A 144,179-nucleotide genomic window follows, 5' to 3' on the forward strand; every position below is an offset into this window, starting at 1 on the left:
CCCCAGAATTCTTGCTGAAACGCGTATTTAAACTCCTCATAAGTATTGCACTTTGGGGGGTCACGCGCATTGTTGCGGCTGCCTCTCCACAAAGATGTGTGCAAATATAAAGTTGATTTTATAATCTGCGCACCAAGATCTAGAAAGACAGGCTTGAAACTACTCAATCCAAATTTAGGGGTGTAGACTGTTGATCTGTCCATAAACAGAGCGTGCTTTCGATCGGAAATAAAATATTTACTTCCGTCGTCCTCGTCCACGCCCCGATAATTTTTTTACACTGACACAGCTGATTGCACTTTCACAATAGGTGATGGAGAATCACCACGTGCTGGACTGTCTATCTGTCAATTTTTGTCATTTCGTCCTCATCTTTGCGCTTATAATCTCCGCTCATCAAAAATTCACTGATTTTCGTACTATTTGCCGAACCACTTTCCTTGACTCTACTTAATAACTCCCCCAAGGCCTCACTATTGCGACAGCAGATGTCGGCTTAAATTTCTGTAAAATGAAACAGGATTTTTATTTCTTCATTATGTTTGAAATTAACTTGGATAATCCTATCCAAATTCGGGTCACTATGTGATGTCTATTCCTACACTGGCTTCTTATCTTGATAAACATTATGCGTGACTACGTGCTTCCATTACTTAATTTTTTGTGCTTCCTCTAGTAACTGAGCAGTCACGTCTTTCACTACTTCACTTACCGTGTCCATCTTATTTTCGGCGTTGCTTGTCCACCTCGATGACCTCTTAACACCTTCCCCGTTTTTTTGTCTAATTACTCCTTTCGTTCGTCACACTCTTGTGCATAACCTGTTAACTGTTGTTCTAGATAGCCGAGCGGTTCTAGGCGCTAGCGTCTGGAACCATACGACCAGTACGGTCGCAGGTTCGAATCCTGCCTCGGCCATGGATGTGTGTGATGTCCTTAGGTTAGTTAAGTTTAAGTAGATCTAAGTTCTAGGGGACTGATGACTTCAGAAGTTAAGCCCTATAGTGATCAGAGCCATTTTCGTTGTCCTAGACTCTTAAAATGATCACTATGTCCCCTGAATAGCTCTTGAACTCTTAAGACTTTCGTAAGTTTTATCATCTTTTTTCTTGAAATTTTTTCTGTACGTTTGAAATTTTCGCCTATCTTTTCGTCCGTTTATCTTATTGCGGCCACACGCAGTAAGCGTTGCTTCACACAGTGGAGAATAGCAAAACAGAGGCACGCCAGCGACCGAGGCGTTGCGAAATAGGCAGCAGTCTACCAACAGACTGACGCAAGGATGCATACAGACCGAGTGCTGAGCGAAGCCTGGAGCGTGCTGAGTAAGGGGAAGTGAGGCCAGCACGCTATGTTACGCTGCAGTATACTGCAGGAGTAATAACAAAAAGCTACTACCAAGGGTAAAAAACGTGCTATTGCCGGATATAAATAGTGGAGCGCAGGCAGCAACAGACAGAAGCCATTAGGGAGCAGTTCGGAGCTGAGGGCGGACGTGGTCCGTGTCCGAATGTTTAATCTTCGGAGGTGACGATTGCGGAAGTCTGTTCCAGCACGCAAGAACTGACCGTTCGCCACCAGATGTCTACTTCAGCTCTGGGGGTCGGCCCGAGTTTGGTCGGCACCATGGCTGACTAACTACAGCGAGAACTTCCAGCAGGACCGGCCGCAGAGCGGTCTAGGTCACAAGCGTCGCCGAGGACTGACGCCCGGACTTCACGGCAACCCGGCCCACGGCGCGTGGTCCGTCCATGAGGGGACATCGCGACTGACGGCTTCCCAGCCCCCGGTGCAAAAGGCGGCGGCAGCTGACCTCACGGCGACGCGGCTCCTTGAGGGTGCCATACTGGGCTGCAAAGCGGCGAGGAGTTCATCTCAACCACAGGGCATCCTGACATCAGCGGAGCACTGGTGGCCTGAGGCTCCCGAGTGCGATCAGCGGCGCGCTTTGCGCGCACTGTCGGAGAATCTACACAGCAGCAGCCAGGCGGAGGGATCCGCAGGGCTGGGCAGCGACGACGAGGGAGAAGTTGTAAAGAAAGCTCAATAAATGATTGTAAAACTCCACGCCGTCTCAGTCTTTGGCGCAGCCACTGTGTGTGCTGCTAACAAGTGGTGCAGAAGTTGTAACAATCGGAAACATTTGAAATGATGAAGGATAATTTGCAACATGTTAGGGGTTGTCGGTGAAGAAAAATTTGGAACGCGCTCAGGAAAACTGTTTGTCATGGTTTTGTGGGCACAGGGTACGGAATCTTCCATTGGCTGCTTCCTTTAACACCTCTGCTTTTGATTCTTCTGCACTACCATGCACAATATTTACTTTTCCATCTACCTCCAAAGACTCGATTATACTGCTTTCATTCCTCTCAGAAAGGTGCGAAGTATCTTGTTCGAACTCATTGCAGCTACAGTTTTTCTGTGTTTTAATCGTACTGTATTCATTAAATTTCGCGTATGTTTTTCCGTTTAAGATTTCTGATCTCACTCTGTAACGTAGTAGCTGCTCACTCAATAGCAAACTATACAGCTCATTAATGCATCAGCTTCCATTGGTGAAAAATAGGGAAGGTACCAAGTTGCATTCTGTCTGCTTTTGCAGTTTGCTTCTTCTGTTAGCCTTGCTAGGATGGTTAAAATGTGTGGATGCTGTGTGCGGATGCAAGAGGAGCTGGCCACAGTTCGCGAACAGCTGAATGCGATTTTGGCTACGGACAGTCACATTGAGCCTGCTGCCTCGCGGTGTAGCAGCGGCGGGTCACATGGGATGCTGAGGTGTCACTTGTTTCGCTCACGGGCTCTGCTTCCGCGACACCTCCTGATGCATCCGACGTGATGGATCCACCCTTACAACATGGCGAGTGGTGGACGATAATGCGTTCGAGTCTTTCGAAGTGGAGGACCAATTGGGGGACTGGCCGCCTGGCCACGCCCATTCACCCTGTGAAGGGACAGGTTGCCACTCCTTCACCAGGTCCGAGTAGGCACATGGAGGGCAGAAGTTTACTAGGTACCGGGGACGCCCACATTAGGCTCGTTGTGAATGTCCTTAGGCAGATAAGCGTTCAGGACAGGAAAGGAAGCCAATGTACACTCGCTATGTCTGACTGAGGGCCTCATCCGAGATGTGGCGGCGGCCTTGCCTGAGGCTGTCGAGCTTCGCTTGGCTTCTGACGCTATGTTCAGTTCATAAAGGTGACTGGCGGAGGTGGGGAAGAGTGCTAGCCTTGCAGGTGGGGTACAAGCAGAACTTACAATCTGCAGCATTGTTCCCATAGTTGTAGGAGTCCTTTGATTTGGAGCCGAGTGGAGGGTCTCTGTCAATGACTTCGTCGGCTCTGTGACGGTCTTCGCTGCAGACTTCTGGGTCTGCTTTATCGGGAAGGGAGGGGGTTTAGGATTCCCCTTGATAGATAAAGGGCGCACTACACAAAGGAAGCAGCTACTCGGGTAGCGGAGTAGGTATGGAATGCACATGAGGGTCGTTTAGGCTAGGCGGTAGTTTGATGTGCTCTGATGAACGCTTGCCAGTCGAAACGCAGCAGGGTAAGTCAAACGGAGTTCAGAATTAAGACACTTCGACTCTCAAACTTCTACCAGCAAACTGATGAAGAATTTTTAGTAAATTTAACCACTTTACTGCCCACCAGGAAAAATGTCTTGCTGAAATTATTCTTCCTGTCGAGAGCTGGCTGAAGGCAGATGTGGAAAGCTCTGAGGTATTCAGCGAGTTGTGGAACGTGTATTGGAAAGACAGACCAGACGCAATAGGAACGGGAATGTTCATTACATTTGACAAAAACGTTGTCTTTATTAAGTTCGAAGTTGAGCGCGACAGATGTAGGTGTAGGTGTAAATGAAATCACATTTAATTCTTGAATGTTTTTACCAGCCACCCGATTCGGCTGTGACAGTTCTAGAGTCATTCGAAGGAAGCCTACTGTCAGTAGCGAGTAATTATCCTGACCAAGTAATACTAGCTGAAGGCGACTTTAACTTGCCGAGTACAGACTGGGATTTTAATGTATTCAATGCAAGGGGTACAGGGTAGACAGTAATGCAAAATTATTTTGAAGGCATCTGTTTACTCAGGTATCGAGACGTGGCTGCTCGATCCGTTACAAAAATGCGGACAAGACGCCTGTCATTTTCTTATACAAATACGCCGATTCTTATCGACAAGATAACTATGGAATCGGGGATTAGCGATCATGATGTCATTATAGCAAATATGATTACGAAAGTTAAAAAATCAGTCAAGAAGGCTATGAGAGCGTTTCTGCTAGACAGAACAGATAAGCAGTTGATCTCACTTAGACAGTGAGTTGCCATTACTTAGTTCCAGTAAGATGGATCTAGAGGAATTATGGGTAATATTTAAGCAGATTGTAAATCGTGGTCTGGAGAGTTATGTTACTACTAAGTGGATAAAGAATGGAAACGATCTGCCTTGGTTTAATAAAGGAAGTTGCTAAGGAAGTAGAGGCTGTTGCGCTCTCAGTTCAAAAGAGATCAAATGACAAGAAGCGAAGGTTAGTAGGGATTCGTGCGTCTATGGGAAGAAGCATACAACAACTGCCACAGCCACACCTTAGCAAAAGATCCAGCAGAGGACACGAGAATATTCTGGTCCAATATAAGGCTTCCATTCAGTCCGTTGTTGACCAGTCTGGTATGGCAATTGAAGATAGCAAAACGGAAGCTGGAGTTACAAATTTCAAGAAATCGCTCACACAGGAGAATCGTAGAGGAGAATCGTACCATCTGACTTCCGTATGGACGACATAGCAATAAGCATCATTGGCGTTGTGAAACAACTGAAAGATTAGAAAAACCCAGTTCATCAGGGACGAGGGTGTCGTCAGCAGTGCCTCAGGAAAGTGTGATAAGACAGCTGTTGTTCTCTAAATACATAAATGGTTAGACCGACAGGGTGGGCAGAAATCTGCAGTTGTTTGCTGATGATACCGTGGTGTACGGTTAGGTGTCGAAGGTAAGTGACTGATGAATGATGCAGGAAGATTCAAGACGACGTAGGCAAAATGTCTTGGATGTGTGATGAGTGGCAGCTAGCTCTAAATGTGGAAAATATAAGTAAATGCGAATGAGTATGAAGAACAAACCTCTAACCATCATATACAGTATTAGTAGTGCACTGCCTGACACAGTCAAGTCTTAATGTTGCAACCGATATGAAATGGAACGAGCATGTGAGAACTGTAGTAGGAAGGCGAATGGTCGAGTTCGGTTTATCGGGAGAATTTCAGGAAACAGTGGTTCACCTGTAAAGGAGGCCGGTGCCATTTACGCTTGAGTACTGCTCCAATATTTGGCATCCGTACGCGATAGGGCTGCTAGGATTGTCGCCGGTAGGTTCGAACAACGCGTGAGTGTTACGGGGATGCTTCGGGAACTCAAATGGGAATCCCTCGATGGATGGCGACGTTCTCTTCGAAATACACTGTTGAGAAAATTTAGAGAAACAGTATCTCAAGCTGACTGTCGCACAGTTATACAGCCGGCAACATTCATTCCTCGTAAAGACCACAAAGAGACGAGGAATTAGCGCTCATATGGAGGCATATAGACAGTATATTTTCCCTCGCCGTATGACCAGTAGTGGTTACCTCCACAACTCACCGTTTGGTGGCTTGCGCGGTGTCTACGTACATGTAGAAGAGTGCTGAGTTAGCAATTGACAGATTGACTTTTTTTTCGATGTCTGCCATACTCATTCTCTTTAAACGACGTCGAAGAGCATTGGTTAATCTTGGCAAACCCAAACACTGATACAAGGTCTAAACACGTTCCCGAACTAACCAAAATACTACCTTTTATTTCACGAAACACAGACACTGTTGACGTGGTCTTCAGTCCAGAGACTGGTTTGATGCAGCTTTCCATGCTACTCTGCTCTGTGCAAGCTTCTTCATCTACCACTACTTACTGCAACCTACACACTTCTAAATCCGTATTCTACGATTTTTACCCTCCACGCTGCCCGCCAATACTAAATTGGTGATCCCTTGATGCCTCAGAATATGCCCTACCAACCGATCTCTTCGTCTAGTAAAGATGCGCCGCAAATTTCTCTTCTCTCCAATTCTGTTCAGTACCTCCTCACTAGTTATGTGATGTACCCATGTAATCTATATCATTCTTCTGTAGCACCACATTTCGAAAGCTTCTATTCTCTTCTTGTCTAAACTATTTATCGTCCACGTTTCACTTCCATACATGGCTACACTCCATACAAATACTTTCAGAAACGCCTTCCTCACACTTAAATCTATACTCGATGTTAACAAATTTCTCTTCTTCAGAAAAGCTTTCCTTGCCATTGCCAGTCTACATTTTATATCTTCTCTACTTCGACCATCATCAGTTATTAGGCTCCCCAAATAGCAAATTTACTGCTTCAAGTGTCTCATGTCCTAATCTAATTCCGGCAGCATCACCCGATTTAATTCGACTACAGTCCATTATCATGGTTTTGCTTTTGTTGATGTTCATCTTATATCCTTCTTTTAAGACATTGTCCATCCCGTTCAGCTACTCATCCAGGTCCTTTGCTCTCTCTCACAAGAATTACAATGTCATTGGCAAGCCTAAACGTTTTTATTTCTTCCCCATGGATTTTAATTCCTACTCCGAATTTTTCTTTTGATTCCTTTACTGCTTGCTCAATAAACAGATTGAAAAACATCGGGGACAGGCTACAACCCTGTCTCACTGCTTTCCCAACGACTGCTTTCCTTTCATGTCCCTCGACTCTTACAGCTGTCATCTGCTTTCTGTACAAATTGTAAATAGCCTTTCGCTCCCTGTATTTTACCCCTGCCACCTTCAGAACTTGAAAGAAAGTATTCCAGTCAACGCTGTCAAAAGCATTCTCTAAGAGAAACGTAGGTTTGCCTTTCTTTAATCCATTTTCTAGGATAAGTCGTTGGGTCAGTATTGCCTCACGTGTTCCAACATTTCTACGGAATCCAAATTGATCTTCCCCGAGGTCGGCTTCTACCAGTTTTTCCATTCGTCTGAAAATAATTCGTGTTAATATTTTCCAGCCGTGGCTTATTAAACTGTACTTCGGTAATTTTCACATCTGTCAACACCTGCTTTCTTTGGGATTGGAATTATTACATTCTTCTTGAAGTCTGAGGGTATTTCGCCTGTCTCATACTTCTTGCTCACCAGATGGTAGAGTTTTGTTAGGCCTGGCTCTCCCAAGGCTGTCAGTAGTTCTAATGAAATATTGTCTACTCCCGAGGCCTTGTTTCGACTTAGGTCTTTCGCTGCTCTGTCAAACTCTTCACGCAGTATCGTACCTCCTATTTCATCATCATCTACGTTCTCTTCCATTTCTATAATATTGTAGTCAAGAACAACGCCCTTGTATTGACCCTCTATACACTTCCACCCTTCTGCTTTCCCTTCTGTGCTTAGAACTGGATTTTCATCTGAGCTCTTGCTATTCGTGTAAGTGGTTATATTTTCTCCAAAGGTCTCTTTAATTTTCCTGTAGGCAGTATCTATATTACCCCTAGTGATATGCGCCTCTATATCCTTACATTTGTCCTCTACCCATCGCTGCTTAGCCATTTTGCACTTCCTGTCGATCTCATTTTTTAGACGTTTGTATTCCTTTTTGCCCGCTTCATTTACTGCATTTTTATATTTTCTCCTTTCATCAATTAAATTCAATATCTCTTCTGTTAGCCAAGTATTTCTATTAGCCCTCGTCTTTTTACCAACTTGATCCTCTGCTACCTTCATTATTTCATCCCTCAAAGCTACCCATTCTTCTTCTACTGTATTTAATTCTCTCATTCTTGTTAATCGTTCCCTAATGCTCTCCCCGTAGCACTCTGTCCTGGAAATGTCTTATAATATAAAAATTGGGTCCTGAATTTCTGTCTTACAATTATATAATCTATCTGAGACGGCTGGTCCCGGCGGAGCTTCGAGTCCTCTCTCGGGCATGGGTGTGTGTGTTTGTCCTTAGAATAATTTAGGTTAAGTAGTGTGTAAGCTTAGGCACTGATGACCTTAGCAGTTAAGTCCCTTAAGATTTCACACACATTTGAACACAATCTATCTGAGACCTTCCACTATCTCCAGGCTTCTTCCATTTATACAACCTTCTTTTATGATTCTTAAACCAAGTGTTAAATATGATTAAGTTATGCTCTGTGCAAAATTCTAGCAAGTAGCTTCCTCTTTCATTACTTCCTCCCATTCCATATTCACCTACTAAGCTTCCTTCTCTTCCTTTCCTACTATCGAGTTCCAGTCACCCGTGACTATTAAACTTTCGTCTCCCTTCACTATCTGAATAATTTCTTTTATACCATCATATATTTCATCAATATCTACGTCATCTGCAGAGCTAGTTGGCATGTAAACTCGTACTACTGCGGTAAGCGTGGGCTTCGTATCTGTCTTGGCAACAATAATGCGTTCACTATGCTGTTTGGAGTAGCTTACCCGCATTCTTATTTTCATATTCATTATTAAACCTGTTCCTGGATTACCCCTATTTGATTTTATATTTATAACGCTGTATACACGTGACCAGAAGTCTTGTTCCTCCTGCTAGCGAACTTCACCAATTCCCACTATATCTAAGTTTAACCTATCCATTTCCCTTTTTAAATTTTCTAAACTACCTGCCCTATTAAGGGATCTGACACTCCACGCTCAGATCCGTAGAACGCCAGTTTTGTTCCTCCTGATAACAACGACCTCCTGAGTAGTCACAGCCCGGAGATCCGAATGGGGGACTATTTTACCTCCTCAATATTTTAAGCAAGAGGACGCCATCATCATTTAACCATACAGTAAAGCTGCATGCCCTCGGGAAAAATTGCGGCTGCAGTTTCCCCTTGCCTTCAGCCGTTCGCAGTACCAGCACAGTAAGGGCGTTTTGGTTAGTGTTACAAGGCCAGATCAGTCAGTCATCTAGACTGTTGCCCCTTCAAGTACTGAAAAGGCTGCTGCCCCTCTTCAGGAAGAACACGTTTGTCTGGCATCTCAACAGATACCCCACCCTTGTGGTTGCACTTACGGTACGGCTATCTGTATCGCTGAGGCACACAAACCTTCCCACCAGCGGCAAAGTCCATGGTTCATTAGGGGGGAATCAACACTAGCCTTACGAATCCATCAAATATTACCCAAAACTGCGATGACGAAAGCTTAGGACAAAGATGGACATTTGCTCAACTTTCTTAGGAAGAAGTACACCTTAGTAAAAGCACTTGCAGCTTAGAGAAATGTATTGATGATAGTTTACTATTAAGTATTCCTACTTATTTTTTCGGTTAAAATTTTAATCAGCAAATATAAATTCTGACTACGAAATTCGGAGGGTTCACGGTTTTGAATGTCCTGGCTGAGAGTCAACAGAATCTTAGGTGGGATGTCGATTGTGCTGTTTAGAGTACAAGTAGATGAAGTAATCCGAACTCTAGTGACCTACAACGTACAGAGAAGGGAAGCATCCCATATAATCATGCAAAATAATGAAAGATAATGTTGATGCTGCGCAACAGGAATGTCTTACTGAATGAGAGTTGATAGCGCTTGGCCACCCAAACAAAACTATGTGTGGACCACACCACGCACATAGACATATTAATGAGAGGAGGGATCATCTAACTTATAACAGAAACATGTGGCCATGAAAGAATGATGTTTATTATCGAAAAGGGAAACACGTGAGAGGCCCACTGCCATAAACAGCTGTACATTTGATACTTGGAAAGGGGCTCTAACGGTAATTTCGAAACTTGTTACAGGTGGATGAGCACGATAAACGCAGTTTTATGAAAGTACACGAATGCGACCAGTAACTGGAAGCATGGTAAGGAAATTACTACAACAATATGGAAAAGTAGGTTCGAACATCAGTGACTTCGACAAACGTAACAGCTGCACCGGTAATAACTGTGCAACCGTGCTATAATCGACGGTACCCATTGTGTGTTTTGTATGGGAAGACACTTTCTATTCAGCCAATGTACTTGCTATTGGCACTCGTAATGCCCAGTTTATTTTTACTCGGTTCCCTATCAGATTTTGGTTTTCTGGTAATGTGAGTTGTTCTTTAAGAAAGGCATATTGCAGTACAGAGCTAACTGTTGAAGAGTTAGCCGATGTGCAGCTCTTTAGCGGATGCACCGAATGTAGTGAGACATCGGCAAAACTACGCTGTTCCGAGAGGTTCCCGCAGCAACTGCAACGACATCGTAGTATTCTTGCATCTGTATACAAGCACCTACCAGAAACCACATACTTCCTTGTTTGAATGGAAGAGACCGGCTACACAATCTTTGCAAGAACATGCTACGTGGAGAAGAATTTGTTAGCCTACATATTGCAGGAATGCAGAGCACTAGCCAAGAAACTGCTTTAAGGATCTCATATGAACGATACCTGCATCCGCATTATCGGTAAAATGTGTAATCATTGCAGCTATGGGACATACGAAGTCGAGTCGACTTTGAACATGGATTCCTGCAGCAATACATAGGAACCCAAAATTTTCCTACTTTCGTGTTGCTTTAATACAAGAAACATGTTTACAAGAGAGGGCATGATCGAAAATAGGAATAGCCAGTTACGGAATAGCAAAATAACCCACTCATTAGTGTGCCAATACTGACAACACAAGTTTGCTGTGAATGTGTAGGGTACAGGTAATGATGATGATTAAGTGTTTAAAGAGGCTAAGTTATTGCTATATCAGTTGCTATACGGTGGTATTGACAACGATTGTGTCATTGGACTTTGCGTACTCCCAGACAAACTGAATGGATTCGTGCGCAAAAAGTCCCTTCCATATGTCATTACCCAGTTGGTAGAATATTTGCTGCTGAAAATACGAAACCTTAAGGCATATCAACATGACAGCGCAGAGACACAATTTAAACTCAGTGTTACGAAGGGCACTGAAGAAATACTTTATTTCACTATATGCTAGAAAGCGCGGTAATATACTCGTACAGTTCTATTTACACTCAGTATTAAGACTCACATTAATGTTCAGTTTTATTTTCACTCGGTGTTGGGAACTACAATGATGTACACTTTGGACAATAATGGATTGGATGCGATTGTTCGTGTACAGATACACAACTCGGTGAGCAGAAATGCCTCTAATGGGTATTTTTACATGGGGCATTTAACGAGCATAGTGTGAGACGGTAGGCGATATTCACATGGATATAGTTGATGGATTGTCACATAGGCGGATTTACGCAGAACTCTTGGAATTCTTGAGCACGTATGATAATGGATGGAGTGTCACTGTGTACTGTCGTGATCATGGTAGTTGACATTTTGAACAACGCCTGTAGAGGGAGAGTTCTGCATTTATCATGAGTTGTACTGTACAGTGACAGAGCAGACTGAACACACCGTGTTGCCGATGTATGTTTTTCAACTGAGGATTATTACAAGACTGTGTGTTTTGTGACCTATATTTTGGTGATTGCACATTACAGGCTTTTTCATGGTAATGAAGGTATTTTTACACAAACAAATGTAATTGGTTTTACATCCCGAAGAATCGTAATTGCATTATAGCTCTTATCGGAAACCTAGTGTGTTTTATACCAAAAAACTCTGAAAAATTCCTAAATAACATGTAAGATTTTATCGGGGGATTTCGGATTTTCCCCTTATTATAAACTGCTTTTGTATATGATAACGCTCGACATATTACAACACAGCCTTAAATCATGGCTACTGAAAATTCTTCTATTTTCGTACGCGTTTCAGCCATAGAATTACATCCACATGTTTCGACTATAATAAACTGTAGGAAAGCTAATGCGGTTAAAGGTAGTCGTATTCCGTATACGTAATGAAGGACATGGGAATGAGCACTCCCATGGAAGCTGTAAATTTTTATCCGTGTAAATGGTTTCATCAAATTTTCATCTTCTTAGCAATAATCGACTGCCCTGTTGAAGATCGATAAGCTGAACAGACAGCCGACGCCTCAGATTTGTTTTTCTGAAGGATCAGGTTGCTCGTCTGAAATCACGGATGAATTATTTTCAGCTACGCTGTCTCGCTCCTGTAGAAGCGACAGCCTGTACTTGTTTCACGGTTAATAGTAACGAGAGTATGTTTTCGCTTTCGAGAGCAGTAGGTAGCAGTAGGTAACCTATAACCGTAAGTAATACAATGTTACTTGGCGACTTTCCGAAGGTTTCTGTTGACAAAATTGAAGAGCGTCGTAACGCAATATTCATGGCAAGTTCACTATGCGGGCGTAAATACTTTACAGGTCTTTCATTTGCTTCCAAAGAAAAATATGGTCTCCTGGACACTTGACATTGTTTATTGACGGATTCGATTAAAGAGTCCTGTCATGTCTCACAGACCGCAATCCCGCTAAGAGACACACTGTTTTGTTGCTTGTACAGAGCGTTAAATCCTCTGCGGCCTCCGACTTCCATCAGACGAAATTTAACGAACGGTAATTCCATTCTCTCTGTAGAGGCCGGTGATGATGAAAAGAGAATAATGCTCGGGATGTGGGGAAGATAAATCTACGGACCCTCACCTCATGGCAGACAGTGCCCTGAAAAGCACGCTACCAGACGCAGCCACCAGTTCTCCTCAGTCTCGTGTATCCTGGGCAAGTTAGTATTTGTACTATTTACTGTTCACAGTGGATCATTCTCATACTAATCCTTTGTCAGCGAAATTTTATCATGTAGTTTTGCAGTGCGTTCGTTGTAACTAAATTTAATGGTTCACGCAAAGCCAGTGTTAGGAGAGAACACTCCTGCCAGTTACATGTTGCATTCTTTGTTCACCTGCTTACAATATTATTTGAGCGTGTGTCCCAGACGCATGGAATGGGGGTACTTCAGTCCATTCCATTTTCCCTACCACATGGCATTTCCAGAAAGAAAGAGATAAGACGCTACCGAAATAATGTGTACATTTATTGAGGAAATGTCACTTGCAGCAGTAGGATTTACGTTTTTTACAGATGAACTTCTGTTTGTGACATTTATCACTTAATCTATTTGCTACCCGTAATCTAGTCATTTAACACGGCCCCGAAAGAATAGCTCTGTGAATTATAGCTGGATTTAATAACATTTCATTTATTCCTGTCTTCTAGTAGTTTCTCATGTCTAGAACCACAAAACTTCTTGGTGCTGACTGTGATATGCAGATGAGAACATATATGAATTTGGAACGTGTACGATACTGCAAACTAACGTGGTATATTAAAAGCGATCTCAGCAGACGTGTTGAACAAAGAAAACTAAAAGAGACTAAGATAGAGGAGTTACATTCTGTAGACGGTACTAATTGCTTGTGCAATGAATGAATCAGCATATGACATTCACAAGTTTTTTTACTACGTATGTATATATTCTTGCACTCTTCCTAATTTGAAGGATCGATTACAGATCACCTAATCGTAGTATTGACAGTGTCATCATGTAGCCAGATCCCCACTCTGTTTGTTGGTGATGTGATACAAGTTGAATGTTTTCAACATATCAGGAGCTGAACCATTTGTTTCTGTAGTTATTTTCCCCTGTCTACTCTCGGAAAACAAACACGGTCCGAAAAGGCCAAGAAGGACCCAATGGGACCGGCCGGCTACCGTGTCATCCTCACCCTTAGGCGTCACCGGATGTGAATACGGAGGGGCACGTAGTCAACATACCGCTCTCGCGGCCGCAGTCAGTTTTAGTGATCGGTGCCGCTAGTTCTCAGTCCAGTAGCTCCTCAATTTTGGCCTCACAAGCGATAACTGCACCCCGGTTGCCAACTGTCTTCGGAAGACCGAAACAGCGACCCACCCAAGTGCTATCCAAGCTAGACAGTTCTTACCTCCGTTGACTGCTCTCGCGAAAACCTGTCGGTAATTTGACGCCACTGTTACTACAGCACGGTACACGTATTGCGCCCAAAACAGTACAATATGGCTCTGAGCGCTATGGGACTTAACTTCTGAGGTCCCCTAGAACTTCGAACTACTTAAACCTAACTAACCTAAGGACATCACACGCATCGATGCCCAAGGCTGAATTCGAACCTGTGACTGCAGCGGTCGCGCGGTTCCAGACTGTAGCGCCTAGAACCGCGCTGCCACCCCGTCCGGCCAACAGTACACTATCATAATCATATCTGACGCTTAACTAGAATGAGACAAGCTGTCGAACTATAATACATTCTAACGTGAATGACCAACGTGTTTAGGAACTGTACACTGAAGTCTGACAACTCCGTGCATACTTTTATCAGAGAGTGTGCGGCGTAGCGAAATGCTGGCATATTGTTATGTTTTGTTTCTGTATTGGTTCACTTTCTGATTCTTTCCACTGACCATAGCAGTTCTGCCACTTTCTTGGTGACGGGAAGTATCGCCAACACAAAACTCTCAAACCTTCCTTTCTTTAATGTTTTCCATTCAGCCTTCTAAATATGTCTCCTTATCCGAGGACCGATGTGTTGCAACAACTAAAGCCACAATGGGAATCCTATGAAGCTCTGCGCAGATATATTACTTACTGTCTAAAGTATGCCCACATATCGTGTCACTTAGCACTTTCCAGTTCTGAGCGCACAGTGAGACACCTAGAAGAACAGAGTCTCCCTTTAAGTGTGAAGAGCCTGCTGTCAGTCCGTTTCTTCGCGCCGGGGACATCTGCATTACTTCATGCTGCCCACGTAACATAACTGGCACGTATAACAGGAAAGCGTAACAATGAAGCCGGAATTTAGAAGCGGGACATATAGACACTCGTGATGCAGGCAGTCAGGCAAGGAAGAGAAAGACAGCCGATTATCTTGTTCAGTGAACAGATCAGCCCCTTTCGGGAAAATCGTCTGCGAAGAGCGATTCAGACCGAGCGAGGGGTAATGTTGTTATGAAACACTGTCCTTCTTCGGGATATTGTTCGTTCACAAACTACAGGTGGAAAAAAGACGATACATCAGCATTTCCGATGTCTATAGAGCTCGGTTTTTGTCTTTCCGCACAAATGAACCGTTGACTATAACGACAGCATTTTGGTACAAACAACGAGCTGCTACTCCAGCTTAGCTGTTCCTGACAATGGGACTTGAGCTTCATTTGTGCCTAACACTTCATCAATTAATTTCTTTACAGGTTGAGGCAAAGCATCTTCAGGTAATATAATTTCCTTAAGTTCGGCCAAGCTGTGAGTGTCCGTTAGTGCATCCTGTCCCTCGAAAACTTCCTTAACGAATAGGTGCTGTTTTCCCGTAATTTATTTCGTCATTATGGTCTTCATAACGAGAAGCTCACCTGTGCAGTTTAAAAGTTTGGATGTCGTCCGTGCTAGTACCTCCATGTTTTGGCATCACTGTAAAATATTTTACTGTTGCATTAGCCTCAGTGCCTGATTGAGCAGCATTGGGACTAGATTCAACATCATTGTTCCATCTTTGTCTGATTGGCATTCTTCACCATAAATAAATTATTTGAGAACTAAAAGGAAATTAAAAATCTCTATTGCCACTTTGAAATTAGTGATATTGTCAGTCCCTTTTTATAATTTAATTCGCTGGAATTTTCGTTAATATTACAATAATAAGTTTTACGAGAAAAACAATCTTGCACCGCATATCCATTTTCTTCACACAGCACATACAGCCATCAACAATGAATCTAAAATTCTTCTAATTAGTTTAATTAATTACAGAGAAAATCTGAATTTTGAATCATTTTTGAAAGAGATACTTGTAAGCAAGCAGGATAGAAAGGAACACGTAGCATTTATATTTCTTACTTGCATTCAGTTCCCCCAAAGGAAGTCATCTCCTCCCGGAGTATGCATATTGTCTTGGAATTTGACACAATAATTTTAGTTGTAATTAGTCTCCACACAACTGGGAACCTACCATTGAACACAAAAATCATTAACTAGAAGTGCAACATGACAATTAATTAGAACTATTGTCTCAATTATATTTATGATATAGCATGTGTGAGCCAGTTTATAACATATTATCAGTCAAACAACACTCAGTAATAATATAACATTTATTTCTGTACATTTTGTCTGAATATTACGTTAGCAGGCTTAGGCCTTGACTACAAATCCTTCATGTATCAAAAATGAGAATAGACTTCCTTGAATAAGTTCTTTTAAGTACGTATTTATGATATGGCTAAATCTAATGATGAATCTGAAGTCGTTGTTAAATTAAATCATAAGAATGTATAAAATGTCCCACCTACTTCAGATACCTCATTACATTTACAAAAAGAAAAAAATGTGAAACTGCATTTGGATTTGGATGCACCTATGTAAGAGGTTCACACAACAGGCAGCAATGCATAATCCATGAAGGTCAACGGTCGTCACTTTCAACACAAAGCCAAGTTTTTCAAAAAATGGCATAGGTATGTTTTTTTTTCAATAGAAATGAACACTAGAGGCATAATTAGTGATGGCAGAGTTGGTTTCATTGTTCTAAACCTCATACATCCTTAAATATTAATATTTAAAGGATGACAACGGCGCCACCGGTTCCGCCGTAAAGTGTATTGTCTTGCATTGTCCTGCAGTCTTCTGCAAACACACTATCATCAGTATGAATGTTGTATCTACAGTGTTCAGTTTACTTATGTCTCCCTCTTGGAGCAGCTGTTTTTCTGTCGGTGTCAGAAAGAAAAAGTGGCGCGTTTCACGTATGTTTTGGATATTTATGTCGCTGTTTTGGTGTGGTCTGTGACATTTGCGGTCGTCTCGTCTATATGCCAGTCATCAGTAATAAAGAAAAGCTAAAGATGATGTTGATTTACAGCGAATTACACAGAAATGCTACCACACCAGCATTGTACGCTGAACGCGACCGAGATAGACGGCGTCTTTCACTTAGAACCATTTCCAATATGTGCACAAGTTTGATGGAAACGCATACCTTGGCACCCAGAAAGCGTCAACGTACCAGGATCGTTCAATAAGTAAAGCCCGACATTTCTTTAGAAAGCTATTAATATAAAAAGGCAAACAACTTCGTTGGTGCTTCACATTTGATGATTGTTCTGTGCGCCGGTGAGGTTTCGAACCGTTCTGGCAGTTGGTAGAGGCGTAGTACAATCTCAAAGTGGCGCCTACATATGACTCACGTTACAAGTAGCGTGCTGTTATTGAATTCTTGTGTTCAGAAAAAGAAACCCTGGGGAACATCTATAAACGTTTGTGTGCAGTGTGTGGCGATGCTCCAGCTGACAGGAGTACAGTTGGACGATGGATAAAGAAAGTTACAACCTCAGAAAAGGCAGACAACAGAGCTCCATGATCAGCCACGCTCGGGACGTCCTGTCACAGCCACTGCTCCAGACATGCTTAATCGTGCGGATGCCATGATTCGTGCCGGCCGTTTAAATATTCTCTACGGGGAACACATTTTGAAGATGAAGAGAGCGTCTGTCATGCACTGAAAACATGGCTACGTCTACAGGACAAACGCTTTTACGAACGGAATACATGCTCTTCGACAACGTTGGCGTACGACCATAGAACGTGATGGAGACTACGTAGGAAAACCAGACATGGACAAGACATATTGATGTATATTGTCACCAGATTCTGACTCTCAACAATAAATATGTTCTGAGAAAAAAATGTGAACCATTATTTATTGAAGGACCCTCGTACATAGACGTGATTGCTGTTTTGGCTGCTCATAATCCTGAGGTGAGTGTACGACAGATTGCACTCGTTTCTGGAATAAAGTATAGTAGTGTGTGGAGAACTTTGCTTAGGCATACGTTTTATTCTTGCACGTCTCACCCAACCATGAACTCAGCGGCAACGACTTTGAATCTCGCACTGAATTTTCTCGTTTTGCACTTCAATGGTTGCAAAGTCATCCTGACGTCCTACAAGATACCTTGTTTGCGAATAAATATTCGTTCACAAGTCATGGTCATGTGAATCTGCAGGACATGCCCGGCCGCTACGTCTCCATGCAATATCCCCACTAGCTTCGCACAATTGCTCATCACCGACAATGAGGTGTCAGTGTCTGATACGGCATTATCGGTATTCGCATCGTAGGTATTTTTTTTCCAACACACTCTACCCTTCCTCGTGGAAGACATGGAAATGAAAACCCGTCTATCAATGTGGTTCCATCATGTTGGATGGCTCGGACACGAAGCACGTGGTTTCAGGGAAGTTGTGGATGCAGTGTTTCAAATAGGTCAATAGGACTACGAGGTTCAGTGTGCTGGGCATCCCTGTCCTCCGACGTAACGCCTTTAGGTTTCTTTCACTGGGGCACAGTGAAGGAGCGTGTGCACCACGGAGCACCAATGACAGCACAGAATACGCAGGAACGTGTTACCACTGTGTGTGCGGTAGTTTCTGTGGAAACAAAGCAACCTGTGAAGTGCTCACTTGTTCACCGTTTCCACAAATGTACTAATGCAAACGGTAGGCACTTCGAAAATTTGCCGACGTGACGCAGGTTCACCGGATGTGACGTGATGGGTTATTTATTAATCCGTTTTCCGCGCTGGATATTATACACCAACTTCAAAGTTCTGCGGGCTGTATACCAAAAATAATTGTATATAGGACACTAGAACCACGTATTGTAAATAAACTGTACCTCCAGTTTCCATTCCTGCGGAAAAAAAATATGTTTGCACCACTTAACTAAGCGTATTGTTGTGCTCGAAGTCATGTGTGTTTGCTTTTGTGGATGTACACTCCTGACAAAGGTGTGAGCACCTGAAGAAGGTGCGTCCCTGAAGAATTGAGTTTTTCATATTTTATTCCATTTCGTAGATATATTAAGTGGCAGAGTTAGGCTGGACATTCTGTATGTACATTAATTTGCATTTGCGTTGTACAGATTTCAAGATAGGAATTAGTGTAAAAATATGGTGGATAAATTTGTTTTTTCGTTACAGGTGCAAGAAAGACGACAGTTTTACAAATCACACACGTAAGTCTTTCGACAATTTTGATATCAGAGATTCTTACTGCAGTAGTTCCCATTTTAATATCTATCGATGCTACAGTCGTAAATTTCATCATGATAACTATGGTTGAACAAAGAGAAGCAGCAACATTAGTGTATTGTGGGGAAATGCAAGAATAACTGTGGAAGAGAGACGCTTGATGCGAGGGTTGGCAGGTGACACTCGCCATTTCGTTGCAGCCTTCATACCGTGTGGCCACCAAGGCCAGCTTGCTGCACGTGAAATTCCACTGTAGTGACAGTAATAATGCTGTGGTAGCATGTTGTAATACTTGTCTGTCTCAGTGACAAGCAGGATTACCTCATTTTTTACTGTCTCGTCACCTCTATGTGACAAGAAGCGGCGACCTGTGATAATAGAACCGAGCAGGGCAAATATAAATATCGGGAGCTCCAGCTTACCAGTGTCTGTCGTCGCCTGCTGCTAAGCCGAGAACTACTCCAAATCAGCCACTGAGCGGTAGTGCATCTTGCCGCCTCGCCTGTAGCTAGCTCTGATAGCTACAGATCCAAGGGCCTTATTCTGAAATTAGGCCATAAAACTGGAGTCTCCTGCAGCGCGTAATAAAATGGTCCTGGGAATCTTCATTGTGTGCTGGGTTCCCAGACCACGTACTGACATGATTCACACCTAACTCATCACTGCTGGTTTCTTGCACCCAATGCTTACATGGCTTGCTATTGGCGGAATATCTGATGCAGCGTCGCACTCGGAAGGCTACAGAAGCAGCGAATCTGCCGAGGCCATCTTCCTGCCTGTTGCGACTGCTGTGGTGCCAATAAACTCTCTTGTCTTTCGCCGATACACGCTCTGCGCCATCTAGGTTCGACTCTCACCGTCGAAACTCTGGCAGTGGCTGCTATTTGAGTTTCTGGTAAAAGGACTATGTGCTTTACATCGCTTGACTTCTAAATCCAAAGCCGCCAGGGAAGAAGTGCTTTTCACTCACTGCCCTCCTCACCACCTTCAGTCTACATCCTGACAGTGTCCACTGCCATGTATTATTGGCACTGTGGTTGTTGTCAGCCCGTATCAGGATAAAAAAATGATACTGAGCATGAGTCAGCAGGAAGACCCATTACTCTATTATCTCATGATTTCAGAACAATCAATGGAAGCAGTCGCATTCGATAGGTATCCAAGAGCCTGCATATGAAGTCGTTTAACGTGGAGCGACAATATGAAATGCAGATTCTAGACTGAAATTCGTTACCAAGGAGGCAACTTACAAATATCTAATTTGCTTGTGCTTGAATATTGCTCTACCAGGTCGGATTGGTAAGGGAATCAGACAAGATCCAATAGGAGAAGAGTGGGTTTCGTTTCACGATTTATTAACTGCGAAAGTGGCCCAGAGACAGCATACTCCACCAACAGACGCTCGCTACAAGAGAGGCTGAACTGTACGACTGGAAAATTACCGTTAAAGCCTTCGAACTGATACAAATCGTCGTTATATGACTTCGATGCTTTCGCTAAAACATATGTTACACTGATTTACAGATGCACTCTCTTAGGATAAACAATGACTCACAGATAGGGAAAATCAGTAACGACTGTTGTTCTACAGGCTTGAGTTATACAGAAACTTAAATGGAACGTCGCCTTGAACTATTTGTTCTTCGAAGTTTTTCTGCGACGAGTCGTATCCACCTTCTTGTTCGTATTTTCACAGACTTGCTATTGGGTATTAGATTATACACTTTTGTTAGGCTACAAAGTAAGTTACGCATGCGAACAACGTGTACTGAATGACTTAGCACTTATAAAACAAAGGCGCAGTGAATGCAAATTTTATGCATGTCTAAGGCGCTGTGATACAGTGATGTACACTCCTGGAAATGGAAAAAAGAACACATTGACACCGGTGTGTCAGACCCACAATACTTGCTCCGGACACTGCGAGAGGGCTGTACAAGCAATGATCAAACGCACGGCACAGCGGACACACCAGGAACCGCGGTGTTGGCCGTCGAATGGCGCTAGCTGCGCAGCATTTGTGCACCGCCGCCGTCAGTGTCAGCCAGTTTGCCGTGGCATACGGAGCTCCATCGCAGTCTTTAACACTGGTAGCATGCCGCGACAGCGTGGACGTGAACCGTATGTGCAGTTGACGGCCTGAGCGAGGGCGTATAGTGGGCATGCGGGAGGCCGGGTGGACATACCGCCGAATTGCTCAACACGTGGGGCGTGAGGTCTCCACAGTACATCGATGTTGTCGCCAGTGGTCGGCGGAAGGTGCACGTGCCCGTCGACCTGGGACCGGACCGCAGCGACGCACGGATGCACGCCAAGACCGTAGGATCCTACGCAGTGCCGTAGGGGACCGCACCGCCTCTTCCCAGCAAATTAGGGACACTGTTGCTCCTGGGGTATCGGCGAGGACCATTCGCAACCGTCTCCATGAAGTTGGGCTACGGTCCCGCACACCGTTAGGCCGTCTTCCGCTCACGCCCCAACATCGTGCAGCCCGCCTCCAGTGGTGTCGCGACAGGCGTGAATGGAGGGACGAATGGAGACGTGTCGCCTTCAGCGATGAGAGTCGCTTCTGCCTTGGTGCCAATGATGGTCGTATGCGTGTTTGGCGCCGTGCAGGTGAGCGCCACAATCAGGACTGCATACGACCGAGGAACACAGGGCCAACACCCGGCATCATGGTGTGGGAAGCGATCTCCTACACTGGCCGTACACCTCTGGTGATCGTCGAGGGGACACTGAATAGTGCACGGTACATCCAAACCGTCATCGAACCCATCGTTGTACCATTCCTAGACCGGCAACGGAACTTGCTGGTCCAACAGGACAATGCACGTCCGCATGTATCCCGTGCCACCCAACGTGCTCTAGAAGGTGTAAGTCAACTACCCTGGCCAGCAAGATCTCCGGATCTATTCCCCATTGAGCATGTTTGTGACTGGATGAAGCGTCGTCTCACGCGGTCTGCATGTCCAGCACGAACGCTGGTCCAACTGAGGCGCCAGGTGGAAATGGCATGGCAAGCCGTTCCACAGGACTACATCCAGCATCTCTACGATCGTCTCCATGGGAGAATAGCAGCCTGCACTGCTGCGAAAGGTGGATATACACTGTACTAGTGCCGACATTGTGCATGCTCTGTTGCCTGTGTCTATGTGCCTGTGGTTCTGTCAGTGTGATCATGTGGTGTATCTGACACCAGGAATGTGTCAATGAAGTTCCCCTTCCTGGGACAATGAACTCACGGTGTTCTTACTTCAATTTCCAGGAGTGTATTACAGACATACGGAATCTCAAAACAAAATAAAAAAAGGAGCTATATATAACATTAAAATGGAAACATCCCCAGGGGTAATAGTCAAGTGACGACGATTCGAAACAGAAATGTTAAGTAGGTGGCTAAATACATACGTTAAGAGCTTTAACCTTTTATTCATATTCAATAATAATAACAATTCCTTTCCACTGCAGGCCCTTTGTTTTCTACATTTGGGTAGACAGGAGCATGGAGCAAAAGAAGACAAAATTATCAAGTAGACATCGGCTCTGAGAAGCATACTTTAAGAGCAATGACCATTTTTCCAGTAGAATAGACGTGTTTCATAGTATCGAAGGCGTTGAACTTTTGAAGTCCACGTTAACTATGCTTTTACTTTGAAATGTCATGTCCCTGAATATGTACCACTCCTCCTCGTTCTTGAGTGCTCCCTGGGGGACAGTTGTGTCTGCTTTGGTTCTTAGCATAAGTTAGTTTAAATTAGTTTAAGCAGTATGTAAGTGTAGAGGCCGATGACCTCAGCATTTTTGTCCCTTAGGAATTGACACACATTTTAACATTTAAGAATTTATTAATCTTTGAAAATACTTGATGTGGTGGATATCTGTCGAATTATAAGAGTAGTTACGTCATCTGCAGATAGGTGGAGGTACATTGTATTGGAGTACTTTCAGGAATTTTTTCAGGGACGGAGTATTAGCCAAGTCATTCCTCTCAGTGAAGATCTGATCAAGTGAGCTTTTTTTGTTTTCATGTATTGGTAGATCTTCTAAAAGATTCTTAGTTGCTCCTTTTCTGGTAAGCGTAATAGCTTCATGTTTTCTTTTTTTTTCAGTTTCACGCTGAACGGTTTTCTTCAGCCGTGTGAGCTGCAAAAGTAGGTAAGTTAAATTCACCAAGATTACGTACAAAGAACACATCGATGCTTTAGCTGAGAAGATGATTTTAATATTCTTATTTTTAAATTAATTTTCGTGTTTTGTATGATACTGGTATACGTGTGGGGCAATAGTATTTTATTTTCTTCTGTGGGCTACTAATCTGTATTGCAGTGAGTATTCTCTGAACAGCTGTTCTTTTGGCTTGTGGTGTTTTGTTTTGTATTTAGTTGTGGAGTTCGTGTGATCATAGTTGTTAATATAAATTATTGGTTCAACTAATTTTATGCCGTTTTGGGTTGGCTGGGGTGACGTGATGGAGGCAGGTTCAAAATGGTTCGAATGGCTCTGAGCACTATGGGACTTAACTGCTGAGGTCATCAGTCCCCTAGAACGTAGATCTACTTAAACTATATAACCCAAGGACATCACACACATCAATGCCCGACGCAGGATTCGAACCTGCGACCGTAGCGGTCGCGTGGTTCCAGACTGTAGCACATAGAACAGCTCGGCCACACTGGCCGACATGGAGGAAGGGATTCTACACACACTACGTTATCTTTCCTCATGCACAAGATGTAGGGATGCTACCTCTTGGTAAAGTTGCACTTAACTGATAATAATTTGTATGGTGTAGCAGTTTTCTTGTCCAGTAGTGTGAAAGTCGACTGTTCGAGACCTGTTTGATATGTGAGTTGGAAGTCAAGAGCATGCTGCGAATGACTGCCTATGCCTTCTTGTCTCCTGATAGGGACCTCACATCTTTGAGTCCGGAAGCCTGCTGACCAATCAGGTAACTGGCCGCTTTCAGAATGAGTTCGCTCGTAATGTGAATGAGATGATAAAACGTACTCATCCACTGCCCCTGATAGTGGCTGCAAGCTGCTCCTACACGAGGAGGCCGCTTGCAGCTATCATTATTCACCTCCTTATGTTCAGAGCCGCCCCCCCCCCCCCCCACATGAACCAAGGACCTTGCCGTTGGTGGGGAGGCTTGCGTGCCTCAGGGATACAGATGGCCGTACCGTAGGAGCAACCACAATGGAGGCGTATCTGTTGAGGGGCCAGACAAACGTGTGGTTACTGAAGAGGGGCAGCAGCCTTTTCAGTAGTTGCAGGGGCAACGGTCTGGATGATTGACTGATCTGGCCTTGTAACAATAACCAAAACGGCCTTGCTGTGCTGGTATTGCGGACGGCTGAAAGCAAGGGCAACCTGCAGCCGTAATTTTTGCCGAGGGCATGTAGCTTTACTGTATGGTTAAATGATGATGGCGTCCTCTTGGGTAAAATATTCCGGAGGTAAAATAGTCCCCCATTCGGATCTCCAGGCGGGTACTACTCAAGAAGACGTCGTTATCAGGAGAAAGAAAACTGACGTTCTACGAATCGGAGCGTGGAATGTCAGATCCATTAATCGGGCAGGTAGGCTAGTTAATTTAAAAAGGGAAATTTATAAGTTAATGTTGCATATAATGGGAATTAGTGAAATTCGGTGGCAGGAGGAACAAGACTTTGGGTCAGGTGAATTTAGAGTTATGAATACAAAATCAAATAGGGGTAATGCAGTAGTATGTTTAATAATGAATAAAAAATTGGAGTGCGGGTAAGCTACTACAAACAGCATAGTGAACGCATTATTGTGGCCAAGATAGACACGAAGCCCATGCCTGTTAGAGTAGTACAAATTTATATGCCAACGCAGTTTTCCGAAATTCCTTCACCACCGAAGACGAATGGAATATTCCAGAATTTGAAACACGAACATCTGCTAGCATGAGTTTCTTAGAAGTAGGTACCTTAGGGGTTGCGAAGCAACTCAAATCGCTTGACACGGGCAAGTCTTCAGGTCCAGATTGTATACCGATTAGGTTCCTTTCAGATTACGCTGATACTATAGCTCCCTACTTAGCACTCATATACAAACGCTCGCTCACCGATAGATCTGTACCTACAGATTGGAAAATTGCGCAGGTCGCACCAGTGTTCAAGAAGGGTAGTAGGAGTAATCCATTTAACTACAGACCTATATCATTGACGTCGGTTTGCAGTAGGGTTTTGGAGCATATACTGTATTCAAACATTATGAATCACCTCGAAGGGAACGATCTATTGACACGTAATCAGCATGGCTTCAGAAAACATCGCTCTTGTGCAATGCAGCTAGCTCTTTATTCGCACGAAGTAATGGCCGCTATCGACAGGGGATCTCAAGTTGATTCCGTATTTCTAGATTTCCGGAAAGCTTTTGACACCGTTCCTCACCAGCGACTTCTAATCAAGCTGCGGAGCTATGGGGTATCGTCTCAGTTGTGCGACTGGATTCGTGATTTCCTGTCAGGAAGGTCGCAGTTCGTAGTAATAGACGGCAAATCATCGAGTAAAACTGAAGTGATATCAGGTGTTCCCCAGGGAAGCGTCCTGGGACCTCTACTGTTCCTGATCTATATAAATGACCTGGGTGACAATCTGAGCAGTTCTCTTAGACTGTTCGCAGATGATGCTATAATTTACCGTCTAGTAAGGTCATCCGAAGACCAGCATCAGTTGCAAAGCGATTTAGAAAAGATTGCTGTATGGTGTGTCAGGTGGCAGTTGACGCTAAATAACGAAAAGTGTGAGATGATCCACATGAGTTCCAAAAGAAATCCGTTGGAATTCGATTACTCGATAAATAGTACAATTCTCAAGGCTGTCAATTCAACTAAGTACCTGGGTGTTAAAATTACAAACAACTTCAGTTGGAAGGACCACATAGATAATATTGTCGGGAAGGCGAGCCAAAGGTTGCGTTTCATTGGCAGGACACTTAGAAGATGCAACAAGTCCATTAAAGAGACAGCTTACACTACACACGTTCGTCCTCTGTTAGAATATTGCTGCGCGGTGTGGGATCCTTACCAGGTGGGATTGACGGAGGACATCGAAAGGGTGCAAAAAAGGGCAGCTCGTTTTGTATTATCACGTTATACAGGAGAGAGTGTGGCAGATATGATACACGAGTTGGGATGGAAGTCATTATAGCATAGACGTTTTTCGTCGCGGCGAGACCTTTTTAGGAAATTTCAGTCACCAACTTTCTCTTCCGAATGCGAAAATATTTTGTTGAGCCCAACCTACATAGGTAGGAATGATCATCAAAATAAAATAAGAGAAATCAGAGCTCGAACAGAAAGGTTTAGGTGTTCGTTCTTCCCGCTCGCTGTTCGGGAGTGGAATAGTAGAGAGATAGTATGATTGTGGTTCGATGAACCCTCTGCCAAGCACTTAAATGTGAATTGCAGAGTAGTCATGTAGATGTAGATGTAGCTCTGCAGATGATGAAGAAATTGATTAAATGTATGGTCAGCTAAAAGAAATTATTCAGGTAGTGAAGGGAGACTAAAATTTAATAGTCATGACTGACTGGCATTCAAAAGTAGGAAAAGGGAGAGAAGAGAAAATAGTAGGTGAATATGGATTGGGGTAAGAAATGAAAGAGGAAGCCGTGTGGTAGAATTTTGGACAGAGCATAACTTAATCATAGCTAACACTTGGTTCCAGAATCATGAAGGAATGTTGTATGCATGAAAGAATCCTGGAGATACTAGAAGATATCAGATAGATTATATAATGGTAAGACAGACATTTAGGAACCAGGTTTTAAATTGTAAGTCATTTCCAGGACAGATGTGGACTCTGACCACATTCTATTGGATATGAACTGTAGATTAAAATTGAAGAAACTGCAAAAAGGTCTGCATTTAAGAAGATGGGACCTGGATAAACTGAAAGAACCAGAGGTTGTACACAGTTTCAGGGAGAGCATAAGGGTACAATTGACAGGAATGGGGGAAACAAAAACAGTAGAAGGAGAATGGGTAGCTCTGAGGGATGAAGTAGTGAAGGCAGCACAGGATCAAGTAGGTAGAAAGACGAGAGCTAGTAGAAACGCTTGGGTAACAGAAGAAATATTGAATTTAATTGATGGAAGGAGAAAATATAAAAATGCAGTAAATGAAGAAGGCAAAAAGGCATGAAAAAGGTCTCAAAAATGAGATCGACAGGAAGTGCAAATTGGCTAAGCAGGGATGGCTAGAGGACAAATGTAAAGATGTAGAGGCTTATCTCACTAGCGGAAATATAGATACTGCCTACAGGAAAAGTAAAGAGACCTTTGGAGAAAAGAGAGCCACTTGTACGAATATCAAGAGTGCAGATGGAAACCCAGTTCTAAGCAAAGAAGGGAAACCAGAAAGGTGGAAGGAGTATATAGAGGGTCTATACAAGGGTTATGTACTTGAGGACATTATTATGAAAATGGAAGAGTATGTACATGAAGATGAAATGGGAGATACGATACTGCGTGAAGAGTTTGACAAAGCACTGAAAGACCTGAGTCGAAAAAAGGCCTCGGGGGTAGACAACATTCCATTAGAACTACGTACGGCCTTGGGAGAGCCAGTTCTGACAAAACTCTATCATCTGGTAAACAAGATGTATGAGACAGGCGAAACACCCTCAGACTTCAAGAACAATATAATAATTCCAATCCCAAAGAAAGCAGGTGTTGACAGATGTGAAAATTACCGAACAATCAGTTTAATAAGCCACAGCTGCAAAATACTAACACGAATTCTTCACAGACGAATGGAAAAACTAGTAGGAGCCGACCTCGGGGAAGATCAGTTTGGATTCCGTAGAAACACTGGAACACGTGAGGCAATACTGACCTTACGACTTATCTTAGAAGAAAGATTAAGGAAAGGCAAACCTACGTTTCTAGCATTTGTAGACTTAGAGAAAGCTTTTGACAATGTTGACTGGAATACTCTCTTTCAAATTCTAAAGGTGGCAGGGGTAAAATACAGGGAGCGAATGGCTATTTACAATTTGTACAGAAAGCAGATGGCAGTTATAAGAGTCGAGGGACATGAAAGGGAAGCAGTGGTTGGGAAGGGAGTAAGACAGAGTTGTAGCCTCTCCCCAATGTTATTCAATCTGCATATTGAGCAAGCAGTAAAGGAAACAAAAGAAAAATTCGGAGTAGGTATTAAAATCCATGGAGAAGAAATAAAAACTTGGAGGTTCGCCGATGACATTGTAATTCTGTCAGAGACAGCAAAGGACTTGGAAGAGCAGTTGAATGGAATGGACAGTGTCTTGAAAGGAGGATATAAGATGAACATCAACAAAAGCAAAACGAGGATAATGGAATGTAGTCGAATTAAGTCGGGTGATGCTGAGGGAGTTAGATTAGGAAATGAGACACTTAAAGTAGTAAAGGAGGATATCAAATGTACACTGGCAATGGCAAGGAGCGCGTTTCTGAAGAAGAGAAATTTGCTAACATCTAGTATAGTTTTAAGTGCCAGGAAGTCGTTTCTGAATGTATTCGTATTGAGTGTTGCCATGTATGGAAGTAAAACATTGACTATAAATAGTTTGGACAAGAAGAGAATAGAAGCTTTCGAAATGTGGTGCTACAGAAGAATGCTGAAGAGTAGATGGGTAGATCACTTATCTAATGAAGAGGTATTGAATAGAATTGGTGAGAAGAGGGGTTTGTGGGATAACTTGAAAAGAAGAAGGGACCGATTGGTAGGACATGTTCTGAGGCGTTAGGGGATCACAAATTTAACACTGGACGGCAGTGTGGAGGGTAAAAACCGTAGAGGGAGACCAAGAGACGAATACACTAAGCAGATTCAGAAGGATGTAGGTTTCAGTAAGTACTGGGAGATGAAGGAGCTTACACAGGATAGAGTAACATGGAGAGCTGCATCAAACCAATCTCAGGACAGAGGCTTCTGATTTGTGTCCAAGCTGCAATATTCAGGAATTCATTGTGGGAGCTTTGCTTGCTAACGTGCTTTGGTGTAATTTTGTATTACGTAACTTTTCAACTCTGCAAATGGCTAATTTATGACCAAGGATAGAGTTTTTGTACCGATCGAGGTTTTTTTCCATGGTGCGATGATCAATATCTGTCTTTAATCAAGTCATTCGTCGGTATAGGTCATGAACCATTTAATAATGTCACGGGGATTTTTGGATATATGGGTTTGTTTTGTTCTAGTTTTGACAATACATAATATTGTAATCGCACGTGGTCCTTGGAGTCATATATAACACTGTTAGGGAATTTGCATGCATATTTATTTAATAATAACAGGGATCACATTCAAAACTAATTTATAAAATTTTACGATTTTGATGCATACTTTCCATCTGCTCTCACGTATTCGTTGTCTGCTATCGTAGTTAACGAAAGCACACTTCACTGCTTTCAGCTGAACAACTAACACATAAACGTGTACTGGCAAACAAAACTTTTGTTTATTTGCATGCGTTTCAATCAACATAATCGTCAGTGAAGTTTCTGAATTGCAGCCTGCTGACGTCGCGTTTCGGATGACAGCGATTCAGCCAACTTGGTGGCGTTTTAGACTGCAGATTGCTGGTGCATGTTGCTAATCATAAAAAATTTGGTGCTCAGGTGCATGCCAACGGGCACCTCCTATGTCTGCGCCCTCTGCAGATCTTAGCGACCTCTTCCAGTATTGCTCCACCTGTGGCGCATGGGTAGACGTGATACTATATACATGCCCGCTGTTGGAATGCCGTCTAGCGGTTTGTCACTAGGTATTACCATTGTTGCTCCATCACAGACAGGAGCGCCTGCGATGGTGTACTCAACGACGAACCTGGGTGCAGGAATGGCTAAATGTCATTTTTTTCGGATGAATGCCGGTTCTGTTTACAGCATCATGATAGTCGCATACCGCGTTTGGCGAAATCGCGGTGAACGCACATTGGAAGCGTGTATTCGTCATCGCCATTGGGGTGCCATTGGTTACACGTCTCGGTCACCTACTGTTCGCATTGACGGCACTTGGAACAGTGGATGTTGAATTTCAGATGCATTACGACCCCCTTCATTCGATCCCTGCGAAACCCTACACTTCAGCAGGATAATACACGACCGCAGGTTCTGTACGGTTCTTTCTGGATACAGAAAATGTTCGACTGCTGCCCTGGCCAGCACAATCTCCAGATCTCTCAACAATTAAAAACGTCTGGTCAATGGTGGCCGAGCAACTGGCTCGTCACAATACGCCAGTCACTGCTCTTGATGAGCTGCATGGCCAGCTGTACCTGTACACGCTATCCAAGCTCTGTTTGACTCGATGCCCAGGCCGTTATTACGACCAGAGGTGGTTGTCCTGGGTACTGATTTCTCAGGATTTGTGCATCCGAATTGCGTGAAAATGGCCAGTAGTGTGCATCTCACGCGGTTTTTGATGAGGGAAACTCACAGTTACACTGAATGTCTTCGTTCATTCGTGGATCAAAATTCTGCAATAGCTGGGCATTATTTTCAGAGCACTATTACTGGTGTCATACCGAACATGTACTCTGGCTTAGGTTATACACTATAGCAGTTTTCAAGCACGACTCGGACCGCGCCTCTCCTTCCCCCCCGGCAGGCCCCGCGGCCGGCGATGGCAGCCGCCACCCCCTGGTCGGAGTCGGCGCTGCGGCTGAACGCGCGTGTGCTCGCCCTGGGCGGGCTGTGGCGGCCGCCCGGCTGGCGCGGCTGCGCCCTCTCCACCTGCTGGTCGCTGTACGCCTGCTGGGCGCTGTGCACGCAGCTCAGCTTCCTGGTGGCGCAGGCGCGCGCGCTCTTCCACTTCTGGGGCGACGTGGGCAAGGTCACTCACGACGTCTGCCTCATGGTCACCGTCGTGCTCGGCCTCATCAAGTCCTACGTCTTCTGCCGGCGCAAGGGCGACTTCTTCCGCATCGTCAACAAGATCGACTCGGCCAGGTCCGAGCAGAGCAAGTCGGCCGACCCGGAAGTAACGTCCATCCTGAGCGCGTCGTACAAGTCGGCGCGCAACGTCACCCTGTACATGACGCTGCTGGGCGGCTCGTCGCCCGCCGTCTGGGCCGTCACGCCGACCGTCATGAGGAGACTCCACGTGGGCCCCCCAGAGCGAGAGCTGCCGGCCACCGCGTGGTACTCCAGCCGCGACACGGAGAGCCCGCTGTACGAGCTGCTCTGCGTGCTGCAGCTGTTCAGCATGCAGTACAGCTTCTTCGCCGCCGTCTGCCTCGACCTGTTCTTCGTCTCCATCATTATCCACATCGCTGCCCAGCTGCAAGTTCTGGGCGTCAGACTGCGCCGCATTGGAGAACTTTACGACAAGCGATCCAACAGCTCGAGAAATTCTCCTACAATCCGACGACATGCTGAGGTCGGATCTTCCGAAAAGGAAAGCCAGTGGATGGATTTGTGCACCTGCGTTCGTGACCATCATGCTATAATAGAGTGAGTATGTAATTTAAAAACATAAATAAATCAACCACATGTTTTAACGTATAAGGGGTTTCAGCTTTACAAAAAAATGGTTCAAATGGCTCTGAGCACTATGGGACTCAACATCTGAGGTCATTAGTCCCCTAGAACTTAGAACTACGCCGGCCGGTGTGGCCGAGCGGTTCTAAACGCTACAGTCTGGAACCGCACTATCGCTACCGTCACAGGTTCGAACCCTACCTCGGACATAGATGTGTGTGACGTCCTTAGGTTAGTTAGGTTTGAGTAGTTCTAAGTTCTAGGGGACTGGTGACCTCAGAAGTTAAGTACCGTAGTGCTCAGAGCCATTTGAACCATTTAGAACTACTTAAACCTAACTAACCTAAGGACACCACACACACATCCATGACTGAGGCAGGATTCCAACCTGCGACTGAAGCGGTCGCGCGGTTTCAGACTCAAGCGCCTAGAACCGCCCGGCCTCACCGGCCGGCTCGGCCTCACAACCGTCGTTAGATCGGTGACAGGAAAATAAGAAAAGGGGATGCGGTTTATCTGGATATAGGCCTAATATGTGAACAGTTGGTCTTTGAATGTTGTTACGTCCTATTTTCTGCATGATTAAGAAGTTGTCAAAACACAGCAGGCTCATTATCAGACGGAGGAACCACAGGAACATCATCTGAACCATTGCATCAAGACGTTGTTGAATAATGCCTAGTCGTCGAGTATGGGTTATCTAGGTTCAAATGGTTCAAATGGTGCGGAGAACTGTGGGACTTAACATCTGATGTCATCAGTCCCCTAGAACTCAGAGCTATGTAAGGCTAACTAACCTAAGGATGTCACACACATCCACGCCCGAGGCAGGATTAGAACCTGCGACCGTAGCAGTCGCGCGGTTCGGGACTGAAGCGCCTTGAACCGTGCGGCCGGCGCTTGCCTAGGAAAGCTGCTGTCTCGGAACGATGGACAACAATTCGTACAAATAGAATTCATGAGTTTTATTAAAAAAAGTAATTGACAATATTTAACAATAAGAAATACACGGATGTGTCGCAAGCAATGGGCGACAGACAAAATAAGCAACGTTCATCGGTATGATATGTCCAAGATTGAGATACATACAATGTACGAGCGAATTAATGAGCTTTGACGCTTCTATTCAGGTCTCTGGCCCGGAAGATTCTCGTAGAACTGTGCCGCTGCCAGTCGGGTGCGGCTCTTATGTCCTCTTCGCATACATACCGCTGCAGTCCCGTTGTCGTCCTGAAGAGTGGTCGGTCAGCGTGCAATTGGCTGACGTCCTCTTCACAACCCGCTCTGCTCTTTCGTTTCCGGCTGGCATGCCGGCGCTTGAATTTACACTTTAACAAATGCTATGGTCGCGGTCTGCTGCAACAACGCAAATGCAGGAAACATAAGGACTGAAATATATCCTACATATATATATATAGGGTGAGTCACCTAACGTTACCGCTGGATATATTTCGTAAACCACATCAAATACTGACGAACCGATTCCACAGACCGAACGTGAGGAGAGGGGCTAGTGTAATTGTTTAATACAAACCATACAAAAATGCACGGAAGTATGTTTTTTAACACAAACCTACGTTTTTGAAATGGAACCACGTTAGTTTTGTTAGCACACCTGAACATATAAACAAATAAGTAATCAGTGCCGTTTGTTGCATTGTAAAATGTTAATTACATCCGGAGATATTGTAACCTAAAGTTGACGCTTGAAACCTCCGACGTTCAGTTGCGTGGTGTAACAAACACGGGCCACGGTTGGCGAGCTGCATCTGAAGGGACATGCTTACGATGACGACCGTGTTTACGAGTGTGGCTGCAGTGCACTGTTGTGGTTTGGTCTAGCTGTCGCAGTGTCCGCATATAGCGCTTGTTGCTATTCTTATTCTGCATTCGTCCCCGCACGCAGACCAGCTGTAGTACACCGTGTTACTAGACGTCTGTGATAGTGTAGTGTTGTAGGTACTGTGACCATGGTGTATTCGAACTCCGAAAAGGCGGAGATGACACTCATCTACGGCGAGTGTCGACGTAATGTTGCTGAAACCAACAGGATGTATGCAGAACGGTACCCGGACAGAGGGTATCCAACGTGCCGCACATTGCAAAACATCTACTGCCAACTCTATGCAACAGGTATGATCGTAGCACGTAAACGGGTCCGTAACAGGCCCGTCACAGGAGAAGCGGGTGCAGTTGGTGTGTTAGCTGCTGTTGCCATGAACCCACACATGAGTACACGGGACATTGCGAGAGCCGGTGGACTGAGTCAAAGTAGTGTCATGCGCATACTGAATCGTCACCGCTTTCACCCGTTTCATGTGTCGCTACATCAGCAATTACAAGGTGATGACTTTAATCATCGAATGCAATTCTGTCAATGGGCATTAACAGAGAATGCGTTGCAGTTCTACCTGTTTACCGATGAAGCGGGTTTCACAAACCACGGGGCAGTGAATCTACGGAACATGCATTACTGGTCCGTGGACAATCCTCGCTGGCTCAGACAGGTAGAGCGACAGCGACCGTGGACTGTAAATGTATGGTGCGGAATCACTGGCGACCACCTCATTGGTCCTCACATCATTAAAGGGGCCCAGACAGCTGCAACATACATCGCGTTTCTACAGAATGATCTGCCAACGTTGCTCGAAAATGTCCCACTGGAAACGCGTCGACGTATGTGGTATCAGCATGATGGTGCACCTGCACATTCCGCAATTAACACTAGGCTGACCCTTGACCGGATGTTCGACGGGCGTTTCATAGGACGTGGAGGACGCATTAATTGGCCAGCCCGTTCTCCCGATCTTACACCTCTGGACTTCTTTCTGTGGGGTATGTTAAAGGAGAGTGTGTACCGTGATGTGCCTACAACCCCAGAGGATATGAAACAACGGATTGTGAAAGCCTGCGGCGAAATTACACCAGATGTACTGCGGCGTGTACGACATTCATTACACCAGAGATTGCAATTGTGTGCAGCAAATGATGGCCACCACATTGAACATCTATTGGCCTGACATGTCAGGACACACTCTATTCCATTCCGTAATTCAAAACGGAAACCGCGTGTGTACGTGTACCTCACCCCTCATGGTAATGTACATGTGCGTCAGTGAAAAAGACCAATAAAAAGGTGTTAGCATGTGCTGTTCCAGTCTCTTCTGTACCTAAGGTCCATCACCGTTCCCTTTCGATCTCTACGTAATTCGGTGCTCTCCGATATACACGATTGAACAGCGGAGGAGTGGTACTCAAGTGTCAGCTTTAGGTTACAATATCTCCGGATGTAATTAACATTTTACAATGCAACAAACGGCACTGATTACGTATTTGTTTATATGTTCAGATGTGCTAACAAAACTAACGGGGTTCCATTTTAAAAAACGTAGGTGTGTGTTAAAAAACATACTTCCGTAAAAATTTTTATGGTTTGTATTAACCACTTACACTAGCCCCTCTCCTCACGTTCGTCCTGTGGAATCGATTCGTCAGTATTTGATGTGGTTTACGAAATATATCCAGCAATAATGTTAGATGACTCATCCTGTACAATAATGAGCAAAATTGATGTTAGTGAAGAGAGTACTACTCATTGTTATTGTTCCAAGCCCATAGCCTATACTTGTACATCGTCGAGGAAATGGTCAATTAGCACTTCCACATAATGACTGGCCCACTGTGATTTGAAAACTGTAATAAGTTGTTGCCGAATTCTAAAGACTCAATGCTTGCAAATGAAGGGCGTTCAATAAGTAATGCAACACATTTTTTGTCGGCCAATGAAAAAACGAGGAATACGCCTGCTTCAATTACAAGTTTTCATGAAGTTCCGACAGGTGGTGGAGCTGTTCATAGCTCTGAAAATGGCGTCTCTAACGCAGATTCATAACAAGAAGAGAGCTGCGACTGAGTTTCCTTTGGTGTGAAACTGGAGCATCGCAGATATTCATAGGCACTTGCACAATGTCTACGGAGACCTTGCAGTGAACACATGGACAGTGAGTCATCGGGCGAGGCGTTTGTCATCATCGCAACAAGTTCTCGCAGACCAGTCCGACAACCCACGTGATACCTGGTCATACACAGCTGCCACTCCTGTGGTGGTGAAACGTGCGGACACAGTAAGGTAGTGTAGGGCTGTCGCATTGAACGGAGTAGTGTTTAAAACTAGGGTTTTGTAGTCATAAGAATTAGGAATAGTGCAGTGTATTGGAATCATGACTAAAACCAACCTGCTTTCAGGAAAAATTTGTTGCGTTCCTTATTTAACGCACCTCGTATTATAGCCATAAATCACAGTCTCAGTTCTGGATCCAAAATGGGTATAGTGGAGAATCAAAGTTATTTTAATATTTTTATAACATGAACACGAACCTCTTACTAAAGTGAAGTGACTAACAAAAAGGGTGATACAAGGATAAGCAGCGGAGGGACTGCTTATACAAGCAAATGTTTTCTACGAGTTTCTTGATAACTGGGTTCACATCCTTAGTGTAATTTTTAAATGTAATTGTTCCACTTAGGACTGTTAAAACTATTTAGTACGATTGCAATTTCGAAAAGTTGTCATTTTCAAACATTGTGATCCAATAACTACGTCTACTACATGAAATTTAAACTGGACCGTTTACATAATTCTTTCACCAGCTTCATAACATAAATGATATATGAAACAGCTGATAAATTCACAACACCCCATGTACTTATTCATACAGAGCATGGCACAGCTTTATATTATTGAGCTGACTACAACATCCCACATTGCTTGAAAATGACATGTCGAAACTGCAGTCGCAATAAATAATGTTTAAACAGCCATAAGCGCAATGATTTCATTTGAAAATGTTCTAAAAGTAGTTGAATATTAGAAAGTGCAGTTAAAAGCATGGTTTTCAGGTACGCGAGAAATCCATAAAGGTCCATTTAAACAGAAAGAGAGCAGGAAGCTCTGTAGATCGACGCGGACGTGTAGTGTAGTGTTGAGACGAGGAAGAGGCAGAGCACAAGCGTTCCGAATGAGTCGACTGCTGTTAACGTCTTAGTTGAGCAGTAGTGCCTATGACGACCAACTGTTCCTTTTATATGGACTCTCTTAGAGAAAGCGAAAAGAATATTCGGATAATCTTTGTAGTCAACGAAGTGTCTGTTGTGCATTTACCACGAACTTTTGTCTTATGCCAACCCAGTGTTCAGTAACTTTCGTAAGTCTCGTGAACAAGTAGAAAGTCTTCGGAAGCTATCTAAACCGAAAATATTTGCAATATCCGATCATATTTTTCAAGGTTGTTTCGTGCACGCTGTAGAAGATTCCCTCTAAGGCACTTACACATCCTTCATACAGTCGTTATCTGTTCCCATAAGAGTTCCATATTTTTAGAGCCCTGAAGAAATATATTCGTGGGGTCGATTTGCTTCGGGCGAAGAGGTTCACTGCTGGTTACAATAACAGTTCCGTACGAAAACAGCAAACATTTTTCAGTGAGGGCACTGACTGTCTTCTCTGTGTTAACAGTTACGGTGACTACTTACTTTGTTTCCGTCTTTCTCGTTTTCGTTGGACTACCTCTGATTTTATATAAACTGAACTACATTTTACATAAAAATATTCATGTGAGAGTACTTGCATGGTGTTTTAAAGGAAGGGTAACACGTTCCTATAGGAGTCAGCACTGGTCAAAATTAAAAAGTAAGTTCCTATAATGATAGGTCCGGAAACCAATACCCGTTAGAGATATAGGCTACATTATCCTCGTAGTCCTATCTGTTAAGCAGAAACAGACACTACTGCCAAAGATGCATGTGGTTACCAAGAAACCGATTTCACCCTTCAGTTATTCACACCGAATCATGCACTCTTTTACAACCGCGTGCCCTAAATAATTAGAAAAATACTGTCTGTATTTTGGATTCCGTACGATTTGCAATGACGTTCTTGTAGGTAGTTCCAAAAGTCGAATACGTCTTTAGGTCAATCGTGAAATAAGTAGTGTACCGCATGCGCACGTATCCACGTGACAGCTTTGGTCTTGGTGCGCGGGAAATATTGTTGATCAGGAAATAGTAGAAACCGAGGTGTAATGTGTTCCGGAGTCACTCGTAGAAAATACGACAAAATTTGTCGCACCAAGCGCCATACGTCCCCTGCCGCCCCATATGTGAGACGGTGTTCGTCCGTGTCTGGCATCCCGCAGTCTACACATAGAGGCGATTCCGCCATCTTGTGAAGGCGTGGTCGGGTGATCTGTTTACCATTGACTGTGATGTACCATGTGGATCGGACTTCTGTGTCCAGTGTAACCGCGTGAGTCGTCTTCCAAACCACCTTCCAATAAACCTGAGGGCTTCTGGTCTCCACGACGTTTGGTGGGCGCCTCTGTTGTAGGACATGATATATATCCCGCGCCGTGCCGTCGGTGGTACTGCGACACGGACATAGCTGCGTTCAATGTAAAAGTTTCCGAAGTAGTAGAAGGGTGGGAGTATGTCTTGCGTCGTCAGTGGGAGCATAATGGAGGTCGGAGTTAAAGACTCCAACAGCAAACCTGTCAAACGTTCCGGGTGGTAGTGCCACAGCTTGAAGTGTGAGCTGACATATAGGGCCACAGCTCTGTCGTGGACATAGACTAGACCAAGACTTCCCCTTTCTGGGGAAGGGTCAGTGACTCATAACTGACTTTGAAGAGCTTGCCTGTACTGACGTAGGCTCCGATTGCCGCTAATAAACGTCGAGCCATCAGTAACTGTATTGGGAGAACACGCGCTATGTGTGGAAGGCGCGATGAGAGGTAAACATTGACTAAGTGTGTCCTTTGTAGAATGTCGAGGGTCCGCAGACGAAGGCTTAATATCTGGACCCGAATTTGTTGTAATAAGCGGAGGTCTGTAAATATATGTGTATACGAATTAGCTTATTGTAAATTGATCTAAGCTTGTAAATACTTTGACATGTCCTATATCCTTGTAAAAAGAGATCTACGGATGAATAAAACTACTACTACTACTACTAGGTAGTTAAGAGCCGCTGTGCGCCGTATGCCGTCGTGAAACTCTATTCCAAGACATTTGATAGTGCCATGAAGCTGTAGGTGTTCGGCATACGCTGGCATCAACCCGTCTCCTATGGCCATGGCAACCGATTTGGCGACGTTGAGACACTTGCCGGAAGCCACACCGTAAGTGGTAATCCATTCTAGTGCTCTTATGACATCGTCGCGATTGCGGAACACGAGAACCAGGTCGTCTGCATATGGTGTACAGCGAAACGTGACGTCACGTAAGGTAAGACCAGAGAGGCATTGACGGAGGCCACAGAGGAGCGGTTCCAGTGCCAGAGCATATAGTAACTTCGACAAGGGGCAGCCTTGACGCACGGAACGGAAAATCGGGAGGGACTGCGAGAGACGCCCGTTAACGAGCACTTTGTAAGTCACCCCCTCGGAGGAGGCGCATCACGACGGCTGAGAATTGCTGTGGGTACTGCATGTGCTGGAGAACGGACGTTAGGTAAGTGTGATCCACTCGATCAAAAGCTTGGCTAAAATCTAGTGATGCCAGTGCTACACAGTGCTGTGTGGATGTTGTCGATACACCCTAGGGAAGTCTTATCTGGATGTTGTCGATACCCCCTAGGGAAGTCTTATCTGGTGAGATGACGTAGGGTAGGGTCTGTCGTAGACGGTTTGCTAGTAGTCTGGTGAATATGTTCATGTCGCAGTTAACGAGTGTTAGCGAGCGGTAATCTTGTATTCGAGCCCCACCTTTAGATTTGTGAACCGGTATAATTATTCCTTCTACGAAGGTCGCAGGGAGCAGCACCATTGTGGACGTAAGCTCCAGGCAGATGTCTGTCAACTTGGGAGCCAGTAAATACTGGGAAGTTCTATAAAACTCCACAGGGAGACCGTCGGGTCCATCAGACTTATTCGCCGCTCCTTTACCTATGACGTCGATAACTTCGTCTTCCGTAATGTCGTTCAATAATTCAGTTAGTAAATCCTGTGGGACATACCGTAAATCACTTGTGAGACTCCTGTCACCGTCGTCAGGTCGGAACATTGAGCAGAATAAAGCCGTGCGTAACGGTCGAAGCAGGTTGCAGCAATATCGCGTTGTGTGGTGTGATGGCGGCTGTCCTCAGTGGTGATGGCATGTATCAGCTCCCGTCTTCGCTGTGTAAGTTCTCGGATGACGTGGTATATGGTGGGTCGTTCCGTTGCGAGTCTGTCTTGTGTTCGCGCTTGGACGATCGTCCCTTCGAGGTATCGGCGCATATGGGCTACGATCTGTGCCTTCGCATGCTGGTCAACTGTCGTTCCGGTGTGGGTGGCAAGGAGGCGCATTCATGAAGGACGGTGAAATAAAAATCGAGGGTCTGCTGCCGCCAAGCAGCAGTCTCATGACCATACGTAATAAAGGTTCTCAGTAGGGCCGGCTTGGCGCAGGTTAACCACCAACTAATCGACGTAGGATACGTCGGGAGGCTGCGGACGCACTAAGTCCACGTGTCTTCGATGGCGCGTCGACAATCCGGAGAAGCGAGATGAGCAAGGTTTAATTTCCAGGGATGTCGGCTACGCCACACCCGTTGGCGACGAAGGGTGGCAGCACATATATAGGCCTCGTGATCAGAAAAGGCTACTGGCCACACCTCCGCGTCACACACCGTTGCCGCGAGAGATGCGAGACGTAAATCCTATCGATGCGACTAGACGAGTGACTCGTGAAAAGAGTATATCCCGGTCTATTTCCTCGGACATGTTCCCATGTATCTACCAGTTGGAGATCGACGATGAGTGTCCCAAGTTCGGGGCACGGTGAATTGCGTGGCATCTGATCTTTAGGTGCTTGTGTGCAATTGAAATCGCCCCCTAATGCCTGCCCTGAAAAAGCGGTGTTATTCCTTCTACGAAGAAGAGCGATCGGTCACGACGGCGATTCGTTCCGGAAGGGGCGTCAACCTTGATAAACCGGACGCCTTGCACCGTTACGGCCATTCCTCTAGCGTCGGGTAGATAATCGGACTTGGTCTGAATCGAGGCCCTCTCTGAGGAGACCTGTGACTCCACTGTTAGTTGGCGAGGCGTGGGACACATGAGCCGTATAACCATACACGCCCGAGAAATCGGCGGCGAAGACTTCCTGGAGGAAGACAATGTCAACGCTTGCTGCATTTAGCATGTCTTGGAGCAACGACAACTTCGTACGTGTCCGAATTGTGTTAATGTTCCCAGAATGAGATTTTCACTCTGCAGCGGAGTGTGCGCTGATATGAAACTTCCTGGCAGATTAAAACTGTGTGCCCGACCGAGACTCGAACTCGGGACCTTTGCCTTTCGCGGGCAAGTGCTCTACCAACTGAGCTACCGAAGCACGACTCACGTCCGGTACTCACAGCTTTACTTCTGCCAGTATCCGTCTCCTACCTTCCAAACTTCACAGAAGCTCTTCTGCGAAACTTGCAGAACTAGCACTCCTGAAAGAAAGGATACTGCGGAGACATGGCTTAGCCACAGCCTGGGGGATGTTTCCAGAATGAGATTTTCACTCTGCAGCGGAGTGTGCGCTGATATGAAACTTCCTGGCAGATTAAAACTGTGTGCCCGACCGAGACTCGAACTCGCACAGCGCACAGCGCACACTCCGCTGCAGAGTGAAAATCTCATTCTGGAAACATCCCCCAGGCTGTGGCTAAGCCATGTCTCCGCAGTATCCTTTCTTTCAGGAGTGCTAGTTCTGCAAGTTTCGCAGAAGAGCTTCTGTAAAGTTTGGAAGGTAGGAGACGGATACTGGCAGAAGTAAAGCTGTGAGTACCGGACGTGAGTTGTGTTAATGTTGATGGTCGTTAAACGATAGGCCTGTAGATCGTCTCCTGCGGTGGGGGCCGCCGTCAGTGTCGCCGTGAAAGGTGGGGCCTGTAATCTGCTGGAAGCGTCCGCGCCGTCATCTGTTGCTACTCGGGAGGTACCGAGGTGTGGAAGGAGAGACCCCTTATAACACTACCGTCTACTACCGCTGTACCATAACCTTAAAGCTGGAAGTAGGTTGCGTGAGAAAACTATTTTATTAAAGCAATTATAGTACAACGCAACAGAGCAGTGTTACCCTCTGAGAGGAATTTTGTTGTGTTGACCGTGTTGTACCTAACGGAGGTGGTTTATCGGAAGTGAAAGTCAGAATTACGGAAATATTTGAACAGTAACAAACAAAATTTTGCTTATCTGCACTGTTTAACAGGTAAAGAAAACGGTCGCCAGCCTAACTAGGCAGGAGAATGATTAACATTCTCGTTCAAGAAAATAGTTATTAATAACTTGAATGGATAAACACAAGCTATACTTTGTCACACGCGAGTGCAGTGAACTCTTGACACATACATATGTGTACGGTAAGATTGAAACTAACAGTTAAAGCAGCACAAACTATTTGCAAAATTATAACAGATACCGAAACACACTTTTACTTTCAGGGCTTACACAAACTGAATGGTCTTTATAACGTTATTATTACTATTAACTGCAGAATCATTAATTGGATATAGGTTAAGTCTCTCTCAGTTAGATACGTTACTATTTTAATGAAAGTTAATTTGAATCCACTTACAGGTTGCTCCTTACTATCATTTGACTAAAGAAATTAAGGTTTTCCTAATTAGTGGTCTTTCCGTTACTTGTTACCGAGCATTAACCCAATAGACAAACTGTGGATCCTGTTATATTATTAATAAACACTTCTAATACACAGGAGAGACAAACACTTAGCAAACTTGAGTATATAACGTTCCGCACTGCAGTTTTCCACTTTTACTTCATTGAGACACAAAATTAACATATATGTAAGATACTGACTCGCCTTTTGCGATTTGCAACAGGCAGTAATGTGATCATTTACTAAGGAAAACTTTATAAGCCTCAGTCTTCAGAACTTTTAATTTGAAGTTGGCAACAACACATTAATAAGCAGTTTTAATAGAAAAATTATTTTCTGCAAGCATCAGTTACTTTAGTTCACTTCCTTGCCACTTTAACTTTCTTTTTACTATGTTCAAGAAACATCAATTAGCAAAACACTGGGCTTTAATGTTCTTTCAGTAGGGACACTCGGAAATCACATTAGTTCAAACGGAGAGGAACCTGAGAGGTGCTATGATAAGGAGAAAAATCAAGGTAGGTACATAAATGCTGTTATAAATTACCTTATATTTGAGCACACTATCACATCCATTTAGCCGATCCTTCACTGTACATTATTATAGTACTCCTTTACACTGATTGCGCAATGTGGTGGCAACTGCAAGTCGGTAGGTAGAATTGCAGGTAGAATTGCTGGACTCTGTCATTTCTTGGTGGCGATGATAGATACAAATTCCAGAATAGTTCCAGCTACTTATCCATCCATCCGAGGCAATGGAAAGTAGCAGAAAAAACCTCTCTCGGAACCAGCACAGCATGCAACATTTACATTTGGTAGCTCGTCCCCGACTCGTGGCTCGCCCCCGACTGGTAGCTCGTCCACCACTGACTCTCAGTTCCACCTTTTCTACCTAGGCCAACCACAATTTTCGTGCGCTACACAGTTCCGTTCCCGAGGGGAACCACAACACCTTATACATACAAACTAATTAAGAACCCTAAGTGAGGATCAGCAGTTTACATAACAATAACCAAATACATTAAATAAAACAGAATATTTGCACACACTGACATTTCTTCAAAAAATTATTCACACAGATTACAATTATATACAGTAAGTTTTGTTCCCTCCAAATGGAACAAAGAATTTAAATGACAGATACACTACTTTGCATTGAATCAAATCACATCAAAGTTTGTACAATGAAAGGAGTATACAATTTTATGTTATCAATTCAAACAAACACATTTACAGAAGCTCAACGATGTAACATTAAGTAAAACAAGCAAAATAAATCAGTGGAGTAATAGAGCTATGGTGTTACACCCTCTCCTCATCCACCACACCGTGCGTAGAATCGTTTTCAATGTCGTCCACCCGAGGTCCGTACGTTAACGGTGGCTGCGGTAGAACACTTGTGGGCTGAGTGACCAAGGGTGAATCGGCAGTTGTTTCTGGTTGTGTACCAACGTCGGACGCTGTGCTTGCCCGAGAGAGCGGAATCGGGATTGTCAAAATCAGATCGTGTATCATCCATTTTCCTCGTCGTTTCGTCTTCCGTCCTTCAGTCGTCAACTGGAGATGACGTCCGCTGGAGGCAATCGTCTGAGGCTGTGCTACGTCGCTTTATATGTTTTCTCAGTGACCTTTGTTTTCAGACGTGGGTTTCTGTGACCGAAAGAGTTTGTGGTTCCCGTATGGCATCAGAACCTTCATATGGAGTCGATGCGCGGCGTTCTTCAACCTCTGCGGATACCGTAATGTTGTTGGTCAATTCAGGACCGGCGACATGTGCGCATTCTAACGCTTCCTGTCTCCCGGGGGGGTTGTCGTCTGTCATGACGATCGATCGTGTCACCTCTGCGTAATTGAGGGGGAGGGCTGTGAGCGTAGGAGGTGGTGTCGTGTCATGGAATTGAAGTTGTGTAACCCGACGTTGAATACACGCCGAGCGCACAGGACCCTCCTGGCCGCAACCAGAACAAGTACGAGGTTGTCCGTCGTACATTACTATTGCTCGACAGCCACCTATGACTAAGTAAGATGGCCCATGTTTCTTTAATTCAATTTTCATTTGTCGGACGCCGTTGAGGACCTGTTAGGTCTCGAAGGTGTTCCATTTTTCGGCCACGTGGCTAATTACCGTCCTATAAGGGCGGAAAGCTGAGGTAACTACGTCCGATGGCACTTCGAAAGGGAGTTCGAAGACTCTTAATGTGCGTAATCCTAGTCCAGCATGGTCAACAGTAACCTCTCCGGTGTGACCATCGGAGTGTTTGAACTTGAGAGTGTTCGCGCATCTGTTCACAACTGCGTGTCATAACTCGTCATCGACCATCTTAACGTAAACGACGCTACTTGTGATGGATAGGTGGATACCGATGATGTGCTGTGTTGGTATTTGTACTTAGTCACGGATGAACCGTTCGACTTCAAAGGCTCGTGGTCGTGCGTAGTCGGGCTGGAAGGTGATCTTGATGGTAGCTTTTCTGTACGAATGAGCCATGGCGACTCAGTGCCAACGGACGCGGCTATTAGCTGCGGCGAGGAAGTAAACAAACTGCGCGCGCTCGCGACTCTGCGGACGGGACGTAAACAAGACCGGCCGAAAACAGACTCACTCTTGGCTATCCTGGCGGGTGCCTCAGTGCCTCATCTCAAACTGATAAATTTACAACTCTCGATCGTCACAGAAAGTCTGTAACGTCATCAAGGAATCAACCTGTACGCTCATTGATAAGCTTCCTCAGGTTTCCCGTACGTGTAATAGGGACACGCTGGTGTTGACGTCCATGTTCATGTTCTGGAAGTTCTGATAATGGGCTTCTTCATCCTTTCCATTCACAGATCTCGCAATGGCTGTAAATACTAAACCACTTATCACTACAGCTAAATTTAAATTTTACGAGGACTGCGAACACTGCAATTCATGTAAATATTCACGGCACGTTGTTCTCCAAATGTCAAAGCTAGACTGCTACGTTCGCAGGTTCGAATCCTGCCTCGGGCATGGATGTGTGTGACGTCCTTAGGTTAGTTAGGTTTAAGTAGTTCTAAGTTCTAGGGGACTGATGACCACAGATGTTAAGTCCCATAGTGCTCAGAGCCATTTGAACCATTTGTCAAAGCTACCTGACGTCATACAGTTTTTAACGCTACATTTTGGAACACTGTATCCTAATGCAAACAGCACATCTGCAGCTGAAGTTCGCTACACTGAATTTCTTGTTAATTTTCTTGTTACAGGCTAGTCAAGGAACTAGAAGGTTTGCTGAACATTATTATACTGTTCCAGTTCTTGGGCGCTACAGTTGTTATATGTGTGACGTTGTTCCAGAGTTCAACGGTACGTTTTATGACTAGTTTCATAAATTAAAAAATTCATTCAGTTACCAAGATGTTTCATTCTAAAATATTTCGGAAATAAGGACGTTTTCTGAATGAACTTAATTTCTATTAATATTTTCTGTGTTTAGTAAGTGGATAATGTATCACGTTTAAAATACTAATCAATTATTCTTCTAACAATTTTAATAAACATTTTTGGAACAGTGATTAAAATTTTCAAAATTTTTTTTCGTTTTTAAAATTTAGTCTTAAGCACACCACGTATGTTACAAGAAAATAGGCGACCGGTTTCAGTCATATCACATGACCATCATCAGATGCATGGCATCCTTCGAAGATGGTAGGTGGAGCACTCTTCTCAGCTGCTGTGATGTCAGCCGAAACCGGTCTCCTATGCTCTTCTAACATACGTGGTGTAACTAAGACTGAATTTTGAAAACAAAAAAATTTAAATTATTGTTCTCGTGACTGAGATATGTAAAATACTGAACTTCATTGTGTATATTGCTTCTGACCCTTATTGCAAAATACACTCCTGGAAATGGAAAAAAGAACACATTGACACCGGTGTGTCAGACCCACCATACTTCCTCCGGACACTGCGAGAGGGCTGTACAAGCAATAATCACACGCACGGCACATCAGACACACCAGGAACCGCGGTGTTGGCCGTCGAATGGCGCTAGCTGCGCAGCATTTGTGCACCGCCGCCGTCAGTGTCAGCCAGTTTGCCGTGGCATACGGAGCTCCATTGCAGTCTTTAACACTGGTAGCATGCCGCGACAGCGTGGACGTGAACCGTATGTGCAGTTGACGGACTTTGAGCGAGGGCGCATAGTGTCAATGCGGGAGGCCGGGTGGACGTACCGCCGAATTGCTCAACACGTGGGGCGTGAGGTCTCCACAGTACATCGATGTTGTCGCCAGTGGTCGGCGGAAGGTGCACGTGCCCGTCGACCTGGGACCGGACCGCAGCGACGCACGGATGCACGCCAAGACCGTAGGATCCTACGCAGTGCCGTAGGGGACCGCACCGCCACTTCCCAGCAAATTAGGTACACTGTTGCTCCTGGGGTATCGGCGAGGACCATTCGCAACCGTCTCCATGAAGCTGGGCTATGGTCCTGCAAACCGTTAGGCCGTCTTCCGCTCACGCCCCAACATCGTGCAGCCCGCCTCCAGTGGTGTCGCGACAGGCGTGAATGGAGGGACGAATGGAGACGTGTCATCTTCAGCGATGAGAGTCGCTTCTGCCTTGGTGCCAATGATGGTCGTATGCGTGTTTGGCGCCGTGCAGGTGAGCGCCACAATCAGGACTGCATACGACCGAGGCACACAGGGCCAACACCCGGCATCATCGTGTGGGGAGCGATCTCCTACACTGGCCGTACACCTCTGGTGATCGTCGAGGGGACACTGAATAGTGCAAGGTACATCCAAACCGTCATCGAACCATTCCTAGACCGGCAAGGGAACTTGCTGTTCCAACAGGACAATGCACGTCCGCATGTATCCCATGCCACCCAACGTGCTCTAGAAGGTGTAAGTCAACTACCCTGGCCAGCAAGATCTCCGGATCTGTCCCCCATTGAGCATATTTGGGACTGGATGAAGCGTCGTCTCACGCGGTCTGCATGTCCAGCACGAACGCTGGTCCAACTGAGGCGCCAGGTGGAAATGGCATGACAAGCCGTTCCACAGGACTACATCCAGCATCTCTACGATCGTCTCCATGGGAGAATAGCAGCCTGCATTGCTGCGAAAGGCGGATATACACTGTACTAGTGCCGACATTGTGCATGCTCTGTTGCCTGTGTCTATGTGCCTGTGGTTATGTCAGTGTGATCATGTGAGGTATCTGACCCCAGGAATGTGTCAATAAAGTTTCCCCTTCCTGGGACAATAAATTCACGGTGTTCTTATTTCAATTTCCAGGAGTGTATATTTACGATATAAACTAAATTCCTGTTAGTCATTTATGTATGGCTTCCTCTTCTGCAATTCTTTCTTAGTGGCATAATTTCATTAGTAGTGTTAAACGTTTAATTCGCTGAATGTAATATTTTTATTTTTATTAACTTTTACAGAATACTGGCAACGTAATGACATTATTGAAACTCCAGGCGTATCTGATGGTTATTATATACGAAATATTCATCTACTGCTGGTACGCTGATGACATACTATATCAGGTAAACCAGACATGGCTTCATCGGAAACTGTGAAAGTCACAATACTTTCAGTTCCTGATTTCGGAGTTTGTAATGAATGTCTGAAGAAATCTATATTACTGTTGCATCATACTCAATTTGTATGGATAGTATCTCCATCTACGTCACCTCTGGGCACCTGAGCGACTTTAAATAATTTTTTGGATTACATATTTTTGTATGTGATGTTAAACATCTTTCAGGAATTGTTGAAAATCCGTCATATATTATAAAACTGGAATACTTCATTACTCTAAAAGTTGTTTCCGGAGTGCATTGGGGCAACCTTGGACTTGTAACGGCATTTATCGATTGTGTATCGTATAAATTCAATGCTTAACTATAAATTTCAAATACTCCATTGGTGCAACGTGTGTAGAAGATTTAATCCTACAGCTCAGTCTTCATTACTGGTCGGAGAGGTGATCATTGTCTCCGTTTCTTTTCTTTTGTGTCATCGGTCTTCTCTCAGGTACGACGCCACACACGTCAAAATCCTCTTCTTAGTGAAATTCATCGTCTCAGGGAAGCACTTAGGACCAACAATTTCGATAATTTGATGCATATGGCCCAATGCCACTCGAACCCTACAGTTTTTGCTTCCTTAACTTCTTGTGCCGTGTAAATTATTCTCTGTTCTACCCGGTCCCTTATTCAAGTCAATGTTCTTCAGATAATCCCTTCTTCACTGATTCTGCTGAGGATAGTAGTAGTATGGTATTCTGCCTTATGACGGGTCTTGTCATGGGTTAAGCCTCTTCCACTTTTTTCTGTCCACAGCCAGTCTTCTCATTTCTGAATGTTTGTCTTCTTAGATATTGTCCAGCATTTGATATATTCTTTTTCCTCTTCTCCTTTTTCCTTTTTCCATTCCTTCTACACCTCCCTTCAATAAAAAGTCCCTCCTCAAACGATGTCCAATCCATTTCCGTTTCCTCTTTCTGAAGACTTTCAGCATGTTTCTTTCTTCTTCAACTCTTCGTAATACTTCCTCATTCCTTACTCGGTCTTCCCATTTCACTTTTTCCATTCTTCTCCATATCCACATTTCTAGTGCCTCCAATGTTCTTTCATCTTACTTCCTCAACGTCCAGGTCTCCGCACCATATAGTGCAACACTTCAGGTGTAACATTCGTCAGGTCTTTTCCTCAGATCTTTGTTTAGTGGTCCCACAAAGTAATTTCTGTTTCCTCTTGAATCCTTCTTTTGCCATTGCAATTCTTTTCCACATTTCTGTTGAGCTATACATATCATCCATTATTACACTTCTCAAGTAATTGAAGTTATTCACTTACTCTATACCCTCTCCCCTTATTTTCATACGGCTTTTCTCCCCTTTCCTCCAATTACCATTCTTTTCGTTTTCTTCTTCTTAATCATCATTCCATATTCTTCTAATTTTGTGTTTAGACCATCTAACATTTGTTCCGTCTCTCGTGCACCCTCTGCCATCACAAACACGTCGTCTGCAAATCTTATACAGTCCACTCTTGGACCCTCTATACAAACTCCTCTCCTTCCATCACAACTTTCACTAATAATTTCCTCCAGATACATATTGAACCGTGTTGGTGATAAACAACAAGCTTCTCTTACACCTCTTCCCGGTTCATCTTCTTCACTCATCACACCTCCTATTCCCTGGCTGAAATATAAATTTATAATTAGCCACCACTGGAGTTACTTCCCTATACGTACATGGGATGGACTTCTTTGTACAATATTCCGGAGTTAAAGCTGCTGCGGATCTCCTCATTTATTATTTCACCTGTAGCCCTCTGACCCCCGACTCATTAATGCAGGGAATTTCATGAACAGAACAACTTGAAAGCTGCGCACAAAAAAGTGAATGTGTTAGTTATTTTACTTTAGGCAAGCATAACCTGCAGCGTTTAAGAGGGAAAACCAGAATTATGTTGGTTTTATTAGTTTCGTGTTATTCAAAACAGGAATAATATAAAACTAAAGATACAAACCGATAAAAAAAATTTGCCAGTGTCTTACAACGTGGAGAACGAACATCTAAAAGGCTGGAAGCTATTTTCCTTTCATTACTTTTCCGGATTGTAAGCGAGATAAGTGCGGAAAAGGTTAGAAATTGAGTGTAACGTATGATAGATGTTGATAAGTAGTGTCATTATTAAACGCTGGATGAGTACAATTTGGGTAATATGCGCTGAGTTGGAAGGAAAGCTAGTTTTTCTTGCATATAATTGTTTATGACATCATATTATCTGAAGTTTGTGACGTACAATGAATCAATTTTTCATATACATTGAATTATATATGTGTACCCTTTCTGCAAAATGTTTTGCAAATAGAGGTAACAGTGACAAACTTATAAATTAAAACGTCATGGCGAGTGATGGGGCCTTGGCTATAATGTGGATAGTTAGCTGTTTGTGATTTACGGTTCTTCAGGAAACGCATGGTGTGGCTATAAAATAACTGGACTGATGCTGTCACACATAAGCGCACCAACAGAGGAACGAACAGTTCTGAAGTTCCACAAGAAACTTGGAAAAACTGCTACTGAAATCTATATTATACTAAAATAAATTTATGGTGAATACTGTCATGTACACGAGTTATTGGGTGGTTCAGGCATTTCCAAGATAGCTGAAAACGCACTGAAGATTACTGACTCCGGGATGCCCTTCAACATAAAATATCAGATGACGATATTGGACAGGAAGGTAATCTGACTAGATCGAATCATCGGTTCAGTATTGCCCACCCGGTTAGCCGTACGGTCTAACGCACTGCCTTCAGGACGGGAAGGCGTGCCGGTACCCTAAACGAATCAGCCCGGCGGATTAGTGTCGAAGTCCGGTGTGTCGACCAGTCTTTGGATGGTTTTTAAGGCGGTTTTCCATCTGCCTCGGACAATGCGGGCTGGTTTCCCTTATTCCGATTCAGTTACACTATGTCGGCGATTGCTGCGCAAACACTTTCTCCACGTACAAGTACTCCATAATTACTCTACTACTCGAATATTGGGGTTACACTTGTCTGGTGTAAGATGTTTCTGGGGGAGTAGAGAGGGGGGGGGGGGGGGGGCAATCGCACAATAACTCTGGGTTCTGTGTGGGGCGGCGGTGCAGTGAGTCGACTGCTGTAGCCTGTTGTGAGGTTGTGAACCACTGTGGGCTACGGCGGGGAAGACGCCTCTCCGTCGTTTCTAGGTCCCCAGTTCCATACAATACAATACAATTCTATCGATTGCTGAGACTGTAGAAATTGACAAAGAATGTGTAAGGCAAACTTTATGGTTCTATGGGACTTAACATCTGAGGTCATCGTCCCCTAGACTTAGAACTACTTAAACTTAACCAACATAAGGACAGCACATACATCCATGCCTGAGGCAGGAATCGAACCTGCGACCGTAGCAACAGGGCGGTTCCGGACTGAACCGCCTAGAACCACGCCGTCACAACAGCCAGCGCAAACTTTATGTAACCAGTTCAACATAAGAAAAATGTATGCCAAACTGGTGCCGACAGTTCTCATCATCGAACAAAAGAAACCTCATAAAAATTTTTGTAGCGACACTTTGAGTAGCATACAGAAACCGCTCCAAATTTCTTTGAAGGAGTGGTAAAATGTGACAACTTTTGATTTGTTGCCTGTGATCCAGAAACCAAGCGGAAATCCACGCAAAGGTGTGAGAAAATCTCGAATAAGCACAGGAAAATTCAAAGCAGAGATGATTATTTTTCTCGATATTCACAGAATTGTGTACCTTCACTAGGTTCCTGACTTACCATTAATCAACATTACGACCTCGATGCTCCTGCTCAGCTGCGTGAGAAAATAAACAATGAACGACAGGACTTTCGGAATAACTAGTCATCGGTTCTACATCAAGACAACGCACCAGTTCGTTCAGCATTGGCTATTAAGAGGTTTCTGACGAACTACACCATTCTAGTGTTATACCACCCATCTTATTCGCCTGACCTAGCACCATGAAATTTTCGGTCCGAGAGGTTGCTGTTTGTAGTAATTGACAAAGTCATCCATTAAAACAGAGGTTGTATGTGACGTTCCCTATAGTAATGTTATAGGCTATTTGCTTTTCCTTAGCTATACAAACTATCAGGGATCTTAGGTTGTTTGCAGATGATGCTGCCCTTTAGTGTCTAAGAAAGTCATCCGAATATCAAAACAAATTTCAAAATGAATTATGAAAAGTATTTATGTGGTGCGAAAATTGGCAATTGACTCCAATTAACAGAAGTGTCAGGTCATTCACATGCCTGTCGACAGGGATCCGTTGAACTTCGGATGCACGATAATGGAGTTACATCTGAAGCTCGTAAATTCAACTACATACCTAGAAATTACAAATACGACCAAGTAAAATTGGTAGGAACACATTGAAAATGTTGTGGAGAAGGCGAAGCAAAGACTGCGTTTCATTGACAGAGCACATTGAAGATGCAAGGGATCTACTAAACACACTGCCTGCAGTACGCTTGTTCGTTCTCTTTTGGAATACTGCTTCGCTGCATAGGATCTTGAACAGATATAATTAACGGGTTACGTCGAAGAATTTCAGACAGAGCAGGACTATTTGTATTATTGAGAAATAGGGGGGGAGAGTGTGACGAACATTGTACAGGATTTGGAGTGAACATCATTAAAAGAAAGGTGTTTCTAGTTGCGGTAAGACCTTTTCATGAAAATTCAATCACCAACTTTCCCCTGAAAACCGTAAAATATATATAGGGAGAAACAATCATCGTAATATACAAGGAGAAATGTGAGCTCGAACAGAAAGATATAGGTGGTCGTCTTATCCGCGCGATGCTCGAGAGTGGAGTAGTAGGAAGCTATATTGGAACGAATAAGCCCTCGGTCACAAATATTAAGTCAAAATTGACCTGGTTTCGACGCTACTATGAGCGTCGTCTTCAGAATTAGACTAACTGTTCTAAAACATATTAGGTATATAGTGCGTTAATAAAATTAGTGTTTGTACTGACTGGAAAAGATGCAGTACTTGCAAGTCACATATTAAAATAGATCTATTGTGAAGATGGTTATATGAACATCTGCCAGGCGCTTATGTGTGTTTTCCTGATATTCATGTAGATGTAGGTGTGAGGTATATTTGTTTCCCAAGGTCAAATCTACGTTAAAAGGAACAAGATGTCCATCCCTCGAAGCAACCAACGGAAACGCAGCATGTGTCATCAAAGAGCTAACTGAAGAAGACTCGCAGCACTGTTTCCAGCAACGGAAAATTCCCATGGAGCGTTGTAGGGACAGATGAGTGGAGCATACTTACAGTGACAGTAAGTAAATATGTCTATTCTCCAAGTAACTGTTTTACAGGAATAGTCGCATTATTTTCAAGCCACACTTCCTACAGGTAGTTTTCGCTTCGTTTGACTTATTGTGTTCAACTTTTAATGTGAGATTATTGATCTTAAAGATCAGATTATGACAAGAGCGTAAATTTGGTCAATACTTGAATGAAATAGTGTGAATAAAATTTATGCTACCCCTTAAAGTAGATAGGCAGGTCACTGAGAGAACGTTCTGGCCACGTTGTAAATCAGTCCACTGAATTACTTGTACCGCCTAGTAGCACCGCCTGCAGTTGTAGCTACCAGCGTCTTGTGCTGACTGTGGGTGGGCCGTCTGCTTGGTGCCGCAGAGCTCCCAGCTGGCGGTGGGCGCCTACTCGTGCTGCTGGCTGGACTCCACCCCCAGGCTGAGGCGCGCCCTCGTGCTGGTACTGTGCAGGGCGCAGAGGCCGCTGGGGCTCACCGCCGGCAAGTTCTACCACATCTCCCGCGCCACCTTTGTACGGGTAAGTGCTGCGCACCCCTTTGTCTTACGTGTTGTTGCCTATTTACCTTGATACAGCTTTAACTCCTAAATACACTAAAAAAATTGAAAGTTGGTGTATTAGAATTCATGATCTCAATATGAAGTGGATTTCACTACCACTCTTACACTTTTCGTTATTTCAGTCATTACTTTTTCAACGCATAGATTGAGCAGTGTTGGTGAGAGGCAATATCTTGCCTCACAATCTGTCTTACTCCTTCTTGATCTTCAATTCTTACTGTGCAATTTCCTTCTTGTACATATAGTATACTATCCACCTGCAACCCCCCCCCCCCCCCTCACTTACCGACCTTAATGACAGTGAAAAATTAAACCGCGTGTACCTAATGGAAATTTGGGGAAAGCAATCGTCACCGAAGTTAATCTGTCGTTAAGGAGGGAGGAAAGGGTTACATCTAAATGAAAGGAAAAATGCAAATGAAAGTGGTGGAAATTTTGAAAAGGGGTAAAGTTAAAAAAGAAAGTAAATGTTCGGCCGTTACGTTAACAATTAACTAGCGGTAATTAGATATTTGAGATTTTGGGAAAATTACAGTCGCCAGTCCTATGGACAATTACTATAGTAACTGAAAAAGAAATGTTATTGCACATACAATTAGCACTAAAAGCGTGGCAACTGAAGGTTGACACGTCTTGTGTGAAAACTGAATGTTTGTCAGAAGTAATAAATTTCGCTACACTCTAACTTAATTTAGCAAAAGAATTAATAAAACCGGAAAATTGAAAGTTAATATAGTGACTGAAATTAATAGTGAGCTTTGTTTCTGAAGCACTACGAAATTCAGTAAAATAAGGTTAGTCTTGGGCTACCTCAACAATCATTTCAAAAGCTACTTGAACCTACGCAATTTAGAAATTAGAGATTTATCTTTGAACTTGAATTAAATGATTCTGAGCAATTAACAATAGTAAAATTTAGTACGTACCAAGCTGAGCTGCAGTCACAGGTAAGCTAAAATATGGTACCAAAACTCGCACTCTTAATTTGTGCTTGTGTAATCTAAATATTGTAGCCAGCTATGAATACCTTAACTGTACATTTAAATTAAAACAGTGAAATGGAATGATATTACTTTAATGCTGGCGTTTGAATTTCAACGACACTCGAGTTCATTTCGGAAAAGGAAGGGACTCTGCTTGGTAATGCAATTGGGACAATGAGCAACAAAGGTTCATGCTACGTTGCTGTAATTTAGTGATGCAACAATTTTAAAAGCTGAGGTCTGCCATACAGTTTTAAAACTTTACGTGCTTCCAGTCTTCCTTGTTGGTTGAAGGTTTGAAGTCGGTCGGTCGAGGAGGTGGCGACAGTCACTCATTGTCGGCCGTCGCTGTTGCAGAAGCTGGATGTTGGCGCACCTTCTTCTCGACACGGTCTCCAGCCGAAACGGGCTCTTGATGTGCCCCAGCTAATGCTTCCCGTCCGCGACACCGTGTCAGAAAGTATCATAGCAAGTAAAGCGCAATTACATGCTGCCAAACCCCGAAAGCGTGGCAACTCACGGGAGCGTCACACAACACACCTGCTTCATTGCCCTACTCCCGCCAGACTCTGCTCTGCCCGCGCTCCACGCGGCAGAATTAACACTACCAAAGATCCTACAAACTTTGGTTCTCCACCCGACCTATCGATGTGATCGTTCGATAGCATAGTTTCCCTAGGCCAGACCCAGCATAAAAATACAAAGAATATTTAAAAAACAAACCATTTATACATCGACATATATATATAGTAAAACAAATATATAAAGACACAGAAATGTCATATCTTCAGGAGGTAACAAAATAAGGAAAAACCTATAGTACAATAGATGGAAATAGAAGGATATGCATTTCCAGCGCTACACACGCTTCCCTATAGATTACTCCTGATTTTATCAGACTTTGTACAACATAGCAGCATTTTACCTAGTCGAACGTCTTTTGTAAGGTGTCGGAACTTATAAGGGTCTTATGATATTTCGTAAGTATTTCTCCCACTGTCAAGAGTAGGTTCAGACATATCCCTCTCATCCACCTACCTTTCCTAAAACGTTCTTGTATTCGTTTCCAAACAAAGTGAAAGCAGCTACAGTGACAGCATTCGGTTAATCGCACACAGAGGACAGAGGACGTGTACTTTAAAATCAACGAGTTCAAAATACATTTGTCGATTGAAATGAGGGTTGGAAAAAACAGTGGCAACTATTTATTCACAACCAATACGAAAGAGTTACATGTTGGCTCATGTTACTGTCGTTTAAAGTAGTCACTAGCGTTGTGTAGAACCCGTTCCCAGCGATGTGGAAGGCGTAGTATGCCGTCAGCAGAGCCTGTTCTGTTGATGGTGCGAATGCCCGTCGAATCTCTGGAACAGTTCTGAAGCTAATGCCACGAAGTGGTTCCTTCATGTTCGGAATCAAATCAAATTCACTGGGACTTAAGTCCTGGGAGTATAGTGGACGGTACAGTACTTCCCAGTCCCATCTAGCGAACAGAGCAGCCACAGCTGGCGCTGTATACGCCCACGCTTTGTCGTGTAAAATGATGAGTGGGTCGCTGAGAAAGTGTCACCGCTTCTTTCCCAAAGCTAGTCCCAGGTGATGCTCCAAAAACGAACAGTAATACTGTGAATTTACTGTCTACCGTGGAAGAACGTAATACGTTAGGATAACACCATCACAGTCGTACACGAGAATCACCATAACTTTAGACCGCTCCATCAACAGAACGGGCTCTGCTAACGGTATACTACGGTTTCCACATCGCTGGCAACGGATTCTACACAACGCTGGTGACTACTTTGAAGGACAGTAACAGGTACAAACATGGAACTCTGTTATATCGGTGGTGAATAAATAGTTGTCACTATTTAACTTCCAACACTCGTATTTTACTTCCCATCAGCCATGAATTAAGCGACGTTCTTCTTAAAACACAACAAGAAGCTCTAAAAAAATCATGCTAACGGGACAAAAATCGTTAGACGCATTCATGTAGAGACGAACATATGATTACAGTTTCAGAAAAATTGGTTGATTTGTTCAAGAGAAAGAGCATGACAAATTGAGAAAGGCAATAACGCGTTGGTCCACATCTGTCCCTTACGCAAGCACTTATTCGGCTTAGCACTCGTCGAGAAAATTAGTGGATATCCTCCTCAGGGATGTCACGCCTAATTCTGTCCAACTGGGGACTTAGATAGTCAAAATCCTTGCTGGTTGTAGCATCCTGTCATTAATACACAGAACGTCGTCATTCGCTGAGTGATCATGTAATGCTACCGGCCAATGTAGGGTTTGGCAAACGCAAAGAAAGCCTGTAGTAACTCTCGCCTTGTGGGGGTGGGCATTATTTCACTGAAACGTAAGTCCAGATGACTTGCCCTGAAGGGCAGCTAACGGAGCGCAGAATATCGTCGGCGACGTGCTGTGCTGTAAGGATGCCGCACATGACAACCAAAGGGATCCTGCAGTGAAGTGGTTGTTGGGCCGTTTGCACGGCGATAGTCAGGTCGGTACCCTACCACCATTTCGACTGTCTCCACACACGTCTCCGCTACTCATCGGGGGTTAGAAGTGGAACGCATTACTGAAGACTGTTATAGTCCAGTCGTATTGTAGCACGACTTGTCTGGAGACGCTCCAGACAGCGGGGGGATACCAACTTGGTTAGTGGTTTCCATACGGCCTGACAACCAAGAGTGATTCAGGATCCCTTTGGTAATTTTCCATGGCTCCCTCACGGTACAGCGGTACGTTGACGATATTCTATGCCATGTTACGTTGTCCTTCAGGCCAAGCCTCCATGGGTGCCCGACACGGCGAGGGTTTCTTTTCGTTCTACACTCCTGGAAATTGAAATAAGAACACCGTGAATTCATTGTCCCAGGAACAGGAAACTTTATTGACAAATTCCTGGGGTCAGATACATCACATGATCACACTGACAGAACCACAGGCACATAGACACAGGCAACAGAGCATGCACAATGTCGGCACTAGTACAGTGTATATCCACCTTTCGCAGCAATGCAGGCTGCTACTCTCCCATGAAGACGATCGTAGAGATGATGGATGTAGTCCTGTGGAACGGCTTGCCATGCCATTTCCACCTGGCGCCTCAGTTGGACCAGCGTTCGTGCTGGACGTGCAGACCGCGTGAGACGACGCTTCATCCAGTCCCAAACATGCTCAATGGGGGACAGATCCAGAGATCTTGCTGGCCAGGGTAGTTGACTTACACCTTCTAGACCACGTTGGGTGGCACGGGATACATGCGGACGTGCATTGTCCTGTTGGAACAGCAAGTTCCCTTGCCGGTCTAGGAATGGTAGAACGAAGGGTTCGATGACGGTTTGGATGTACCGTGCACTATTCAGTGTCCCCTCGACAATCACCAGAGGTGTACGGCCAGTGTAGGAGATCACTCCCCACACCATGATGCCGGGTGTTGGCCCTGTGTTCCTCGGTCGTATGCAGTCCTGATTGTGGCGCTCACCTGCAGGGCGCCAAACACGCATACGACCATCATTGGCACCAAGGCAGAAGCGACTCTCATCGCTGAAGACGACACGTCTCCATTCGTCCCCCCATTCACGCCTGTCGCGACACCACTGGAGGCGGGCTGCACGATGTTGGGGCGTGAGCGGAAGACGGCCTGACGGTGTGCGGGACCGTAGCCCAGCTTCATGGAGACGGTTGCGAATGGTCCTCGCCGATACCCCAGGAGCAACAGTGTCCCTAATTTGCTGGGAAGTGGCGGTGCGGTCCCCTACGGCACTGTGTAGGATCCTACGGTCTTGGTGTGCATCTGTGCGTCGCTGCGGTCCGGTCCCAGGTCGACGGGCACGTGCACCTTCCGCCGACCCCTGGCGACAACATCGATGTACTGTGGAGATCTCACGCCCCACGTGTTGAGCAATTGGGCGGTACGTCCACCCGGCCTCCCGCATGCCCACTATATGCCCTCGCTCAATGTCCGTCAACTGCACATACGGTTCACGTCCACGCTGTCGCGGCATGCTACCAGTGTTAAAGACTGCGATGGAGCTCCGTATGCCACGGCAAACTGGCTGACACTGACGGCGGCGGTGCACAATTGCTGCGCAGCTAGCGCCATTCGACGGCCAACACCGCGGTTCCTGGTGTGTCCACTGTGCCGTGCGTGTGATCATTGCTTGTACAGCCCTCTCGCAGTGTCCGGAGCAAGTATGGTGGGTCTGACACACCGGTGTCAATGTGTTCTTTTTTCCATTTCCAGGAGTGTATTTGCGCTTGGCAGACCCTAACTTGACCAGAAACGTCACCGGGTCCTCTCCGCTTGAGAACGTTTGGAGTATTATGACTAAAGAAGTGGTAACAACTTGATGTTTTGCTATCCGATGCACCAATTGGACAGAAACTGACACTACATCCTTCTGGAGGACATCCAGCAATTCTGTCAAACAGTGCCAAGCCAAATAACTGCTTGCATAAAGACCAGAAGTGGACAAGCACGCTGTTGACTTGCTCAGTTTGTAATGGTCTTTCTCTTGAACAAACGGTCCAATTTTTCTGAAATTGTAATGCTTTGTTTGTTTCTACATGTACATCAAGTCTTCCGATTTCTATCCCGTTCCCATAATTCCTACGTGGAGCGTCTCATTTACTTCTTACAGGGTGTAACAGTGGTGCATCCAGTTATTGCTGTAATTTAAGAAGAATGTCACACATTTCATTTGCCAAAAGGATGGTAAATGTCTATCGACAAATATAGTTTGTGCCGGTTGATTTTAAAGCACACGTCCTCTTTGTGCGATTAACCGAATACCATAATTGGAGCTGCTTTCACATTGTTTGACGACGAGTACAAGAACGCTTTAGATAAGTTAGAGCGCTAATAAAAATCTTTCGACCATGTAAAATGCTGCTAGGAGCTAGAAGGTAGGAGTAATCTATACGGAAAGACGGATAGTGTACAATATGTACAAAAGCGAAATATACAAGAAGCATGGAAGATCAAGAAGGCTATAAGACAGAGTGTAAGGCAGAAAGTCACCTACCTCCCACACTGTTTAATCTATACATTGAAAAAGCAATGGTGCAGATAAAAAAGTTTAAGCGTAGTACTATGATCCATTTAGTATTAAGAATATGAATTCTAATACACCAATAACAGAAACAATGGAAATCTTAGAAAATAACTTAAAAACTCCATGCACTATAACCTGACTGCGTGAAAGTAAAAGTCAAGTTCTTGATGTCAATATTCACTTGTGACATTGGTATTGTCACTGACTGTGAGAAAGGACTGCAGGACTTGTCGAATAGAGTGTACAGGCTAATGAACGCACACTCGAGCAAGAGGAAACCGAAGAAAGGCAAAGTCATGATAAGGAGTACCTGAAATGAGGTTATCAATAATGTTAAAGAATTTTTCTACATTAGAAATAAAGAAGGCATAAAATCACTATTACAGGAAGATAACATTTGTGGCCAAGTCAGTTCCGCTAGTATCGAATATAGTCCTCAATTTGTGGAAGAAATTTATGAGAATGTATATTTGGAGCACAATACTGTATAGTAGCGAATCATGGATATCGGGAAAATGGAACAGATGAGAATGGAACCATTTTAAAAGTAGTGCTGTAGCAGGATGTTGAACATTTGATGGAGTGGCTGGAAAAGGAATGTAATAGTTGTCCACAGAATGCCGAAGATGGAAACATAGCGAAAATACTGGGAAGATGAAGGGACAGAATGATAGAATATTTGTTAAGACTGTAAGCGATGGCTTATACGGCAGCAGAGGGAAATGCAGAGGGTAAAAACTGCAGGGAAAACAAACATAGGAGTAGACCCAAGAACCAGTGGGGACACAGAGTGCAAGAGTAACTCCATGATGAAGAGTTCCGGACAAGAAAAAAATTCGTGACGGGCTGCATCAAATAAATCAAAAGACTCAGGACTAGAAAAATCAATAGGAACGCGTGATAGTGATGGGTGGTGAGTAGCTATCGCAATGAAACAGAAAACTTTGGCTTATCACGATAACCTGAATTGTAATAAACGACCTATGCAGTACAACAAATTAACTAAATACTAAGATAGTCACACACATTTAATCTGGAAAGAAAATCACCACAAGTGTGTTTCCGGTCAACAGAATTTTCCTTGTACGTAATATGGAGCCGCGGACTTCAGTATTACATGAGTTTCCAGAGAACTTTTCTGTTGTTTCCATTCAGTGAAGTGAGGAGATTTTTTTCATACAGTCGCTTATTTTAAGATCCAGCCATATTGATCAAGCGTCATTATTTTTATAGAAATTACTGCTAAGTTTGTGTAATTATTTAACGATAACTAAATCAGCAAAAAGAAAGAAGTAAATTAATTATCAGTTGACATTAAAACTGTAAGTATTAATAGCTCATCTTCCGAAGCCACCAGTAATTCAAAAGTACGGAGATAATGTTCTTTCTTAACTACTGCAGTTTACTGATCTGCTTGGTCTCCTTGAATGGCTAGGTATCACGGAAACTCAGGAAAGTCTTCCCGATTCGTGTGATTCCATGTGAATCCAGTAGTATTTTCTGTTCTGGTCTCTACAAATATTCTACACTGCTCTCTTTTACAAAAATAAGTTGCTTGCATCTGCTAAATAAACTTTTCCTCGTGGAATGCATATAGCGCGATTCCGAAGAACGTAAAATGAGGGTGTATCCATAACATTGTTAATGGTGCTTAAAATTGCGTGTGTCAATACAGGGTGTTCATTCATTTAATGTACGGCAAAGAGAAATGCTCTCTGTAATAGGCTCAGACAATACGTCAGGAAGACACAGGTGTTTTCTGGTGGCGGTTTTTAATTAATACTTTTTAACTTTTTGATGTTAAATATATAAGCTTTGGAATTTAATTACCGCCATATTTTTAGCTAGGCTTCTCTACCGGGATTTTATGTTGGCGAGTGTAATTTTGGGACTTGATTTATGCCTAAAATCTATAGGACTTCGTTTTGCAAAAAGTGAAATTTTAGATTCCCGTTCTATTTTGAAGGCAAACGAATCGTATTCCACTGATTGTTGTCGTTAATATGCGGTCATTCACCAACTGACATCCTCACACAATGTAAGCCACACTCACCAAATTCAGGAATAAAAGCTGAGAAAAAAGGTATAATTGTTTTCAATTACATACGCAATGAAAATATATTATTATTATTATTATTATTATTATTATTATCAAAATGAGTACAAATAACAGAATCTCTACTTGATTGCGACCATACCGGACAATGACTGATTAAGAAGAGAGAGAGAAAAAAATTGACAGGTCCGTTTCATTTAACATAGATCATATTTACAAAGAGGTTTTATTATAATCGCAGTCTCTATTAAGCAGCGATAAAATCGTCTCAGCGCTACTGTGCGAAAACCCACAGTCACGAAATCCGCTAACACTTAGGGAACATTACACAGCTCTTGTATTTTTAAAAGATTTTCAAGTCTTTGAAAATAAAAATTAAAAATTTACATCGCTTCATTAACTTTTGGTCTTTAGATTGTCCGTTTTATTTTTTATTTAATTTTCGATTTTATTAGTTTGTGTTGGAATCTGTTTTAGCTTTGCTAGGCATGTAATTTGCCTCCCCATTCGAGTGCGAGCCTGCCGGAACCTGGCGAAACGACAGGAAAGGCATAGGCCTCCAGTTCCTTTCTCATAGTACTGAATAACGTTACACTCTGACAAAATCAGATCATTTAGTACAGTTAATCAGGATGAACAAATAACATCGCAGTTAGTAATTTTCATTTCTTTCGACAGTTTACAACAATCACTCAGTTGAACATTATTCATTCTTGCTCGACTGTTGTAAAGGCGACGCACTGAAGTCGAAGTCAGTCGTGCTGCAGCATTCGCCGCTGCTGTGGTGTAGAGCGGTCACGGCGGCGTGCTCACGATGTTTACAAATCTGCATCCGTGTGAGCCACTACGATCTGCGTTGTCTGCGATTGAGCAAGAAGAATGCGGAGTTCTGGGTCGGTTGTGCTCGACAGGATCCAGTCAGCTTATGATACAGGGTTTCACGAAACATTCATAGACTGGGCCCAGTAACACAATTTTTAATACACACTCTCTAAAAAGAATTTTAAAGTAGGTAGCTGTAATCACTTGCAAAACTAATTTACATCAGTTTGTTCGGTGATAGCTGTAGGTTACATAGTATACATATTTGCGATCTGATACAGAGGGTGTAATGTACGGTTTTTGTTCATGCACTTTACTGTCAGTTGACTTCAACACCGTTACTGCACAAAGACGTTCATGTTAGTTTCGGTTTTAGCACATTCATTATTGTTCGCAGAATACCTTACATTACAGATCTTTGCAAAGTACTTATCAAAGTTTTCGTTTCTTAAGCGCTTTGCTTCGCTTCGGCGTGTAATAGTCACACGTGACGTCACATCCGTAATGTTCCAGCGGGACAGTCTGTTCCACAGTCTATGCGCTATACACACTATCTGAGTTTCACGTAACAACACTGTGTTCCAGTTCAGCAGGTCATCACACCACTTCAATGTCCGTTTTAATTTGAAAGTAAACCAATCGTACTCCACCGACTGGTGTCGTTAACAGATATCCTCACACAAAGTAAGCCACATTTGCTTATCAAATTCATGAAAAAAGCTGAGGAAAAAAGGTATGGTTATTCATGATTCTAAACACAATGAAATTAAATAATAATAATTATTATTATGTGAAATGAGTACAAGTAGCAGAATCTCTACTTAACTGCCACCGTGAGTACACAAATTCACTTGCCACTAAGAGTGCGGTCCAATCGACGTTACTGCAAAGTGTATGTATTTATTTGACCAGTCGAAATTGTATTATCAGTCGTACAAGGTCTCTTGATAACACATATTTCTTTTTGACCTTCCATAAAGAGTCCTCCCGTGAAAGGCAAATTGGCGTGCATTTGTTCCCCACTGACAGTTCTGTTTGTCATAGAGAACTTATTATCATGGCATGTCGGTATATGTCATGTTACTTACAAATGTGTACCATTTACGTAGTGTTTTATGTTTTATGTCTTTCTCTTTCCTCTTACAATTCTTCGCGACATTAATTTCGTTGTGTGGCTGTTTGGGGCATTGAAGAGTAGCTTTACAGTGTTTTGTCAGTATGTAATGCGAGTTTATTCATTACTATTGGAGCTAAGGCCATCACTGACTGTTGTTACCTCACACAAACTGGTGTGTACTGTTGAAATTAGTCGCGAGAGTTAGTGCACAATACGAATCTGCTTATGGCACAATGTTGCCATTCCACTACTACCGGACTAATATCTCGATAGGCCTATCATTTCAATTTAAAAACACTACACACAGTAGCTTGCGGTATATGTTTGCAAACTACATGATAGGCATAAACAGAAAATTATTTTATCCTACTAATCGTTGCATCTGGATAAAACTTAAAATGTACTAATAGAAAAACTTCAACATCTGCATGGCCTATGCCCTACTTTCTTTACATAGAATTACACAGCAAAAGAAATGGAATAATTGCATCCAGGAGAATAACATTAAAATTAGATCAAAATAAGATTCTTGTTACTTCTTTCTTGATACTATTAATGTAATGATTTTAATTAAAAGATTATTTATAAACTTCTACTACTATTGTGACAGGTTTCTTGTTCTGCAAAAGGTTAACTTAAGATATACTTATGCACGTGAAAAAAGTAAATTTGTCTTCAGACTATTATGTACACTGTGAAAAGTCTTATATACTAACATATTTACAAATTCTCATAATATTTAAATAGGCAAATCCACTCTAGGAAATGTTTACTCAGTAAAATATTTCTTTGTATCTTGTAATATGCGACGGATTTCATTCGCTACAGCTTCTCTGTTGGCCCACGGGGCAGAACACGTACAGTGGCAAAATGTTTCGTGAGGCTTTACTTACATTGTGAACACATATACTTTAATTATGCTGAGCCTTTCACCAGAAACAGTTATGTATTTGTTCAAAAGCTTAATCAGCTAGTTTTGTTGTGCAATGCTGAAATAAACTGATTCATAAACTTTGCTTCGTATTTCCTGTCTGCAAGACTCACATCAAATTGCTGTTGACTGGGCTGTGCTTGATCTGACAACAGGAAATGGATTGTCACATTCGGACTCGTTGACATAACTTGCTGTGAACCAGCTTGCTTTTAATGAGTGGTAGGGCTTTTAACACGCATTTGCCACACGAAAATCCCTTTCTTGTAAGGAATCTACTCCCCATGTGAAGCTCAATGATAAACCTCCACAAATAAGAATTGTGCTCTCTATAGCTCCATTACCTGCCTCAACTAATACATGAGTCTTCATACGTACTCCCTTTTACCCATTTCCAAAGGCACCAATGATCATACAATTGTGGGCCAGCAGCGTATGTGATGTCTGAAGTTCAGAAATCTTATTATAGAATTCAAAAGCTATACAATTTGTAGCCGCGCGCGTGTCAACAGTAACTGTAGTTGATATTCCACCTACTACTGCGTGAATTGAAGCTTCGATTGGTTCCTTTTCTCATAGTTTACACAAATGGTTTTCTTCGCAAAGTTCATCACTCAGATTATTGCGCTGATTATATATTATTAAATGCACGCTCTCATTACATTTGCCCCCTGCTTCTTCCGCGACCGCCATTTGAGGGCTGTATGACTGGGAATTTAGTTTAACGCCTCTGGAGTTCTGGGAGTAGTCTTGCCCACTACTTCTATAATTCTTACTGGTGGCTGTTGCCTCCAGTTTTGTCCAGAACTGTTGTGTTCAGCGACAGCGTTCGGTGCTGCAGGAGCGCTACCTGACTGCGTATTGGTTCCTGTGTTAGGATGCAAACTACTGTTTGACTGCAGTGGTGTTGGTTGCCAGCGGTTTGGTTGATTACTGTTATTACTATTGTAATTACCGTACCCTGGATAAGATATGCTGTCTCGCCCACGCCTCTTACTAAAAGGAGGACAATTTATTCCATCCCTTGGTCCTAGATTATTGTTACCATTGTAAGATTGAGGCAAACTACTCCCATTTTTGTTACCATTACCGCTTTTATTGTGGTATTGGTAACAGTTATTACTGTTGCTACTCCGTACTTGAGCATTACTTTCCCCGTTCAATATCGATTCTTCATGCGACAGGTCAATAGAATCAAGCGTTGACATGAAAAGTTCTACATCTGAATCTGGTACATGAAGTAGTTTTTCTTTTATTGTTATAAGTAATTGCGATTTTAAAATCCATATGACTTCTTGTTTCGGCATTGTTTCATCCCAGTATTTCGTCTTGGTTATATACTTCTCAATTTATTTACTCCGTGTACCTGCTTTACTATTGTGCATCTCGGGATTATATATCTCACGCCTTAAACGTTCTTGTGTTTTTGCTGACCAATATTTATTTAGAAAAGCTTTCTCAAATTACTCATACGTATGGTAATAATCTTTTACTTTATTCGCCCGTAAGGATCCATCACCTTGAATATGGTTAGTAACAAAATGTATTTCCTGACCGACCGGTGTAGCCGAGCCTCAGTCTGGAACCGCGCGCCCGCTACGGTCGCAGGTTCGAATCCTGCCTCGGGCATGGATGTGTGTGATGTTCTTAGGTTAGTTAGGTTTAAGTAGTCCGAAGTCCTAGGGGACTGATGACCTCAAAAGTTAAGTCCCATAGTGGTCAGAGCCATTTGAACTTTTTTTTTTTGTATTTTCTTTTTACCGTTCCATGACTTTAGTAGTATTACACGGAAGCTTTTGATACAAATGGCAGGGTGTGGTATTTTGTGATCTGGTGTAAATTTTTGGAATTGTCTGTATTTTAGTAAGCTCTCTTCCACAAGTATGTTAGAAAGAGAACTGGCCGCCCCCTTTCACAAGCTACGTGAACGGTTTGCGGACTGGGCATTGTTGCCGAGCAATTAATAAGTATTGTTGCTCGAGATGTCGGAAGCTGCGCCTGTGGCAACTTACTGACAAGTAAGTCAGCCTCGGCTGCTGCGTTTTTTATCGCTGCGAGCGCCCTTTCTAACGAGTGTACTTCGTGCGTAGGTGTCTGTTTCCATTCAGAAACCTGTTCGGTGTTTTCACCTAACATGTTTGCTGCAGACAAACCTTCATTTGTCGCCTTCTTTACGGTTAGGAGCTGTTAGTTCCGCAAACGTTCTTGAAACTGGTCGTCTTTCATGTTCTACCAGTTTACAAAGTCAAGAATAAACTGATTGCCTTTCTCTACAAACTTCGCTTCTACAGACTTCTCCTGTTCGATAGCGAGTGCCTGTACGTGTGTAGCTATTTGCTGCACATCATTTTCTAATCTACTTTGTGCTGCGTTAACGTGCGCGACCTGCTGGGTTACATCATTGACAGCTCCGGGCAAGTGCTTGTATGTTCTTCGCGTTTCGTCAAATTCATCGCTAATTTTTTTGAAGTTAGTTTCAATTTTACTGAATTTTCTATCAATATACTGTATCTCACATACACCAAACAAACAGTCCAGTTGATGATCTTAATTACAGAACAGAACTATTGCGAATTCCATATGAAAAGTGAGGAGTTACATAGGGGAGAACCAGGGTCTGGAAGTACCGCAAATACATTTAGAACGAACAGAACTATTGCGAATTCCATTTAAAAAGTGAGGAGTTACATAGGGTAGAACCAGGGTCTGGAAGTACCGCAAATACATTTATGAACGATACACAACTTGTCACATTTGACAAATTGGTGCCATGGTAAAATAAATGGTACAGTAATGGACAAATGACTGAGAGTCTATCCTTGATAGATTAATGGACAGTGAAATTTACCATTTACCATTTACCATTGAAAAAAGCAAAATTCTTTAACATTTGCAATAAGGCTCATAACAAAATAGATGGACGAATACCACAGAGTGACGACAGATACGTTAAAATACCAAACAACATATCAGTCTAACTAACAGAAATAGGCCTCACTTAGACACATGCGCCAATAACGGCACACATTACCACTAGGCACAGGCAGCCACCAAAAAGAACTGAACACCGTACTAGCAACAGATAGTCGATACAGTTACCATGTAGTAATAATTTTTAGGAATAATATCACGAAATTAAAGCAGTAATCACTTAGTAATTACCACAAAAAGACGAAATGTTACAGAAAGATACGTTGAATTCACAAGTATAGCAACAACTCAGAGTGAGACTGAAAATGAAAACAATACATGGCATACAATGACTCCAACCACATACAGTCACACACAGACACACACACACACACACACACACACACAAGCGCGCGCGTACCCATACGCATACAGGAATAAATTAGAAGGTAACGCATGTGGACGTGAGAGATAACAAGATGAAATTAAATTTGACACCAGAAATTACAGAAAACGTGCTCAACTTCTGGTGTACACTGATAGCAACACTTAAATGAAGTTACTTCTAGGGAGGCAGATATGGAAATCACTTGCGTAATCAATCAGAAACAACTGATAGCCGTACAAGAAAACTATTAAATTCATCACCCATAACAGAAAAGAAGGAATAACAAGTGATTTGACAATCCTGGTAATCGACCATTTTTTGAAAATTATAAATCACCTGGTACACTGTCAGATGTAGACATATCATCATACATCTCCTCATCACACATTACCGCAATCCTCAGTTCACATCGCACATTCATCGTTTATCATATCATCGTATCATGATTTACCTAGAAATTGCAGTATGTGTTCTTTCTGTTTCATATCCACAAAATTTATTTTTGCCCAGATATTTGTGTGAATGGACTAATCCCAGTTGGGACGCAATATTGTAGACACAGTACAGTTAGAGTTTTCGCTTTGTCAAGTACTCAAATTACTTCAAAGAAAGTTGCCAGTCCCTGTAACACTTTGAAATCACAACATCACGATTGGATAGAATATTTAGGCAGCTTCTTTTCTGTCAGCATTTGTCAGTACTCCATCGTCTGTAGAAATCTCCGGTTGCGATTACATAATCTGCAAGGTTATTAATATACGATTAAGCCTCCTAATACACTTGACACTAACTTTGATGTCACTCACAGCCTTTATATATGAGTAGAATTTCTTTCGATTTTGTGAAAGTCCTTCGACAGTATTCTGTTATGCTAATCGTCGAAGGCTTTATGCATTGCCCTCTTGACAGTGAAACACACGTTCAGTTCAATATCTCCGTGTCTATAGTCCTGTGTTTTGTTTAACATCTGTTATGCAATAGTCTATTTCCTTCCTAATGTATTTATAGAGTCTGTATACCACCATCAATTATTCTACTAGCTTCATATTTACCCACCGTACTACGTCTCTATCTAGCTTACTGAAGAGGTAAGTCTCCATATTTCTTTTTGCTGTCTTTGGACTTTTGGGGTAAGTCTCCATATTTCTTTTTGCTGTCTTTGGACTTTTGTAAATATTGTTGCCTCAATTACTTTTCGTCCAGTGATACCAGTTTCTAGGTGAACATCCTCAGTGAGATCATATCCCTTTTTTGCCATTATGAATGAACTTCTGAAGTATCTGTTCAATGCGTTAGGTTCGTACGAAAGTTTATATCTTTTTGTTTCGCATGTTGATATTCTGGTTGCTTTGGGTTTATCTATCGATTGCCATTTTTATTTGTGGATTATTGTTGCTATTTGAGTTCGCATTTTGTCATACTGCCATTTGCAGATAGTCGATGGAGCTCGGGCACTAGAAAACGGAGAGCCGGGTGGAGAAATCGAAACATTTCCGACTCATTCATTTAAATCCAACAGAGGTGTGAAAGTAGTGGAGTCAGACGTGTAAGGAGATAATGCCACTTGACGGAGTACGGCTGAAAATAGTTCTGACATTAGTGACTGCACATTCAGGAAGACCTTCAAGGTCTGATGAAGGTGCTTTAAAAACATTAATGCAGATCATTGTACCAGAGAACTGAAAAAGTTATGAAATGTGATTACTTCACTATCGTGAGGCTTTTGAATGCAATGAGGAAAGTTCAAAAATCGGCTGTACGGGTACCGCATGCTCGAGGCCAAAACCAATAAAATCTTCTGGTGGACATATGTGCCCGTCGGCTTCGCCGTCATCAACACCGACCATTCCTATCCTGTATCGTTACTGGTGATGAGAAATTGTGTCATTATACTAACATAAGGAAAACAAACTTTTTAGCCCAAACAAAACAGCAGCTCCCCGTACAAAGACGGGTGCTCGTCCACAAACGATACTGTTATTCATCTGTTGGAACAGTGATGGTGAGGTGTACTACGAATTGCTTCCCCGAAGTGCAGACCTCACTGCTGGTGACGGTTGGTATCAGCAACTGAGACGTCTTGCAGACATAGTCCAAGAACAGTGACCAGCAAGACTGTGTAAAGTGATGTTATTCCACGATAACGCTCTACCTCAATATAGTAGAGTGATAAAAAACAGTATACAGGAGTTGGTTTGGGATGTCACACCGCACGCATCTAGTTCACCTGACTTTGCGCCCTGAGATTCCACTTTTTGCGCTTACTGTCGAACAGCCTTGTAGGATCTTTTCTTCCGGACGAAAATGCGCACCGAAGATGGCTCGACGAGTTCTTGTCCACAAAAACACGTGATTTCTACAGTCGCGAAATCGAAAAATCACACCAGCATTGGCAGACTGTTGTACATAGTGGAACAGAATATATTAGTGATGACTTCTGTTTCTGTTGTGTATATCTGTTGTGTTTATTTAACTTATGGAAAAATGCCATGAACTTATGCACCGACCTAACAATTTTGAGAGTGTGCATTTCACAGAGTTTCGCGGGATGAAAATTTTCTATAGTTTCTGCTCCGCTATTGCAGTAAAAATACATTAACTCCTACATACAAACCTGTGGCGTATTTCATATCAACTAAAATTGAAAAAAATTCAATCGAAGGTAACGTGAACAAAAGAGCGAGATGCAACACACCCTCTCCTGCTTTCGTCTCTAAGTTAGTACAGACTCCAAACAGGTACGAGTGATACTCTTTCAGTTACTGAAAAAAGAAAGATCAAATCTTATAGAAAGGAAATAAAAATATGTGTTTTAAACAAAACCTTTAAATAACGTTGGGAACGGATAATCATTATTACAAAGTGAATAATATGATAAAAACACTGAAGAAATACTTCTTGACGTATATAATAAAATACATACTTCTACCTTTTCATTTAGTTTGATGCAAGTACAGTACACTATTCCTTATAGGCTAAACAAAATGTCTTATGTCCTGAACGCTTGCATCGGGACTTACAAACCATTAGGTGGTCCTTAACTTTACAGTCACAATTGTTAGATTAGATACACCAAATAGCTGCTAATAACGAGTAACCTTTGTTTACAATTACATCAGACTGTTTCGGCTTTATCGCCATTTTAAAGTACCTGCAGTTACAATTTTGGTGAGAATGGGAATGAATGTCAATGTCATCCATATCAAAGTAGCTGTCTTGTACTCACGTCCAAATTGTTGTGGCGTCCATATTACGTCGTTAGTGAGTTGTTTTGTAACTGTCACTGCTTTAATAAGATCGCAAATATTGTTGTCAAGATGTTAAAATTAAACGTTAATTACGACGTGACAGCAGTTTGACATTTCCGCTATTACGACTCTATATGTTTACAAAGATTGTACAGATGAACAGCGATATTATTTTACTAACTAAAATTTTTTACGAATATCTTTGTTTGTTGCATATGTTACTTCCAACGTATCTATTTTCGTGTTCTATAAGTTCAATAAAGTTTTTAAGGTAGCATTTGCTTCTAAATTCTGTATGTTTGTTTAATATTTCCTGTGGGTATTTTGTCGTGTACATATAAATTTCTAATTCCTCAAGAATGTCCATTGAGAAAGCTTTTGTCTTCTGGGGAGAATCTGCAGTGCATTTTCGTTCGTGTCAGCAGTGTGCTTTTGATTTTTCAAGTGTAAAAGAAGCTCAACTCATTATATTCGCTCTCTCTAGTTTGTTCTTTAAATCTCACATTAAAATTTCTTCCTGTTTGTTCAATGTAAAAGGTATTACAGCTAACACATGTTATTTTATGTATGCCTGGGCTATATTTCGATATTATAGTGGTGGCGGAAAGTGGTTTTATTGAAAGGTTGTTATTAGTTCGAAAGACTAGTCGATTATTTGTGGCATTAATTTTGTTGGAGATTCTTCCAAGGTAGACGGCCGGTACTTATCTTATTTTCTGTGGCGGTGATGTTTCTCTACCTAGACATATCTCGCTATGTATTGTGTTCTGCTTTTGTGTTTTACATTTGTAATATAATTTTGTGATTATGTTGGGGCCAAAATCATGTGTAGAGGTTATATAACAAATTGTGTTAAGTTCGTCTTGAATTGCTGGGTTTTCTAATGGAAGGTTATTTAATCTATTACTAATTGAATGGAAAATGGTAGTTTATGATCCATTGGGTGACAGGAATTCTCATTTATAATAATGTCAGAAATGGTATTAGTTCTCTAGATGGCAAATGTGTGGCGATTACTATTTTTACCAATTGTGAGGTCTAGATAGTTAATGGTACTGTCTTTCTCAGTTTCCATAGTGAATTTAATTTTAGGGTGCAGTTGGTTGAGATTTTGGTGGATATTTTCGATTGTGTGGCTGCCGCCTACCAGCATGAGGGTATCATCAACATACCTAAAACAGTATACAATTTGGTTGAGAATAGGCCAATCTGAGTTAAAGAATTTATTATCCAGAGAATTTAGCACAACATCGGCTAATTTGCCTGATGCACTATTACCCATGGCTACTCCACCTGCTTGAGTATAAATTTTGTTGCCAAATTCTAAATAATTTTGTACGTATGCTGTTTCGAAAAGATTTATAATTTCAAGTGCCCCAGCCATGTATATTATCCTATATTGTAAGGGATTATATTTTATTATATGGATTATTTGCTGTACTGGCACATTGGTGTATAGATTAGTGACATCCAATAAAACAAATTTACCATTAGGTGGTATTTGTATGACTTTTATATCTCTTACCAGACTACACAAATTTTACATTGTGTACTTTTGGTTGAATGTGTAAAGTTTTATTATTAGAGTGATTAGTTTTTTGCTTATCAGATATGCTAGACTTCTTATGCAATTAATTACAGTCCGAATGGGAACTGTCGGTTTATGTGTCTTTGGTTGGGCTACTAATTTTGATGTTGTTAGATTCATTACTCTCCATGTTCTTTCTTCATCTTCAGTGAGAATGGTATTACAGTTAATTTTAGCTGCACATCTGTTGGTAGGATTTTGTACTAATTCAAAGAACGAAATAACCTCATCTAAATAGTCGTTTTTGTTAAGTATGACCACACTATTCCCTTTATCAGCTTTTAATACTATAGCGTCATTTAATAGCCGTTTGTGGTTTACGTTGTGTCGTATTTTCTGTTCTGTCATGGGCTGGTATTTGTTAGTATTCTAAATGCTTAATTACCTTTCTATAATGTTTATAATATTAACTGTAATTTCATTTTGTTTTCTGTACAAGAGATTAGCTACATCTATTGCAACTTTAGCAGTGGCTATCAAATGCTTTACAGAATTTTCCTGTAGTATTGGGGCTATGTTGTATTTCAGACCTTTAGTAAGGAAATTTGTTTCGTTATATGTGAATTCTATATTATGAAATTTTGTAAATGTGGGGAAAACTGAAAATCAGATTCATACTCATGTGTGGGATGCTGTATGTGATGCTGGATGTATACTGGTTTTTCGAGTTTCTTGTTATTGCTACGTCGAATATGTCTGTTTGTGTTCCATATATATCTATCTAAAAACTGTGCAATGTAATCAAAAGTTAAAAGTGTTACACTGTTACTTAACTTTAGATGTGCTACATAGAGGTCTTGATTCAATGTTTCTATTCTACGTAATTTGTCCTCTATTTCTTGTCTTATCCACCGTCTTCGTGCACAGGTCTTGGTTTGAAGTACAAGATATTGTATTGCTGTCACTTACGGTCATAGTTTATTGTCCTAATTAAAGTTCGAAACAATAGAGCTATCAATTGTAGGTGTGGTTTTTTAATGGATTCCAACATTTCAACAACTGTGTAATTACGTTTGTATGCATGACGTGAGGAAATGGGATAGCATGAGATATAGGCCTACTGCATATCAGACAGTAATGAAACTGTATGTGATGTGACAGTCGTAAATCATTTCTTAATTGCAAGAACTCACATGGTGAGTCGTTTGCCATGATGTCAGAAATATGGTTTATGGGAATTTTGTTAAGAACAATGAATTACATGATAATTTCAGCACCTACAGAAAATGATGATTATTGAGATTCGGATTACAGGTCCGAGTATTTCATAAAGCTGAGAAGAAGGAGAAAAGTAATGAAATTTCAAATACACAGCTCTTATATTACAACAGTAAGGGAGAATTTCCAGCAAACTATAATATGACAATCTACAACTTGTTAAATTAAATAAAAATATACGGAGATGTCTTCGACAGTGTGACAAACTACTGAAAACTTTTCTGAAAAAATCAAACTAGTCATCAAATATCATCAGATAACTTTCAAGACGGTACAACACTTAGCAACAGGATGAAAATTCTTCAACGACTCGAAGATTTTTACTTGGTTCAGTAGGTAGAACAGAAACGTAAATAAGCAATGAAAACAATAAATGAATCCGATATGACATGTATAAAAAAACACCGATGTATGAAGAAAGGAATGTCGTCTCTGGATTGCGACGATTCAACACATGTGGTTAAAGCCAAAGGCAGAGGGAAAAGAGTGTTCATGAAGAATGATTGTTCACCAAAGCTGGAATTGTTAATGCTCTATTTGGAAAGAATAGTGACAGACAAGACATAAAGTGTTGCAGCCTTATAGACAGTATCGTCATCACAGGTGTTCGATTTCTATCACACAAAATAGCACTCTCCCTGTATATGGGGCCACAAAACAGTAGACTGTTCGCAAGTCGTGAAGGAAAGCGTAGATCTGAATACTTCGTATGGGTGAAGTCGTTGGCTTACGTATCTATTTAGAAAGATTTTGTTCCAGATTCAGCAAAAACTGTTGTCTCAACAATCATGGGACAAGATCCTGATTCAATCTACAATTGAATTCTGAAAAACATACACGTTGCACTGCTGCATTAATTACAGTTTCCCGATGTTAGGGGAAATTCAAAGTTCGAAGATAAGTCAGGAAAATGTGTTCCATATCATGAAAACTACTTCTAGCAGTCCAAGCTAATGTTTGCAGATTTTTTATATAGCAAAATTAAGAAAGAATAAATGCTAATGGAGTATATCGCAACCATTTTCCTTTACCTGATGAGGTTTTTATTTAATCTGTAGCGCAGGTAAGCTTTCGAAAGATCTGAAACAACTTCATAGAAGATATTTCAAAATAGGCCTCAATATCAATCGTAAAAACAGTAGAATATGTATTAATACATCCTAAACAAAACAATACAGATCAACATTGAAGTAATAGACATGACCGAGTGATGAGATTTAGATGTAGGTCAGTCGAAGCGGACAACTAGATTTATAAAATACAACCAGGAGATTTTTTTATAAAATTAAACACTGTTTCAAAATCAAGAAGCTCCAGCGCAACCAAAACACAAATGACCAAGAAAAAATGTTATGCACCTTAATATAGCCAACGAAACTTATATCATCCACTGCTGGTTCAGATGATATAAGATTGGCTGCCTGGCCTAAGATGCATGAAATAATCTCCGAGCCAGTTTTATTTTGGTCCCCCTGCAGTTTGTCTTAAATGTGACGTCTACCGTCCACATGCATTATTGGCCTTACCTGTGACACTGATACTTGGAAAATTATGCCGAGAACATTCAAAATCTGAGAATTCTGAAGCGAGCTATGGGAGGACGCGTGTTACAAATTAATCAGACAGCCTGAGAATGAAATAGATCACATTTGACACTGAAGTGGAAGTTTTAGAGATTACTATAAAGAAAAATCAAATGAAGATGGGTAGAACATGTAGCTAGGGAAATGGATAGTAGGAGTATCATGAATTTCTTTGCTAGATTCCAAAAATTATGAAAAGGCAGAGAGGTCGACCTAATGGAAAGTGAGTGGGTGATAGTAGATGCAGGCAGGAGCAGCAAGCATGATGCACATCACTGATGACTGTATTCCATAATGAAGTCTAGGGATTCACGCTACATAGTTCGACCACTGTATGGAAGGGCAGATAACAACACTACAAATATTAAATGATGCGCAAATAGTGAGCCCTATTAACTCACCACATAGCTTACTCTGGCTTTTCAGGAATGACATAGTGGCATCCTCGAAAACATCATCTAACATGACGTTTAAACTATTCACTCTTCTTCTCTTGTATGAGTATTTAGCGGCAACGAGGTAGTGGAATGAAAACGATACTGTTGGGAAGGAAAATAAGACTCAGGCAGGCAACTAAATCAGCCATAGCAGAGCATTGTCTGGAACTTTGTCATTCAATGGATTACAATGACACCAAGATTGTGACACAGACCTCAAGATTTTGGGACATTGTCATTAAAGAAGCCATTGACATTAAGGTCACAGACAAGCTAATCAACCGTGATTCAGGATACCAAATCAGCACTGCCTGGAATCCAGCTTGTGAAAACTAAACGCAGGACACTCCGGGATTCTACAAGAAATAGAAGTGGAGACCGAGAGAACAGCCACGAGATAAGGTTGCGGACATTAGAGACCAGATCTGACACACCACAGATCATGTACTCAGAAGACGGCCAAGCAGGGCGCGGACGGCGGAGGGAACACCGGCGACCAGAGACGAACAATGTAGCCGCGTCTGGCGGGCGCGGACCACAGATGGAACACTCGAATCGGCGCTGACCGATTAGGGAACGCCCAGCTCCTCCCAGGCATAAATACTGGACTCGATCGACCCAAGGACCAGTCTCAGGTAGCACCTGAAGAAGACAGCGAGGCACGCTGTTGAAATATCGTGCGAGAACGACGCGAACATCCGGCTGGTTTCCCGAATATCCAAGATGTCAACAGATCGCCGGGAAAGCATGAAGAATTACAAGTAAACTGTTTCTTATTTCAAAAGTAATCGTCATAATTTTTAATTAATTTTTCTTTAAGAGAAGACTGTCAGTGCCTTGAACAAACAAATGTATCTCTTTACCTCTAGAACCATGATGGTATACAGCCACGCACGTCTTCGTCTGAAGCAAATTGACGGCCACAAATGACTTTCTCCATGGCCCCAAAAATACGGAAATCGTATGGGGAGAGATCAAGACTGATGTTTGAGGAGTTTGCAGAGACACTTCTGCAGCGCAGTCGAAACAACAGGCATGTCAAATCCGAAAAAGTCATGATCGACTTGTTCTCTGAATGCACAAGCGCGCTGGTCATTGACTTTCTGGAACATCGCTCCACAATTCACGTACAGCGATACGTGGAATGTTGACCAAAACAGCATGATCAAGTCCAGGCGCTCAAGAATGTTACCGAACGGCATCGTTATGTTGCAGGATAATGCCACCATGTTGCCAAGATAGTTTCGACTGCGCAGCAGTAGTCTGCACTTTATACTGCACACACACACCCCTGTTTCCTACAAATCAGGTCGTAGTACTTAAACAACGTGTCAAACAGCTTCAGATTTCAGTTCCAACGTACACTTCTCTATCTATAAGAATTATAATCGAAGAGCCCATAACAATGTAGTCCCAACCGGGCTGTACTGAAAACTTTCAACGCAACCTGAATTAATTATCAAGAATGGTAATAACACGTATCCCTCTCCTCTCCTCCAATCACAGCCTACTATTACAGTTACAGTATAATCCCATCTAGCCTGCACTAAGACGTATCAGAAATGTTTTGATCAAAATAATGTATCAAAGTATATGAACTGTCTAAACTACTGAAAATGTAGTCAACTTCTGATAAGAGATTTACATTCAATGATATGAGGGTGGTGATCACAAACTGTTTCAAAAATTTCTAAGTGTGCTGCAGGGTAGGCTGGGATGAGAAATAATTGTTAAGAGAAACATTCAATGTGTCACACTGTTCCAGAGCTAATTAGCATTGACGCTACCCAATCAGGTCTTTGCGAACACAAATTTATGCGGTCTACCAGATACAATTAGTATCAATTCTTCTCATGCCGTATATGGTATCACTAGAGACTGTTCATCCTTACTATTCTCCCACGTCCAGTTCTTCCATCACTTTTTTCGCTTTTAGAACTCCAAAGGAAAAACAAATCTGGCGACACCGTCCGCGGCGAGTCAAAGTAATTTGCCCACACAACGTCTGACAGGCCAAATTAAATGCTAATTAAATCAGAAACTGCGCTAAATATCGAAACCTTTTTCTCAATAATTATTTCTCAGCACAATCCATTCTGCAACACTCTTTTGAGGTTCTCAGCCTGTTTTCAGCAACCTTGTTCCTCATTTGCCGCGGAGTATTGGAATAATTATATGACTTATTCGCCATACAAATTAAAAGCTAATATTTGCTTATAAATAGTAAATTACGAATTAGGAATACGTCGAACATATATGTGTTACCTTAAATACTGTTCCATAAACTTCGAAAATCCGAAATAAAATGAACTGCTGTTACACATCCCAGTTTCTTACTATCACCAACCGAGGTCTCTAATTTTAAAAAGCGTCGCAAGTTACATCTCTATACCGTGAGTTGTTCTCACGATCACTAAAAGGAGTCACTACTGCTAAAAACTTCACCTCTGTCACGTTTGTTTTTATTCGCCAGTTTACGAGATTGGGAAGAACAAAGAAAGGAAAACACGATCGATGACAAGTATTCCCCAAAAACTACTGCTGACTCGCTAAAATACATCTAATTAACAACATCAACGTGTAATAAGTGTACCGCCACACACAGGCACAATACAATTTTATTTAATGACGCTAGGAATAACAATATAGGTTTTGGGAAGAAATAAGCTGGTTTATTAAACTATACCTCTCTAAGTTCAGAAAGATGTCGATTGTTTGGAAACATTCACTCGAGAGACAAATAAACGGAGCGAGATGTGACATTTCCAGAAACAATTTCAGAGTCGACATCTCGAAAATAACTAAAATTATTTATAAATTATTTACAGCTGACGTCTCACATTTTGCAACAAAATGGTTCAAATGGCTCTGAGCTCTACAGTACTTAGCAGCTGAGGTCATCAGTCCCCTAGACTCACAACTACTTAAACCCAACTAACCTAAGGACGTCACACACATCCTTGCCCAAAGCAGGATTCGAACCTGCGACCGTAGCAGCAGCGCGTTTCCGGTCTGAAGCGCCTAGAACCGCTCGGCCATAACGGAGGGGACTTTGCAACAACAATAAAACTTTGCATCCACTGTTTCAGCATCTAACTTGTGTACATTAACTATCTAAATGCACACAGTTTCCACCTTTCTCATAAGAAATATCTCTATGAAATTTGGAGTAAAATAAAACTGCATTATATGTAAGACTAACTCAGTACCTGCTGCTTCTTTACATATCCTGAATGGTGAGCACAGATTCTTTTTCTTAAAAAAATTTATATGGTTTTGAACCAGTTACTAAAGTGTAAATCTACACACTATAAAAGACTGAGTGACCTTTTAAATGGCTGTCATTCGTTTCATAATGAAAGTGTTCCAGTGGGTTTAATTTTATTTCATATAGTGAGTTAAAGGAGAAAGAGACAAATCTGATAAGTCGTTCTTCAGTTAGTAGCGTCAGTTCTACATCTGGCACTGAACTCTCCCATCTCAAACGAATATTCCTGTAGATGCAATCACATTTAAAGGTGCCACCTATTTTGTCATGAGCAATGATTATTTGTTATAGTAATTCAAATAAAAATAATTTTGTAAACATATATATTAGGCCCATTGAGATATTAATGTGTTAAAAATTAATTTCTTTTGCTGTGCAGTTCTCAAAAAGCTGATTTCTTGTGGTCTCTATTGAGTAGCTTTCTATGATTAAGTTTAGCCATAGAAGTATGGTCTTTCCCGAGTTCATTTCTGACCAAAAAGACATTCTGATTCCAGAACGAAATACCTTCATAAAAATTTCGTCTCCTATTTCAGCACTTGAGGGATTGGATTTCCAACTAACACAGAGGATTGAAAAATGCTTTAGTACATCTTTACTAATGAATCATTTAAAACAAACTTCATTCACTCTTTCACTACTCTGAGGGTTCAATTTCCCAAAATCCTGAAACACACATGTTTCTGTTTCCTACCGAGAAACCAGTTACCAATTTTTGTAGTTCTAGCTTGAAAATTGCCTTAATAGTGACATATACCTAAAAAAAATTCAGCCTTACTTCACCTTCTTTAGAACGGAATTTCGAAAAATCGCATTTTTAAACGATACTCACAATACATATTCGCTAAACTTCAAATTTCTGTCCTTAGATATTTGGGCTGAGAGTATCAGTCAGAAGATTACAATTTACAGAGAGATTCCACACATTGTGCAAAGCAGAATGAAGCAGCGTACTAAATATAGCTCAATTTTAATTTTTTACAATACTTACTTAAGCACTATGGAGCTTGCATGTTGATAAAACTGATAGGAAATTTTAAGTTATGAAGCACTCGTTTACGAGAAAATTTTGACAAGCGTAGCACACTTGCATTGTCTATAGACCTCTTAGCTAAATAGTTTTCGGTTTTTAAAGTGTTAGTCTAGCCTATTAAAATACATGAAGCTTGCTTGCTTATTATAATATGCAAGACAGCTACGAAGATTCGAGGAAACAAAGTTTTATTACCGTAAGATTTCGCACACTTTACTAGCTTCAAAGTAAATATTAACACATCCTAATTGTCTGTATTACTTATTAACTGTCAGATAGTATATAAATATTGTTATTTTATATTATTACTGGTGGGAAGCTGAAATTATGGCATCTTCTGCTTCTCTGACAAAATCTGGTGAGATGTTTTGCATCCAACTTAGGCACAGAAGAGCTAGTGTCTGAAATTCGGAGGAATGTCTCGTTAATATCACACTTAAGCATTGCTGAGGGAATAGATGGAAGCTGAAGTGTTCTCGCTTCTTCTTCTTCTTCTTCTTCTTCTTCTTCTTCTCCTCTAGCAAAACTTCAGTTGATGCTTTGGACCCAATAGTGGGTACAGCTGGATTAAGGGCTTAAATTGAGGTAAACACGTCTTCATTGAGTAACGGTAACAAACTCTAAGTATTGTACTTAACTTATTTGTTCAGTATGATACTTGTGCCACACTGAAAATGAAAATACTCTGTCAGTTATTTTATATGGACCATTATGACGAGAATGAATTTCCATTTTTCGACAGAATCGCTGAACTATTACGAAATGTGTTCGAATATTTGTTAATGGTTTTCTTCATCGATGTACCACCTACTTATTTTGATGCTTTAAATAAGATTCTTTCAGTTTTTGTGTCTTTGTTTTTTTTGTGTCTTGACGCCGTCACAACAAACCGCAAGAAAAATGAAATAAACTGGCCAAACCTTTTAATTTTAAACATGCTAGGACACTTCATCAATGCACAAGCGCAGATGCCAGTATGAAGCTGAGTAAACAAGGTGAGACTTGTTCCCGCATGTTAGGAACACTGCAAGCAAATTGTTACTTATCAATACGAGATATTGTAGTTTTTCGGCTCATTAAATAAAGCAGTACAAAGGGAGCAGAAATTTGAAGTGGTGTACAAATCTGAGAAATGCTTATGAGGCTGATTTAAAAATATTACATGTAATTTTTTGAATTTGTTTGCACTAGTGAACTGTATCAAATTACTTCCACCTACACCAAGTACTGTATTATTTTGCTTAAAAAGCGTATCAACTTGCAACAAATGCGTATCAACTTGCCCAAAAACTGTACCAGTTAGCTCCAAAAGTCTAATATTTGCCGTACCCCTCTCAAATAAAAACAGCTTGCTCCAAATGTACATCAAATTATGTCTCAAACCCTATCAAAGTCTCCCAGATGTAAGTCAAATAATCCCTCGAACTTTATCAATGTATTCCAAATTGTTTCAAAAAGTTTATTAAATTATCCCACTAACCTTATCTACTTACCCCAAACGTTTTATTGGCTCACTGCAGCTCTAAACATTAAACGTTACTGTGTAACTAAGTTCCAGACCTCCCTACCCATTACATTCCACACCTCGCCACCTCAGAAAACTCTGTGAAAGTAGCAGGAATTTAATACATGTGCACAGCACTGAAGACAGAGACGCTAACCATGTTGGCGAAAAGTCCAACTCTTACCACAAAATGCTGAGGGGCCCCTTTTGACAGTGGTCATCTATGTAAAATGTGTTTTGAAGACAAAAAGAGAGTGCATACACATAGTAATATGCGTTAACTTTGCAGCTTCCTTTTCGTCATGTACTGTGCACCAGATTTTTGTTGTAGCTAGAGTAATGGCGTATTATTTTGTTGTAATAAATTAAGTATCAAAGATTATTAATGTACACATTTCTGCACTTTGTTCACTGTGAGATATATATCACCATTCTTGAAAGAATGACATTCGTTTCCATTTTTACAGTTGCATTCATTGGTACAAAACACAAAGTCTTGAGAGTGTTGCATAACTTAAAGTTCTTACCACTAGTCCCAATAAGAAAACTTTGATTATTTTAATACATAATACAGACAATATTTAATTTGAAGCATGCGCAGTATTTTATATCTTACAAGTAACATTATTTTTGGTCGAAATATCATAGAAATCTTCCTTATTATGCTAAACATGCAATCCATGGGTACTTTAATTAGCTATACAGGTAGTTTAGAAGAAAAATATTGCTCTTAAAAGTTCAAAGAGAATGAATGTATAGTACACATATCAACGTTTCGTTGAAAACGGGTGCTGCTTGAACGAAAAGTTCCTAGCAGAACTTTCAATATACAAGTTGTGAGTGTTTTAATAAGTTATACACTCAGGTTAGAAGCGGACATTTTTAATTTGAAGCTTCATTGTGCTGGCAAATAGTGATAAATCTCACAAAAAGTGATGTATAACAGTTTATTTTCTAGACGTCGACTTTGGCTTTCAGTACTTCCCTATCTGTTACTGTCTTTGGTCGTCTCTTGTCAGTGGGTTTATGAGCAATCCATGTCATTTGACAATTTAAGTGATATATTGTAATAAAATAGCTTATTCCTCCCTGATAAGGAACACCAAACCTTTCTCCCCAAAAACGAATTGTGTTGGGCATGTGTCTTTGTGGTGGTGCAATTGATTATAGACCTTTGACTTAGCCATATTTCTAAATGCCGCAACAGTTTGTTTGCAGTATTTTCATCAATTTTATTTTTTCTTGTGATGCACTATCTTTGTTGCTCCAACCTTCCCTTCCTTCCTTCCTTGCAAACATAAGCTGCTGATAGCAAGCACATTAACAGATTGAATACACTCTACATATTTAGATACTGCATCATTCTGAACATTTTCTGAAGTATTTTAGAAGATTATGACATTCTTGCAAACATCATACAAGAGGTAAAGTAATTTGAGCCTAGTCCTACACTTAACCACAACTAAACCCCAATAGTATGCAATAACTGTTATCAGTTTTATTTCTCTTAATTTATGTTTCACAATCATGTTTTACAGACAGAAATAGCTTGCTGAAACTAGCGCTATGATAACCGACGTAAGCATCACGTTTTTGCATTGATGCGGTATTTTGCAGTTATTTTAGGTTATTTTGACATTTCAGATGTGGAAAATAATTTATTCTTCTGTTGGTCCCAAGGTCGACATCGGAAAATTTTTACCCATACAGTTACCTGTTGGTGAGAGGGAGAACAACTCGTGGTACAGATATTGAACTTGTGACGCCGCTAGCGACAGTAAACTTCTAGGATGTGAAACAGGAGTCAATTTTATTTCAGACTTTCAGGGTTTCCGGAAATATATTTAATTTAGAAGTCATGTTCGACAACTATACAATGTTTTGCAAGAAATTTACAAATATGATTGGTAAGACAATCTATAAACGACTTTTTAGAAGTCAATAATGCATCCATAGTTGACAACATTTTCCATATTTTACAAAGTATAATGAAAATAGATTTAGTTTATTCGAGAAGGGTACACTGTAATAATAAAACTGGGCTCTGATTGTAGGGGAGATATGTGTTGTGACACACTTTTTGACAAATAATTTTGGTTGTTCACATACTTTTGAGCAGAGCCCAGATGGGGCTACACTGCCGTTGGCTCTTGCCTTGTAATAATAGGGTGTGATATGACGAAAGGAGAGAGAGAGAGAGAGAGAGAGAGAGGGAGAGAGAGAGAGAGAGAGAGAGGGAGAGAGAGAGAGAGAGAGAGGGAGATAGAGAGAGTAGGTATCCCACACACTGTGTGTGCACCATTTTATGTATACAATGTATATCTTTGAATATGCAGTCATTTCGGCATAATGTTAGCGGTATAGATGTGTATGTAAGTAATGTAATTTGACACTAAAATGGTTCAAGTGGCTCTGAGCACTATGGGAATTAACATCTATGGTCATCAGTGCCCTAGAACATAGAACTACTTACACCTAACTAACCGAAAGACATCACACAACACCCACGAGGCAGAGAAAATCCCTGACCCCGCCGGGAATCGAACCCGGGAACCCGGGCGTGGGAAGCGAGAACGCTACCGCACGACCACGAACTGCGGACAATTTGACACTATTTTTATGCCAGGGATAAAGAATGAATGTCCTTAATTTTAATGTGAGCGCAACGTAATTTTTGCTACATAATTGACAGTATTTTAATACCTCTCTGACTCCTTGGAGATGGGGAAGAGTCCGTCACAACAAATGTAAATGACACGATTTTTACAATCATTTAAATACTACACACAAGATTGGTTGGAAAGAGGAGTGATTATTGGTTGCAAAGCATAGAAATGTTCTACTTTCATTTACTTGTCCTGCAATACGGTTGCCAAGAGATACTGGAGGTACGGGCATTTAATTTCTCATTAACATAGTACGACTATTTTCCCCAGTACTATGACTGGCTGGAGATATGGATACCGCACTGTTTAATTGCTCGGAGGCAGGTAGAGGAGAGCTGTTATTTTTTTCATTTTCTGTTAAGATGGTTGGTGTGTTTCCAGCTTCTTGAATTTTTCATATTGTGCTATGATTGGCTGGAGAGAGCGCGAAGGGAAGGGGTAGATTGACAGTCCAGGGGGTTGGTGCATTTCATTTAAAAGTAGTAATTTTCTGATGAGAACATGAGTTCACAGTCATAGATAATGTCGTGCATGAGCTTAAAATAAGATAAATGACCATGTTCATATCATATAGTGTGTCTGTAAGGAATGTAGCTTTGCCAGAATGTACGTAACTAAACTACTACACCGACTGTTCTCTCTGTAGCCACACAAACTATATACTAATAAAATATTTGGTGTCTTGATGTTTCAGCTCATCAGCGCATCATACTCATACTACGCTCTTCTCAACCAAATGAACGACAAATAGCCGTCTCACCACACACCCCAAACGTCCAGTTGGAGCAGAATGATTTATTTGGAACGACACTGACATCTAATACTGCACACTGATCACAAAGCAAGAAAAAAAGAGTAGTTAACTGAATAAAGCTGAACATTGTAAAACTTTATTTTTAAGAAAATTATATTTATGATGTCTGAAGATCATCGACAACAACTGTGTGTATATTTCATGTCTTGCTGTACTTAAGAGGGACAGTAGTATCTTTGGAAAATTGATTCTATTGTGAGCTAGAAAACTCAAACTTCCAAGAACAATTAAGAAAATTCACTTTCAAGTATTTCTCCTGTACGTGCATTTCCTTCAATTTGCTGACTTTGGAACAGGAGTCTCACTCTTAATAGTTAATGGTTTTACTTCTGTGTTGGACAGTTCTGGTGCAGATTCTAAAACTCTAAGCTATATGAACTGTTTAATTTCTAATGACGATGATGGTAGACATATTCTGAAGCCATGGCCAGATTTCTGCACTGGATCGAGTTGTTACCTGCGATATCGATGGTTTTTATGCTGGCAGCGCAGGGCGCTCTGCGGTCTGCTCACGTCTTCATAGGACGCAAATTGTAAATGGGCCGCCAGCAGGAGCCTCAGACAGGCACGCTGGTTGCCTACAGGACTCGCCGCCCTCCAACAGGTGGCTATACGGACGTCTACTGCTGCAAGCAAATGTATTCATCCGCGCGTCCATTTCAGATGCCACTCAGTGAGTTCTTCTCCTCAAAACTAGCAAGATGCGCAAGTTCACTACTGTACGACGTTATTACCACAAAAAAATTAGAGGAATGGACACAAATAAATCGGACACATTGCTGGAATTCTCATAGTGATCCAAGTTAGGTGTGTATTTCATTTTTCTGAGAATACCTAAAAACGTGTTGCTTTAATCACGTATTAAATGTTTCGAGTGTTCATAGTTATCCATGTTACCTCAAACGAATTGCGGACACAAAATATCCTCTTCTCTTCAGTGCCAGTGCCATATAAGGCCGTTTCCTGGCTACTGTGGCCTGAGGATATATTAAATATTCCACGCACTGCATACACTGTAAACCGAGAAGAAAGAGGATTCAGCCTAAACGAATTTATGTCAAACAGCGCTGCTCTGCTTGTACAAGGGACATCCAGAATCACTGAAAAGAACCCAGTAATTCCAACAGCAGCCTTGTTCGATAAATACAGACTGGAGTTCGACACAGCGCCCATGGACCACCAAGGGTTACTTCTGCTCGTGGATACATGCAATAATACTAGATGCATAAGAGCTAAAGAACAGGAAGTGCCCTAAATCTCAGAGAGAGAATAGTACTGTGAAGCTGTATGACAGAATCAGAACAACCGACTCAACGTTACCACTGAGCCAGCACCGGTGTAACATCGTATGGCAGAATGTCTTCTGGCGTCTTTTACCACCAGAATTCCGCAGCACGTGGTACGAGGATGCTAACCTCATGATACAGACTTCTAAAACCCTGGAAGCTATTCACCTGATTCAGACACCTACGTCACCTTTAGTTGGAACGCCTGGTTAAATTCAAAGGACTGAAGAGGTAATTGGAAATGTGCAATGGGGCCAAAAATGAACGGCTGTCAGTTACACTCGAACACATGTAACTATTTAGTTGCCCAAACATAAGAGCGCAAATTTCCGAGCTTAACTATCGACTGAATATAATTTCCGAGCTTAACTATCAACTGAATACGTCACACAATCTGTTGGCTTAAGGGGACAACCTCTTTAATTTTTAAAACGGCTGAAGGCCCATGATTTAAAAACAAGTACAATAAATTTTCAAAGGGAGAAGGCCCAATGCCTTCTCCTTAAATAATTTTAAAAATGGGAGGCTGAAGGCCCAATCAAAGACGTAGCAAGTAATGAATTTTAATTTTATGTCGGCTCAAGGCTTATGATTGAAAAACACAACAATAGATTTTCAAAAGGCAGAAGGCCGAAAGCTTTGTCCGAAACAATAAATTAAGTGATTCAGGAGGTCCAAACAGTGGAAGGCTTGACAAGTAAAGAACGTTCAATTTTAAAGCGTTTGACGACTCATTATTTAAACCCAACTAAAACCATACAAATTCAAACCATCGGCTATGGAGCATTAAAATACACAATCAAACACCAATAAGAAAAGGTAGTACAGGCAGCGGCGCTTAGAAGTTTCCAGGGGTTCGTCTTCACTTGCAATATTAACGTCCGCTTAGGGGAGACAGGTAGTCGGCCCAACTATATCCTATCCGCCAGCAACCCAACCAAGAGAAACAGACGGACTCACCGACAAGACAACTTGCTATACACCCGACCAGTACACAAGGAAATCCAAAGCCAAAATGTAAAAGGCGTAGCCGTCCACAACCAAGTATGCATAAGCTGTCAAAACTACACACACGTGTTGGACAGCGACAACACGGTGAGGAAAAGACAGTGCCTCAATTTTACCTTAGCGGCCAGGGCAGGTAACCGGAACGCTAACGGCCACAAGGCAGAAAATTCCGGTGGTGCAGTTGGACATCAAGCAACCAAAAAACAGTTAAACTTTACCGGATGGTGTCCAAACTTTCGCCAGCTCGAAAACTCACTGTTGCCCCAACAGCCAACCATGAAAACTAACGGCACAATGTGAACAGACTAGTTTCGGTAATTAAATCATCACTCAACTTTGATGTCGTGGGTCGGCGAGCCACGAATCTAGCAGCAATCGGAAAAGCTCACACACACTCCGACACTGCGTAGAGACTGCCATTGTGCTGGCCAACTGCGCCGTGCTGAGATTTCCTGGCTGATCCACACCAACCGACCGACTGCCGGACATCAGCACGGAGACAGCACTAAAGCAACTGAGCAGTCGACATCACACACAGTTTCACGAACACTTGCACGAAGGACTAGACAATACCAACTGCAGCGACTGTGCAATAACGAATCACGAGTCGGCACTCGTAGGCGACCCATTAGCGACCGCCGGCAAACATACACGTCGTCCGACAAGACGACCGACCGAAGACCAATTAATGTGGTCGGCACTCAAGTGATACGTATCGGCAACCGTCAGGCCAGTCACGGCTGTCCGGACCTCACTGCAGCCGTTCCCCGACTGAACTTCTGCCGCGTCCTAACTCAAACACTGCCAGGTCCGAACTGCAATGCTAGCGTCTCCCAACTCACTGGCATATCCGAACTAAATCCGAACACACGACAACCGGGAAGTAACAGCAGTCAGCAAAGATAATACGCCAGGGCTTATATCGATATGCGCCGCTGCTGCCGCTCACGGGCATGCAGGTGGCAAATCATTGACACCAGTAATTGAAATTTACATAACGAGGTGGTATTACAGTAAAAGCAGGATCTCAAATGAGATATGGGACGAACACGAGCCACGCTCGGCTCAGTAGTGAAATACACACCACGAAGTATATTAATTTTTGCCATGCGGTCGCCGCCATTTGGCAAATTAGTAAAGAAATATTTAGCGTAATCAACAGAACCGGATCGTTCCGGTGCGGGCACAACCCCGGCACCAGGCATTAAGCCATTCCCTGGATGCAAGAGATCAGCCACCACATGGACAATCGCCCACACAGCGCGCTATACTCTCCACTTGTGACACACCGAGAAATCACAGTTTATGTGATATCTACTGCGAACCGAGAACGATAGGGCAGTAGTTGGCACACTGGACTCGCATTCGGGAAGACGACAGTGCAAATTTTCGCGTCCGGCCATCCTGATTTAGGCTTTTCGTGATTTCCCAAAATCGCTAAGGCAAATGGCGGGAAGGTTCCTTCGAAGGGGACGGTCGCTTTCCTTGTCCATCCTTCCCTAGACCGAGTCTATGCTCGGTCTCTAATACCTAGCTGTGGACAGGACGTTACACACCAATCTGCTCCCTCCTCCTTACCTAGTCGAACAACCTGAAAAATTGGAAACCGAGATTTGCAAATAAATCTGTAAGTATTTTCTAATCATTGTATTACGTACAGACATTAAAAATACTGTGGTGAATGTCGTTCGAGAACAACATGGAACTCGTATGAATATCAGGACGCAGCAACTCAGCGCATTAAGAGGAGGCAAGGGAGAAAGCTGCAGCAGCCGGAAAAGCCAGCCATTCCGCTACAAGGGAGCCACAATGAAGCTCTAGCTGCGCGTACCACCAATGGACAGGGACTGTGAATATGGAAACTGCAATACTTCTCAGGAGTTCAATCTAAATATTTTTTATGGTGAATTAAGTGCGTAAGTTCAGGTGATAATAACAGATTCTTACAAAACGAGAAATGTAAGAAAAAAGACTCGTCGATTGCGCATGAAGATCTACCGATAGCTGAAGTCCATTTGTTTTGGTTTCGGGGACACCCACCATAACTTGTTAATAATAGAAAGTATTCAGGCCTCGCCAACACTGTAATCATTGTCACGGTTCACGAAACTGTCCGTTATTCGCATCTACATGGGCTCATTTATGACAGTGTCAAGATAATTTGATGTTGATTCTAGACCACGCCTTGCAAACCTTCAAAGACAATATTTTGCAACTGTGAATTCGCACGGCTCTAGTGAAATTTGTCGCTGATGGTTGCGGCAGCAAAATACAGTAGTGCAGATCGCATGCTCTATATATAGACTGAACAGCGAAAGAAACTGGTAAACCAGCCTTATACCGTGTACGGACCCCGAGAGCACGTAGAAGTGCCTCAACACGACGTTGCATGGACTTGACTAATGTCTGAAGTAGTGCTGGAGGGAACAGACACCATTTATCCTGCACGACTGTCCCTAAATCCTTAAGCGTACGAGGGACTGGAGATCACTTCTGAACAGCACTTAGCAAGGCACCCCAGATATGCTCAGTAACGTTCATGTCTGTGATGTTTGGTGGCCAGTCGAAGTGTTTAAAGTGAGAATAGTGTTTCTGGAGCCACGCTGCCGCAATACTGGACGTGTGGGTTGTGGCATTTTCCTGCTGGAATTTCCCAAGTCCGTGGGTACACACAATGGACGGGAAAGGATGCAGGTTATCAGACCGGATGCTTAGGTACGTGTCACCTATCAAGAGTCGCATCTAGACGTATCGGGGGCTCCATATCACTGCAGCTGTATACGTCCCCATTACAGAGCCACAATCAGCTTGAACAGTCCCCTGCTGGTATGCAGGGCCCATGGATTAACGGAGTTGTCTCCATACCCGTACACGTCCATCCGCTCGATACGATTTGAAACGATACTCGTCTGAGCAGCCAACATGTATCCAGTCACCAACAGTCCCACGTCGTTGTTGACCGACCTAGGAGAAGCGTAAAGCTTTCTGTCGTGCATTCATTAGGGGCACAAAGTGGCCCTTCGGCTTAGAAAAACCCTTATATGTAATGGTTCGCACACTGATACTTGTTGATGGACCAGCATTAAAATGTACAACAGTTTGCATAGACGTTGCACTTTTCTCCCGTTCAACGATTCTCTCCAGTCGTCGTTGGTCCCGTTCTTGCAGGACACTTTTCCGGCCGCAACGGTGCGTAGTTCTGTATTTCCCATGTCACTAACACGTTAGTGGCCTGGCTTTGTTGGAGGGCAGAGAGTGATTTCAATCAGCCCTCTCTTTATTATCCGTCTGAGGTTTCTTAGATAATGCTCCGCTATACAGAAGGGACACAGTAGGTGTGATCGTTTCACGTTCCTCTCGTCTTCTCTCCAGCAGCACTCTCGATGTCGGGCGTAGTGATCGCCAAATCTGTTCATTCTGTATTCCTGTTCTCCAAATGATCGAGTTCCTCGTTGAGACTACCAATGTCAGTGAGGGTTCCAGTCCTGTGGAATACTGTTCTGAACACTCCATTCTTCTGAAACAGGCGGCTTTAATTGTTATCGTTGCAAATAGAGGACCGCATACGCGGGTCACAAAGCTAGTTCTGGATATAGGATATTAACTATTAACGAAACAAATTGTCTGCAGTGTCTTATACAACACCTAAGGGAGAACAGTCTTGCAGAATAAATGTAATAGTTCTGCCGCTCTCCAGTATGTAAAATGAGTGGTGCCGTTACACAGTTCTACATTGTCACACTGTTATCGCCTACTACTGGCGAACTGTGGACACCAAGTTGTAGGTAATTCCTATACAGCGTGAGGGGATTTACTTCCTCTCTTGCACCAAAGTTCGAGAGCAGTGGCTTTTGATGTGTAGAAACAAACGTGTATTAGCTGGTCGTATAGGTTAAAGCACAGTGCACTAGTTTACTGGTGCTAAAGATAGGTCTGGGCTTCTCTAAAGATCTGTTGTATAGTACACTGGCTGTGAAAAGTGTAGTGTTTAGTCGGTTTTCTGTATCCATCTCAAACAGTAATTCAGTGTTTCCGTACCACGGCCTAATTCAGAAAAACAGTTCAAATGAAATTCCACATTGTCAAATGACATTTGTGCTCTCGTGTTTCCTCATTGAGCAAAGCAGATGACTCGGGTTACAAAACGGTAATCTCATCACAGAAGAAAAGAGAAGTAACAATTGTATCCGGTCAAGATGCGACAGACGTTGAGGAAGAAGAAGACGAAAATAGTGTGGAATCAACAGCGCCTTCTCACAGTGACCACATTAGATACTTTGAATGGTTTTACTAATCAGTGAAATTCATGGATATAAGCGCTGGTGGTCTGGCGGTAAAGGGTGTGCCCTAAATCCTGGAGATCGTGGGACCTCCGGCTCTCAACGACGCGAGGAGTCTCCAGGAAAGACAAATGGTTTGGATTCCTCATTAACTGTAGGTTCCCTGTCCCCAGTTTACGGTGGGTTCCCTGTCCCCAGTTTACGGTAGGTTCCCTGTACCCAGTTTGCGGTAGGTTCACTTTCCCCAGTTTACGGTAGGTTCACTTTCCCCAGTTTACGGTAGGTTCACTTTCCCCAGTTTACGTAGGTTCACTTTCCCCAGTTAGGCTCATTTGCTAGGACATGCAAATCGTTGAAGTAGCGTCCAGTTGAAAGACTTGCACATGTCCATTGAACCACGCGAAAATTAAATATCCGCCATTGTTCAGTCTCGTTGTAGCTCCTGCCGAATCTATTTTGGAATGTAAATCCATTCACCATAATGAAAGCTATTAGTAAAACCTACTTCTATTTGGACTGATGCATTCACGCTTTTGAAATACAACGTTAAGTGAAATGTTGTAAATTTTTGACACCTAAGAAGATCTTTCGTGCAACTCTTGTTATTATGCATTAGTGCAAGGTTTGCTTATGTAGAAGAAAACTGCTAACCATTACAAGCAATACGAGATATGGTTATTATTTTTCCAGTAGCGAAACACACTGAGGACCCAAACGTGAGACTGAGGCGGCAGGGACTCGAATTCATTCCATGTACCAAATTAATATTTTTCATTACGGACACGGCACACTGGATGATTTTTAGTCGCAAACCTTCCTGTGAATGAACATGGAGAAGTTCTAAGATACTCTTGCTTGCTTAAGATAGCGTGGACAACTTACGTTATTAAAGAAGAGACAAAGGATTAAAAGGTCACCATAATCCAAAAGAATCCTGACTAAATTATGGAATGATTATGTCAGCCTGAACTGGAAAGCGGGCGCAGCGATACTGATCAGTAAAAACGTCCGTAAACAAATTACATTACTGAAGATTATAGAACCATAAAACATGAAAAGTAAGCATAAAAAAGACGTTTCTAGCAACACTGCTGCTCTTAAAGTACTGTTTAACTTGCGTAATGTTTAATATTTGATATGAAACTGAAACTGCGATAGACACATGAAATGACAATGACCTAGAATGTCCCGACGTCGCTAGGGTGTAAAATATAAATTCTTGATACTGCAATAACATTCTTTTGAACTTAATACAATACAAGATCGAATGTAGCCAATTACTGGCAATCGAAAAAAATGTGGCTAAGATGAAGTGATTGCTAGCAATAAACGAGCCACTTGAACCCAAAGAAACAAAAACTAATTTCTCTCCGAAAATGGCTTAAATATCCATGAAACACTATGCCGTGATGGAAACCCACGTAGCAATTAAAAACGGAAGCAAAACTGAAAAGCTATGCTGTATGAAATCAATGACGGATCTCAGTTGATTTGTCGTTGGAAAACCATTCAGTCACACTCGCCTTACAACACTAACGTACATCATTCTTACACATTCAGAGTAAGTCACATACACAGTGTCTTGCATCACCACTTAATTTCGAAATTAATGGCGTAGAAAACAAGTATTGGCTGTGCGACATGCTTATACATTAATTTGTAATGTGCCCAGATAACAACAATATTAATAATGAAAACAATAAAAGCGTGTAAATACAAAATCGTCGTTTCCTAATGAATGGTGGAGATGGGGAACGGGGGGGGGGGGGGGGGGGAATTTCAAAGCCAAACTGAGCAACGTCAATCCAATACGTGCTAGAACGTCTCTTTTCTCTGATGGAGACGTGTGTCCGTCGTGACATAGCATCGATGAGACCTTCTGCGCAGGCATGGTGAAAATTGTCTCACTCTTCAATGGCAACTCTGCGTAAGTCACGCAGACAACGCGTTCATTGTTGCTGTCGAAAAACAGATAGTTTCAGTACATCCCAAACAATTATTTCCAGCCATATTGGCTATGTCTGTGAACCGTGATTTTGTGGTATAATTATTTATTTCAAGTTTCTGCTACCAGTCAGTTTTTATTTTATGCTTAATCTAACATAATGCAACGCGTTTCGAACATGTTCTGTTCACCTTCAAGCGTTTATATGTACATACAATCATACATAGAGAAATGTTACTTAAAAATAAACAGTCTTAAACTAGATTAATCTAGAACACTTTGTCCATTGTTTTTTACTGTAGCTGCTGGTGTGGCATTTGGGGGGAAGAAAGGGGACAGTGTATGGTTAGAAATTGAAACCAGTGATGTCTTCTGCTGGTTTTCTTCTTTGTGGTATATCACAGCCTGTATATGATGCAGATAGATTTTCATCAGTTATGTGTCACGAAAATAGTGTGAAAGGCTTTTATATGACAGCTGATCACTTACAATTTCATGATCTTGCTGCTTCACTTGCATCAGGGGTGTAATGGCGAAGTTGTTGATGGACATTACGCTATTATATACTCCTGGAAATTGAAATAAGAACACCGTGAATTCATTGTTCCAGGAAGGGGAAACTTTATTGACACATTCCTGGGATCAGATACATCACATGATCACACTGACAGAACCACAGGCACATAGACACAGGCAATAGAGCATGCACAATGTCGGCACTAGTACAGTGTATATCCACGTTTCGCAGCAATGCAGGCTGCTATTCTCCCATGGAGACGATCGTAGAGATGCTGGATGTAGTCCTGTGGAACGGCTTGCCATGCCATTCCGACCTGGAGCCTCAGTTGGACCAGCGTTCGTGCTGGACGTGCAGACCGCGTGAGACGACGCTTCATCCAGTCCCAAACATGCTCAATGGGGGACAGATCCGGAGATCTTGCTGGCCAGGATAGTTGACTTACACCTTCTAGAGCACGTTGGGTGGCACGGGATACATGCGGACGTGCATTGTCCTGTTGGAACAGCAAGTTCCCTTGCCGGTCTAGGAATAGTAGAACGATGGGTTCGATGACGGTTTGGATGTACCGTGCACTATTCAGTGTCCCCTCGACGATCACCAGTGGTGTACGGCCAGTGTAGGAGATCGCTCCCCACACCATGATGCCGGGTGTTGGCCCTGTGTGCCTCGGTCGTATGCAGGCCTGATTGTGGCGCTCACCTGCACGGCGCCAAACACGCATACGACCATCATTGGCACCAAGGCAGAAGCGACTCTCATCGCTGAAGACGACACGTCTCCATTCGTCCCTCCATTCACGCCTGTCGCGACATCACTGGAGGCGGGCTGCACGATGTTGAGGCGTGAGCGGAAGACGGCCTAACGGTGTGCAGGACCGTAGCCCAGCTTCATGGAGACGGTTGCGAATGGTCCTCGCCGATACCCCAGGAGCAACAGTGTCCCTAATTTGCTGGGAAGTGGCGGTGCGGTCCCCTACGGCACTGCGTAGGATCCTACGGTCTTGGCGTGCATCCGTGCGTCGCTGCGGTCCGGTCCCAGGTCGACGGGCACGTGCACCTTCCGCCGACCACTGGCGACAACATCGATGTACTGTGGAGACCTCACGCCCCACGTGTTGAGCAGTTCAGCGGTACGTCCACCCGGCCTCCTGCATGCCCTCTATACGCCCTCGCTCAAAGTCCGTCAACTGCACATACGGTTCACGTCCACGCTGTCGCGGCATGCTACCAGTGTTAAAGACTGCGATGGAGCTCCGTATGCCACGCAAACTAGCTGACACAGACGGCGGCGGTGCACAAATGCTGCGCAGCTAGCGCCATTCGACGGCCAACACCGCGGTTCCTGGTGTGTCCGCTGTGCCGTGCGTGTGATCGTTGCTTGTACAGCCCTCTCGCAGTGTCCGGAGCAAGTATGGTGGGTCTGACACACCGGTGTCAATGTGTTCTTTTTTCCATTTCCAGGAGTACATATATATATATATATATATATATATATATATATATATATATATATATAATAGTGTAACGTCAATCAAAAGCTTATATATATCAACTGTTATATAAAAGCCCTTCACACTACTTTCGCAACACATAACTGATGAAAATCTATCTGCATTCTATACAGGCTGTGGTATACATAGTCAACCACAAAGAACAAAACCAGCAGAAGACGTCACTGATTTCGATTTCTAGCCATACACTGCCCCCCTCCTTCCCCCCAAATGCCACACCAGCAGGTACAGTAAAAAACAATGGACAAAGTGTTCAGATTAATTTGAGACTGTTTACTTTTAAGTAACATTTCTCTATGTATAAACGTATAAAAGCCTGAAGATGAACAAAACATGTTAGAAACGCGTTGCATTATGTTAGATTAAGCATAAAATAAAAATCGACTGGTAGCAGAAACTTGAAATAAATAATCATCCCAAACATAGTCCATTGGATTGATGTCTGGGGAACAGGCAAGCCACTACGTTCTGTAATTATAACTTGCTGAAGTAACTTGTTCATGAGAAGAGCAGGATAAGCAAAATTTTAGGCGACACAACCCCATTATTGTCAGTAGTATCTTGTCCACGTAACGCAGAAGAGTGAGACTGCATCGGCAATCACGAGAGATCTGCATTGGCCACATGTAATGCCAACCAGAACAAAAATCCACCACCATTGTCGGTATTTGATCAGAAGTGGAGGACGGGTGGGGGGTAAAGTTCCTGATCACCAGACATTGTTCCCCAGTCGTGGTTTAAATACCAAACCTCTCTGCAGTATCCCCTGAAGTGAGGGGTTGATGGTTATCCGTCCGTCGGTTGGGGACGTTAAGCATGGCTTCTCCCTTGGTGCTACTGGCGAGCAGTATCCTGCGTGCCGGCCTGTGGTGACCAACTTATCGCATCATCATCACATCATAAAACACTAACAGACTTCACACACAGACAGACACACACACTCTGAGTGATGGGACACTGTAGCTGAAGTGTATAGAAACATAATACCACGCAAATAGTGTTTATCACTGACTTGGTTACAACGATGCAATTCTCTAAAAACTAGTTGAGACAAGTCGTTTTAGTGCGAACAACGTAGAAATATTTCAATATTATGACTGATTATTTGATACAATGATACACTGTACATAATTCAAAACTTCATGTGAATTTAACTGCCACGAAGGTTAATTTTTAACGCCTCATTTGTGAACAAAGGGACTGTAGCCCAGTAAAGAATGAAAAGTTTCCTTTAATTTACGTCTATGGTGACATCCGTTTTGTTAAAAGACTGCCGGTTTCGGTCTATAATGACCATCATCAGATCTGCAGCAAAAAATGGGAAAAAAGAAACATAAATCACTCGCAGACTGTCTACATCTTATAGAACTGCAACAGCGTTTTCGTAACTTGTGTAATCAAATATCAGTTTTGGCTTATTACGTACTATGCCCCAACGGAAAAGCCACGTATAACACTATTGTCCTCTACCACTATACCATACCTTTAAAGCAGAAGTGGCAGGTCGTGAAATAAAACTATCTAGTTAAATCAGTTATGGTATAAAGCAATAGAGCAGTGTTACCCTCTGAGAGGAATTTTGTTATGTTGACCTTGTTGTACCTAACGGGGGTGGCTTATCGGATATGAAAGTCAAAATTACGTAAACATTTTAAACGGTAACAAACGATATTTTTACCTATCTACAATGTTTACAGAATAACGAAAACGGTCGCCAGCCTAATTAGGCAAGAGGAAGATTAACGTTCTTGTTTAAGAAAATAGGTATGAATAACTTTAACGGACAAACATAAGCTATATTCTGCCACACGCGAGTGCAATGAACTCTCACACCTGCATATGTTCACGGTTAAGATGTGAAGCTGACAGAGCAGGACAATTTGCATAAATATAACAGATGACGAGACACACTATTACTTTCAGGGCTTATTCAAACAATAATTTTTATAACATTACTATTAATATTCGCTACAGAATCATAAATTGGACATAGGTTAAGTATTATTTTTCAAACACTTTCCTAGTTGACATAAAATTATAAATGTAGTTCACTGCAAAATTATGAGCTGGTCACAGGTTAAGTCTCTCTCAAATAAATACTTTACTATTTAAAATGAAAGTTAATTGTAAATCGCTAACAGGTTACTTCTCACTGTCTTTTGAATAAAGTATTGTTTTCACAAATAGTGATCTTCCAGTTACTTGTTACCTAACATTGGCACAATAGACAAACTGTGGGTCCTGTTATACTATTAATATGCACTTCCAACAAGAAAGAGAGACAAACACTTAGCATACATGAATATATAACTTTCTATTATTGCAGTTTTCCAGTTTTACTACAGTGAAACACAATGTTGACAAATTTTCAAGAAACTAACTTACCTTTTTAAATTTACTACATGCAGCACTATGATCATTACCTAAGCAACACTTTATAAACCACGGCTTTAAGAACTTTTATTCTTCAAAAGAAACAGCAAATTGTCTTTATTACCACAGTCTTCTGCTTTCAAGTAAATGATTAAATAGGTGACTGAAACATCACGAAACTACATTTACTACCTCCCACAATTTCATTAAATCCACAGTAAATGTGAGTATTCCCTTCTTACCAAAGATCAAACAACATTATTTAATTAACTATTTGACCGTGAGGCTTTCATTTTTTCCACTAACTAAGACACTCGGTAATCATAGTTCAAATGGAGAGGAACCTGCGAGGTGTTGTGATAGGGAAAAAATCGAGGTAGGTACATAAATGCAATTATACGTTACCTTATATTTGTGCGCACTAAAACATCCAATAAGCTGATCCTTCCCTGTACATTATTATAGTATTCCGTTACAGTGATTGCGCAATATGGTGGCAACTGCATGTTGGTAGGTGGATTTGCAGGCAGAACTGCTGGACTCAGTTCCTTCTTGGTGGCGATGATAGATACCAATTTCAGAATAGTTCTAGCTATTTATCCATCGATCCGAGGCTTTGGTAAGCGGCAGGAAAAGCCTCTCTCGGAACCAGCACAACATACAACTTTTACATGGGCAATGCACAGTTTGGTAGCTCGTCCCCGATTGACTCTTGTTCCACCTTTTCTACCTAGGCCAACCACAATTTGCGTGCTACACAGTTACGTTCCCGAGGGGAACGACAACACCTTTTACATATGACATAATTAAGAATCCTAAGTGAAGGTCATCAGTTTACATAACAGCAAACAAATATTTTAAATAAAACAGAACCTGTACACATGCTGACATTTCTATAAAAATTATATAAACAAAATTACAATTATATACAGTAACTTTTGTCTCCATCCAAATGGGACACAGAATTTAATTGACAGATACACTACATTGCTTAGAATCAAATCATGACATCAAAGTTTGTACAAAGAAAGGAGTATACAATTTTGTGTTATCTATTCAATCAAAAACATTTACAGATGCTCAACGATGTAACATTAAATAAAACAAAAGCAAAATAAATCAGTTGAGTATTAGAGCTGTGGTGTTACAAGCTTAAAACCAATAAATAGACCATAATGAAAAGTATTACTGACATATGCGTTTGTGCGCTTTAATTACGAAGACGCATGCCTGCTTTATAAAAACAAAGTCCTAATGTACTGCAGCTTTAGTGGCATCGTCAACTGTTAAATGCAAAATCAGCACCAGCATCGTCAAATATATACAAATAACATCATACGCGCGAGTCATGTTGTCAGCAGCACTACTGTTCAAAACAAGCTGCCGTTCAGTAGCCACAAGATGTTTGTGTTGTATGTTCACCAAATGTCGCTAATGTAGTTTTCCATGATTAATTGAACAGCATAAACTAAAGGGGGATACAGTAGTTGAAGTCTGTAATGAGCTTATAACGTATAAGAGGCAATACAGCAATAAAAATTGATGAAACAGAACACGAAAGAAGTCATATTCTTAAAAAAAAGAAGAGTTAAATATAGTAGTTTTTTCTGCAGATCTGATGATGGTCATTGCAGACGGAAACCGGCAATATGTTAACAAAAAGTTTGTGGCCATAGACTTAAATTAAAGGAAACTTATTGTATATACGGATCACTGTTTTATTCGCGACAGCGTCGCAGCTTGTGAAGGAATGAAAAAATTCATGGGCAAATACAACGGTAAAACTGCTACATTAATCTAGTCTGCTTTGAATGTCCATGAGTGGTTGGGAATTACAGATTCCACAAGGGGACTTGAAAGCGTAAGCAGAATAATGCTACGGCAGATCAAGTTAACTTCGAAAAGACGCAGATACACAACGCTATTTTTCGATACTATCAACAGATCTCTGTAGTCATTCATTTCCTCAGCGATAGAAATTTGCTCCTGGGTCACACATGACTTCGAGAACCCCGTGTGAGGGTCCTCACTGTTCGTGAACCGCTGTCCCTCAGAAGATCAAACAGCTTGTCAAAAGAATGGAAAACGCCTAGAGTGGTGTAAGATCTGAGATTACCGATCGTCACCCAATTGTGAAGTGTTAGCCAAGTTGTTGGCACCATTCCACTATCGATATTCGTCACGTTGCAGTTGGTCCATGTACATGAATAATTTGACGATGAATCTCTGTGCAATGTGGATGCTTATCGCCCAAGAATCAGTCTGTCATCCGTGCTTCAACAGTGGCACACTTTGCCAGTTAGCGCACCATTTCAGTAGGACACTATGTTGCCCTTTTACCCTTCCCGCAGAAGAACTGGGAAATTGGGAGCACATTCCTCTTCTCATGTACATCTACATGATTACTCTGCTATTCACAATAAAGTGCATAGCAGAGGGTTCAATGAACCACCTTCAAGCTGTCTCTCTATCGTTCCACTCTCGAACGGTACGCGGGAAAACGAGAAATTTTTCTGTGCGAGCCCTGATTTCTTTTATTTTATCGTGCTGATTATTCCTCCTTATGTAGGTGGTTGCCAACTTTGTTTTCGCAATCGGAGGAGAAAATTGGTAATTGAAATTTCATAGGAACATCCCGTCGCAACGGCGAACGCTTTTGTTTTAATGATTGCCACTCCAATTCACGTATTATGTCTGTGACACTCCCCTATTTCGCGATAATATAAAACGAACTGCCTTTCTTTGTACTTTTTCGATGTCATCCGTCAGTCCCACCTGATGCGGATCCGACACCGCACAGCAGTACTCCAGAGTAGGGCCGACACGCGTAGTGTAAGCAGTCTCTTTGGTAGACCTATTGCACCTTCTAAGTGTTCTGCCAATGAATCGCATTCTTTGGTTTGCTCTACCCACAATATTGTATACGTGATCGTTCCAATTTAGGTTATTTGTAATTGTAATCCCTAAGTAATTAGTTGAATTTACAGCATTCAGATTTGTGTGATTGATTGCGTAATCGAAATTTAGCTGATTTCTTTACTACTCATGTGAGTAAATTCACACTTTTGCTTATTCAGGGGCAATTGCCACTTTTCGCACCATACAGTTATCTAAATTATTTTGTAAGTCGTTTTGATCATCTGATGACTGTACAAGACGGTAATTTACATCATCTGCAAACAATGTAGTACGGCTACTCAGATTGTCTTCTATGTCGTTAATAAAGATCAGGAACAATAAAGGGCCTATAACACCTCCTTGCAGAAAGCCGATGTTACTACTGTTTTACTCGATGACTTTCCATCTATTACTATGAACTGTGACATTTCTGACAGAAAATCACGAATCCAGTTCCACAACTGAGGCGGAACTCCGTAGGTACGCAGTTTGCTTAGAGGACGCTTGTGAGGAACGGTGTCAAAAACCTTCTGGAAATCTAAAAATATGAAATCGATTTGAAATCGCCTGTCGATAGCACATACGTTACACTATACGTAATTCAATAGTTTATGTGAAAATCACTGCTACGAAGGTTAATTTTTAACGCCTCATTTCAGAACAAAGGAACTGTAGCCCAGTAAAGAATGAATAGTTCATGCACATATTCAACGGAAAAACTGCTACATTAATCTAGTCTGCTTTGAATGTATATGAGTGGTTGGGAATTATAGATTCCACTAGGGCACTTTAAAGCATAAGCTGAATAATACTATGGCAGGTGAAGTAACTTTTATAGAATATCACACTATACTTCAATGCGACGCTGATACATAACACTATTTTTCAATACTTTCAACAGATCTCTCTAGATAGCGGTCAGAGCTTTCTACATATTCAACGGAAACACTGCTACATTAATCAAGTCTGCTTTGAATGTATATGAGTGGTTGGGAATTATAGATTCCACTAGGGCACTTTAAAGCATAAGCTGAATAATACTATGGCAGGTGAAGTAACTTTTATAGAATATCACACTATAATTCAATGCAACGCTGATACATAACACTATTTTTCAATACTTTCAACAGATCTCTCTAGATAGCGGTCAGAGCCTTCCACGAGTCGTTCAATTCCTCAGCGATAGAATACACTCCTTGGTCACAGATGACTTCGAGAAACTCCGTGTGAGCGTCTTCACTGCTGGAAAACCGCTGTCCACCAGAGGTTCAAACAGCTTGCCAAAAGAATGGGAATCGCATAGAATGGTGTGAGATCTCAGATTACCGATCATTATCCACTTTTGTGAGGTGTTAGCCGAGTTGCCTGCACCATTCCATTATCGATGTTCGCCACATTGCAGTTGGTCCGTGTACCTCAATAATTTCACGATGAATCTCTGTGCATTGTGCAAGTTTTGTACATAAGAATCAGTGTGTCATCCGTGCTTCAACTGTGGCACACTTCGCAGGTTTGCGCACCATTTCAGTAGGACACTAGGTTCCTATTTTTACCCTTACTGCAGTTGAACTGGGAAACTGGGAGCACATACTCTCCTCTGTAATTTACTTTCGGAAGGGCCAGCGTAATATGTAGCATGGGTATAGTTGAATTATCTTCGATGTACACGGCGTTTATTGCAAATGGCCAACCTGGAGTGTTACTAACAAGGAACGCCTTGTGCGCAAGGTCAGAAGCTGAATCTTTACTAAGACACAGTTGAAAGTGTTGTGTTAACGATTAACGGGAGGTGTGGAGATCAAACTTTACAGAACGGACATCGTCGAGATCCAAGAAATGTTCAAAACATTTCCATGAACACAGAACGAAAAATTGCACGCCACAGTGATCACAAAGGACCGAATCATCTACCACGAGTTGGTAGTTAGAAACCATGCAGGGTGTTCAGCTAGGTACCCACTGTTACAGAATGCATGTAGAATTGTACAGGTGTAACTGGGTCATGAGAACTGAAGAAATGCGATGGCGTGAAACAGTGTGTCTTGGAACTTGTCGTTACATTAGATACTCTTAGGTGCGTAACTGCAGATAGGGAAAGAATATGTTTTATAAGCACAGAGAAACAAGCATCCAGAGGCTGAATTGGTCGAATACTTCTAGGTGGTATGAATTGCAAAGTCACACACCTTTCAGTAGAATTAGTTTTCTCTAAAGGAGTACGATTTTTATACTGTGATTAGCAATGAAGCAAAAGCAAGATATTTTGACCAGCAGTTAGCCAAAAGCAATGCTCATACCATAGTTTTAGTTCTCTTGCGCACAGTTTCCACTGTAGCTTGGCGTGAAGTAAATATTCCCTAATTCCCTTGCAAGATCACGCACACAGAGAAAAATCGCAGGGGGCAGAGCACCTCTAACGTCTTGCAGCACAATAAATAACTCTCCACCTAGTTTACCATCTAGATTAAGAGTCGTCATAGCTGTATACGAATGCTTTAAGGCATTTATGTTAATGGATATTGATACAAACCTGTCGGGGCCTCTAATTCCTAGGGTCCCTTATGATCTTGTTCTTCAAATCCAGACTGGCTGGAATTGAAAGGAAATTCGTTATTGAACGATGTGGTAAGTTTGCTTATCGCATCCTCAAATTTTCGGGCCGATTCCGCAGTTGGCCGTGCATCGTCAACATTATGCTTTATTTGAAATTTCGTTATCTTACATTCCTGCTGCAATGTTTGAAGCTATGCAACCATTAACTGCTTCCCTTGAAATCACTCGAATATATGGCGCACGCTATTTCTTGTGGATAACGTAGTAGGTCACTATCATCACGTCCTGTAAATTGTTTCGTGCATCCCTGAAACACGCAAGCACCAGCTTTTGTGAGAAGTGCGTGTTGTCCTCATTTGAATATCGGTAGTTTTTCTTGTGCAATTCACTTTCATATTACAGCGGACTTTTTCGAAATCTGTTCATAATTGTGGTTTTACTATGCTGTGAATAATCTTCCAAATCATGTTAGTACTCACTCCTTCGACAACAACTGTCCTTTACAACGTTTCGTTGAAGAGGGATTGGTGGCTGCCTGTGCGACAAAGATAATGAACTACATGGCATACTACACCACACATTCTCCTGACCTATCTTGCAGAAACGCTAATATTTCCCACTCCTTTCTCACACTGCGAAATTCCTTGGTTTCCTGTATCCTTGTGATACGGGAAGGCAGGATTCGGTTACGATTGTGGACGGGGCCGTAATCTGTTACTATTGGTAGCCTCTTACAGTTACAATTTATTTTAAACCAGTAATTCCAGACTCAACAATAAATAAAAATACCACACGTTATTAACGAAGGAATAAACAACGTTGTAAATAATAGTATTTTCAGTGAGTTACAATTTAGCAAATGACCATTAAATACAGCAGATAAGCCACTGTGATCTGCGCAGAAGCCCTTACACGCCGGGAATGACAATAAATTAAGAATTGTTTAAAACTAGCTGCAACTTACAAATGACAGGAATTGAAATATTAAAGGCAAGTCGCCACAAACACAGCAGAAGACAGGCAGTAAGTAAGGTTTTAAAGGCTTAATGTGTAAATACAAATACGAAATTAGAATTTTTAGGCACCTGACCACACTCACGGCTGAAGGCCTTACGCGCCAAGAATGGCAATAAATTAAGAATTGTTTAAGAGCTCGCTGCAATTTACAACTTACAGGTATTGAAATATTAAAGGTAAGACTCCACAAATACAGCAGAAAGCACCAGACGCCAGGAATGGCAGTAAACAAGGTATTAAGGCTTACTGCTAAAATGCAGATACCAAATTAGAATTTTAAGGCAAATGACCACAATCACGGATGAAGCTCTTACACGCCAGGAACGGCAATAATATAAAAAATTTAGAAACCTGCTGTAAAACAGCAAATACAATAGCAAATCTTAATTAAAAAACAAGCAACTGATCACCAAACGGGTAAAATAAGACTATGGTAAACTTTATAACACAACCCTTAACATCCGCTGAACACTACACTGCTAGATTTACTCCGGAAGTCGACCAGAACTATTAGCTAGACATATATAACCTTTAACGTAGGCATTAAAAGGTATTGTAATAAATAACACAATAACGAAACACAAGGACCAAAACATAAGTTCTCTAATGGGTACTGAGGCAGATTATACCCGCCGACGGCGTGGGATAAAGAAGCGTTACACTAAACTACTGGCCACCAGACCTCCTTGTAGAGCACACATGTCTTACTAGAGCAAAGGGGCCACAGACGGTGCCCAGCAATCGACCTCTGAGAAGGTCCAGCAACAAACACGTTCTAGAGCGATAAGATAGGCAGCCAAGAGTTGCATTCACTTCACAAGATGATAACTCAGACTAGTGACAGTCTAACAAATGACTAATGATAATCTTCCTGGACCTACCTGACGCCCGATAAACAAAATGCAACGATGGAACAATACGCCAAAGACGGAACTGGCGGACTGCACTACGTCCCCAGAATACTGTTTTTAAAGCGCCCGGAACGACAAAGGAATCATTGCCACCAGAATAGAAGAATCGCCAACCGGCCTACAATCAAGAATGCTGTCAAAACAACACGCCTACCGGACAGCAGCAGCAAGGCGAAGAAACGTACACTGCTGTTACATTCACTAACCCACAGGGCAGGTAACTGGGGCGTTAGCGGCCACCGGGAAGAAAAGTTACCGCTGATTGAACTTAACAGATTGTCACAAATTGAACACAGTAAATAGTAATAAGAAGTCGAGGAAAGCTAATCAAATCCGCCTTCCCCAAGCACTCCACTCGCTGCTCCTTGCCTTGGCGACGCTACGAGCAGCAATCCAAGTCACTGGAGAATCACGGAATACCACAGTGGTGGAGGTTTCTCCATTTGGATTGAAATGCACTCATCTTAAAGCTTGCTGGATCCGGTTTACGACGAGGTCGTGCACCCTCGTGACCACAGCCCTTCCATCCGACAGTCAATGCGTGCTGCCTGAGGTCCGGTGTGTTCTGCTACTGCACAGACCTGGCTCCTCCTGAGTTCTCAACCAAACTGGCCCACTCACACGATCCGGAAAAACAACGACATCGTCTCAAAGATAGGGCAACAGCTACTACATATCGATAACCGCCGCTGCTGCTACTAGCGGACATTCAACGCTTGCGAAACCGACTGGCGCCAGTGAACACGAGAAGAAGAGAAACAAACGCAACCATGCCAAGTAAAAGATACCGTCTGGCCTTCAACAGAGGGCGGAAACCTACAAACAGCACCAACGCGAGCCGCAGCACAGCTCAGTTCCATTATTCCGATGAAATGTCAACATCGGCAATTGTTGTGACAGACATAATAGAATTTTTCCTTTGTTTGTCGTTGCCATTGCTCTGCTTTGTATCAACACTGCTACCACTGTTTTGAGTTACTCGTCGACTAAGTAGATCAACTACGTACCGTATCCACATGACGTGCTCTCCATCGTATACCTCCAGTAACGCCGCTTCTTGCCACTAGCATCCAATATTGTGGTTGAACGTCGGGCGTTGAATGCCATACACAATATTGGCATGTTGCGACCTTACAATCAAGAGATTCGTTATCATTTCAAAACAACGGGATTTATAATCCGGGGAACAATGATAGGACTCATGCACACATTCAAAGTAAAAACTGCTGCATTAATCTACTCCGCCTTGAAAGTACGTGAGTGGTAGGGGATTATAGAGTCTGAGATGTGACTTCAAGAAGTAAACTGAATTTTATTGTGGTTGGTTGGTGGGGGAGGGGACCGAACAGCGAGGTCATCGGTCTCATCGGATTAGGGGAGGATGGGTAAGGAAGTCTGCCATGCTCTCTTAAAGGAACTATTCAAGTACTGACCTGAATAAATTTGAGGAAATCACGGAAAACCTAAGTCCGGATGGCCGTACTCGGCTTTGGACCGTCTTCCTCCCGAGTATCACCATGGCAGTATTACAGTACACTTTAAACTGACGCAGATACATAATACTATTTTCATTACTATCAAAAAGTCTCTGTACCCAGCGGTCGTAGCGTGACAGAAACCCGCCGTTGGTCACAGAGGCATTCGAGACCATGTTTGAACGTTCTCACCGTTGGAAAATCTTTTTCCCCAGACGTTCATTCAGCCTTCGGAAAGCATGGATATCGCGAGGTGTAGGATCTGCTATTTCCTATCATCATCACCCATGTCTGGGCGCTCTTGGTCAGTTGTTGGCACCATTCCACTATGGCTGTTTGCGACATTGTACATAGGCTGCCAGAATTTGACGATAAATGTGCTTGTAATGTTGAAGTTTTGTGTATAATAATCTATATCTAACGAGTACCTCATATTCGGCGCGTTTTTCCATTTGTTGTTGTTGTGGTCTTCAATCATGAGACGGGTTTGATTCAGCTCTCCATTCTACTCTATCCTGTGCAAGCTTCATCATCTCCCAGTATCTACTGCAGCCTACATCCTTCTCAATCTGCTTAGTGAATTCATCTCTTGGTCTCTCTATACGATTTTTACCCTCCACGCTGTCCTCCAATACTAAATTGGTGATCCCTCGATGTCTCAGAGCATGTCCTACCAACCGATTGGTTCTTCTAGTCAAGTTGTGCCACAAGCTCTTCTTCTCCCAATTCTATTCAGTACCTCCTCATTATTTATATGATCTATCCACCTAATCTTCAGCATTCTTCTGTGGCACCACATTTCGAAAGCTTCTATTCTCTTCTTGTCTAAACTATTTATTGTCCACGTTTCACTTCCATACATGGCTACACTCCATACAAATACTTTCAGAAATGACTTCCTGACATTTAAGTCTATACTCGATGTTAAGAAATTTTTCTTCGTGAGAAACGCTTTCCTTGCCATTGCCAGTATACATTTTATATCATCTCTACTTCGACCATCATCAGTTATTTTGCTCCCCAAATCGCAAAACTCATTTACTCCTTTAAGTGTCTCATTTCCTAATCTAATTCTCTCAGGATCACCCGACTTAATTCGACTACATTCCATCATCCTCGTTTTGCTTTTGTTGATGTTCATCTTATACCCTCCTTTCAAGACACTGTCCGTTCTGTTCAACTGCTGTTCCAAGTCCTTTGCTGTCTCTGACAGAATTGCAATGTCATCGACGAACCTCAAAACTTTTATTTCTTCTCCATGGATTTTAATAGCTACCCCGAAATTTTCTTTTGTTTCCTTTTTTGCTTGCTCAATATAAAGATTGAATAACATCGGGGACAGGCTACAAACCTGTCTCACTCCCTTCCCAACCACTGCTTCCCTTTCATGCCCCTTGACTCTTATAACTGCCATCTGATTTCTGTACAAATTGTAAATAGCCTTTCGCTCCCTGTATTTTACCCCTGCCACCTTCAGAATTTGAAAGAGAGTATTTCAATCAACATTGTCAAAAGCTCAAAAGCTTTTTCTAAGTCTACAAATGCTAGAAACGTAGGTTTGCATTACCTTAATCTTTCTTCTAAGATAAGTCGTAGGGGCAGTATGCCTCACGTGTTCCAGCATTTCTACAGATTCCAAACGTATCATCCCCGAGGTCTGCTTAGTATTTGGCAGCTAAGACTCATTAAACTGATAGTTCGGTAATTTTCACAGCTGTCAACACCTGCTTTCTTTGGGATTGCAATTATTATATTGTTCTTGAAGTCTGAGGGTATTTCGCCTGTCTCATACATCTTGCTCACCAGATGGTAGAGTTTTGTCAGGACTGCCTCTCCCGAGGCCGTCAGTAGTTCTAATGGAATGTTGTCTACTCCCGGGGCCGTGTTTCGACTCAGGTCCTTCAGTGCTCTGTCACACTCTTCACGCAGTATCATATCTCCCATTCAATCTTCATCTACATCCTTTTCCATTTCTATAATACTGTCCTCAAGTAAGTCGCCCTTGTATAGATCCTCTATATACTCCTTCCACCTTTCTGCTATCCCTTCTTTGTTTAGAACTGGGTTTGCATCAAAGCTCTTGATATTCATGGAAATGGTTCTCCTTTCTTGAAAGGTCTCTTTAATTTTCCTCTAGGCAGTATCTTTCTTACCCCTAGTGAGATAAGCCTCTACATCCTTACATTTGTCTTCTAGCCATCCCTGCTCAGCCATTTTGCACTGCCTGTCGATATCATTTTTGAGACGTTTGTATTCCTTTTGCCTGCTACATTTATTGCATTTTTATATTTTCTCCTTTGATCAATTAAATTCAATATTTCTTCTGTTGCTCAAGGGTTTCTACTAGCCCTCGTCTTTTTACCTATTTGATCCTCTGCTGCCTTCACTATTTCATCCCTCAAAGGTACCCATTATTCTTCTACTGTATTTCTTTGCCCCATTCCTGTCAATTGTTCCCTTACGCTCTCCCTGAAACTCTGTACAACCTGTGGTTCTTTCAGTTTATCCAGTAGCCGCGCCATTTCATTCCCACCTTATGATGCACATTTTACCCATACTGCAGTAGAACTGTGGCTGCAGGAAACCTGTAACATACATTGTCTTCTGAAAATGGGCCAGTCTAGTTGAGTCTTGGTCTCAGCGTGGGACGTCGTGCGTAATTTACTTTCTGAAGTCCCGACGTAATACTGATCATGGGTACAGAAGTATTACCAGCTTCGATGTCGTCTGTGTATGGCTTCTTTGTGCTAATCGCCAATAAGTCTTATTCAGTCATATTAGACATACTTGTAGTTGGCTCAGACGTCATTTTAAAACTAATGATACCTGAGTGGCTCACGTGGATTATCGTTCAATCAAGTTAAACAAAATTTGGAAGGAGAGGCTACTCCACTTAATATTATAGTTCATTTCTTTTATCATAGCGGCTCGCGGATGCCCGCCCAGACGCGGGAGATTGCTGCGTTGCCAGTTGCACACGACGCACGCGCCAAGAGAAGCAGCGCCATAGTATAGCATAGTTCGTAAACTTACGTTTAAGAGGTAGCGCGCAGGTCATGAAGTAAAGCCACCACGGCCGCATTAACCCTTCCGGTGCTACAGAGACGTGTTCCCGCATTCCGCGCTGTGCACGATTTTGTCACTGCACTGCTCGCCTGTGCTGACATGTTGTCCGACTGCTTTGACACCCTTATCATTCGATTCCACAAAAATTATTTGGCCAAAAATTAGATTTTTACACATTTTCTCGACTAATGCCTTTCCCCCATAAATGACTTAATTTTATTTCGATGTTCAACGCAGTTATTATGCAGCATTAAATATAGTAAACCACTGCATGGAATTTCGAAGAGTTTACAGAGGTAAAACTCCATAGAGTATACTTTTGGTATTGTCGATTTTAGTAGCCACAATGTTGAGAATGAAATGTGGACAACATACCTAAATTTCATATTAAATTTGATTGATTGGAGTGCTTTAAAATAAAGCTAAACGCGCCCAGTGTAAATAAAACTTTTATTACAGTGGCGAAAGACGGAATATTTCTCAATATTAAATGAGACACCTATGTGGTACTTAAAGTAAATGAGATATTGTTATACAGTAAATTTTATATGAAATTTAGGTACCTGGTCCACATTTAATTCTCAACATAGTGGCAACTGAAATCGACCAATCGAAAAGTATACTCTATGGACTTTTACCACTGCAAACTCTTCAAAATTTTGTGCAATGTGTCACAGTTCGTACTAACTGACAGAAAGTTGTCTAGTAAAACACAAGTGATCTCTGGCACTCCCTAAGGTAGTTTGAAAGGCCCTCTACTCTTCCTTATGTACATAAACGATTTAAGAGGCAATCTGAGTAGCAGTCTTATGTTATTTGCAGACGATGTTGTCCTTTATTGTCTAGCAAACTCATCAGGAGATCAAAACATATTGTGAAACGATTTAGAGAAGATATCTGAATGATGCGAAAATTGACAATTGACCCTAAATAATGAAAAGTGTCAAGTCATCCAAATGATTGCATAAAGAAATCCGCTATACTTCGGTTACGCGATGAATCAGTCAAATCTAAAGACCGTAAATTTAAATAAATACCTAAAAATGATGTAGGGGAGGCAAACCAAACAACGCGTTTTACTGTCAGAACACTTAGAAGACGCAACAGACCTACTAAAGAGACTGCCAGCACTACACTTGGCCGTCCTCTTTTGGAGTACCGCTGCGCTATCCTTACCAGATAGGTCAACGAAGAGCAAGCACTTTTCGTGCTATCGCAAAATATGGGAGAGAATGTCACCAACATGATACAGGATAGAGGATCGACAGCATTAAAGCAAAGGTTTTTTTCTTTGCGGCGGAATGATCTCACGAAATTCCAATCATCAGCTTTCTCCTCTGAATGTGAAATTATTTTTCTGACGCCGATCTACATAGGGAGAAGCGAGAGTAGAATGATAGAGAATTATTGCGAGAGTATCAATGTACATGTACAGGTTTAACAGGGGAACTTTACTGTGAATTAGAAACATGCCAATTTAGATATTAAAGGAAGTCTGAAAGTATCCATCGTTGCACATCTCTGGAATAAATGTCAGCTGGTGATGTACCTTTCTGTACCGTATTTTTCCGTCCTGATTGCTGTAGCATACTTCCATACTTGTTCGGATACTTTTCAGAAACTGATACAGATCACACAAACTGCCACTAGCTTTCTAGAAATCTACATGGAATTGTCTGATTATGTGTTGTTGATTAAGACGATTCTGACTGGCCGTCTGATTCGTACTGATTCGATCTCACATTTCTCGCAGTCGTACCGCTCGTTCTCTACTACGTTTCGACCTCTCGTCTTAGTGTCAATCTTGTTTTCGAGATGCTGCAGGCTAATCTGTACCAAGCTTCAATACAGTACACTAGATGACTAGCACCTAATCTACCTGACGTTCAAATCATATGTCTGTGACCGAGCGAGGTGGCGCAGTTAACCACACTGGCCTCGCATTCGGGAGGCCGACAGTTCGATCCCGCGTTCGGCCATCCTGATTTATATTTTCCGTGATTTCCCTACGTCGCTTTAGGTAAATACCGGGATGGTTCCTTTGAAATGGCGATGCCGACTTCCTCCCCATCCTTTCCTAATCCGATGAGATCTATGACCTCGCTGTTTGGTCCCCTCCACCAAATCAAACCAAACCACACGTCTATGATTTGTTGCATGATTACTTGTAGCAAGCCCATTCCTTTCTTTTCTTCTTTTTCTTTCCCTTTCCTTTCCGTCATTTACCATCCCATTCATTTACCCCCACCCCCCTTTGTTAGGCTGGATGGAGGTAGCCAAATCCGCACTTCTCATCCATGGCAATACAAAGTTTTACAAATTAGAATAAATACGTTTAGAAGGGAAAGTAGGAGATGACGTTTATGACATGTTGGTGATATGATGTACAGTTACTTTAGTAAGAGAGTATCTGGTAACTGTAAGCAGCGATTAGGTTGGAGGGTGTTTCTGGGAAGATGTTTTCTGAGATAGTGCGTGTACTCTTAACGTCTACGAGGGATATAATTGGTTGGTAGTATGTAGCCGACGACTTGAATGCCAGCTGGGTATGGAGAAAATGTGGCGGAGCCCTTATTTGACGGGGTGTTGGACAGGTAGTGTAGATTCTAGTTAGAAGTAAGAGTATATTTTAGGGCTGATTTCATCATCTAGGACCGGACGATGACTGAAATTACTTTGGTAAAAATCATAGGGAGTTGGGGGAAGAAGGGAAAGTGAAATGTGCTGATTGACACGTGCCAGGAAACCAGAGTTCTCCAGGCTCCAAGAGGTTGTTGGGTGTTTGGGCTCACGTTTACGGGATATACAGGAGAGTTGGAGATGTTCTAGTTGTTTGAGATGGTGTGGGAACTTTGTCATCAGTAACAACAGATGAGGAACGGTAGTCAGGTACAGAAAGTGAGATTGAGTGCATGTCTTTCCAGGATTTGATAGAGCGATTAAGGTAGAAGCTGAAGACTGGGCTGTATAGCCGTAGGTATGAAAGACGGGAATGAGGATATTATGCAATGGTCGTTGGTAGATTAAATGCCCACGTTAGTTTGATTAGTAATCTGATCTATTTCAGGGTTTCTCCCATATAGTTCCAGATTACTTTTTGAGCGAGTGGTAGATCAACATATTTTATCAAGTTAGTTGCGTGGACAGTGAATTACCAGATATATGTCGGTGGAACGGAATGTAGGGTGGCTATTTAGTACATTCTTTTCAGTGCTACACTCTAATTCCGTCTTTCATGCATCCAGAAAGAATCTGGTTCTTCGTCTAGCAAATATTATAGTAATGCCTACAGTTTTAGAGATTTCTCATAACTCATTACACTGTCAGGTTTGAAGTCGTGTTGCCTACAATACTCCAACGTCTGCAAAAGAACGATGATTACAAAAAAATATATATATTTAAATTTAAGTGTTTCACAGAGTTTGTAACGTTGATGAATGGTAGCATCAACATTCCTATACAACACAACATAGGGTGACCCTTACAAAGTCTATTTTTACACAAAAACGAAGATAAGAAACAGAATATAATATTTATACTAACACATGGGGCAGTGTAATTAGCACCTGGGTGTATTTAACATGTTCTGCTAGATGTACATCTGAAAATAGTTTGTTATTTGTAGAAAGTGCTTTGATATTCACATAAAAATACATGTGGGTAGTAAATACAACATTAAAATCTTGTTTCTTCTTCATTTTTGGTTTGTATACACCATAAAGTCGGCGCCATTTACATTAATAACACATTTAATAATTACAGAAATGATGACAGTATGTACAGTACTAACAAGGAAGCCATTGTTAGTAAGGCTCATTTGAAAGAGATACGAAAACATTGTTTTGGGTTGAGGTGAAAATTCAACAAAATATCGATTGATATTTTCCTCCAGAATGACTGACCAAGTTATATAACGGTGGTGTTTCGTAAGGCGAGCGACTCAGTTATGAGTGAAAATTAAAACCGTTTTCAGAATTCCATGATTATCTTTGGAAGCCCTTAGGTTTTATGTTGTGATGGTGGTGGAAGGGTATAGAATTTTGAAAACACCTGTGACTCTGATTTAGTACAAACAGGTAATCAGTATGATTATTCACGGAAGCGCCAAAGACACTCGTATAGGCATGTTCAAATACACATATATGTAAACAGGCAGAATACGGCACTGCTGTCAGAAATGCCTACATAACACCATTTCACGAGTGTACCTTGAATATCAGGAATCCGGTAAGGCATCAAATCTCCGACATCACTGCTGTCGAAAAAAGATCCTACAAGATTGGGACCAACGGCGACTGAAGAGACTCGTAAAACGTGACAGAAGTGCGACTCTTCCTCAAAACGCTGCATTCAATGCTGGGCCATCAACAAGGAGTCAGTGTACTAACCATTGAACGAAACATCATCGATATGGGCTTTTGGAGCAGAAGAGCTACTCGTGTACCATTCAAGTGCAAGACACAAATTTTTACTCCTCGCCACGGCCCGTCAACAACGACATGGGACTGTTGATGACTGGAAACATGTTGCCTGGTCGGACGAACCTTGTTTCAGATTGTATCGGGTCATGGGCGTGCACGTGTCAGCAGGGGTCTGTTCAAGTCGGCCGCGGTTGCTGAGCGGTTCTAGGCACTTCAGTCCGGAACCGCGCGAATGCAACAGTCGCAGGTTTGAATCCCGCCTTGGGCATGAATGTGTGTGACGTCCTTAGGTTTGTTAGGTTTAAGTAGTTCCAGGGGACTGATGACCTCAGGTGTTATGTCCCATAGTGCTCACAGGCATTTGAATCATTTTGGACTGTTCAAGCTGGTGGAGGCTCTGTAATGGTGTGGGACATTTGCAGTTGGTGTGATATAGCATGTCTAGATACGGCTCTGACAGGTGACACGTACATAAGCATCTTGTCTGATCGCCTGCAACCATTCATGTCCACTGTGCATTCCGACGTATTTGGCCACTTTCAAAAGGACAATGCGATACCCAACACGTCGCGAATTGCTAGACATTGGCTCCAGGAACACTCATCAGAGTTTAAACACTTCCGCTGGACGACACTTCCGCCTGCTCGCTGGACCCTACACGATATCAGGCAAGTGTGCCAGTTTCTTTGGCTCTTCAGTATACATTAGCCAATTGGACGGTAATGTCATTGTGAATAGTAAATGTTATACTGTGCCTGACAACATGTATCACTGGCAATCTTCGGAGTACTATTTACGGTACTTAAGGAGCCATTATTCAATAGGTAAAGGCAACCCACTCTCCCCTTATAAATTTAAGATAGTGAGGAAATTTTCTCTAATGTAGAGCGATATAAAACTGTTATGGCCAGGTGCAGGTTGCATGTCTCAGTGATGAAGTGTAGCACTTCATTGTCTCCTCCTTCCAATATGCAGATCTATGAACGACACCATAGGTACTGCACGAGAGAAAAGAATATACTGAGCAGTACGTACATCAGTCATGCAGTACAGACCAAAATACCGACGCCTGACCGTTCGGTAAACGAGTCACAGTACCAGCTTAAGGAATCGTCACCTAAGCAGCTGATGAAATGACGGACGCGACCAGCGCTGTCACGGGTGCGGCCATCTGCGGTCGTGTGTGCATCGCACAGACACACTTGTGTGTGTGTGTGGGCGGGTGGGTGGGTGTGTGGGTGTGGGTGTGTGACCTGACCGCCGACGCGGGTCCGCTCACCACATGTCAGGCCCGCAACCTGCGGCTGGCGCCCGCTCCCATCCATCATCGTAATCAGCGACACCGCCGTCCCGTCTAAACGGAGACTGAAAGCCCTAGAATGTGGATCAATGACTCTGCTACTGGTATTCATTCCATCGCTGTCGGTGCGAAAATGCAGCAGTGACATTTCCACAGCAGACATTCAGATTTCAGTCCCGATGATAAAACAAGTAAATAGAAGTATTTTCGTCATTTACTTCGTCGTTGTTATACATAGTTGTAGTGTAAATTACAATATTTTAGTTTTAATTTACTATTTTTTTAAAATATATTTTATTCATACCTGTACTTCGGGTATTAACCAGCAAAGATAAATAAATTTGTAACCCACACTAAAACTCCGTTCAAAAATTTTTGAAAAGCAGATTTTTTTGGAGTACACATAGGTAAGTATCACTTTCCTTGTATACGCGAAAAAGGGAAACGCAAACCTTCGGAACAGAGGAACAGTTTTCCAAAAATCGGTGTAGATACCGGCCTACGCAGATGATGTAGATATAATAGCAAGAACCCAAAAAGCAATGGATGAGACATTTATAGCTCTTGAACAGGCCAATAGGAACATGGGGTTAATTATTGATGAACAAAAAACAAAATATGTGGCAGCTGGAAAATCACATAGAGAAAACATGCCAAATGCAATAACAATGGGCAATTATACATTTGAGAGAGTTGAACATTTCAAGCATCTGGGCTCGACAGTTACACATATAAATGATACCTCCTTTGAATATAAGCAGAGATTAATACTGGCCAACAGAGCCTATTTTGCCCTAACAAGACGTCTACCCTCAAGGCTCCAGACTCGTACCACTACATTAACTATCTATAAATGACTTATACGACCACTGCTTACATATGCCTCTGAAGCCTGGACATTAACAACTAAAGATGTTGAAACACAGGATGCATTTGAAAGAAAGGTACTTACGTGAATTATCGGCCCAATCTGTGAAAGAGGAAGATGGAGGAGGAGATACAACGATGAGTTGTATATCATTTACAAAGACTAACCCATCAGAAGGATAGTGAAATCATCCAGACTGAGGTGGGCGCGACGTGGCTCGCATGAATGATACAGAAGTACTAAAAAGAATATTGGAAGGAAAGCCAGAAGGGCAGAGAGGACGTGGTCGACCAACAGCCAGATGGGAAGATGGAGTAACCTAAGATCTTAGGAAGATGGGCTATAAAAACAGGAGAGTATTGGCAAAGGACGGAGGGAGATGGAAGGAAATTGCGGAAGAGTCCAAGGCTCATCACGAGCTTTAGAGCCAAGAAAGAAGAAGTATACGGTTCAGCACCCTTCACAGCGATATTTAAAGAATTTGTTCGACTGATATGGGCTTCGTCCCTTGGGGACAAAATTTCTTCTCCTTGATGTATTATCAACAGTCTCAGGAGTGTCAGATCTCTGCAATTCATCCACAGATATATCTCTGGACATCCTAAACGAACTTCTCCTATGAGAAGACTTTGTCAGCTCATTAGCCACATTCAGTTAAAATTTTATTAAAGGCAATCTACGAGGGTTGCCCAAAAAGTAATTCTCCGCACTTTTTTTCTTCAACAATTCGTTATTGAACATAATGGTTGGTTGTCTTTGGAGAGGGAACCAAACAGCGAGGTCGTCGGTCTGAACGTAATGAGAATCACACACAGGAAAGAATAGTATTTTATCTACACGCCCTATTTTTCCACATAATCTCCACTCAGTCCTATGGTCTCCCTCCCGCGCGAAAAAAGGCGTGTGTGCCCTGTGGGTACCAATCCTGTGTTTCACTGGGTGAATCACCTCCTCATCGTCCTCAAAATATCTTCCACTACTAGCATCGTTTAATGGCCCAAACAAGTGGGAGTTGGAGGGGGCTAGGTCGAGGCTGTTAGGTGTGACAACCGTGGATGGTCTTCCTGACCGCTACAAATCGTGGAGCTCCACCAAGCCACCTTCTGATGACTTCACGCCCGTCCCTAGAGACTAAATGTAGTTCTGTCGACAGCATATGTTGCATTGTCTTTGGACAAGCCTTTGTGAATATTCCCCGTAGTTTCTTCCTCTGCAGTGACACATTCAATAACGTTGGTTGTAATCTACATCATCTACAGACACCATTTTGAAACTGTCCTGCAGCTACGCCATCTGTCGGAAGTGACGGAAACTTGGCGCGCTCACTCAGGAGGCTTCAAATAATACAAACGTAACGTTTCGCATACGTAGCGTTGTTTTCGGCTGAGAAAAATGAAATGCGTTACGTTACTTATTGGACAACCCTCGTATTACACTTTGGTACTAGTTTCTTCATACAAGATCTTTTGTACATAATCCAATAATAACGAACAATAGTTAAATCAGTCAAATGGTTAGTAAGTCTATCTGATCATTTTTTATTTTGATATTTGACCTCTATTTTTGTGAGCACTTTACCAACAGCTACAAGTAGTTCTTTATTTGTGGCACTATACGCCCGTACGTCGTACGAGGAACTGACGACAAAAAATCATTGAAATAACGTTTTAAGACCTGTAAATTTTAAAGAAATCCCCCTGATAATCTCAGTACGGAATGTCTTTTTCATATCAAGCACTCCTTACGAATACCTCGTGGTTCACTTCTATCACAAGAGGATTGCAGAATAACAGACCGAAATCACTCTGCTACAGCATGCGAAGTACATCTTCATCGATGATTACTGGAAATAACATAAATATAATTTTCATGTATTAGAAGCAGGAAGTAAAAAAAAATCCTACAAGCAGTTTAAAGAATTATTAAGAAATACCTTCAGAGCGCGTACTGTGGCAGTCACTCCGCTGAATCGTATTTTCACAGTACCGTGATAGTGCAAGCGGCGTGTGGTGTCCTTTACCACCATTTCCTAATTTCACAAAGCGAAAACTCGAAATACACATGCGTGAACCTACGGACTTAAGAGGTAAATATTTGCACGGTTCCAGTAGCACATCACAGTAGGATAAGAAAATCTGTTATCTAGATTAAGAAGAAATTTGCATCAGATAGCAACTATATGATGCCCAATTTTATTTTAACTTGATCAATGTTCAGAATAGGCTCTTCTTCAGATGTACCTGACATATATAAGTAACTCCTGTGGGTGGTACGGCCACCCTTACGCACATATCTTGCTCTCGGTAGTTTTCCATCAGTAACATGATAAACCAGTATTCCACAGCACTACTAACGGAAGGACAACCCGTCAATGCTTGGTCTCAAACAAAATTTTAGCCATTGGTCAAGTGGTTAATATGGTTACTTTGAGGGAAGAGAGCCTGTGTATCATAAGAGGTAAGCGTGCAAACCACAAAACAAAACAAAACAAAAGCAAACAATATATGTGTGAAGGTAGAGATCAACGGATACTTATTTAGCCGCCGTCCCTTACCTCTTAACATTTGAGAAAGTACGTACACCACAAGTCGCACTCGTGTCGTGTGTGTTCTTTACGGTTGATCTTCTGTGGCTCTATCTGGCCCATCCCCACTGTCCACCTCCTCCTCGTCTCACTCTCTGTCCATAACTTCCTCCCCACACTCTCTGCCCATCTGTCTCCATGAGAGAAGAAATAAACGGATGCTCGTCTCTGATTAAACGAACGTAAGTACTAAGTCCTAAGTGCTACAGAAAGTTTCAGCTACACCATGCCGACGTGGAGTTGGAGAGACGCTCAGGAGATTTGCTAAAGAACCTGCAATTAAACAAGGCGACTTCCAACGGACTCAATAGCACGCAACAATAAATCTCCCACAGCTCCTTACTAACGTATCACCACAGAAGAAAACACACCAAGGGTTTTGAGTTTCAATGGACGTTTAAATGTACCATTTCGAAACCAAGAATACTTGCTAGTATTTTCTATAAAACCATTAAATACAATAAAAGTAATAACATACTTCTTACCATCAGAGTGTTTCTTTCAAGATAGTAAGTAATACCTGAACCAAGTTTTATTAAAATCTATCCATGGCTTTAGGAGCAGTGTTTTACATGCGAATTTGCCAAATTATGCACATGTCACACATATTTAACCTACGTCACACATCTTTGTACGTATATTTCAATTGAATCTGTAGTAAATTTCACTCCACTGTTTTGTTTTCACGCATATCAGTGTTTATGACGTTATGTGCCCTGAAAGATTGGAAATTTGTGGTAAGGTCTTATAGGGCGAAACTACTTATGTCATTGATCCATAAGCTTAAACACTAGGTAATCTAACGTAAACTAACTTACGCTAAGGACAACGGGTACACCCATGCCCAAGGGAGGACTCGAACCTTGGCCGTGGGGAGCCTCGCGAAGACGCTTTATACCGCGATGCTACCCCACGCGGCGGTATATTCTGAACTATGTGTCGTAAACGTAATTTAGCACCACATTTAGTAATGTATGTGAATAAATTTAGGAATGAAGAGGTAATTAATTAAGACGTCATAGTTGAGCCAGCATGGTTTTATTACTCATATATTGTTGTTTACATTTTAGTTAAAGTACGTGCTTTCCTATTCGCACTGTGCTGGATGTCACATCGTCCCGTATTATGTAAAGCACCTTTCACACCGAACAGAATAAACGCCCAAGTGGTGTCACATCCTTTTGGTAAATGGTGTACATAGCAGAATAAATACTCTCCACAGCATATACAGGACACAATATATTCCAAATTTTAATACACATATATCTAATCGACTAGGTACAATGAGAGTGATGTAAAAGTGAGTTTAGTATCTGAAGAAGTTGTATAAAGGAAACCAACACGACCTAATGTCGATTGAAATGGGAATCATGTGCAGTAGATGTGCCATACCTTAACTGTGTGCTGTCAGTCAACATTTCCGTATGCGGATTATGAACTTGGATTGGACGATATTCACGACTGGTTACCTTTATAAAGGATTTATTGTGGGTCGAACATGGAAAATATATGTTGGTAAGCGATAAACCTTTTTTATGTCCTCATTCTGTCAGCGATAAAAATTTTCGTAAAGGTTTAAAAGTGCATCTTAAGTTCGTTGCACGTCACTAAGTGCTGTCATTCTAAAGTAATGGATGGACATAGCCTGGGAATTCAGACGTAGTGAGCTAGTTCTCTCTTCCATCCCCAGTCCCTCTCGTCTGATAGGTACGTTGTCCTTACATTTACAGCGATTCTTTCCAGACAGTATGTGTATACCAGGTCTGGTCGAAATCCACATTCTGGGGACAGCTTCAAATACCGGTTCTCTTAATTTCTCAGTAATGTTCAACAAAATGAATGTCTTCTTCCCTCCAGAGATTCCAGCTTGAGCTCACGAAGCATATTCGCATCACTTGCATGCTGATCGAACCTACCCGTAACAATTCTAGCATCTCGTCTTTGAATTGCTTCGATATCTTCTTTCAATGCCACGTGGTGCGGATCCAAAACACTAGAGCAGTACTCAAGAACAGATCGAACTAGCGTCGTATATGCGGTCTCCTTGACAGGTGAACTACACTTTCCTAAAAGTCCCCCAATAACTCGAAGTCGAGCATTCGTCTTCGGTAACAGAGTACTCACATGGTCGTTCTATTTCATGTCGCTTCGCAACGATACGCTCAGATATTTAAACGACTGTGTCAGGCAGGACGCTACTAAAGCTGTATCCTGACGTTGAGGGTTTGTTTTTCCCACTCATCTGCGTTAACTTACATTTCTCTTCCTTAAGACTCACCAGCCATTCATCAAATTATCCAGAAATTTTGCCTAGGTCATCTTGTATCAACCTACAATCACTTACCTTCGACATAGTTCTGTGCACCACAGCATCATTAGCGAGCAACAGCAGTTCTTGGAAAATAGCTCAGTGATACAACATGCATGTAGATGTCTGTACATGGTTTGGCGGAGAGGTTTGCATCTAAAGGAACTGTCGAAATAAACAGGAGGAATATTTTGATCTTCACAATATATTCTGACAGTACTGGTGAAAGGAGAGGTCAGGTAGGGGAGTTTAGCCGCCTGTGTAGTTGCGGCGAGGAGCAGAGGAATGGGAAACGAGAGTGAATCTGTTCCACGTAAAGTAACTCATATTCGGTAGACGTACTACACACACCGATTTACAGATGCTTACATTCTTAGAGTATAGCGTGCACTATGTCTGTAAACGCCACACTTACAGAGCAGTAGACTGCGCGCAGTTGAAGCAGTACACTGCTTCTCTTACAATAGAACGTCTTCATACTCATAAAATTTCTATTATTATTATTCTACGCTAATTGTCTATCAAATGTATTGCACATAGGCTACTTCGCATGAAAATTTTTGAATTTGTTAGTTTCTTCATCTCCATATAGTTAATGCAACATATCAGAATTTAAACAACACTACAGAGTCTGTTGCTCAGCAGGTGATCTTGTTTTGTCTGTGACACATATGAAGATACTTGGTGACTCTCTTCCTCACTACAGTATGGCATATAAAGGACAGTTTCGTCGTTGCTAGGAAAGAGTGTGGTGTCTCCTGGTGCGCACTACGTACTTGTCCACTGTGTTTATAATATTAATTCCTTGTAATTGTCATCTGCAGAATAAACAAATTAAAACGTTGCAGTTGTGACTGAGATACACTTCGTTTCATCAACTATAAACAGCTATTTTACAAAATTATATGAATTCATGATGGAACTTGAGATATTGTGCTTTTGGCAGATCACCTAGCAAATCCTTCAGTTTTGCAGTAACAAAATCTGCATTCTGTCTCTCTGCTGAAGTGTGGCTTACTTCACATAGGCCCATCCTAAACTCATTCAGTGAAATATATTCCATTTCAGTTCTGACAATGAGCTTTTGAGACAGACTCATCTGTGCATGAGAAATCAGAAATATCCTTCACCAAATTTATTTGGTAAGAAAGACTTAAGGAGAAACGACCATTGGTCCTGTTACAGGAAATAAGGCTTTAACGGCTGAAAAACGTGAAAAATCTTTTAATTACAGGGAATAAACGTAACATCTTGTTTTTACATGACTTTGGAGGTCCCGATAGGTAATATTAACAAATTCACAATTCTCTATGAGCGATGAGATTTCTAGCAGTACATACAGAGAAGTGATTATAATTTCACAATTACAGCTTGAAAATACATAGGAAAGCAGGCAGCATCCATTGTGAAAGTTTGTAAAATATCAGCTGGACACAGAATCCCTACAATTAGTCTAACTTAGACTTCAATTTAATAAAAACACTGTTTTGACCTTTTATTGCCAGACCCCGAAAGTTAGTATTCGTTGTATCACAGGTGCATGATTGTGCATTGACATTATTTGTTCTACAATATTATGAATAAATTCATAAATGGTGCGATAACGTTCATTATTAGCAGACCTAACTGTTTTGACTGAATACCTTCAACGTTATCAAAGTACTGATTAATCACAGGGATTATCTCCTGATACATATGATTACAAGCATCTGTACTGATGCCAACAAGGCCACATTTGAAAAGATTTTGTTTGAGTTATGCTTTTAATGGAGGTGAAATTAATATATTTACCACTGATTCATTTTTTCTCTTCGAACTGCAAAATGATCTTGCAATTCCGGAGTCATTGAATATTGTTGTAACCAGTTGCCCGTACACGTGGTGGAGTTGTAAGAGTGGTGGCTCCTTGACGAATGGCAACAAACGTTGCCCCTGCAGTAGCTACTTCCCATTCTTCCAACTTATATTTCCTGAAATGATTCGTCAGTTGCTTGCTAAAGGACACAGAACTTCACTGTACATACGTAACCCACACGTCTCCCTCATGTGTATTCAAAAACAAGAACTGTGAAGGAAGATATTTTTAAAATTACTAAGCGTGTCTTCCGGTGAAGGAAACCCTACCTATCGTTTCACCAATTTCTTGTTCTATTTCTTATTTAAAAATAAAATCAAAATAAAGTTACTTGCAAATATAACATTCCGCTTCATGTTTATTTCGACCTAGCTTAATTGAAGGAAATTCTTTGTTGTACTCATCTTTGAATGTTGTTTAACGTTTTGTTGCCATGTCTTCCAAAATGTTAAAGAATTCACACCTGATGACAGTGGTGCACTATCAAAATTTCAGACTTAATTTAATGGGTTGCTACAAGTTATTCTTCTTAAAAGACAGTACTCTGAACAAGACTCGTTCTAGTATTTCAGCTGAAAAGGAGGTGGTACCACTGGAAGAACGTAGAAAGAGGCAATAATTCGATAGTTCGCTTACTTCGTCCGTAAGGTAAACTGTAAACTATAACTTCTGAATCTCGTTCATTCGCATTTATCGAAGTATGAGTAGATCAGGCGGCCCTTTCATTCGCATTTTCTTCATTTAGACATAAAAAGGCATTACATTTTAGAAATATGGGAATTTTACTCATCCAAACGGAAAAACTTACACCACACAATTCCGGTGTTCCGAGACGTACGGCATACACGATAATTTACACAGTTACAAACATGGAGAAGCATCTAGAGCTACATTATAGAATAATATCCCCCCACACTTCATCTAATAATAAGAATAGAAAAAGCGATATTCAGCGCACTTTTAGCCACAATAGTGTACCATTTAGGACTGATTGTTGTTACAAGAGAAGCACTGCTGTAAAGAAGCTTAACCTTACATCGTTAAGACACAAAGTTATCCACGAGCACGCTGTGACACACTTGCGAAAGCAAAATGTTCGAGATAACGTTAAAAAAATTAGTGCAAACCGCGAGAAAAATATTTCAGTTGGCCATGGGGTAATGAAGTTTACCTATCGAAAAATGGAAACGGGTCCTACCTTCCAGTTACTGCGGGATTAAACTTTTTATACCGGAATGACTTTTTTACTTACGAGAAACATCAGGGAAACCGTGCCACCTAGTATTCTCCCAGCACTGAAGTGTACTCCAAGTTCTGTAATCGTGGGTTTGGGCATATTGATTTCACTTATGTCAGCTGTACAAAATGTAACTAATCATACAATGTAGGCTTTCACGGCCGGTTTTGTCTTCACTTAAAACTTACGGGCTGACAGACCGTGGTCGATGCATAAAACTCTTCCCTGTCGTTTCGTCTCCGACTGCGGGGAACATCCTCCGAGGTAAACCGGCGAACTGCGAAGAGAACTCGAGGAAGCGCTGATTATATAGGCAGTACAGTGGGCGCCCCTTTCGATCACGTGGCGTCGGCTATGAGACTGTCTCTGGTAATGCCAACATTCTCAATTGAAAGTAATCGATCGTCACGTTGCGGTGCAACGCTGACATACAAATTTTATCCAGTTTGACACTTTCGTCTTCCTGTTGTAATTATTATGGTGTTTATCAATCTCGATAGGCTCTCTATACATGCGTGCATAGTAATGTGAGGTTTTAGATATGACGATCGTCTCGCTGAATTTTATTTCATGATTACCTTCGTAGCAAACATTTTCCGCTACGGCCGATTTATCCGCGTGACCCAGGCGGCAAAAGACAATAACTTCTCCAAGGTGTTATCCGGTTTCAACGTCTGGAAAGTCGGCAACAATCGGGAGATCAGCGCGCCGACCACGTGCCCAAGATTCCACAACAGAATGTTACGACATGTACAGTTGGTGATGGAGTGTTTATTGTTGTCAGAAGTAGTTTACCTTAAGCTGAAATTAGACAGTTTCTGTGAGTCATTATGAGTAAGGGTGATAACTGCCTATGTCAATAAATTAATAATTGGTCCCTTTGACGCCCCCTCCCTCCCCTACCCCCTCCGCGCCTTAAAAAAGACAGATGCTGAATAGTTGAAAGAACACCTGAGTCTCATTTCAAATGGATACACAACTCACAAAGTTTCAGTCGGTGGTGACTTCAAAATATTCCCGTTTAATGTAGGTGATATAATAAAATGTCCCCCGAAATCGTACTGAATGATTTCTCAGAAAATTATTTGGAGCGTTAGTTCAACGATACTCAAAGTGTAAGTCGTCTTCTCAGCAACAAACAATCATGAGCAAATAGGAAGTATCTTGAATAGTCAGCACAAGCTCATTGTACCGAGACTGAACACTGTGACGTCCAAACCGAGCAAAAGTAAACGCAGATACGTCTGTTTCAAAATGCAGATAAAACCACACTTAACACTTCCACAATCCCCAGTCCTTCCAGTCTGACTGTGTAGCCGTAGACAAGATGAGGTTTAAATTCAATGACATAGTGCCGTCATCAATCGAAATATGTATACGAAATAAATTAAGAAGAGATTGTAGTATTCCATGAAGGCACACGTAACAGATCAGAATACTGATGCAGAAGCAATGAAAAATTAATACCAAAATTAAAAGAACGCAAAATATCCGAGATTGTAAACGTTTTACAGAAGCTCGAAATTAAGCGCGATATTCAATGTGAGATGCTTTTAATAGTTTCCAGTAAGAAACTCTCTCTCGAAGTCTGGCAGAAAATCCAGTGACATTCTCGTTGTGGCCGCAGCTCGTGGTGTAGTGGCTAGCGTTGCTGCCTCTGGATCACAGGGTCCCGGGTTCGATTTCCTGCCGGATTGGTGATTTTTCTCTGCCAGATGACTGGGTGTTCGTGTTGTCCTCATCATGTCATCATCATCATTACTCGTGGCCGTATCTAATGTGGATTGTGTAAAAATTGGACTGTGAAAAAACTGGGACTTTGTACGGGCGCTGTTGACGGAGCAGTTAACCCCCCCCCCAAAAAAAAAACCTAACTTCATTATCATAATCATTAACATTCTGATGGTTAAAGTGCAACAGGAACAAGACGTAATCAATACTTCACTGTGCGATAACAACGGTAATGTTATTGATGACAGAGCTACAAACGCAGAGTTATTGAACGCGATTTTGCGAAATTTACCAGAATTCGAACCAGGAACAATTGCCAACATGGCAAACTTCGAAGTAGATGTATTCAGCATATCAAAGCAGCTTAAATCATTTAATAAAGCCATGTCCTTCGGTCACGACTGTATAACAGTGAAGTTCCTTCAAGGGTAGGCTGACACTATAGCTCCATACTTACGAGCAATAGCCGACCGGTAGCTCGTCTAAACAACAGTACCAAAAGACTAGAGACAAGCACTACTTACATTAATACCGAAGAAAGAAAATAGCAGTAACGTCGGTTTGCAGCAGGATTATGGAGCATATACTGTGTTTTAAAATTATGAATTAACTCGAAGGAAACAATCTATTGACAAACAGCCAAAACGGATTTTTTGGGACACCACTAACTTCTTGTTCTCGCGAAGGAACAATTGTTATCCGCAAGCAATGCTAAATTGAGTACATATTTTTAGATTACCAAAAGGCTTTTGATACCATTCCTACACGCTACTTCTAATCAAGCTGCACGGGCTTTGATCTATATTCTCAGTTGTGGGACTGGATCCATGATTTCCTGTTATAAAAGGCACAGTTCGTAGGCACTGGTACAAAGTCATATAGCAAAACAGAAGGAATATCTGGCATACTCAATATTGTTGTCTGCTGTTAGTGCTCTACATAAACGATTTAGGAGACAATTTGAGCAACTCTCTTCGATTGTTTGCAGATGACGCTGCCATTTACCGTCTTGTTAAGTCATCAGATGATGAAAACCAATTACAAAATTATTTAGACAAAATGTCTATATGCGCGTGAGTGGCGCCTGACGCTAAATAATGAAAATTGTGAAGCCATCCTTATGAGTCATGAGATGAATCCGTTAACTTTCGCTTACACGATAAATCACACAGATGTAAAGGCAGCCAATTCAACTAAATACTTCAATATTACGATGACGAGTAACTTGAATTAAGACAATCATATAGACAATGTACGCCCTGTTCTGTAGTATTGTTGTGTGGGGTCGAATCGACACCCTGTAAGATATGCGTAAGACACTGAAACAGTTGAATGAAGGGCTGCTCGTATTATCGGGAAATAGGGGAGAGAGTGCCACGGACATGATATCCGGATTGAGATGGCATTCATTAAAATAATTCCTCTTTTCGTTGGAGCAGAAAGTTCCAAAAAATTGCTGTCACCAACCTCCTCCACAACGTATGAAACCATTTTGTTGGCGCCCTCTTACATAGGTAGGTAGGATAACCATAACAAAAAAAAAAAAAAAAAAAGATAGATCAGAGCTTGCACGGAAAGATATAAGTGTTCGTTTTTACCGTACGCTGTAGGAAAGTGGAACGGTAGGGATGTAGCTCGAAGGTAGCTCGATGAACGCTCTGCCAGGAATTTAATTGCGAATCAAAGAGTAATCATGCAGATGTAGGTATAGATGTAGATGAAGTAGCTACGGTACCGCGGAAAAGAACACTTTTCTCTAAGTAATTCAAGAATGTTCTACGAGAGCTTTCCCTTGCGATCATGCTGAGTTTCTGGTGATGACGGAGGGAGCAGTAGACTATATTCCTAATCTGGACAGAAGTTTGTAGTTTGATGTAATTGTAATACTGTTTTTATGACGTAGCCATATATCAAATAAAAAAATAAAGCTCATCAATTTTCATTACGAAGCTAAGAAGAGCCAGTCCAAATCCTCACACGAAGGTATTTTCCCTGACAGTTTTACTCGCTTACCATTCAGTTGACGGAGGCGACTACTGCATAAGTGCAGACAGAAGATCATCATTAAATGGAGAACAAATGGCAGGCAAAACGTTTTTTCTCCTTGAAAGTAAGATTACCCTCTGCTGGAAGTAGATATTCTCTCACAACCATGAATGGGTAAACCCCGAACATCGTATAACATTGCCATAAATTTCTGTTGAGTAATTCACTTGAGCGAATGTACATTCACAGAACGAAACGCAAAGCAAGGTCTTAATATCAGTGAATGAATTTGCATTACCGAAAATAATCATAAAAGGCGTAGCTTTTCGTTCCGAAGAATCCGATTTGTGTGCTTATTTCCACTATTAGAAATAATGGTAACATAAATGTCAGAAGTGACATAAAGTATGAAAGTGACGTTTATGGGTTGAAATGGAGCTGTATTTCAAAGTTATTACAACCTACTCTCTGTAAGTTGGGCAATCCCGTAATTTTGAATAAAGGGACTCGACACAGCATGAGCGGAACAATACATCGTGCTGTAGGCACATGAAGTTTAAGGAAGACAAAACGTATATATGTAAAAATTCTAACTGTATGCTATACTTCAATCCATTGCCTGTTAACGCCGCAACTGAGACGGCCTTTTCTGGGTGGTTAAGGCTCCTAGTTTAGGGCAGTGTTAATCCTTGGTATTTTCGTGTTTTAGACTACCAGTTTACCTTCCGGAAAGGTAAAGACACCAGAGATGTAGTTCTGTCAGTGCAGTTGATACTGGAAGCAAGACTGAAGAAAAATCAAGGTATGTTCATAAGATTTTTCGACCGGTAAAAAGCGTTCGGCAATGTAAAATGATGGGAAATGTTAGAAATTCCGAGACAAATAGTGGTAAGCTATGGGGAAAGACGGGTAATATACAGTATGAACAAAATCCAAAAGGGTACAAGAACAATGAAAGACCAGAAATGTACGGATTATACAGGATGTAAGACAAAGACGTCATCCTTCGCCCATATTGTTCAATCTATACGTCGAAGAAGCAATGACGGCAAAAATTCAAGGTGAAAGGATATCGATGTTAAGATTCGCTGACGACATTGATATTCTCAGTGAAAGTGTAGAAGAAATACAGAATCTGCTGAATGGGACGAACAATCTGACAAGCACAGAACGTGGATTGGGAGAAAATCAAACAAACGCGAAAGTAATGAGAAGTACTAGAAATTAAGACAGGAACAAACTTCATGTTTTAATTGACCACAGAGTCGACAAATTCTGCTGCCTAGGCAACAAACTAACTTATGACGGACTAAGGAAGGAGGACGTAAAAAGCAGGCTATGCTGCCAGAAAGGGAACTCCTGACGAAGAGAAGTCTACTAACATCAAATATTGACCTAATTTCAAATACTGCACCTTCATTTGACGTTAATTTCCCGTTTCTCTCCTCCGTTTCTTATTGTCCAGTTTTCGTATGGTCTTTTTTCTTTCATGTACAAGCTTGTGTTCACAAGTGCTCTTTGGTTTTAAAACCCTTGCCTCAGATGGAGAAATAATACTTCAATATTTCTTCATTTTGTAGTTATTGACTTTCTTTTTAGGAAATAAAAAAGATACATTTCCTCTAATGTGTACGCCTCTTTTACTTTAATATTATGTAGGCAGGAAATAACTTCAATTGCTTTCTCCTGTGTATTCTCAGGCTGCTTGTTACACTCGATCAGCTGCTCCTGATTAATTAGTCCATGGTTGTGAACAATGTGCCTAGCTTTCCATTTCGTATCACACTCTTCAACATTCTTAAATACATGATGTCAAAATATTCTGGAGACTGCAGCGTACATCACTCAATAGCAATTCTAGTTTTGCATCGAACAGATAAAATAACGTGGTAAGCTATCATAATACTCGGACTTATTATTGTACCACTTACGTAGTGGTGCATGAATGCTACGTTTGTTTGGATAATGGTAGGGCAGACGATGGTTTGGGGTGAATGGATGATGATAATGGGAATTTGTCCCACTGTTAGTATGCTGAGCTCGCTTCTGGATAGAGATGACGCTCCCAAGCTAGATGCATGTTAATCCTTGGTATTATCTTAGTTTTAGTTAGGGGGATTTATTGGTTGTGGACTAATACTTTTAATTTCTAGGGACAAGATGAAATGGAGGTTTTTCCTTTAACTACTGGCAGGATTTTTGCGGGTACGCCTGGAGAGATCGATATTTTTGATGAAGGGTGGGATGGACGGCAGTAAGACAGTGCTGTTGCGTATTTCAATAGATGCACAGGAGTGTAAGGTTCTCGGATGTTTGTCGTGTATCGCAGATTGAAGAATGGTGAGGGGACGTATCATTCAGACATGCCTAGAGCTGGGTGTAAAATGCGGAAGCAATTGTTACGTTGGAAGGATGTTCAGTCAGCAGGGATGTAATCAGCGCGCTGTAATTGACTGCTATTGATGCACAAGACGAATGCTAATGAATGATTACCTAAGAGATAGGAGCATGTGCAGCCTGCTGAGTCAGTACAAGTGTATTGTGAAGTGGTTGCGGCAACCACTGAGATGAATGATATAAATTATTTGTCCGCACATTCACCCTTGTTCCTTCAGCAACTGTTCAACAGCTCGGCGGTTCTCCGTAAACTACTGTGCTGGAATTTATCACTGAAACTTCGTCGAGCGGTCAGGGAAGCGCGGCACCGCAGACAGAGTAGCTCTCTCTGCTAGTGCAATAGCAACTCGTGGGGTGCTGCTGTGTGCAATTACTGCAGGGAACAGACTTACGTGGCGCAAGACAAACAGCTGCCTGTCCGAGGTGATACATAAGCGCCATTACATTCCCCCTGGAGGTCTGGGTGCAGGGCTCGTGTATACTGCCCGGCTAACCTGCTGTACCAGGGCGCGGGACGCTGGGTTTCCGGCACTTCGGATCGGTACTTTGCCAGTGTTGCGCACATGGTTCACGGCTACTTGCCATTGTTATGTCAAAAAGGAAATTTGTGTGTTCGAATCCTTTTCTTTTTGTGGTCTGGGGAATTCAGGAATACAGAAGAAATCACCTATAAATGAAATGGAAGGAACTGCAAGGTGGGCGAGGCGAAATGATTGCCGGAATAATGTGCAGAAGTCGAGAAAGACTTGGTCGTCGGAAGTACTGATTCAGTTTGTAGTAAAGTCAAATTAACCTCCGGTGAAAGTAAAAGCAAAGGCGTCAATATTAAAAGTCTAATGAAAATTGCAGTTATCTGATGTGAATGAAATGAGAGTTGATGTGAGCCACAAAGTGATCTAAAATTGGTGTCAGGGTTTAATAGAGATTTGGAAACTTGTCATCAAATGCAGCAGAATGGCTCTCTGAAATTTTTGGAACAGGCTCTATAGCGACAGTTCAGAATGACGTCTAGCAACTATGAGCCCGGAGTTATACAATGAGAGTTTTGAAAAAATATCTTCTACAGGAACTCGTAAAATCGAATGGGCGCGTGAGTACGAGAAGTATCGCACAGTCATCTTATCTGTTCATTCATAAAAGTCGCTGTGAAGAACAATATTGCGAAGGATGGATAAGTAAATTGAAAAACAATCAAATTTAGGAAAGGTACACACATCAGAGAGGAAGTTCTAAGGTCGTGCCTTAAAGAGAAGAAATTATAGAATACGTCGACTGAAAATTCTGAGAAAAGTAGTAGGACTCTTTTAACCGGTCTTAGCTCTTTATCTTCTGTAAATTCATGAGCAGATCCGGAACTAATGACTTTGCCCTGTAATTTAACACTCTAATTAATAATACCAATCCGATATGTCAGTGTGAATTGGAAATTAATATCTTATGACACCAAGTTATTTATAAACGAGAAACAGAATGAGATCAAGATCTTACGCCAGATGGAGTCATTTAGAAAACGTTTCGTAATAGAAAATGTAACTGTCAAAATGAATGAACATATGTTAACGTTTCTGAAATAATTCTGACGAAAAATCTCGGAAGACGCCTCGTAGTGCCACAAACGATTAAATTAATTAATGTGAGAACGACACCTTATCACACAAACGTAGACTAAAAATGGGTCGTAGCAATCGACTCAACCAGTGACTGCAAAGTGCGATTGAAAACTTACATAATCAAATGTAAACCAAGTGCTTGACTTTACATATATCTTGAGTGCAAAGCTACGGTCCTCTGTTCAGATCTGAACGTGTTTTTCAGCATTCAGAGGCGAAGCCTCGGCTTAAACACGCCAAAAAGGAACCAACTCTGCCAACGTCTGGCACGCCAAATGCATTTCGATATACGTATTAGTCATCACGGTAAATAACAACAGCCAAACAGGCTACATATTAGTACTAAGAAAGAAGTCCAGATCAGAGATAACTTCACATGTACAACAACAGTATATTTATTTTCCCACGATTCGTTACAAAACAATATTTCTACGAACTGAAAGACAACTATCATTTCAGTTAAGTACGTGAGTCCTGCACAACATTAAAACTTGGAAAGTGAGAGTCTGAACCCCATAATCCCGATTCAGACAGCGACTCTTCATAAGGCTGTGCACACTGCTTCAAAACTGGCAACACAGCAAACACGTAGTGCTTGAGAATGAGCTACGATTGTCTGGCTACTGATTCTGTAAAACTCCCTATTTAGCATCGGGCGAGTTAAATTGACGCGAAGTCTACTGATTCATATATTGTGAGACATAAAATATCATTCTCTCGGAATAACTCGTTTCACTTCGTAAAGACTGGAATATTTCAATTTTGCTAGTGTGATTCCCACTGGGCGATCGGACTTTTAATTCAATTATATTCTGGTTGTAAGCAGTTTGTACAATTTGCCGTTATCTCGGTGAGATGGCCGCGCAAGACGGTTATTCGCGTTTATAGAACACGACATACTCACATTTCTGCTTGGGAACCTGTCAATAACATATTAAAGAGATTAGTGCTAACAAATAATGCGACGTGAGTCAATTCTTGAGCTAAAATAAGTAATTATTCTAATTTATATGCGCTGACAATGTTGCACTTAGCCTAAGGCCTGGAGGAGGAAAAGTAACAATGGAATCAACAAAACAAAAACGTCAGGAAAATTATGGAGATTACTACACAAAGATATCGTAATTACGAGTACCTTTTCTAAATTTTAAAACCCTATAGATTCACGTTTTGCATGGAAGCGTACAACGCCTTGCAAAACTGGAGCAGACATATTCGTTCTTCTCTCCATAACCCGTTGCTGAGGCGTCATAAAATGATGGTCATCGTTAGTCCTTTGACTTTCATAATCTTCAGATATTATAATCTTGTGGGTCTCTCACTCAATTTCAGACCCATAAACCACGCTGAATTATTAAAACTGAGAGCAGTGCCCTCATTTTAAGACTAGGAAGGTTACAACGGTGATATCAACAATCAGAATTAGCACAAATACGAACGTCTAAGGAAAATTTAAAACCTGCACTATCCTCCCATCGTTGCAAGGTTGGAAGGGCAGCAGAGTTGTCCACAAGCAGAAAACATCGAATGAAAGACTTAAATCTGCTTCTAATACCACTAATAGTAATAGCGAACAGAGCCACTCTTAAATCAGATAGTTGAGGGACAACAATGTCTTGCTAGAACTGATCGGAAAGAGAATCCATCACCAGCCCTATATCTAACATATCCTCTGGAATGAAAGAACCATATAAATATGGGTAGTCGACCGCGGAAGCCTCATCTGTGAAGCTTTGCCAGGATGTAATGTTACACGTGTCGTAGTCCTCTCGGTATGATAATGCGGTGCTTCCCGCGTAAGAAACATGATTGTATTTCCGTTTCCCTCATGGTGAAGCTAAAAAGAGTTGAACGATACTTCGCAAAACCATCACTGATGCCGACTGACTAGTCCCCTCGGTACTAGCGTCCAAGACAGTTACCGCTTACCTCTAAATCTAACTTCTCTGCCACACTGCTAGTGAGAGAGACACTAACATAACTATTGGGCAAGGACTCCACCTCACTTTGTTTCAGAAGGTATACTAAAATCGATTCTTTGAAGAATGACACAAATTTCTGCAGACAGTGATTGTCATCTACCCACACAAAAGGACATGTACTTAGAGAACAAGCTAGGTGAACCAGTGTATCTGACAGCTAGTGCAGAAGTGAATCCCTCGAAGATTCCATCCCAGATTTATCGTGAAAAGGCCGCTTGCTGGGAAACTAAATCATAGACTCATGGTCAGAAAACAACAGAATACCTTGAACGGCTGGAGACTGGAAGTTCATATTCACAGGACAAGTACAATAGTATGTTAAGCAGAAATGATTACCATTTCAGTCTGGTGCAGCATGTTTCCTGTTGCCCTGTTCCCCTGGGCCCTGATAACTTGTTCCAGCGTGATGGCATCGACGCGTATAAGGTGCGAATGGCGTCTTGTGGTATAACCACCCATGTTGTGTTCAGTTGGTTCCAAGGTTAGTGGTGCTTGGCATTGGGTCACAGCACGGCAGCTGTCGTTTCACCATGTCCCAAACATTTTCAGTTGGCGACTTTTGTGGTGATCTGGCGGGCCACGGCAAAAGGTTGGCATCCTGTGACACCAAAAAGGCACGTTTTTTTGTGGCAAAATGTGGTCGTGCACTGTCTTGCTGAAAAATGGAGTCTGTTGTGTTGTGTAAGAAGAGTATGTCTGCGGGTCGCAGAATGTGATTCGCTTACGTCACACAGGTCACAGTGACTTGGACACGCACCAACTGTGATTTTTTGTTGTACCCCACAACATAAGGCCTTGAGTTGACGCTGTATGCCTCGTGCGAATGCAGTCACTGTGATGCCGCTCCTCCTGTCTGCAGCTAACCAAAATATCCTCATCATTTTCAAACGAACGGAACATCTATTCGTCCGAAAATACTATCTGATGCCATTCATGCCCCTAGTGACGTCATTCAGTACATCACTGCCATCTAGCGCAGAAGTGATGACGCCCACGCAATCTCTGCCGCAATAAACGGCGACGTACTATCACCCTGATTGTGTACGATATTGTTGGAAAATTTATGTACAGTTTGTTAATCATCTTACTTACACAGCGTCTAACTTATTCAAAGTATGTTCCTATGTACTAAATTCATTTTGTTTTCGGATGAAACGAATAGTTGTCTATGTGAGAAACAAGATTCTCTTAAATCTATTCTGTAACCTTGGAATATTAGCCCCTGTGGTGTGTTGTTAGTCTTACTGTCCTCTATTCGTAAACGAATTTTAAGCATTTTAAAGCTGAACAGTAGGTTAGTGTAAGTGATTGAATTTTGTGGGCCAAATACTGACGTGCTTTTTCTTTTCGGTTAATATTTCTGTTTGTGTGCTGCTGCTTAGAAGCTTTCTTTGCGGGAGCATAGCAGGAACATCGAGAACATAGAAATTCTGTTGGGAAGCTTGCGCTTTCGTCTTAGTTCACCAATGCATCACTGTAATTCATTATTTTCTTATTGATCTCGTGTCATATCCTGAATTTACTGACTCTTTTCTTAAAGTAAATCATTTTTTGTTGCTCAATTTGTTCGTTCACACAACAATAATTTGTTTCCATAATTTCTATCTATTTTATAAGTGGTTCCTTTTTTTCAATGAGTTGTCCTTCTGTGTTTTCTAAGTACGCAATTAATCGGTTAAGACGAGTTAGCCGGACTGAGGATGAACGCGATATACGAAGATTCAAGGTAGCACCAGTCAAAGAAACCGTGATTGGCTGTAGGTAGTTACGCACTCTAGAAAGTAAAGAGCATTAGTGAATAGCTACGTATCATATGTGTACAAGAGATACTGAACGTCAGTGTGAAAATTATCTGGTGGACTTTCTAGTATTTATGGCCGCAAAGTAAGCTTGCAGATACGGCATTTTAATACGCTTATTACCTTAATAAAAATTTAATTCAACTTGTAACGAAATTGCAGTTTAGATTTCTCTCGTTTCCACCGAAAATTGAATTCGTGCTCGCCCTTTAAGCTGGGATTTGCGTTTCGCCCTGAGATATCTCCGATAATGGCGCAGCTGTATGCACGGTCACGTAGAATTCCCCAAATAAAATTTGAAAGAATTAGGAGCTCTGTCTCGTAATTCTTTAAAATGACAAAAAATAACGTTGGTAATTAATACTGGTACGCGTCCTCTCCTTGGACCCAGGTAAATGGAATTCCGAGATGAAATTATCATCGTCTCATATCTTTGTCGTTTTAAATAAAATTGTTGGCCATTGGCCCAGTATTTCCGAAATATTGCTAGCTTTTATTGTTATCTATGTTAGTACAACAGCTGATTTCTCAAACTGGGGGGCTATCAAGTACGGGCTCCCACAGGTTTCGGTCTTGGGTCCTTTGCTGTTCTTGATATACATTAATGACTTACCGTTCCACATTGATGAAGATGCAAAGCTAGTTCTTTTTGCTGATGATACAAGTATAGTAATAACATCCAAAAACCAAGAACTAAGAGATGTAATTGTAAATGATGGTTTTCACAAAATTATTAAGTGGTTCTCAGCAAACGGACTCTTTAAATTTTGGTAAAACACAGTGTATACACTTCCGTACAGTAAATGGCACAACTCCAGTAATAAATATAGACTTTGAACAGAAGTAGAATTTTCAAAATTTTTAGGTGTGGCCATTGATGAGAGGTTAAACTGGAAGCAACACATTGATGATCTGCTGAAACGTCTGAGTTCAGCTACGTGTGCTATTAGGGTTATTGCAAATTTTGGTGACAACAACCACAGTACATTAGATTACTATGCCTACTTTCATTCACTGCTTTCGTATGACATAATATTCTGAGGTAATTCATCGTTGAGTAGAAAAGTATTCATTACTCAAAAACGTGTAATCAGAATAATTGCTGGAGCCCACCCACGGTCATCCTGCAGACATCTATTTAAGGATCTAGGGATCCACACAGTAACCTCACAGTATATATATTCAGTTATGAAATGTGTTGTTAATAATCCTACCCAGTTCAAAAGGAGAAAGGATGATCTTCACTATGTAGGGTTAAATCTGACTTTGGCACACAAAGGGGTAAATTATGCTGCCACAAAAGTCTTTGGGCACCTACCAAACAGCATCAAAAGACTGACAGATAGTCAACAAACATTTAAAAATAAATTAAAAGAATTTCTAGACGACAACTCCTACTCACTGGCTGAATTTTTAGATATAAATTAAGGGAAGAGAAGGAAAAAAACTAGCTTAAACATTAGTGTCATGCAATATTTTGTGTAATGTAATATATTGTACAGACATCTTTTATTAACCTGACACGTTCCACATCATTGCGAAGTGTCGTATTCATGATATATGGAAAAAAGTATTAATCTAACCTAATATAATCTTATCTGCATATATCCTCGTATAACAATGGTGTAAATAACAGTAGCACTCTAATGTTTTTATAGTTTCACTTAATAAAGTACGTCTGTAAAGAGTGGCAGAGCACCGAATAAAGTGTCTTTGCAATAAGATTTCCAGAAACATGTACTGCTGAATTAAATTTAGACCAATGTAAGACAAAATACCGGCTAATTATGGTGTGGATCGTCCCCACGTTATTTGCACTGTGTCTAAGAACCATAATACATCATCAGACTGAAAATGGATAAATTTGAGAACTATAATTTAGAGGGTAAGCACTTAAAACCTTTATGCGATTCGAAACTGCTTATTTCCAATGCCTGACGCGTTACGTAACTTAACAGCTGGCAAACAGGCATGGTAGTACAAACGAATGAGAGTGGAAAAACCATTACTTTCGTAACATTAATTCGGTAGTATCAGCGTCAGCTTTCATGGAATCTCAATGTCTTCGGCTTTTTCTCCCTATTCTTCCCTCCACACAAGTGCTCTCTGCCCCCCCCCCCCCTCCCTCCCGACCATGTGGCCCATGGTGTTACTCCAACGTCATCATGACGTCACGAGAAGCCATCTTCCGGAAATAAATTGCTGTGAGTAAGTATTCCATCCATCCATTCGTATGTACTGTAATCGTTTACCAAAAATTGTATTTAATTTTGTATACAGGACGTTGGTTATTATTGTAATATTTTCTGTAATGATATTCTCGATGTATTTACGATTGTAATATTTCTATACTCATAATGTAATTACGAAATATGTTAATATCTGCGATGAAAAAATGTAAAATATAGCCACAGAGGAAAATAATGTTGTAAGATTACAAAGAGACGTTCACAATTAGCAATAATATAAATAGCAATACATAATGTGCATTCTTTGTCGTCTTCCTCAACAGCTGAGAGAGAGAGGAACCTGTGACGTAGCATTATATGAATGAGTAGACTTCTTTTATCTGCATCTATCTTTAACCGCCATTAGAGGAGAAATTATAATGGTGTGTAATTTTAATTATTGTTATGGTCTAAATACATTATAATTTATCAAAATTGTGTATTACTAATGTAAATTAGCTTGCCCATGTCATCTATAACTTTTCTTTAAAGGATTTTCAGCACTTTTAGCGATTATCGTTGGTGTTGGTGGGTTGCGCCGCGACCGAACGATTTGCAGCGGCGGCACATTTAAGAAAATTGTTCCGCTATAAAATTAACCAAACCCGTAAATCTGGAGCATGTAAAATTAGCAGTGAATTACGAAATATTTTTCTTTTACAGCGATCCTGAGGCTGACTGAATTTATTACTGGTTTTAGATTTGCGCATTCATAGGCGGATAAGTAACGTTGAAGTTGTTAATCTGTTGGTTCTTTCAATTTCTAAAGCAAATAACTTAAACGTATAGTGAAGTGTGTTTAGTCAATGATAATTAAATGCTCAGGTCGGCTTGGCAATATTTAACCATATTATGGTAACAGAGACAGTCTTGTGTTCCATAGCTAACGCCGGGAAGGAATTCAGTAAATATTTAAAAAAAAAACAGTGCCTCTAGAAAATACGTGCCAAGGCCGAAATACGTAAGAAATTTAATTTAAATAATTTTCAAAGTCATAAATGTTATTAATCAGTTAGTTTCAATTTATCAGCATGAGAGGGTTGCTAAAGTTCACGTAATTTTAAATGTGCTTAATTCTGTCTAAATGAATTTTTATTACCACACGTAAATAAGGGGTTCTACAACAAAGTTCGTACTGAAAGAGTAAATAACAAAAATGGCGGGGAGTGAGTGATGTGCGTTAGCTTGGCTCGCAAGTTTACGTGAAATCTGGAGGTGTTTTAAGCAGTTAGGCTAGTCGACATATACTAAAGCCGTATATCTACTGCCGAGTGTCGTATTTCACATCACATACTGAGCACAAATAACACGGAATCGCACTTAAAATGAAAAATCGCCGAACAACGCGCAGTGCAGCCAACGGCCAGGCCGGAGACAGCGCAGCCGTGGAGTCTACACCGGGAGTTGTGGCCGCTTCGCCCGGCATCGTTGACATCGCCGCACTCGTGAAGGCTGAGGTGAGTGCCGCGCTGCAGGATAAGAAGACGCTCGGGCTCGTTGTTCAAACCATCCCTGATGCTGTCACTGCAGCAGTGACGGACAAAATACAGAAAACTCTGGAGGCGAATGCGAGAGAGATCCGTGCACTGGACACATCGTTAAAAGCAAGTGAGGAGAAAGCACGACTGCTCGAACAGAAGTTGATCGAGAAGACAGACGAGCTCGAACAATATCAGAGACGCAATAATCTCAGACTGTTCGGCATTCCAGAGAGCAGCAGGGAGAGCACAGATGAACTTGTGATAAATCTCTTCCATGAAAAGCTAGGCGTGCAGGTAACTCTGAGTGACATTGACAGAAGTCATAGAGTTGGTCGTAAGTCGCCAGGATCTGCAAACCAAGACCTATAATAGTGAAGTTTATGTCGTATAGGAAAAGATCTGAAATCTTCAGAGCAAAGAAGAATCCCGCGAAGTCGGGTCTGACAGTACGTGAGGATCTGACCTCTGAAAGACTAAAAATTTTGAAGAGCGCGATTTCGAAATTTGGGCTACAGAACGTATGGACAAATGACGGTAGGATAATGGTTAAGACCGAAAACGGAAAGAAAACAATTTGCAGTGTTAATGAACTTGAAAGCCTGTGCGTTAGAAGCTAAATCGTGTCTAATCTTGCTGCCACTAACCTGTATGTTTATACTGTTTACACTGTCAACTATATCTTAACTAATGTATTATCAAATTATTCGTTTCTCTACATAACTATTTTTTTATCTCTAATTATTTTTTCTCGTTTAATTTTTGTTATTATTTGTATTATCAACTTTTCGTTTCTCCACATAACTATTTTCATCTTTAATTGTTGTTCTCATGTAATTTTTGTTAATTATTACATAAGGTAGTCTCACTTCCATGCTTAATTAGCAACCCACCATCATACTTTAGTTGTAATCCTCATAAGTGAAATTAATATCACACTCTGTCGTAACGTGCAGATTACTCCCGTTGTGTTTAGCGACATTCCTTCCCCTGCCAGCCCACGGCTGCTTCCAGAACCGTTGCAGACGTTGCTGACCTTGGCCGCAGACCCCGTTGCTTCCCCGGGGACCTACCCCCTCCCCTTCCCGACCGCCTTCACTGCACAGAGCTCGGAGGACACTCCCTCACCCCCTCGTTCACACGCCTTCCGCATTCCTCATGCGAGACCCTCTTGTCACCGCCAACCACGACCCGCAAACATCGCTCGGCAGCCTCCTCGGGGAATCAACACCCGAACGCACCAAGTTGCATATTGCACATGTAAATGTCCAGTCTCTCCAGCTCACTTCGACGAGTTCAAATATATATTTCAAAGTGCTGATATACACGTAATACTTTTGTCAGAGACTTGGCTCAAACCAAGTATTCCTACAACTTCCGTAAACCTGGATGGCTATATCTTTCTCAGGCACGACAGATGCAACAGACGAAGGGGCGGAGTAGGGGCTTACATACGTTCTGATTTGTCACCTACAGTAATACACACATCCGACAACAATGTAGATAAACAAGTGGAATATATGTTCATAGAGATCAAATCACTTAACAGAAAGTGCTTAATATGTGTCCTTTACCAACCTACTAAAGTAGGTGGGTTCGCCTGCTTCGAAACAGCCCTCTCTAGTCTCGAATCGTTATATTAACATGTAATTATAGCAGGTGACATTAACATTAATTTTCTGTGCAATAGTCCTTCCACTGAGAAATTTAAATATGACGCTACTTGAGCTGGCACCTACTCATCACACGACTACCAGTCACACTTTAATTGATATATTCGCAACGAAATCTCCGAACAGAATAATCCGCACCTCTCAAATATCTGCGCCTGGCATATCTGCCCATGACATCATTTTCATGACGTATTCACTAGAATGTCCTAGAAAGAAACAAAAACTGTCTACATACCGAGACCTCAAACGCATAAATTTGCCTGAACTCGAAACTGAGGCACAAGAAATAGTTTGGGAGATGACCTCTACTCCCCTCATGGACATAAACGACAAACTCCAGGATTTCACAAACAAAATTACTCTACTGTATGACAAATATGCTCCAATAAAGACCAGAAAAGTAAAAAGGCAACCTGCACCCTGGCTGACTGATGAACTAAAACAGCTCATGAATCTTAGAGATGCTGCACATCGAGCATACAAGATACGCCCCACACCTGAAAATCATGCTGTATACAAGCGGAAACGAAACAAAGTCAGTTAAGCGGTGAGAAACGCTAAGCTCAGACATGCCCGTACATTAGCTGACAATAGATGTAGACCAGCTATCCTGTGGAAAAATCTTCGTAGTCTCGGTTTAGGCAAAATAAAATTTGCAGAGAATCACATGGTCCCAGCTGAAGAACTACACCGTTTCTTCACGTTACCTACAACCAAAATTGTACCGCAATAAAAAAAAAAAAACAGAGAATCATTGATTACTTCATGGGGTTGAACGACTGTAGCAAAGAAAAATTCTATCTACAGCACGTCACTTGCAGTACTGTCAAGAAAGCCATAATGCGGATTAAATCTGGACAAGATGGTATCACTATACAGATGGTAAAACTTATTATTGACCTACTACTGCCCTCTATAACAGACATTTTCAACGATTCATTAATCACAAGTGTTTTCCCTGAGTCCTGGAAACTGGGACAAATTAAGCCACTGCCTAAAAAGGACATAGCCACAGCACCCTCTGACTACCGTCCCATCTGCCTTCTTCCTGCACTATCAAAGGCCTTAGAATATATAGTTCATGACCAGCTCACCATCTACCTCACTACTAACAACCTACTAGACGAATACCAATCAGGTTTCCGTAAACATCGAAGCACAACATCTGCTCTGATAAAGGTGACAGATGACCTGAAACTTGCCATGGACAGACAAGAAGCGACTATCATTTGCTTCTTAGATTTCAGCAAAGCATTTGATCCTGTTGACTTCGACATCTTACTGGCCAAACTTAGCGGTCTAAATTTCTCACCAAGTGCTGTGCAATGGTTTCGCTCATGCATGACGTCTCGTCAGCAACGCGTCCTATCTGGGAATATAAAATCACAATGGCAGCAGGTAGTGTCAGGCGTTCCCCAAGGATCAGTATTAGGTCCTATACTCTTCTCTCTGTATGTCAACAATGTGTCATCGGTTCTGACCTATTGCAAATACCATATGTATGCTGATGACCTTCAGTTGTATCTAAGTGCGAAACCAAACAATCTCAAGAAAGCTATTGAAAATATCAATACTGACCTCGATGCACTGTCAAAATGGGCACAGGACATAGGTCTAAAACTAAACCCATCTAAAACCCAAGCGGTACTTGTTGGTCACTCTAAGCTCATTAGCCCAAAACATCGGGAATCCGTACCACCTCTTATCCTGAATGGAACAAATATTAACTTCTCTCCCTCAGCAAAGAGTTTGGGAGTACTAATAGATGAAAATCTAAATTGGACAGAGCACGTAACTGCAGTATGCAAAAAAGCATCAGCATCCCTTCATGTCCTACAAAAATATAAAAAACTCTTCCCTTTCGATCTGAAAAATAAATTAGAACAAACGCTTATACTCCCAATCATTGACTACAGCGATATTATCCTACAAGGCCTCTCTCAGGAAAATTCCCAACGTCTAGAACTGGTCATGAATGCCTGCGTCCGATATATCTGTGACGTTCGACTTTTTGATCACATTTCACCAGCATATGCTAAATTGTCCTGGCTGCGTGCAGACAAACGCACAGATTTCCCTACACTCTGTCTCATCTACTGCCTTATAAATGTAAACTGTCCCTCATATCTCTCCTCGTCCCTAACGCTAATGTGGAACAACATGACAGAAACACACGTTCCCATTATAATAAAATCCTCTCCGTTCCACTGCATCGCTCAGTCACCTTCTTCAAGTCCTTTACAGTAGCGAGAACCCGACTCTGGAATAACCTCCCTCGTTATGTTAGAGAACTTAAAAACATGTCCAGCTTCAAAAAACAGTTAATGACATATCTACTTAAGCAACAGTAATGCCTTCCTCTGTACATGAATGCACTTCACCTCATTACTTCCCTCTTTCCCGCTCCTTAAATATCCATTCCCAAAACCACGCTAAACTAGTAAACATCTACTTTACACACCAAGATATCATGTACACCTGCACAAACCTTCATTACTATTGACAATCCTTCTCATGTTTGTCATTATTATTTGATTTTTTTTACTGTTATTATTATTGCTTATTATTGCTTTTTTCATAATCTGTACGTATAGCACCTGCTGTAAAAATACTGCCGCATTTACTTTATTAGGTCTTAGTCACTACTCTTTATTCATATCGTCACTAGAGTAAGCTAATATTCTCATTTAAACTATGGTCATGATG

At 41.9% G+C, this 144,179-nt stretch overlaps 1 protein-coding gene across 1 annotated transcript; it reads left to right on the plus strand.

Moving 5' to 3' along the window:
• The first annotated feature begins 30,626 nt into the window (after positions 1-30,626).
• On the plus strand, positions 30,627-85,127 carry LOC126282283 (odorant receptor Or2-like). Its single transcript, XM_049981936.1, has 5 exons — positions 30,627-31,456; positions 45,362-45,461; positions 47,551-47,655; positions 53,343-53,498; positions 85,055-85,127. The coding sequence occupies exons 1-5, from the start codon at positions 30,627-30,629 to the stop codon at positions 85,109-85,111; spliced, it is 1,248 nt and encodes a 415-aa protein (XP_049837893.1). The 3' UTR covers positions 85,112-85,127.
• The last annotated feature ends 59,052 nt before the right edge of the window (positions 85,128-144,179 follow it).

The sequence above is a fragment of the Schistocerca gregaria genome, chromosome 7 (assembly GCF_023897955.1).
Source record: "Schistocerca gregaria isolate iqSchGreg1 chromosome 7, iqSchGreg1.2, whole genome shotgun sequence".
Lineage (NCBI taxonomy): Eukaryota > Metazoa > Arthropoda > Insecta > Orthoptera > Acrididae > Schistocerca > Schistocerca gregaria.

What these genes read in the sequence shown, in the direction of transcription:
- LOC126282283 (XM_049981936.1), top strand. Translation starts at nt 30,627, where the DNA reads ATGGCAGCCGCCACCCCCTGGTCGGAGTCGGCGCTGCGGCTGAACGCG. An exon ending in CTGATGACATACTATATCAG is followed by an intron (nt 47,656 to 53,342) that starts GTAAACCAGACA and finishes TTGGTGCCGCAG; the next exon opens with AGCTCCCAGCTGGCGGTGGG. An exon ending in CCCGCGCCACCTTTGTACGG is followed by an intron (nt 53,499 to 85,054) that starts GTAAGTGCTGCG and finishes TTGATGTTTCAG; the next exon opens with CTCATCAGCGCATCATACTC.